We start from the raw sequence: 144,179 nt of genomic DNA on the forward strand, positions 1-144,179 counted from the left end.
GACGTCTGGAGACAGGGACTTAGAACCTTCACTTCACAGATCCAAACATGTTTACATTTAGGCTATTTCAGGTCCTTTTAATTGTAAACGATTTCAAAAGCTCATTTATAAATGCATGACTCCAGCACTAAGCAACATACATTGAGAACTTGGGGGTTTTTTTCAAGTTTTCTTTTGATTGACAAACAATAAATGTGTCAATTTCTGGGGCACAAGGTGAGGTCGTGATACATACGGATGTGGTGTATTACGGAACAATAGATCTGGCTAAAGTAACACACCCATCACTTCAAATATTTATCATTTTCTTAAGGTGGGAACATTTAAAATCCTCTCTCAGCTGTTCTGAGATGTAATACACTGTTACTAAGAGAGCGGCCCCTCCACGCGGGACGCCCCCCAACTCACTCCTGCCATCCAGGTGGAACTCCAGGCAGTCCGCAGCAGCTTCCCTTATCCTCCAGGCCCTCCCTGGCCGGTTTGGGATAACAGCCTCTGTCTCTACTTCAGTGAGGATGGCTTTCCAAATTCCATGTTTGAGATAATACAGTGTTTTTCTCTCTGTGCCTGGCTTATTTCACGGCCATACTTGCCTGCCCATGGGCTGCACACGAGTGCCCGCCCTCCCGGCTTCATCCTGGACCTGGGGGAGAAATGGGGAACGATTAGCAATGGATCTGTCCCCCCCCAACCAAGGTGGATGCAGGATTCTGGGTCTGGGGCTCAGTGTGCAGAGTCTACAAGCCCGTGGTCCCCCTTGCACCTTCTCTCTGGAGCCCCCTCCCCTAGCTGGTGGGTGACTGCTGCAGAGGAGGGTCTGCCTACAGTGGAAAGGATCCTCCTGCAGTGGGGAGGGTCCTCCAGCAGCGGGGAGGGTCCTCCTGCAGTGGGGAGGGTCCTTCAGCAGCGAGGAGGGTCTTCCTGCAGCCTAGAGGGTCCTCCTGCAGTGGGGAGGGTCCTCCTGCAGCAGGGAGGGTCCTCCTGAAGTGGGGAGGGTCCTTCAGCAGCGAGGAGGGTCTTCCTGCAGCCTAGAGGGTCCTCCTGCAGTGGGGAGGGTCCTCCTGCAGCGGGGAGGGTCCTCCTGCAGCGGGGAGGGTCCTCCTGCAGCAGGGAGGGTCCTCCTGCAGCAGGGAGCCCATGTGTGGGCGCCTTCCCAGGCATGTCCAGCCCGGGACATAGAGGATGTTCCCTCTTATCCCTCTCCTCTGTTACTTCCCAGCGTGCTGTCTTAGATGACCCCTCGGGGGGAACCTCACCTGCCACTCTCGGGGGAGCAGGTGCGCGGGCTACTTCTCCTGCGCCACGTCACCCAAAGCTGACGACACTTTGACAGACTGCGTAGAACTGGTGGACCTCTGTGTGTGGCCCCGACACTCCAGCAGTGCTGGTCATTCTACCCCACCCACAGAGGAGGCCTTCCACGTACTGTGTCACCATCAGCAACTTTCAGCCAGGCAGGTGATCCACTTCCTCTGTTAAATTTACCCCTGAAAATTTTGTGCTTTCTTTATGCTATTATAGATAGGATTATTTTCTTAATTTCTTTTTCATTGTTAGTGTATAGGAACATTCCTGAGTTTCATAAGCTGATTTTATATCCTACAACTTTACTAAATTTGTTTATGAGTTCTAACAATTTTTTGGTGATGTTTTTAGAGTTATTTTAAAATCTAGAAGGTTATGTCATTAGCAAACAATCACATTTTAATTTCCTATTGGCTGACTTTTTATTTTTTTCTCTTACTTAATTGCTCTGGCCATGCTATGTGGAACAGAGGTGGTGAGAACAGCCATCCTTGCCTTGTTCCTGATGACGGAGCAGAGACCTTCAAAGTGGCACTGCTGAGAATGATGCTGGCTGTGGGCTGGGGGCTGCGGCCCTTGTTGTGTTGGGAACATTTTTTTTCTCTACCTACTTTGTTCGCTTTTTTTTTTTTTTTAAGCATGAAAGGATGTTGAATTTTTTCAGATTACTTTCTGCATCTACTGAGATGATCATATGGTTTTTGTCCTTCAATCTGTGAGCGTTTAAACTGAATGTGTTTTATAATGTCAAGTGCATTCAATATATAACCAAAACAACATTTCTGAAGTAACCTGTGCTCTGCAGGGGCAGGAACAGAGGCATGTCCTACGTAGTTGTCATGGCTTGGTCTCCTTGACTGTACAATTCTTCTGTGTTGGGAATATAATATCCTTCTTTGTTGTATTATATTACGTTTAATTTTGACTGCCAAGGCATTAACTCATCACTAGTTTTCATCTCTTTAAAAATATTTTTATTGTTTTTATTCTCATTGCTTTCTCTTCTCTGCATTTAGCTGAAGACACAAAGCAGTCTTTGAAAATTCGTTCTTTCCTTTACACACTTTTTAAAGGGAACTTTAAAAAGGCTGAATAGCTTAGTCATAAAGAGGAATTTTTTCTTAGACTTATAATCCAAACACAAGCTATTTTCTAATAGTGTGAAACAAGAATTAGTGAAGGCAAGAACTTTCTTTCTTTCTTTTTTTTTGAGACAGAGTCACCTTCCGTAGAGTGCTGTTGCGTCACAGCTCACAGCAACCTCAAACTCTTGGGTATAAGTGATTCTCTTGCCTCAGCCTCCCAAGTAACTGGGACTATAGGCATCCGCCACAACGGACGGGCAATTTTGTTGTTGTTGTTGCAGTTGCGATTGTTGTTTTAGCTGTCCAGGGCTGGGTTCGAACCCTCCAGCCTAGGTGTATGTGGGTATGTGGCCGGCCCCCTACCCACTGAGCTATGGGCACCGCCCAACTTTCTCTTCATGTTTCTGCTGCCGAAACAAAATATCAGAAACTGATTTATTTCTTCCTTTACCTGATGGTGGAAAACAGTCTGTGGAAATCCTGGGAATGGTCGGCAATATGTCTTCCACTATGTGAAAAGAGTTGGTCTGCAAGAGGGAATGAAACTCACGTGTGTGGAGATGCAGACGGTGGCTGGAGATGTTAGGTTCCTGAGGACACCTGCGCACCTTCCTGTTATCTGACTGCTGGAATCTTCCTGCTTCCAGGAAATAAAAATTCCTCCCTTTGCTAAGCTATTCTGTTGAGTGGGGCTCTATGGAGTGCAAATAACAAAAATATACCTAGAATTACTTTATATAATAGAGGGAGTTGAGGAAAGATCCTCTGGTGGCTCACACCTTTAAAGGAAGAGCTGATCAATTCAGCTCTGGAAGGCAGGAGCAGGCTCTTTAGAAGGAGCTGGGGCCAGGGCCAGGCCAGGCACCACAGTGCCACACTGTCCCTCATCCGGCCTTGGGTCCTTCTCTTTCTGTGACCTCAGCATGGGACACGTTTTCCCCAGCACTTTATTTTTTGTACCCAGCAGCCATTCCGCACCCATTGGCACTTTTGTGCCCATTGCCACAGAAGGAAATATGATCACACGCTGTGTTTTGAATTTCAAAAATGCAAACCAGGAGTGAATCCAGGCTCTGAAGAGTGAGAGAGTCAGCCTGCATGGGCACAGAGAGGAAAGCCGGAAGGGGAGAAGTGGGGCTCAGCTGGCCCCTCTGGCAAAGGAGCCCTGTTTCTACTGGACGACTCCACCTCTAAGCAGCACACAGTGTGTTCCCGTGGTGAATGGACTGTGTCTTATAACATCACGGGCAGCCAGTCTCTGAGACCTGATCCCGGGGAGGAGGAGGAGCAGTAGACATTCCAACGGGTTTGGAGGGAACCCCAGAGCAAGGAGACTTACAGACTTCACCCTGGATGGAGGCAGGTGGAGAGAAGACCCCAGTGTTCTCTCTCTGCACCTCAGAGCAGGGACAAGGCAGCGTGTAGGAATAGCCAGCGTGAGGAAGGAAGGTAGTCAGATGGGGGCAGCTTTGCCGAGTTCCGACTTGATTCAGCAAGGTTCAGGGACAGTCCTTGTGTGTGGCATGGACACGTTGCTGGGCCTTAGACAACTTCACCAAGGCGCTGGTAGCCCAGAGTGGTGTTGAAGGAACAGGGGTGATCAAGGAGAGTCATTGATCTTGAAGTGACCTTGGCATGCTTACATGTAGACCAACATTCAAAAAACAGGACAAGGTGTCAGATGCCAAATTCAACAGATGATTGAGGATCAGAACTTTTGCTTATTCTGGCCCTGACTTTCACCCCCCTCTTCAAGTTCCTTTCTAAAATTTTAGAGTACTTCTCTTTTGTTGCTTACTAACTATTTGGCTTAACTTTAAATTGCTAAGAATTTTTGAAAAAAGGGATACCATTTGGGTTTAATGTGGAAATTTGTTTTTAGGCTTTCATTAAATTGGCTTTCACATTACCTGCTTAGAACTTTCCATTGTTGAATGTATCTCTGGGGCAGGAAGGGGCATTGGGTACCATGTACTCTGCAGATGGCACATCCAGTGACCCCAAAGTTTAAACATCTTTATATAAAAGGTTTTCTCTGCTAATATTTACTTTGGTCTCAGAATCCATTGTTTAATTAAACAGCTACATTGTTTATCCAGCTAATGCCACTCAGCACAATCAGTTTAAAAAGGCATTTATTCAAATCCAAGAATGTTTTTGAATATTTATTATTATTAATTGTGTTGATGGATTCCTTTCTGTCATAACCTCCCCAGGTTGCTAATGCAGCTCTTTTATTGTTTTTAAGTGCTTCTATATCCTTCTCATAAAGCCTCAGCACATGTTCTGAGACCTCAGCTTCACCAGTCTGCCTACCTGCTGCCTTCTAAAGGCAAGAATAAATCAGAGCAACACAAAATCACAAAGGGAGGAGGAAGCTTGGAAGTGTTGTTATGGTCATAATAGCCAAGTTATCTTGAATCACAGCCATGAAATTTTAATGTCTGGGTAATCTCTTATACTTTTTATTTTACTTATTTATTTATTTTTGAGACAGAGTCTCACTGTGTCACCCTCAGTAGAGTGCTGTGGCATCACAGCTCACAGCAACCTCAAACTCTTGGGTTTATTTTCTTGCCTCAGCCTCCTGAGGAGGTGTGACTATAGGTGCCCGCCACAACACACAGCTATTTTTTGGTTGCAGTTGTCATTGTTGTATAGCAGGCTCAGGTCGAGATTGAACCCGCCAGCCTCCAGGTATGTGGTTGGCGCCCTACTCACTGAGCTACGGGCGCCGAGCCTCTCATACTTTTTAAATGCTAATAGTAATGTCCTTTCAACTCTCCCAGTCTGCTTCAGACCTCTGATGGCGTGGAGAATATAAAGCTGCTCAATGTCTAAGAAACACTTTGGTAAATGTCCCTGTGGCTGTAGACATGGCTGTTCCTGCGGGGCACTGGTGCTGCAGTCCCAAGGGACTCTACGCTCGCTGGATCTGAACATCACAGCAGAGCAGAAACACGTCCACGGATGTACATCTCCCGAGTCCCACAGTGGTTCTTTGCTTACCTGAGCTGGGTACAGTGAAGGTCTGTGCATGTAAGTTTAAACAATAATCGACATCAGTTAATTTTCCCATTTTAGATTTGTTGATTCATTCCCACATCTAGAAGAGAAGTTATCTCTACCTCTGTATTCTGCCTCTACCTCTGTATTTTCAAAGTAAGAAAAGCAGTCACTGCCTTTGTAGGGAAAACTGTTCAGGTTCTAGGTGTGATGGTAAGCAGTATTTTTACCAGAACTCATCATTACACCCCGAATCTTCTTCTTATAAATGCTCTGAAGCCTCAAATAATAGAGGCTTTGATGGAATGCTGGGCTTACCCATCATCATTCTAGCCTAACCCCTTTCCCATCCCATTCAGTCCCCCAGGATTCCTGAAGACAATCACAGTCTCGGTGATGAAGAGCACGCCTTTGCACCTGGTGGCCACTTCTAATGGTTGTGAGGAATTGACGGTTCCGGTTAACCCTTGCTGTCTCTGCTCCCCCTCCCTGGTACTGGTTCAGTTACTGGAACTGTCCACCATGGCTTCTTCACAACTGGGCTTCCAACATCTGAAGCAAACTGTAATTCTTGCCTTTCTCCTGAAACTAATTTTCTCTCATTTCATTTGTTGTGCCTATTAGAATGCAGACTCCTGTTTTCCCACTTGGGAGGTTTTTATTCCCTGGTTCTTTGGTTCTTTGGTGGTCTTGGGACTTTCACCTGTTGCAGTGGATCTGCGGGTCAGTTTTATCAGACTGTTTTCCACCTATAGAATTTTGGGGTCTAACAGATTTCTTTCATTTGTATTCTGTCCCTTTAAATTTCAAGGTAGAACTGTGTCTACTAGTATAAAATTTTCAAGAACCTTGTAAATTTCCTGTGTTTATTAGAGAAATTCATCCCAGAAGAAATGAGACGTGTCTGTACATTTTCCCCGGATAATCTCATCTCTGTCTGGGAACTCTTCTGAGATGCCTGAGGGTGTCTATGAGGTGCTTGTTTAATCTCTTCAAATAGCCTTTTGTGTAACTGAATACTCTGAATTTTTTAAATTTCAAAATATTAAGGGGGTACAAATATCTCTGTTATGTGGATAGCTTTTGCAAAGCTAGGTCAGAGCTTGTAGTGGGCAGTCACTGAGGGGTGCTCCCTGTACGGACAGGTAGGTGTGACTCCTCCCCATGCCCCCCTTGATTTCCAATAGCCCTGACATCAGATTAGCTCACAGATTAGCTCCTGATTACTAGACAGCACACGAGGTGTTTGTCTTTCCATTCCTGAGGTATTGCACTCAGGATAACAGTCTCCAGTCCATCCAAGTTGCTGCAGTTTGGAGTTGCTGAATCCTTCTTAAGGCTGAGTAGTACACCTTGAAAGCACTCCCCAGCCACGTGGTGACCTTAGTGATGTTCAGCAGTGGAGAATGTAGCACTTTTTCTAGGACGAGTTTGTGAACTTAATTGTCAGGCCTTGTTGGCACTATGGACCAGGTGAAGTGTTGTTTCATTTGCAGCTACCATCAGTTCATCCGCATAAATTTCTGAATGTCATTTTAGTGGATATATGTGCTTTATTTGTCTATAACTCATTCTGTGAAAGCACCCTAATTTTATTTTGGGGTACAACCCCCCCCCACACAGGTATTTGGTTAGGGTCAGACCCTATCCATCCTCCTTCCATTCCTTATTTTCCGGGAGTGAACAGATGGTTCTTACCTACCCATCATAATATCCCAACTGACCAGTCACGTGCCTGGGTCAGTACGGACTTTGAACACAGAAGTCAATGAGTGGAGCTCAGTCTGGTGTCCACTTATGTGTCGGTTGATGGTCTAAAACTGTAAGAGTGGGGGAGTGAGAAGGGAAGTCAGAGGAAAGAGGTAAGCCAAGAAGGGTGGAGTCACTGAAATCATCGTTTGTAGTTTCAAGAAGTGATGTATCATTATTAGCAACTTAATATTGAGCAATCTTTATGTTTTTATTTATTTTTTGAAACAGAGTTTCTGTCACCCATGGTAGAGTGCTGTGATGTTATAGCTCACAGCAATCTTAAGCTCCTGGGCTCAAGTGATTCTCTTATCTCAGCCTCCCGAGTAGCTGGGACTACAGGTGTCTGTCATGACACCCAGCTAGTTTTTCTATTTTTGTACAGACAGGGTCTCACTCTTGCCCGGTCTGGTTTTGAACTCCTGAGCTCAAGTAATCCACCCACCTCAGCCTCCCAAAGTGCTTGGATTACTGGCTGAGCCACTGTGCCTGGCTTAATGTTCATGAAACTAACAGCTCAAGTACTTGCATGAGATATTTCACTCACTTTAAGGAACTACAATTTCAATCATGAGATATTTCACTCACTTTGTAACTATAACTTCAGTCATGGTCAATCACTCTCGGCAGGATCCATATCTGTGTAAATAGGTATATTATTGATTTTTTTCCAAAAGAGAAGATAGATAATCTCATTCATTTCTTTTTCACATCAAAGATTTCTTTTTAGGAGTTTTTTTCTTCACTCAACAAAATTTTGAATGAGTCAGAGTGTTAATCTGTTTTGCTCCAGTAAATTCTATCTTCTTATTATAGAAACGTCTTTCAGAGTGGTAATAGTCGCCTAGCTGATTGGTAGTGATTTACTTTTTCTCATTTATTCATTCACAGCTTTTATCAGGCCTCAGATATGCACCAAGCATTGTACCAGGGAATGAGATGTCTCCTAGGTTTGAACATAAGCTCAGTAAGGAGCTCCTGACTCAGAGCCTGGCGCGTAGGTGTTGGCACATTATCAGAAATCCACCCCCGTGTACGTGGGAGGTGTTTCTGTTAACAATGGGAGCTTGTGAAGGGCCATGGTCAGCCTTGAGTACTGCCTGGGACCCAAATACTGGTTGTGGGCTCAGGCCCTTTCCTTTCCTTTCTTTCCTTTTCCTCTTCTTCTTCCTCTCCTTCCCTTTTCCTTCCTTCCTTCCTTCCCTTTTCCTTCCTTCCTTCCTTCCTTCCTTCCTTCCTTCCTTCCTTCCTTCCTTCCTTCCTTCCTTCCTTCCTTCCTTCCTTCCTTCCTTCCTTCCTTCCTTCCTTCCTTCCTTCCTTCCTTCCTTCCTTCCTTCCTTCCTTCCTTCCTTCCTTCCTTCCTTCCTTCCTTCCTTCCTTCCTTCCTTCCTTCCTTCCTTCCTTCCTTCCTTCCTTCCTTCCTTCCTTCCTTCCCTTTTCCTTCCTTCCTTCCCTTTCCTCTCCTTCACCCTTCTCTGTGTGTGAAAAAGACACACAGAGAAGGGTGGGTGGAGATGAGGCCGAGTTACACAGGCACAGGCCAGGGACAGGTGGAGATGAGGCCACACCTGGAGTCACAGAGCCACAGGCCAGGGGTTCCCGGAGTCACCAAGGCTGGAAGGCCAAGGGGGGATTTTCTCCTGGAGCCTTGGAGGAAGGGCAGCCTGCTGCCACCCTGATTTTATACTTCTGGTCTTTGAACAACAAGAGAATGAATCTGTTTTGAGCATGGAGTTTGTGGAGCACGCCACAGCCGCCCTCGAAGAATAATGTGCTAGTTTACACCAAATGCGTAATTAAGGGTTCTTGTCTTGCTTCATAAGAAATCTGGAGAAGCCAGTATTTCTACCCCAATTCTTGTCTCCATCCAATGGAAACATCTGTTGTTTGAAGTTTATTGAAAATATAGAGGTTAGTGTTTCTGCTTTATACATTCATTTATTTATTTTTTGTTGTTGTTGAGACAGAGTATCACAATGTCGCCCTGGGTAGAGTGCTGTAGCAGCACGACTCACAGCAACCTCAAACTCTTGGGCTTAAGCGATTCTCTTGCCTCAGCCTTCCAAGTAGCTGGGACTACAAGGACCAGCCACAACTATTTTTTGGTTGTAGTTGTCATTTTTGTTTGACAGGCCGGGCGGGGTTCGAACCCGCCAGCTCCAGTGTATGTGGCCAACGCCCTAACCACTGAGCTACGAGCGCCAAGCTGTGTTTCTGGTTTATTTTTGCTGACCACAGATGCCCAGAAAGTCCATCTGGAGTAGAAACATCAGGTTTCTGAGTAAGGTGCTTCAGTACGTGGTCTGGAGATCCAAATTGTCCCGAAAGCATCCCTGCTCTGGGAGGACCACGCGCCTATGGCGGAGAAGCCCGGTCTATAAAGTCAGGGCTGTTTCCTCTGGACCGGAGGGAAGCGGCCCGCGGGGGCACCTGGCTTCTGGCCCTGCCTTTCTCCGGGCTGTTTCTCCCACTTCACTCTCTCCAGGACTTCTGGTGGTTCTTCCTGTAAGGGTGTTAATCAGGCTAATAGAGGCCTAATTTTTAGAGGCCTTTAAAAATTAGCCATCCACCCCACCTGGAGCGTGTCCGCTCCCCGAGCCCCCGCCCTGCCCGCATTGGTCTCCCGCGCCTCGCTGGGCCTCGCTGGCGATGCGCGCGGTCCCGGTTTCCTGCCCCACCCTACCTCTCAGAGCAGGGACACTGCCGCAGCACGCTGTCTGGAGCACAGTGTGACTGCAGTAAAGACACATGAAATAAAGAAACCAAGGAATGAACTTTTGAGTGGAGAGCCAAAAATGTCTGTCCCTTTGCAGTTGGAATCAGACTGTGCAGGACACATTTTTTTTTTTAATTTGCTACATCAAAAGCCCTTGACTCTCAGGACTGAATGGGAAGTGGTCGTTCAGCGCCCCCGACTAGACCGTGAACGCCCCCCGGCTTCCCGACACGCACGCAGCGCGCGGGCGTCCCCGGGGACGGGAAACTCGCGACCTCGCGCTTGTTCCTTCTGGTTTCTCTCTCCTTTCCCACTCCCCCACGATGCTGCAACCTTTATTTACGGTGGTGTCTTCCTCACTTGCTGCAGCAGAGACTTGGACGTCGGGTGGGAGGGACGAGCGTGACGGCCACCAGCTTCGGTGGGCGCTGCAGCTGGCTGCGGGCGGAGCAGGCGGCGCCTGGTTCCCGCGGGATTCACCCGGCTCTCGGCCTTGCGGCGGGCAGGGGTCCTGCCCACCGCGCCCCTGCTCTCGCCTCTCCCAGGCACTCGGCCACGCGCAGTGGCGTTGCCCGCCGCCCCCAACCCCCACCCCCCGGGCACCTGCGCGGCCGCCCTCGCCCCTCGGGGTCCGCTCCTCCCGCCTGGGGCGGCCGCCCGCCCTCTCGCCCTTCTCCCCCGCGCCCCTCCCCAGCCGCGCTCCCGGAGACGTTCCCCCGCACCTTCGGCAGGGACTGCAGAGCCAGTGGCCGGCCGAGGGCGAGCGACGCAGGTGCCGGCGACCCCATCCTCTGTCCTGGATCGCGGTGAAGCGCGCTTCTCTCTCCTCCACCCACTATCGCCACCTTCTCCCGCTGCGGGTAACTTGAGAACCGGGCGTTGGTACGCGCGTGGGGGACGCGGAGCCTGCGGACCACTTGGAGACAGGGAGTGCGGGACAGTCTCCCAGGTCGTCCGGGGCGGGCTGAGGGAGGGGTGGACGGGACCTCAGCCGCTCCTAGAGTCTTGGGGGGACAAGGTGCCTGCCTGAGACCGGCGGCTGAGCCGGGGCGCGCACCTGCTGGGGGCCTCGGACAAGACCGGCCACCCCCCCCAACTTCATTCCGGGTCTCCTCCCTACTAGGGAAAAAGAGGGTCTGAGAGGTAAACCTGTGAGCCCTGGGGCCCCTAGGAAGGATTTGTTGGTTTGAACTTCAAAGGAGAAAAATTACCGTGTAGGGATCTATTCCTTAGCTTCTGTGTTCCAAACTCTCCCTCTCCCTGCAAGCAAATTAAAAACAGCCGCCGCCAAATCCAATCCCAACCCAAGAGCGCTTGTAAGGGTATTTGCAGTGGTGAGGAGAAGCGGGCAGACCGAAGAATCATTCTGGAAGCCCAGGTATGATGTCATCTAAGAAATCAGTTGTTGCAGGTGCTATTTCTAGAACTGGTGTTTGCAAAGGGAAGGCAAAGCTCGCTCTAGTACTAGCCGGACGGAGTCCTCAGTACCGCTGAGTTGCCTGGAGTGTCTTCTGCTAGCACCGTCCCATATTAAAGTGTATGGAAACAAGAGCCTTCCAGAGCTCTGCACTCGGAATCACATAATCCAGACGTTGGTACGATTCCCCATTTATCATCTGTGACACTGTAGTTAGCAGCACTTCCGTGGTCCTGGGCTTCCTCATTTTTTCAAATTGGAGGGTTGGATTAAGATAATCTCAAGGGGTTTTTAATAGTATTTAAGGTGTATCCCAGATCAAAATGTATCTTTAACTTTTTAACCTGTTACAAACATCGCTAGTTTCATAATTTCATGAAACTAAAAAAAATCTATATTGATTTTGACATTTGGGTTATATACATTTATGATTTATGCTTTCAGGATTTTCCAACCAAAAATTGTTCAGAAAAATATTTATAAAGAGCTCTGAAACATACAGCTTATAGGTGAATATTTAGATCACCTCTCATACTACCTTAAAGACATTTTAAGCCCAGGTAAACACTGTGTGTTGAGCATCACTCTTTTTTTTTTTTTTTTTTGCAGTTTTTGGCTGGGCCGGGTTTGAACCCACCACCTTCTGTATATGGGGCTGGGGCCCTAATCCTTTGAGCCACAGGCGCCACCCTTTGAGCATCACTCTTGATCTCTTCTGGGATGGTACAGTTAGAAGGAAAAAAAATTGTTTTGGAGGAAAACAGAAATTGTGCCTTTCCTATGAAGTATTACTGTTGAACAGTGTCTGTTACTTTTTAGCCTAAAATTGTGTGCAGAATATTAAAAAAATGGTTTCAGAGCACTTCAGAACCTCTCTGAAATTAAGCTCGGTAGCAGAGATGCAAATTTTAATCATGCATTTAGTTGTCTTGGAATGAATCCCAGAAAATAGCAGAGGTTAACTAAATAGATAAATTAGGAGTTCACACACACAGAGAAGTTGTACAAATAGTGTGTTCTATGAAGTGCACTGTACCTTGTGTTTTCTCTTGATTAAAAAAAGTTGACTTGCTTAAGCAGATGGAGAATGTTAGAATGGCTTATGCTGCTGCTTACCACATCTGCCATGGTTATGGGTAGCATTTTTAAAATTATTTGAAACTTAGTCATCACTACTTAGGACTTAGGCTTAGGAATATTTCTAGCTCTTTTTGGTGGCTTTGACCTAAAATAATAAAACAGCCTCTTTCCACCCACACTTGCTTTGTCTGCAGGTTGGTTGAATGGAATGAGCTTGATGTACTCTTTTTGGACACATTTTAACTTATTTTCAATGTCATTTTGCTTTTTGGCTGGAAACCTCATCAGTCTTTCAAACATTTGTGTCCCCTCTCTCATGATCTCTGGTGAAGGAGGTAGTCATGTCTTTTGAAACAAACAGATGCTCAGAAGATTAAGTAAATTGCTGCTGTATGAACTGGGAGCACTGGGCTCCAACCCTCTGGCTGCTGGTTGTTTGGAAAACAACTGACACCGTGGATGAGTCTGATGACTCCGGGTCCACGCCACGTCCATAGCCGGCTCATTTGTGGTGTGGGTGTCGCCCTGGCTGGCAGAGGCTCTGTTGCTCTTTTGTAATGTGGGGCCTTACTCTTCCACAATTTACCAACACAGAAATGAGTCATCTCTTAACACTTATGTCATTATCATAGCACCAAATGGTTTGTGTTTGTGAAGTGCAGTGTCTCTGGGAAGTCTTGGAAATAAAACCTGAAAGTATCCAGAAAAATATGAATTCTTGGCAGATACACAACTGCATTTTTCATACTGAGAGCCAGCACACACACACACTAAAAAATTATGTCCTGTGGAGTTAAAAATGAAGGAAAAGGCTTACCGTCTGCTCTAATTCTTAAGATTTTATGTGATTTACAAATTCCAATTTTAATTAAACTAGAAAAGTGCAAACATTCACCTACTGGACAGACTTAGCACACACACAACCTTTTGAAGTTTCTGCTCCAATTTTATCTGCTTATAACTTGTAATATTGCTTCTCTTACTTTTTGTAACTCAGTAGTGATGTGATTTGTTGTCTTTTCACATACACTATCTTATTAATGTCTAAACAAATTTTAACACTTTGAACCATGACATATATAGGGAGAAGTGCATAAAACAAATGTATTGGTTGACAAATACTGTAACAAATCATTATAATAATCCTTATAAGGCACGTGCCCCACTCTGCACCACCCAGAGTGGGAATGTTCCCAAACCCAGCCGCTCCTGCATGTTCCTTCCTCATCACAAGTCTAGTTTTACCTTTTTCAAAAAAAGTCTATGGCTATCGCAGGCATTCTGTGATAGATTGTTGTGCTTTATATCAGGGTTGTGAGATTAGAACATTGCTTCTACTCCTCTTAAAGCAGCAGTATTGGAAAGAGCTGTCCATGTCCACTCCCTCCACTGTTGCTCTTCACATTTTCCCTTGAACCCGGTCCCATCGATCTTCTGTTTTCGGGATTTTGCCAACTCTACTTCAAAGTCCACTACTGTCAAGGTTACCAGTGAGGTCACCTTTGCTGGCCTGGTAGTCAGTTGGCAGAGCTCACCCTGCTGCACCTGCTGGTAGCACGGCCACAGTCACCTCTCTGCCCCGGAAGTGCTTCTCCACCGACTCCCAGGATACCCACACACTCCACGTTTTCCTCCTCCCCGGTTGCACCTTTCTGCTTCACGGCCCTCTCCCTTCTCAGGGAGGTTCTAACATCTGAGCACCTTCAGGTTTAGCTCTCTCTATACTCTTTGATGATTTCATGCAATCTCTTTATTTGCTTATTAGTGACTCCCAAAACCATAGCTTGAGCCTTGGCTGCTCTCCTTGGACTTCAGACCTGTGCACACAGCTGCCCACTGCATTTCATTTGAATGTCTGGTGACATCTCCAGTGCATCATGCTCCAGATGGGAGCTTCACCCAGCCCAGACCTCTGCTATCTGGCAAGTCAGTGGGCCCAGAACCATGGTGTCCCCATCGACGCTCTTCAATACCTCACATGTTATGTGTGGGAAATCCTCTTTGTTCTGTCTTCAAAATAAATCCAGAATGTAAAGACTTCTTATCACCTCCAAGGCTGCTGTCCTGGTGCCACCATCTCCCATGTGGGTTATCACAGGGACCTCCCGCAGGTCTCCCTGTTTTCTCCTTTGCCCTCTTCAATCCATTCTCAAAATAGCAATCAGAGCTCTCCTTTCACCATATGTCAACATGCCAGACTGTGTCAAACTCTGCAAAGGCTTCCCAGGTCACACAGAGTGAAAGCCCAAGTCCTCAGGATAGGTCGCTCTTAGACCCCCTCTGGCCTCGCACCACCCCCCGTCCCCCCACCTTCTGGTTTCATTTCTTACTGTTCTTCTTATTTGGTTCTCTCCACACTGGGCTCCTTGTGGTTCCCCAAATATTTCAGAAACCATCTTTGCCCTTGAGCTTCCTCTGCCCTGATGCTCTTCTGCAGATATCCACGTGGCTTGCTCTGTTACTGAATTGGGTATATATATATTTTTATTGTTGTGCTGTAAAAGTTCATTGTAATTTCTCTCTGGGTTATCTTTTTTGATGGTATCCTTTGAAGTTCAAAAGTTTTTAATTTCAATGAAATACAATTTATCTTTTTTGTACTTACACTTTTGATATTGTATCTAAGAAACCAAGGTCATGAGCTTTCTGTTTTTCTTATAAGAAAAATATAAATAGCTTTAGCTTTCACATTTAGGTTTTTATTGTATTACTTCATACAAAATAGTATACAAAAGTGAGGGAAGTGACCAGTTTTATTCTTTGGCATGAGGATATCCACTTGTTGCACCACTGTTGAAGAAATTATTCTTTCCTCATTGATTGTTACACACTCTGTCAAAAAGCAATTTACCACAACTGTGAGGGATTCTCAATTCTGTTTCATGATTTCCATTCTGTCCTTGTACCTGTGCTGCATGGACTTTGATTATTGCCGATTTGAAGTAAGTTTTGAATCTGAAGTGTGAGTTCTGAAGCTTTGTTCTTTTTTTCAAGATTGTTTTGCCCATTCCCTCCCACATATGTGTGAATTTTAGACTCAGCTTGTCAATTTCTGCACAAAAGGCAGCTGGGATTTTGATAGGGATTGACTTGAATCTCAGCTCCATTTGCGGAGTATTACTATCTTAACAAAATTAAGTTTTTTACTTCATGAACGTGGGATATCTTTCCATCTCTTTCAGTGATGTTTTAGGGTCATTACAAAAGTTATGAGATACACAAAAATCAAGAAACATAAGATCTGTGTGGGTGAAAACAAAGAGAGCCCTCCTAGCAACACCGATAATCCAGGTGGGTTGAAACCTGCAGGGGTGACTCAGGAAGGACGCTGCCGGCTGTGTTTCTTGGAAGTGAAATAATGAACTATTACACAGTCTGTCTCAAAACTTTCATAGTGACCTACGTATAGTGTTCAGTGTACAAGTCTTGCACTGGTTAAGTTTATTCCTAAGTACGGAATTTTATTCTTTCTGATGTCATTGGAAATGGAATTACATTCTCAGCTTTATTTTCAAGTCCTTCATTGTTGGTGTATAACATTACAAAAGCTTTTTGTATATTGATTCTATAATCTTGATGAGTTCATTTAGTAATAATACATTTGGGGGATTCCTTAGTACCTTCTGTATACAAGATCATGCCATAAAAACAGAGATCATTTTGATTTTTATTTCTAATTTGGATGTTTTATATTTCTTTTTCTTACCTTATTGCTCTGGCTGTGGTGAGTGCAGACATTCTTGTCGGGGGGAAGCACCATTTCCACCGTCAGTGGGCTCACATGTGGTTCAGCCGGCTGAGAGCTCCCTGCTATTATCAGTTTGCTGAATGTTTTTTCATTATGAAATGGTATTGAAATTTGTCAAATTTTTTTTTCTACTAAGATGACCATGTGCTTATCATGGTGTGTTAGATGGACTGATTTTCATATTTTAAACCAATCTTACATTTTTGGGCTGCATCACGCTTGTTTCTAGAATATAATCTTTATTGGCATGAAGTCAGTCCTAGATAATTCCAGGTTGAGTCCCTTTCCATTCTTTTTCTTTTTTTAAAGTTAAAAATTTATTTTTTTTTATTAAATCATATACACATAGATCAAGAATACATTTATGCATATGTGGGGTACAATGTGTTGATTTTTTTATACAATCTGACGTGGTTACATCAAAACAATCAACGTAGCTTTTGCCTCATTTACTTGATTATTGTGTTAAGATATTTATGTTCTACACTTGACAGATGTGACTTGTACCCTTGCAATATGCTCCATAGGTGTGGTCCCGCCTTTTACTCTCCCTTTATCAAACCTCCCCCCCCCTTTCCATTCTTACTATTTTCTATCTGCGCTTCCTCTTTTCCATATGTTGCTGTAGTTGATTTGCTAGAACTTTTGCATCTGTATGCATAAGGAGTATTGGTGTGTAGCTTTATTATGATGTGTTTGATTTTAGTATCAAACTAACACTGGCCTCACAGACTGGATTGGGAGGTGTCTGAGTTACTCAGCTACCTCCTGGGAGGCAGAGCACACAGGTGCAAGTGAGTGAGTATGCCCTACCCTGGGGCCAAGGATTTCTGTAAGGTTTGTGGGGACATATAAGTGTTTTATCTGTTTGTACTGGATAATAGTTAAAGGTTTGAGCCAAATAGAGATTGTCAGAATGGGATCATAATAGGCTTTAAAAATGTGAACTCATGTTTAAGAACAGCTGTTGCCAAATATCTGTTCTGTGAAGGCGTAGGGCAACTTACTATTTCTCAGAATTATGTTTTCTCATTTATTTTTTAAACTAGAAGCTATTATTTGGGCGCCTAAACTTATGAAAATTAAGATGCTATAAACATGAGATAATTAAACAATTAGATTTCTGTATGCACCACCTGAATTTCTTTTCTTTTTTTTTTTTTTATTGTTGGGGATTCATTGAGGGTACAATAAGCCAGTTGCAATTGTTAGGTAAAGTCCCTCTTGCAATCATGTCTTGCCCCCATAAAGTGTGACACACACTAAGGCCCCACCCCCTTCCCTCCATCCCTCTTTCTGCTCCCCCCATAACCTTAATTGTCATTAATTGTCCTCATATCAAGATTGAGTACATAGGATTCATGCTTCTCCATTTTTGTGATGCTTTACTAAGAATAATGTCCTCCACTTCCATCCAGGTTAATACGAAGGATGTAAAGTCTCCATTTTTTTTAATGGCTGAATAGTATTCCATGGAATACATGTACCACAGTTTGTTAATCCATTCCTGGGTTGGTGGGCATTTAGGCTGTTTCCACATTTTGGCGATTGTAAATTGAGCTGCAATAAACAGTCTAGTACAAGTGTCCTTATGATAAAAGAATTTTTTTCCTTCTGGGTAGATGCCCAGTAATGGGATTGCAGGATCAAATGGGAGGTCAAGCTTGAGTGCTTTGAGGTTTCTCCATACTTCCTTCCAGAAAGGTTGTACTAGTTTGCAGTCCCACCAGCAGTGTAAAAGTGTTCCCTTCTCTCCACATCCACGCCAGCATATGCAGTTTTGAGATTTTGTGATGTGGGCCATTCTCACTGGGGTTAGATGATATCTCAGGGTTGTTTTGATTTGCATTTCTCTAATATATAGAGATGATGAACATTTTTTCATGTGTTTGTTAGCCATTCGTCTGTCATCTTTAGAGAAAGTTCTATTCATGTCTCTTGCCCATTGATCTATGGGATTGTTGGCTTTTTTCATGTGGGTTAATTTGAGTTCTCTATAGATCCTAGTTATCAAGCTTTTGTCTGATTGAAAATATGCAAATATCCTTTCCCATTGTGTAGGTTGTCTCTTTGCCTTGGTTATTGTCTCCTTAGCTGTACAGAAGCTTTTCAGTTTAATGAAGTCCCATTTGTTTATTTTTCTTGTTGTTGCAATTGCCATGGCAGTCTTCTTCATGAAGTCTTCCCCCAGCCCAATATCTTCCAGTGTTTTTCCTATGCTTTCTTGGAGGATTTTTATTGTTTCATGCCTTAAGTTTAAGTCCTTTATCCATCTTGAATCAATTTTTGTGAGTGGGGAAAGGTGTGGGTCCAGTTTCAGTCTTTTACATGTAGATATCCAGTTCTCCCAACACCATTTATTGAATAGGGAGTCTTTCTCCCAAGGTATGTTCTTGTTTGGTTTATCGGAGATTAGGTGGTTGTAAGATGTTAGTTTCATTTCTTGGTTTTCAATTCGATTCCAAGTGTCTATGTCTCTGTTTTTGTGCCAGTACCATGCTGTCTTGACCACCATGGCTTTGTAGTACAGACTAAAATCTGGTATGCTGATGCCCCCAGCTTTATTTTTATTACTAAGAACTGCCTTAGCTATACGGGGTTTTTTCCGCTTCCATACAAAACGCAGAATCATTTTTTCCAAATCTTGAAAGTATGATGTTGGTATTTTGATAGGAATGGCATTGAATAGGTAGATTGCTTTGGGAAGTATAGACATTTTAACAATGTTGATTCTTCCCATCCATGAGCATGGTATGTTCTTCCATTTGTTAATATCCTCTGCTATTTCCTTTCTGAGGATTTCATAGTTTTCTTTATAGAGGTCCTTCACCTCCTTCGTTAGGTATATTCCTAGGTATTTCATTTTCTTTGAAACTATGGTGAAGGGAGTTGTGTCCTTAATTAGCTTCTCATCTTGACTGTTATTGGTGTACACAAAGGCTACTGACTTGTGGACATTGATTTTATATCCTGAAACATTACTGTATTTTTTGATGACTTCTAGGAGTCTTGTGGTTGAGTCTTTGGGGTTCTCTAAGTATAAGATCATGTCATCAGCAAAGAGGGAGAGTTTGACCTCCTCTGCTCCCATTTGGATTCCCTTTATTTCCTTGTCTTGCCTAATTGTATTGGCTAGAACTTCCAGCACTCTGTTGAATAGTAAAGGTGACAGAGGACAACCTTGTCTGGTTCCAGTTCTAAGAGGAAAAGCTTTCAGTTTTACTCCATTCAGTAAAATATTGGCTGTGGGTTTGTCATAGATAGCTTCAATCAGTTTTAGAAATGTGCCACCTATGCCTATAATCTTCAGTGTTCTAATTAGAAAAGGATGCTGGATTTTATCAAATGCTTTTTCTGCATCTATTGAGAGGATCATATGATCTTTATTTTTGCCTCTGTTAATATGGTGGATAACGTTTATGGACTTGCGTATGTTAAACCAGCCTTGCATCCCTGGGATGAAACCTACTTGATCATGATGAATGACTTTTTTGATGATAAGCTGTAATCTATTGGCTAGGATTTTGTTGAGAATTTTTCTATCTATATTCATGAGTGAGATTGGTCTGAAATTCTCCTTTTTGTTTGGGTCTTTTCCTGGTTTTGGTATCAGGGTGATGTTTGCTTCATAGAATGTGTTGGAGAAGATTCCTTCTTCCTCAATTTTTGGGAATAATTTCTGTAGTACAGGAATAAGCTCTTCCTTGAAGGTTTGATAGAATTCTGGAGTGAAGCCATCTGGACCAGGGCATTTTTTAGTTGGAAGCTTTTTTATTGTTTCTTTGATCTCAGTGCTTGAAATTGGTCTGTTCAGGAGGTCTATTTCTTCCTGGCTAAGTCTAGGGAGAGGGTGTGATTCCAAATATTGATCCATTTCCTTCACATTGTCAAATTTCTGGGCATAGAGTTTCTGGTAGTATTCAGAGATGATCTCTTGTATCTCTGTGGGGTCAGTTGTTATTTCCCCTTTATCGTTTCTGATTGAGGTTACTAGAGATTTTACTTTTCTATTTCTAGTTAGTCTGGCCAATGGTTTATCTATTTTATTTATTTTTTCAAAAAACCAACTCCTTGTTTCATTAATTTTCTGAATGATTCTTTTGTTTTCAATTTCATTGATCTCTGATTTGATTTTGGATCTTTCTTTTCTTCTACTGAGTTTAGGCTTAGATTGTTCTTCTTTTTCCAATTCCATAAGATCTCTTGTGAGATTGTTGATGTGCTCTCTTTTTGTTTTTCGAATGTAGGCATCTAAAGCGATGAATTTTCCTCTCAAAACTGCTTTTGCAGTATCCCACACGTTTTGGTAGCTTGTGTCTTCATTGTTGTTATGCTCAAGGAAGTTAATGATTTCCTGTTTTATTTCTTCCTGCACCCATCTGTTATTCAACAGAAGATTGTTTAGTTTCCATGCCTTTGGGTGGGGTCGAGCATTTTTGTTAGAGTTGAGTTCCACCTTTAGTGCCTTATGGTCTGAGAAGATACAAGGTAAAATTTCAATTCTTTTGATTCTGTTGATATTTGTTTTGTGTCCCAGGATATGATCAATTTTGGAGAATGTTCCATGGGGTGATGAGAAGAATGTATATTCTTTATCTTTGGGGTGGAGTGTTCTATATGCATCTATCAAGCATAGTTGTTCTAGGGTCTCATTTAAATCTCTTATATCTTTGTTTAATTTCTGTTTAGAGGATCTGTCCAGCTCTGTAAGAGGAGTGTTAAAGTCCCCTGTTATGATGGTATTATCAGATATCATATTGCTCAGACTGAGTAAGGTCTTCTTCAAGAATCTGGGAGCATTCAAATTGGGTGCATAGATATTTAGAATTGAAATGTCTTCTTGTTGTATTTTTCCCTTGACCAATATAAAGTGACCATCTTTGTCTTTTTTGACTTTAGTTGCTTTAAATCCACATGTATCTGAAAATAAGATTGCAACTCCTCTTTTCTTCTGAATTCCATTTGCCTGAAAAATTGTCTTCCAACCCTTGACTCGGAGCTTTAATTTGTCTTTTGAAGCCAGGTGTGTTTCTTGCAGACAGCAAATGGATGGCTTGTGTTTTTTAATCCAGTCAGCCAATCTATGTCTCTTCAGTGGGGAATTCAAGCCATTAACATTTATTGAGATAATTGATAAGTGTGGTAGTATTCTATTCGTCTTATTTTGTGAGAGTCCATTGCTTAGTTTTATCTTTTGCATCAGTGTGGAGGTTAGGTTCTGTCCTTTGATTTCTGAGTTCTTACTTTGCTGCTGATCCATTGTGGTGGTCAGTGTGCAGAACAGGTTGAAGTATTTCCTGTAGAGCTGGTCTTGTTGTGGCGATTTCCTCAATGTTTGTATATCCGTAAATGGTTTGATTTCTCCGTCAATTTTTAAGCTTAGCTTAGCGGGGTACAGAATTCTGGGCTGAAAATTGTTCTGTTTAAGTAGATTAAAGGTAGATGACCATTGTCTTCTTGCTTGGAAAGTTTCATTAGAGATGTCTGCGGTCACTCTGATGGATTTGCCCCTGTAGGTCAACTGGCGCTTACTCCTGGCAGCTTGCAGAATCTTTTCTTTTGTCTTGACTTTGGACAGGTTCATCACAATGTGTCTTGGTGAAGCTCGGTTAGAGTTGAGGCGACCTGGGGTCCGATATCCCTCTGAAAGCAGTGTGTCAGAATCTTTGGTGATGTTTGGGAAATTTTCTTTTATAATATTCTCTAGTATGGCTTCCATTCCTCTGGGGCATTCTTCCTCCCCTTCTGGAATTCCTATAACTCGTATGTTGGAACGCTTCATAAAGTCCCATAATTCTGACAGTGAACATTCTGCTTTCTCTCTCTTCTTTTCTGCCTCTTTTACTGTCTGAGTTATCTCAAGAACTTTGTCTTCTACCTCTGAAATTCTTTCTTCTGCATGGTCTAACCTGTTGCTGATACTTTCCATTGCATCTTTAAGTTCCCTAATTGACTGTTTCAGTTCCTTCAGGTCTGCTGTATCCTTTTTATATTCTTCATATCGTTCATCTCTGATTTGATTCTGTTTTTGGATTTCCTTTTGGTTATTTTCCACTTTATTAGCAATTTCCTTCATTGTTTCCATCATTTCTTTCATTGTTTTCAACATGTGTATTCTAAATTCCCTTTCTGTCATTCCTAACATTTCTTTACAGGTGGAATCATCTGCAGTAGCTACCTCATGGTCCCTTGGTGGGGTTGTTCTAGACTGGTTCTTCATGTTGCCTGGAGTTTTCTGCTGATTCTTCCTCATGAGTGATTTCTTTTATCTGTTTCCTTGCCCTAATTTTCCTTTCACTTCCTCTTGCTCTTTAAGTTCTTGTGCCTGTGGACTAAGGGTTACAGGACCAGAAGGGTGAGAAGGTTGAAGAGCAAAAAAGGGATGAAAGAAAGGAGGACCGAGTGATAAGAAAAAAAAGAAAGATAGAGAAAGGAGAGGGGGTGGGTAAAAGGAATATTGACAAAAAGAAGAGAGGCACAGAAAGAGGGAGACAGGGCAATATAGGTGTACAGTAGGCTACTTTGACACAACCTTAAAAAACCCCACCTTCTGGGGGTGCCCAGTTGGGTGGTTCCCTTGAGGTCAGCAGCTCTTTGCTAACCTGATCAGACACAGTACCCCACCTCCACCAAGTAGAGAGGAAAGATAAAAATGCTATAAATCAAACCAAAACAAGCAAACAGAAAACTTTACGGGATAAAATTGGGTGAAAAACCAAATAATTGAGGTAGGAACACTAGCAAAAATGAAGTTCTAGTTATTGAAAAAGGCAGCAATGGGAAATTATAATTAAACTAGAAAAATTGAGAAAGAAAAAGGATCTGTATGGAAAAGGTTGAAATTAAAAAACAAAACAAAAAAAAGCACAACCAAAAACAAAGCAGTATGTATATGTTGTTGACTATTGTCTGGGCAACACGTGATCTTCTGCGGTATGAGATGTTAATCACAGTTCTGATACGACTGGAGGCTGCTGATTTCTCAAACCCCAGCAGGTAGACACCCTAAATCTCTCTTCAGCCCACTTAAAAGGCACTTTGAACTTGTAAACTTGCTGAGCAGAAGCTTTCCCCCTGGAATCACTGCTGAAGTGGCTATCCGCTTACCCAGTGTGCCAAAACCGGTCTCACTCTGCCCCTGAGGGTTAGGGCTGCAAGGCGGCTCAGACCCCACCCTTAGGCTACTTGGTTGCTGGGTTACCAGCTCCCACCCATTTCTAGCTCTGCGACCCTGAGGGCGGAGCTTGCCGGGGCAGATCACTGACAATGGTTCCGTGTGACCCACCGCCAAACACTATTAGCTTGGTCTGGCTCAGCGGCTCAGACTGGGGCCCTAGACAACAGCCAAAGTTCTCCGCACTCCCGCTCAGGCCCTCCCCAAGGCAGTTCAACTCAGTGCCAAGTCCAAGGACACCAAAACAGTTCACAGGTAAGGCCTTTCTTGTTTGCAGTCTCGCTGCTACTGAACTTACAGTTGTGGGCGGGTTTAGACGGATTAAACACACACGACCACTTGCCGGTTTTCCACTGTTTTAGTCCTCCTCTTGGGGTCCAGAAGTCTCTCGCTGACTCCCTGTATCCTCATAGGAGTGATGATAGGCAGATCCCACCAGCCAGAGATGCCTGGAGTCCTATCTCCCCAGACTCACGGTGCCCAGATGCAAGGAAGCTGTTACTCGGCCGCCATCTTGCTCCGCCTGCACCACCTGAATTTCTGAACCAAATTGGTCAGTGTTTAGGAGATGAAAGAGGCAATAAATCACACCCACACACTGAACACGCATGCACAAACAGGCAATAAATCACACACACACATACTAAACACACGTGCGTAAACAGACAATAAGTCACACACACTGAACACGCATGCATAAAAGGACAATCATATACAGGCACTAAACACGTGTGCAGAAATGGATGACGAATCACACACTAAACATGCGTTCATGAACAAACAGTAAATCAGACACACACACACAACACGTGTGCATGAACAGAGACACACTCAGACATGCCTGTCAGTGGTAGCTGCTGTCACATCATTGAGACTGTGGGACCCTTCCCGCGTTGGACACACCCAGAAGTGGCCATGTTCTTTCCAGTGGCCTGCGTGTCTTGCAACAACACTACTGATGTGGTTTGGTGGGAGAAAAGTTTTTGCAGACAACAGGATACCAAAAAGTCTATGACAAGCAGTGGTGTCTTGGTGTTTTGACGACATGGCTCTAAGCCTGCATTCCCGCCACACACAGGACCCCCCACTGTCACCCCATACCCTGTGGCTGGTCTTCCTCCTCTGACCACAGGCTCTGGGGTCTTCATTGTAACATTCTCAGTGCATTTCGTACGCCTTCCCGTTGTTCAAGGGGCCATTAACTCTTCATGAAATCATTTGTGATTTCCTAAACTAGAAGAAATCTCTGACTTTTCTAATTATTACTCTTTCTTCATGATTTTAATTCTTTAAATCTAAGATGTTGTGGACTTTTAAGCTATACCACCATTTTTTTTTTTTTTTTTTTTTGTAGAGACAGAGTCTCACTGTACCGCCCTCCGGTAGAGAGCCGTGGCGTCACACGGCTCACAGCAACCTCTAACTCTTGGGCTTACGCGATTCTCCTGCCTCAGCCTCCCGAGCAGCTGGGACTACAGGCGCCCGCCACAACGCCCGGCTATTTTTTTGTTGCAGTTTGGCCGGGGCTGGGTTTGAACCCGCCACCCTCGGCATATGGGGCCGGCGCCCTACTCACTGAGCCACAGGCGCCGCCCACTATACCACCATTTTTGTATCATAAAGAAGGAAGAAGCTCCAACTGTTCCACCGGAGGTGCTTCTCCAGCAGAAAGTAAGAACAGCAACCCACACAGCTCAGGGAAGCATTCCTCAAGCAACAGAATTGCCAGAATTGTTTTTCATAAACTTTTCTACAAACTCAGAGACTTTTGAGATCATTGGCTCACGTCATAAATAATTTTATTTCTGTCTAATCACTTTCTCAATGACTGGGCTGTTTTAGATTTAAGAAGAATTTGAAAGATAAAAATAACACAAATAATCCTTTACAAGAGAAATTAAAAGTCTGGTTTTTCTTCTGAAAACCCAAATGTGATGAACCATGCCTTCCATTTGAGTGACCGTTAAGGCAGCTGCCAACATCACATGACTATTGCTATGGCCTTCAACAGGACTCACCTGTTGAAGCCAGACCATCAATGCAGTGGCACTGAGAGGTGATCAGGTCATGCATGGAACCCCACAGTGGGGTCCGTGCTCTTCTACAGGAGGCCCTGAGAGCTCATCTGCCCTCCGCCATGTGGGGCCACCTGTGAAAATCTGGCCCACACCACCCTCGAATTCATCCACCAGAACTGTGACAATGAAGTCTGCTGGTGATGACCCCCTTGGTGTGGCACCTTGTGGGACTTTGTTCCAGCACCCTGAATGAACCAAGACGGCTGCATTCCAGGGGAACTCCAGCGGCACCATCCCAAACACCTTGCAGCTTCACGCCTGTCAGTGGCTGAGTTCCTGGAGCTGGAAGATCGCTGAAGAGTGTGTACCTGTGTCAGGGGTTCTTAATCTGGGAGTGCTGGATAAACTTCAAGGAGTTCTTAACTCCTTGAAATCACAGCCCTAATTCTGAGTGTGTTGCACCTTCTCCTGGCAGCTGGTACATTTGCTCGCAACGAATTCTCCGTGAGGTCTATGTTCCAAAAATGGTGAAGAATCATGATTCTGAAGGCCCTGGTGTTAAGCCCTATTCTCAAAGAGCTATTTCTGGGTGGCCCACATCACAAAGTCCCAGAGCTGAAATGCTGGTGTGGATGTAGAGAGAAGGGAACGCTTTTATACTGCTGGTGGGATTGCAAACTAATACAACCTTTTTGGAAGGAAGTATGGAGACTCCTCAAAGAGCTAAAAGTAGACCTTCCATTTAACCTCACAATCTCGTTACTAGGTATCTACTCAGAAGAAAAAAAATCATTTTATCATAAGGACATTTGCACTCAAATGTTTATAGCAGCTCAATTCACAATCACCAAGATGTGCAAATAGCCCAAGAGCCCATCGACCCACAGACGGATCAGTCAACCGTGGTGTGTGCACAGCAGGGAGCCCTGTTCAGCCATAAGGAAGATGGAGACAGTGCATTCTCCTTAATAAAGTATCTGAAGAATGGAAAAGCAAGTACCCGTTGTGCTCAATACTAATTTGAAACCAGTACATGAACAACAACAGGCCCACATGAGAGGAAAACACAATTAAATTAAGAAGTGGAGGGAAGGGGTCAGGAGGAAGGGTGTCTGGGTAGGCCCCCACCTGATGGGTCCAGAGTGGGGGTATGTGGCACACCTCCTGGGTGAAGGCTTCAACTACAACTCAGCCGTTACCTGACAAATGAAAATAATGGAACCTAATCGTATGTTCCCTTATATTAATCCAAAATAAAATATGTATATATTAGAATGGCTCTTTTAAAGATTGCTTTTATTCAGTTTTGTCTTAAAGTTATGACACCACCCTATATCAGAGGATACTTTAAGAAACATCGTACTTACTATTCGTTCCTTTAAGTAATGTTTGTGGCAGGCAGGTTTATTTGCTGGAAGGTTGTAAGAGTCAAAACATCCTCTGATCTAGTGGAGTTCACACCCAGTGGGGGGACGGGCATGAACAAGAAAAATAATAAGTCATATCCACACTAGTGTTACATGATAAGGGGAAAAAAATAAGCCAAACAGCAGGTATGGCATGTTGGGCTGGGGAGGTGTTGGAATATTAGGTGGCACAGCTTCTCTGAGAAGGTGGGCTAAACAGAGGGGGCGCAGAGCTGATGAGGTCCTAGTAGGATGTGATCGTCCTCCTTAGATGGACACTCACTCCGAGGGACAGGCAGCTGTGCTATTCTGAGGACGAGAGAACGTGTGAGCACTTATGTGTCAACAAGCTCACGCCAAAGGCTGTGTTGAGAGTGAGACTGGCCAAGGATGGGGAGGAAGCAGGGAGACCAGGTAGGAGGCTTTTCTGATCGTCCAGGGAAGAGAGAATGGTGGCTCAGAGCAGGATATTGGCAGGGGAGGGCTTGAAAAACTATGGAAATTTGAAAGTCCTGCGAAACTCTGGAACTACTAGGATGTTTATGGGGATCTTACCTGTTATCTTATGAAGTTAACCAGGAAAAATTTCTTTCCGTTCTAAGTATTAGTGTCGTTTGTACTCCCAAGCTGTCAGTTTCATCTTATGTACTCTGCAGATTTATAATCAAACAATTTGACCGAAAGAAAGCTTAGAACAAATTCATGATTTCTCTTCGGGAAGTGTATTTAAATTAATGGTATTTGGTGTATTAGACTTATTTGGGGTATCCTACTATTAATTTTCCTTTTGCTTGATTTTTTTTCTCACAGTGTAAATATTTATGCCATTTTTTCCCTTGTATTATTTCTGTTGTAAACCTCCTTTTATTACCTGTGGTACAAGTCAGGGTACCCATAAATATTTCTCTGTCTGTGTGAGACACCACCTTTCACAGCCTGTTTAATTTAGCTCCTTGTCTTTTATACACTTGTGCTTGTTCCTCTGTTAATTAAGAGTAAAACCTGACTGCAAAAACGCAAACCATCAGAATAGCTTGTTTTGCAAGGAGCTTCATTAAATAAAGAAATGGTTGTCCTATGTAGGGAAAACAGATGATCGATTGGATCACTTAGCAGATCAGTGAGTTAAAAGTGAGTCAACTCAATTGTTGGACTGAATTACTGGTCTCTGGTCAGTTCCGTGAAAACACTTCATTCCGTGACGTTTTGTACTTATGACGTATCTTGAGTATAAAACTTGCCCTTGAGTTTATTTTATGAGAACATTGTGTATCAGAAACATGTAGCATATAAAACAGGGAGGGATTTGCACCAATTTAACATGATTAGATCATGAGGATTCCAAACAATGACCTGTTTGTGGAAATCCTAGAGAAACACTGTAACATTAGTGTAGAAATCCTGGTAGGGAACGGAGAGTCGGAAAAGCAACTTTGTCACCTTCTTCATTCTCACCCATTTTCTTCCCAAGAGTAGGTAAATTCTAAAATAAATAAACATGATCTCTATTTTCTCATCAGATAATCCCAGATAGGAGGAAGGAGACATGTTTCTCACTTAATATTTTATGACATTTGGTGTAGCAAAACTGCGGTTTCTCTTTTGTAATCAAATCTCTTGGGATCACGGGCAGCTCTGAAAGGGATTCCAGAGTCACCCTCAGTTAGGTTTGCCGCTGAGGAGCCTGAGGTCTGCAGTGCTGAGTGCCATGTCCACAGCTGATGAGCAGAAGAGCCCAGCCCGGCCCCTGACACCGTCTGATACCTCAGAGCACTTCCACGGGTTAAACTGGGCCCCCAGTCCAAGTTCATATAAAGAGAGACTGGAACATCAAAATTATGAGCACAGATGTCCGACTATTTTTCTTTCTGCTGAATATTGCAGGAATAAGAGCTGTCTTGGGTCACACAGTAAAGAAATATACAAACACTGAGGAAAGCTGGTGAGCAAAAGAAAAGGTCTGTGTGGACTTTGCACGAGGTCCGACACCACCGATGAGCAAGACAGTCTCAGATAATCTGCATTCGGCCCATGTGCTGTAGGGTTTCATGCCAAGTCCAAGCCCTGGATATTAAATTTACACGACCACTGCGATTCATGACACAGTGGTACAAACAGCCTTATCTGTGGTGTGCTTCTCACTAAGTAGAACTCACGGGCAAGCTTGTACATAAAGTCACTCTCCATTCACATTTATTAAGCCAGTGCTCCCCAACCTTTTTGGCACCAGAGACTGAGTTCATGGCAGATGATTCTTCCACGGATGGGGGTAAAGGGGTAGTTTCGGGATGATTCAAGGGCATCACAGCTCCACCTCAAATCATCAGGCATGAGGTTCTCAGAGGAGCACATGCCCTCCACCCCTCACATGCGCAGTTTGTGGGAGGGTTCGGCTCCTGTGAGAATCTAAGGCCACCACTTACGTAACAGGAGGGGGGCCTCAGGCGGTGATGGGAAGCTTCCCGTGCTCACGTCCGCTCTTGTCCTGCTGTGCTCCTGGACGGTGCTGGGGACCAGCACATTAAGCCATCAGACCTTCCTGGAATTACTCTGACAACCCTCCCGTGTACCTGTTACCTCATCTGCAGAAGGATGGTGGGTTTCCAAAGGCATGTTGGAAAAATTTCTCCCCTTCATTGGAAATAAATATCCAGTCATTTCCTCTGCAATGACCATTTGGCTTCGAAGTACCACAGTGAAGATAACGGCGTTACAATATAAAGGAGATCTGAGGGCTGAGCCTGAAAACAATGAAGACGGCAACGTTACTGGTGTTCAACAGCTGTTACCCCTGTAATCAGCACCGTGAACACTTCAGTTACAACTTCAGTCCCATCCTGTGACGCCTGTCCTGGCTTGTTATGGGATGAAGGAATGCTGAATTTTTTTTTTTTGCTTATATTTTCAACATGTACAATAGGATGTGAGCGGCAATAAATGTGTCTCTTGTAATTCAGTGTGGGAGGCTTCTCTGATATTGATCCAGAATATTACAGGAGATAAAACTTTAAGACACATTTATGATCCTTTTCCTCTTGTGGACAGACAGCTTGTATATGTGTGTGTATGTGTATGTGTGTTTTAACTTTAGATTTACTGTTTTTTCAGGTGTACTTCTCTGAAGAAAGATGGTTTGTCAAAAATTCTGTGCAGTTTTATTACATTGGGGTAAGTTATTTGATGTTTTAATAAGATAGAAATTTTGCCTTTAGAGATTCTGCATCATTTATTGGCAAATGGAATTTCCTTTCCCTGGTTAGGAGTTTTAATACATTCTCTTGTTTAAAAATGCAAACAAAAGTACGCGTAAAAATGCAAACCGCCTCTCCTCCTGGTGCAACCTGATGGGGCGTCTTCCAGGATTGCAGCACACACTTACACACATCAACTTATGTCTGTAGTTATAAGGATAGAATGGTTTACATAATATCGTGTTTCTTTTTTTACTTTTCAGATTAATATAAGGGTACATGCAGTTAGGTTACATTGTTTGCATTTGTGAGGTAAAGTCTGAGTTCCAGTTGAATTCTTTACCCAGGAGGTGAGCCACGTGCCCTACATGGTACCTGATAGGTGGGAACTTCGTGAACCCCCTCCCTGCCCTTGAATTTAGTGTGTTTTTCTCTCTGTAGTCAATCTATGAGTTTCAATATGGTACTGAGTACATGGGCTACTTGCTTTTTCATCCTACAGATACTTTACTTAAGAGAATGTTATCCAAACCCACCCCGGTTAATATAAAAGATGCAAAGTCCCCACCTTTTTGTGGCTAAATAGTATTCCATGGAATACATACACCACAGTTTATTAATCCATCTATGACGTGATGGACGCTTGGGTTGTTTCTGTATCTTGGTGATTGTGAATTGAGCTGCAATGAACATTTGAGTCCTTATGGTAAAATTATTTTTTTTCCTTCTGGGTAGATGCCTAGGAGTGGGATGGTGGGGTCACAGGGAAGGTCTGCTTTGAGAGTGGAGTTATGTCTATAAAGAAGGGCCCCTCCCAAGGGTAACAAACAGTAAAGTGGAAGCACAGAGTTAGTCCTTAGGCCCGGAGTTAGAGCTTGGAAATCATTATTCTGAGTCCTACATGGTTTAATCTCAGAGAGTTCCTATTATGTCTTTGTCAAAATTATTGCTGTTCTCTGTGTGTCTTTTTAATGTCCTAACAGAATTTATTTATGTGGTAACTGCATTTAACCCATCCTATACGATTACTTCCTGGAGATTTAAGTTGTCCTGTTTGCCACCAAATGCTACCCACGACTACTTCCTCCTGCCCGCTGGAGTCTCCAAGAACATGTCAGCTTCCAATGGCTATTATGAGACATCTGTTGAAGCTACATCTAATTCAAGTGGTACCTACTTTTCCAACTTACCCAAATCAACTTTCCACTGTTGCTTTTGGAGTGAACAAGATAAAAACTGCTCCGTACTTGCAGATAACATTGAAGGGAAGACATTTGTTTCAACAATAAATTTTTTAGTTTTTCAACAAACAGGTAAGTGTTGTAATGTTCTAAGTGCTGGCTGTTATTTTTTAACTGTATTCAGTGAACAAAGTGTTTTAATTCTCTGAAAACTGTGTGAAATAAATGTCCCTGGCTTTGATTCTTAATATTATTATCATATTATTATTATTATTATTATTACTGTTTTGGCTGGGGCTGGGTTTGAACCCACCACCTCTGTTATATGGGGCCGGTGCCCTACTCCTTTGAGCCACAGGTGCAGCCCAATGTTATTATCATTTTAATATTAATAACGCAATTGGGACCATCATGTGATCAGACTACTAAGTAAGACCCAATTGTTCATATCCCATAAGAATGTAATATGGGACTCCGTTACCTTTAAGTACATCCCTTATATCTTCTAAATTTGCTTTGAAATAGAAAAAAATTATCTTATTTTTGTTAAAAGAAATATCGAGTGACTAATAATACTACTGACTTAGTTAAATTTTAAGATGTTTATGAAAAATGATATTTGTTCAGTCAAGGAATCTCTGAAACAATGTACATTTTAAATGAAGGGCTTTTAGCTGTTGTTTTAGATATAAAGCATACTGAATGTAGCTAGGATACTTAATAATTCTACATCTGGAAATAGCAATAGCAAAATATTGCTAAGTCTTCTGGAAAGGCTAAATAAGATGGAGGCAACTTATTCGGCCAAGAATCGAGACTTCCGGTGTGAAAACATAGGCATATGTAAATGTGGTTCTTCTGTGCGGGGTTAGTCAGGATTTCTCCGTGAGACTATTGACATTTTGGGCCAAACCCTTCTTGGTCATGAGAAGCTCTTCTGTGCACTGGGAGAGGGTTAGCAGCAGCCCTGGCCTCTCCCCCTGAAGCTAGCAGCACCCCACGCCCAGTTGTAATGAGGAAATATCTCTTCTGGGCAGTGCCTGTGGCTCAGTGAGTAGGGCACTGGCCCCATATACTGGTTTGAGTCTGGCCCCGGCCAAACTGCAACAACAACAAAAATAGCCGGGCGTTGTGGCGGTGCCTGCAGTACCAGCTACTCGGGAGGCTGAGGCAAGAGAATCGCTTAAGCCCAAGAACTGGAGGTTGCTGTGAGCTGTGACGTCATGGCACTCTACTGAGGGCGATGTAGTGAGACTCTGTCTCTAAAAAGAAAAAAAAAAAAAGAAATATCCTCAGATGTCACCTGTGCCCTAAGCACCATTGAGTGGATGGAAGAAATACTCCAGTGTGCTGAAATCAGCTTAGGAATAAGGATAAAGCACACATTTGCAATAAAATCACTTTGAAAACAAGTTAGTGGTGGCAACTCCCACCATCTCTAGTTCACCTCATAGTCATTAGCTTAATTTTGAATTAAGCACTCATGTAGGGAAACTTAACCTAGTTATTGTTAAATATGCTAAGGACAAAGTTGAGAAGTTGGCCTTCATGATAAGCTGTGAAATAGAAAGAGATGTTAGCCCTTTCTTCAGTTGAAGCAAAATGATTACGATGATGTAGATTTTAATTTTACACGATAAACAAAGGCTAATGATTAGTTACTTGAGATTAAGTTTTCATAACTATAAGTACTAGGTGAAGTAATAGTTACTGAAGATTTCAATTTATTATTCTGCCAAGTCTTGCAAAGTCCCCACTGGCTGGAAATCCTGGTTTGGGGAAACAAGTTAGCGTTGTCTTAAGTCAGTTGTGATTTCCAGTTGCTGTTCTTGCTTTCTGAATTACAAATCACAAGTTTGTCTCATTACTCCGCGGAGTGTCTCAGTGCAGTGGAATGTGATATGCTAATACCCACTGTACTCGAGTCCCACATTGTTACAATGACAAGGATTTAGGACTTGGACCAGAGCTCAAATGTGAGGCCTCGTACCCGTGCATGTTTGTAACTTGATTTTTAGTGTTTTTTTTTTGTTTGTTTTGTTTTTTTCTCTCTTGCAAAGTGAGAAGGAACTGAACCAGGGGAGTTTTGAGGTCTTTTGTCCTACTGAAGTGGTTTGGGATTAAAGAAAAGTTTGAGAAGCAATAATTGAATTTAATTCTCTTACTTTACAAAAAAGGGAAACTGAGGCCCCAAAGGAACAAATGGCTTGTCTAGACGTACACCACTAGTTACGGTCTGTCCTTACCCCTTGGAATGGGCAGCGGCATTGTATCAGAGCACTGGTAAATTTAACTTAGCTCTTCTCCTTCAGAGACTTGCTTTTGGATTTCATGTACTTTTCATGATGTTTTTCGGATTTCATGCACTTTTCTTTCTTTCTTTTTTTTTGGAGACAGTCTCACTATGTCGCCCTTGGTGGAGTGCCGTGGCATCACAGCTCACAGCAACCTCAAACTCTTGGGCTTAAGTGATGATTCTTTTGCCTCAGCCTCCCAAGTAGCTGGGACTATAGGCGTCCACCACAGTGCCCGGCTATTTTTTGCTGTTGTTGCTGTTTTTAGCTGGCCTGGGCCGGGTTTGAACCCGCCAGCTCTGGTGCATGTGGCCAGCACCCTAACCACTGAGTGATGGGTGCTGAGCCTCATGCACTTTTCTTTAAATTCAGGTGCAAACTGGGACATGCAGTGTTGGATGGAAGGGGACTTGAAAGCGTTCCTCTGTTACATGGAGCCATTATTAAAGAATCCCTTCAAGACTCATAATTTTAAAGTCCATCTTTTATATGTTCTGTAAGTATCACATAGATTAATTTGGACATTTCTACTGTGTGAATGTTTGCTTTAAAGAGCTTCTGTGTGCAGAAGTGGATTATGAAGCCCCTCCCCTCTCCACATCTCCTTTTGTACCTGTGAACCCTTACAGGGAGCAGTCTGTATTTTTTACCCTCTCCACATCTCCTTTTGTACCTGTGAACCCTTACAGGGAGCAGTCTGTATTTTTTACAGGTAGCTTTCTTCTCTGTCGTGTTCCTTTTCTCCCCTCATGTGCATTTGGGGAGCGAGATGATTTGTGTATGGCAGGCATCTCGTCTGAAAGAAGCACGGACCCAATTCAGGGGTCCACGGTATTTGAGTGGAAAAGGGTGAAAAACTTGTTTTACATTTCTTTTTCAGTTGAGGTTTTTCCTATTTGATCTCTTCTTAGCTGTAAAAATAAAGGTGCCCAATATTCACCTGTGCTAGGCATGGAGCTGAAATGGTGGTTTGTCCACTTTTAATCCTAACAGCCAAGGTACGTGCATCACGCAAGTTCTCTGACAAATCCAGTGATAACACTCGCCATTTCTATGTGAGTTTTAACTCCTTAAAATCATTTCTCATTAGTTCTTTTATTTGGTGTTTAAAGAGAATGACCCACCTGCTTCAGCCCCTGTCACTGAGCTGGTGCCATTGATGGGCCCTGAGTGCTTTGCAGAGGAACCTGCTGGGTAGAAGCATTGGACTCGGGGTCAGAGCCCAGATGTGCTTTCTAGAAACCATATATAGCCACCTAAAATTGAATTTTAGTGCTAACCACTTATATTACTAACTTCTGAATAGAAAAATTGCTGAAAGGGTAACATTTGGAAAGAAGCCAAATTTAAAATTTGTTTGCCAAATGTTTTTGTGCTATTTTCACTTTCAAGTAAAGTTTATTCCCTTACATGGATTCTAAATAAACAGTGGTGCCGAGTTTGCACACAGTATGTCTAGGCAAGGCATGAAATATTCTAGTGCATAGAACATGTCCAGGAATTTCAGAAGGTCTTAAGGTTTCCTTATTTTGAGCCAAGTATATCTCCTCTTACTTTTAAAATTTGATGAACCCTTTGTCCTTATGCTTTAAAATTATCATTTTTTAAAAAGCATCACTGGATGTTCATAAGGACTTAAAACTTTTAAAAGCCCTTTGGAAGATAAAAGCTCTTAAATTCTTATAACTGACTGGCCTGTAAGAAGGCTGGTCTCATGTAGACTTGGAAAACTTCCCCTCTGATAAATACAAAAAGTATCTCATGCTTTTCCTCAAAGAAAAAGTTATTTTAAATAATTGTATAATCCTCTACTACTCCAACTTATAAAAATGTTTGATAAATTATGTTTAATTGTGGTCACTGATGTCTTCATTGTCTCTAAGTAGGACGGCGATAGCACCAGGGAGACTTGCCTGTGGTAAGGAGACACAGTGGATGTGAGAAGTGAACTCCCAAAGGGAGGCCAGAGACCTCACTGAGGCTGGGTCAGCGGCCTCTCTGGGCCTCACTTTCCTTATCTCTGAGGCACAGGGCCTGTCCAGCCATCTTTTTGTTATTAATTCTATTTTTGTGTGACTTGAATTCTTTAAAATTTACTGAGCCTTGTTTTATGGCGCAGAATACGGTCGGCCTTGACCCTGTTCTGTGAGCTCTTCAAGGGAACATGTGTTCGCTGCTGCTGGACGGCGTGTCCTTGAGATGTCTGTGCGGTCAAGTTGGTTGATAGCTTTGTTCAAGTCTGTCCTAACCGAACACTGTCCACTTGTCACATCAGTTTTGAGGGGAAAGGGGCTGAAACCTCCATTGACAGCTGTGGATTAGTCTAAATGTCTTTGAGTTTCTATCATTCTTTTGCTTCATTTATTTTGAAAATCTATTACTAGGTGATAAATGTTTTGGATTATTGTATCCTCTGAGTGAATTGACTCCTTTTCAAACTTTCCTTTCAAAACTTTTATGAAAACTTTTTAAATTCCTGGACATTTAGTGGCTGCTTTGAAATCTACTTTATCTGATAGGAATGTGGCCATTCCAACTTTCTTTTGACTAAACTTGGGAGGGGAATATCTTTTTTTTGCTTATTTCCTTTTACTTATTTGTGTTTTATAGTTGAAATAACTTTCTGGTAGACAGTTTATAAATGGGTCTTGCTTTTTTAATATAATCTGATAATCTCTGCCTAAGTTTAAATCTATCTTTTATTTCTTTTCTTATCTCATTTGTTTTTTGTTCCCCTTTTCTTCTTTTTATTCCTTTTGTATTGAGCATTTTTATTATTCTATTTAATCTCTGTTGTTGCTTATTAGGAATATCCTTTCGTTTTTTATTTTATTTATTTTATAGGGAGCAGTCTGTATCCCCTTTATTTTAGTTTACTTTGGTTTTTTTGCAGTTTTTGGCCGGGGCAGGGTTTGAACCCTCCACCTCCCGTATATGGGACCGGTGCCCTACTCCTTTGAGCCACAGGCACCATCCCAATCCCCTTTATTTAAATGGTTCCTTTAGGATTTATCTTTAACTTATCATAGTCCAAGTGACATCATACCTCCAAGAGATATGGACATAATACCACTTCACATACAGTGTAAGAGCATTATAAATTTCATCCCTTCCAAGCTTGGTACTAATGTCATACCTAGGTTATAAAGCCCACACCCTACCTGGCTATTATTTTTGCTTTGAATAATCAACAAATATTTATGCTTTTAGTTAAATTTTATTTCTTAATGTGAAAGCAGGTTGTTCTTGCCTGAAGGATTTCCTTTAGTACTTTCTGTAATGCAGGTCTGGTGGCGATGAATTCTTTGTGTTGGTATGTTTGAAAAAAGCCTTCCTTTCATCTTTATTTTGAAGGATGTTTTTGCTGGATCTAGGACTTTGGGATTTCAGGTTTTCTTTCCTTTTACTACTTTACTTTTGCTTCGCTATCTTCTTGCTTATGTTATTTCTGATGATTAATCTGCTATAATCTTTATCTTTGTTTTTCTAATAGAAAGTGTCTTTTTTTCAGATACTCTTCTCTGGATATCCAGAATAGTATAACTTGATTTGCATTTAGTACCCTGCTTTAAAAGCCCATCCAGCACTTTCATGTCCATGTTGATATTTATTTATTTATTTATTTTTTATTAAATCATAACTGTATACATTAATATGATCATGGGGCTCTTATTTCTTACGTAGGCCTGAGGTGTTAGAAGACTCCGCGGGGGTCCCCCAGAGGGGCAGTTTTCAGGCAGCTCCGTGCAGCTGCGATGCTCATGGGCGCTGTGATTGCCTTGTGCCCGTGCCAGCCACCAAGCTCAACAGCAGCCTCCTTATGTATTTGAAAATCTCATCTGGTGGAATAACTTTTCAGTCACCTCTGCTGTCAGTTCAGCCCATAAATGTCGGTAAGTTGTGTGCTGAAATAATAATAGATCTTAGCATCAGCCAGACAGGTTACATATTACTTACAGAATTTTACCAGCTTATCTCACTTTGGCCAATGTTACATGCATATAGTGATAGTAAATGTAGTAAAGGGGGTACTAAGAACAGGTTCAGGAATGATTTAGGACGAATCTATGTCTCTGCAATTGTCACTTAAATTCTTTTTCTGAAAACAATTTGGTTTCTTTAAACCCTGGATCTGTCTAATGGACATGTACTGTTGGATGATCACTATTTCACGTGGCAGATAACTAACATGGAAAATAATTAGAAGTGTGTTTCCTACCTGAAGTTATTCCATCAATAAATATTTCTTAGAGATTCATGTGTATCAGGGATTGTTGTAGGAGTGGGAAGGACAGTGAGGACTGCAGCAAGGTTCCTACCTGGTGGAGCAGGAGCCAACAGCAGTGGGCACACACAAATAGTAGCCACGTAAACAAGTAATTTACCGTACAACTCCAATTATAAGAAAATCTCAAATAACAGGCAAGGCTCCAATTTTTTGAGTGCAAAGGTCACCCAAATCTCTTTGGATTAATTTAGATAAACAATTGCAAATATGAATGTTAACTTAAAGTATTTAATTTACTAATTTAATTTATATACATGTGTTGAACTATAATTTAGCAGTGTTAATATTTTCTACTTACATTTCTTGAAATAACTATATGCAAACTCTTCACACTCAATTTGACATTGTTGATATTGGTGTCAGTAGAGCCACTTTTCCAAGTATGTGACATGACTTCATTCAAGCTGTATTTAAATATTTCAAAGGTTTTGTTGTATGCTTAAAACTATGCACACACACACACAGCCACATACTATGTGACGTGTACACATTCCCTGAAACTCAAAAGTCAGGTAGCAAATTAGAGTCCCTGTTAGCCTAAGAAACTTCACCATTCCGTCTGGTGACAAGCCGGGGCCTGCTGTGTCTGTTGCATGGAGACATTCGTGCTCTGGGTTTTTTGAATAGGTGTTTCTGGATTATTATGATTTAAAACTAATATATATGATGACTTTTTGCTAGTTCTATGGACTTTCCAAATACTGTTCTGTGGAATGCATTCTTTGCTACCCACTAAAACAAGTGCTGTAGGTAGGGATGTGGGGAGATTTCAAATGAGTTTGAGACATTCTGGGTTAAAGTTAAGTAGGATTTTTATATCACAAAATCACAGTTAGCAAAATAATGTCATTTACTTATTTATAATCTTTACCACTTAGAGGGAAGGAAATAAAGATACATGTTTTTTTTTGTGAAATGTTCTTTCTTTTAAATGTGTCTCTGTACTCTAACCCATGGAGCAGCAGGTCCCACTAGGGGTCTGAGGGTAACATCTGCAACCAGTCTGCACGGCCCGTGACCACATGTGAAGAGGACCAGTAAAAAAAAAAAAAAGATACAAGGGTTGCCATGATAAAGTAAAAGAAGCAGACTTAATACTTAAGCTTTTTTCTTCTGGGTCCGTAATTAGTCCCTTTATAACTCACCTCTTAAGTACTTGGAAGGCAGACTATACTGAAAATTAATCTGATTTTATGTCACTCAGATAGGATTGTCATGGAAATTGCTCGGCTTAAAAGTATTCTCTTTTTTCCTCAAGTGAAGCCTGACCCACCAGTAGGTTTGCATATGGAGGTCACAGATGATGGCAGTTTACAAATCTCTTGGTCCAGACCCACATTGGTACCATTTCCACTTCAATATCAAGTGAAATATTCAGAGAATTCTACAACAATGACAAGAGAAGTAAGTATATTTTAGTAAATAAAATGAAAAGTTGAGAAACAACTAAAGACCCCCTAAGTCCCTTGGAAATTGCCCTCTGCATATTAAATGTGCATCCCCCTTGTAAAGCAGGATGAGTTTAACCCAGTGTTACATTCAATACGTGTGTGGGGTTTTACATTTCCTCCTTATCATGTGTATTGTTCGGTATATTTAAATCATTTTCTAAATGTAGTGGCGGGAAGATTCCTTGCTGAGTCTTTTGCTAGGCCTCCCTTTGCAGTTCATGTAAGATATAGTTTCAGCAAAGAGCCCTGCTGAGTCATCTTGGTGAGAACCCCCAATCCTTGATATCTGATTGATATTTGATCAGGTTCTTCACCTCCACCACCCCCAGGCGATGTTTCATCACTCTGTCCTATCCTCACCAAGAATCCTGTTAGGTCAGGTTGGCCGGAATCCCCTCACTTCTCCAATTCTTCTTTGCAATTTCCAGTCCACTGTCCCCACCTGCTCCTTTGCTATAGTCCCCACTTGCTCATTTTATATGGAATTAGCCCCCAGCAAGGCCCGGCTCAGTGCTCCCTATACCTGCTGTGCTGGTCTCCAGTAAAGTCTTCTTTACTGTGCCTAAACAAGTATCATTGAATTTTTATTCTTTACCAATTCGCTCTGTGTTTATTGAGTGCAAACTAGGTGGCAGGAACTTCATCAGGATGCAGTGAGCTAGAGCAGGATACAGTGCTGGTGGGGATGGAGCTTGGGGCCTGTCACGAGAGGGTGACATCTGGACCAGGAAGTGAGTGAAACGCTAGAACCTAGAGAATTGGTGTCTACCACACACAGTTCCAGTGAATGTGCTCATGTTTATGCAGCAATGCAGAGGCCCATGTGGCCCAGGGAGTGAGGCAGGTGACAGCAGTTGTGGATGACATCAGTGACCAGTGGCGGGGTGTCTCACGAATGACATCTTGGGCCAGGGAATACTTTGGCACTTTGCTTTGTGACACTAAGTGTTATATAAGGTAGAGGTTAAAACCAATCGTTTTAGATCTGGGCAAAGTTGTAAAAGATGTTATTGTCACAGGGAGCAGGGTGGCTGTCCTCAGTGTGATGTGTGTGGGATGCTACAGCTTCTGGGGGCTTCAGCCTTCTCATCTATAAGCTGCAGAGAGCAGGATTTAAACACGAGCCATCCGATGTTGTTTTGTGCCTTCCTGATGCTTTTAATCATTTTTAGTCTGTGACTTCCCTGACAGTCTTAAGTGAGTTTAGCAGTTTTGTGCTCCCTTATCAGGAAACGGAGTTCATCCCCTGAGTAACTCCAGCCAGTGGCTATTGTAAGGCAGGTTTGGTGTCAGGTGTCTGCGTCTTGAGTCTGCTCTGTAGCTCATCATCGGGCTTGGGCTCTTGAAGGTGTTGGGGTCCTCCTCCTAGCCTCCCTCTGGGGACGCTCGGGCTCTGTGCTCCCCCTCCCCCCTGCTGAGTTTCCTGCCCAGGGTGTGTTAGAGACGGCCTGCGGAGCCCTGAGGCTTTCCACCAATTTTAGCTACATTGCTCAAAATTCTGAAGGTCATGTCTTCATTATTATTCAATTAAAAATTACAAATATTTTCTAATTGTCATAATGTTTTTTTTTTTTTTTTTTTTTTTGACCCACGGGTTATTTAAACTTCACTGACTAATGTGCAGCAAACATTTAGTATTTGGTCGCTGATTTCTACCTAATTCCACTGTGGCTGGGTAACTGCTCTACACACATTAAGATTTTAATATTTTGAAGTTTGTTGAGATTTGCTTACGATCAATTTTGGCAAAACTTCACGTTGACTGGATGCTGTGTGTCTTAACCAACATTTAACAGGCTGACAAGATCGTCCCGGCCACAGCCCTACCCATAGGCAGTGTGCTTCCTGGGTCTTCGTATAAGGCTCAGGTGAGGGCCAAGAGGCTGCGTGGCCCAGGAATCTGGAGCGACTGGACCCCCACACACACTTTCACCACACAAGGTAGGTCACGTGGGAGCAGCGTCCACTGAGAGAGATACGTTTTCTGAATTTGCCTTTGGTGTATTATAGGCATCTTAAATTTTACAGCTTAAAAACAAAGGGGGGAACAAAATATTAACTTTTAATTTAAATTACGAACATGGTGATTTGTTAAAATTGTGTCAGACGTACAAATCACCACAGGTGTATGAAAAATTGCTCAATGTCATTAGTCATCAGGAAAGTGCAAATCAACACTAGGATGAGATGCCGCCTGACCAGTTAGAGTGGCCAGTATCAAACGCAGGCAAGACAGAGACTGCAGAGAAAAGGGTGGGTGGGACATGTGTCTGACAACCCGGTTTTGGAGATTGCTCTCTTTCTAAGGAAGGCTAAATCTTCTGTTTTCAATTCCTTGTTCTTGAATGAGAGGTCTTAGTGGCCAGCCATGCAACATGAGGATAGTGATAAACTAATAATATCAGATCCCAAAGGTGTGGAAGTTTTTACACAGTGGCACGACTCGAGGTGGGGGGAGAAGAGACATTCCACTAAGTCTTTGTTAAACCAGCTGATGAAACATTTCTCTTCCACAGTAAAATAGCTTTATTTTTACCCTTTTACTTCTCTTTTTAAAATTAAAAAATATCAGGGGGATATATATGCTTTTGTTACATGGGTACCTTTGATAATGCTTACGTCTGGGCTGTTAGTGTGGCCACCACCTGAAGTGTGTTTTCCCTCCTCCCACTGACCTCGTCCCCCTGTCCTGTTCCAATGTCCTTTTACATCTTCATGCCCATGTGTACCAGCTACAAGAGAGGACACGTGGTGTTTGTCTTTCCATTCCTGAGATAGTCCACTTAGGACAATGGTCTCCAGTTCCATCCGAGTGGCTGGAAGTGACACTGTTTCATTTCTTTCTGTGGCATACACAGTGCACATGTAATCTGCCATCCTCACGCCTCCCTTTTCATAACAGTTTGAATAAATGTGTTCAATATAAACGTCATAAAATTTCAGATTTTCATTAACTGTTTTACTTATTTTTAGGTTAATAACGTAGTGTCTAATCATGCCAAAAAATATTATGACTTCCCTTTGATTTCCCAATTAAGCCTTACTTTGTGGATTTGACTTCAAAGGGAACTGCTTTGAGTATTTCTTAAAAATCATCTTTAAAATGAAAAGCTTTCATGCATGAAAGTTCATTCATATTTTTAAAAAAAGTAACAGTTGTTCTGAGACTTTTGAAGCAGGTCAGTAATGGGGCTGTGGGGCATGTTGAAGGTGGTTTAATGATCTCTCAATGCTTGGCCATTGTGAATGATGGACAGGGGAAGCTGGGAGCCACCCTGGGCTCTGAGTACACTTAGCCGTGTCCATAAATCTCACTGTCGGACTTCTGTCCAGTAATGTCATGCTCCTAAGTTTCTTCCTATTTCTATTTAATTATAGACATAGAAAACATTAATGTCTTGTATGGATGGTAAAATAAGACACTGATATTTAGCATATTATCATAGAATAGAGAAACAATTCTATGAAACAATGAAAACCAATTAAGGTGGGGTTTTTTGTATTTTTAAGGGTAATCCAGAGATCTGTGTGTTAACAGATATTAATATTCCATCAGCAGATGATTTACCTTAAATTGTATAATTGAAATGTACTAATATTTTTATAATGCACGATGGTGCAAATAATTTCTTCCTATGTAAACCATCATTTACTTTTTTCTCGTCTCATTGAAAATAGTAGGCAAACTGTGTTTCCAACAATAGAGGAAAAATAGTATGAATAGTGTGCAGGTGTTAAAAATTGTGCTTAGGAAAATACTGGTTCCCCTTGTCCTCAGCCACATTAAATAATTCAACGTGATGTTACAGCCCAGAATCTGCAATTTTCTCTGTCTTTATATTGGTGCTTAATTTATGTTACATTTCCTAACTATTTTTAATTTAGATTTTGTTTTATTTATCTGTTTATTTGAAATTTTCACATATCCAAATAAGGCAAGAGCAGCCACCGTTTTTACTGGAGGATTTTGCCCCATAGTGACCTGTTTTGACAACTTGCCGTTAAGTGTCCCTGAATCTTAACAGACATTTCTGGAAAGAAGCACATCATTATGCAATTAAACCGTATTTCATTCTTAGTTAATGTTGTGCTGAATATGTCTGTGTTTGGTGATGGCGCTCACAGAAGCTCATTCGCTGCACAGCGCAGTCCCGCAACCCCAGACGACCACGTGCGGACAGGTGCTCAGAGCCGCGGGTCTCTAGCAGCTCGGGTCGTGTGCACAGCGGGTCTCTAGCAGCTCGGGTCGTGTGCACAGCGGGTCTCTAGCAGCTCGGGTCGTGTGCACAGTGCATCTCCGGATGTGCCGAGCGCGACCTGTGCCAACCACTCACCCGGCGTTTCCTGTTTCCGTCTGACGTCCCACTTGTCTCCTCTTATTACAGACGTCATATACTTTCCCCCTAAAATCCTGACAAGTGTTGGATCTAACGTTTCCTTTCACTGCATCTATAAGAATGAAAACAAGATAGTTTCCTCAAAAAAGATTGTCTGGTGGATGAATTTAGCTGAGAAGATTCCCCAAAGCCAGTATCGCGTCGTGAGTGAGCGCATCAGCAAAGTCACGTTCGCCAACCTGAAGGCCACCAGACCCCGGGGCAAGTTCACGTTCGACGCCGTGTACTGCTGCGCTGGGCCCGAGTGCCACCACCGCTACGCGGAGCTGTACGTGATCGGTGAGGACTGTGTGGACCCTCCCTGTGCCACGGTCCAACGAAAATGCAAGGGAAACTTTTCATTGACATTTTTAAAGTGTTTTTGCTTTACATTAATTTTGTCGTTGCTCATTCTTCTTACTTCTTTTTCCTTTTTTTTTAATTTTTATTGTTGGGGATTCACTGAGGGTACACAGAACCAGGCTACATTGATTGCTTTTGTCAGATAAGGACCCTCTTATAATTGTGTTCCGTCCCCCCCAAAGCATGCCACATGCCCTTGTCCCCCCACCCCTCCCTCCTTCCTTTCTCAGCTCTCCCATCCCACCCCCCACCGTGTACTAGGACCTTAATTGTCCTCATATCAGAATTGAGCACATAAGATTCTAGTTTCTCCCTTCTTGTGATGCTTTACTAAGTATAATGTGTTCTACTTCCATCCAGGTTGATACAAAAGATGTAAAGTCTCCATCTTTTTCAGTGGCTGAGTAGTAGTAATATTTTAACGTGTTTTAAATAGATGTCAATATCAACATATCCTGTGAAACTGATGGACACTTAACCAAAATGACCTGCAGGTGGCTCGCCCCTGCAGCCCAGTCACTTGTGGGGAGCACTTTACAACTGAGATACCACAGGTATGTGTTATTTTTGTTGTTTTGTTTTTCTATGAATATGGTAAGATAAAATTTTTTATAGAAATAACACCATAATAGCAGTCTGCTGGGTTACTGTCTTCCCAACAGAGGAAGGTAGAATATGTATGTAATTAATTGGAACATTTTTGAGAGATTATGTAAATTTGTGATTCTTAAAAAAGATCACATCTGAGGTTTAAAAAGTCATAATTTGTATCTTTTTTGAATATCAGTCAGTTCCATACAATTGCACTTTAACTCTTGAATGAAATACTAGGAAAACACATTTGACTTACAGGATTCACTAGGGAAGAATGTGGAGGATTATGAAAGTTTAATGTCATTTGGCTAAAGATTAATGCCTTGCAAAAACTTACAGGTAGAAGGCAAGACAGCAGAAGACAGTATGAACAGTTTTTAGAACTAGGTGAGGTCATTCAGGAAATAAACAATAAAGAGTGAAGTGTTCTAATAAGAAGCAACTGGTTCCTTTTTTTTAAAAAATCTTTCCTCTTTTAAAAAGAATTCAAGGCATTATTTTCTTATAAAATTTCCCATCCCTCTACAAAGCATTTTATCTAAAATGGTATCAGCTCTGATTAGAAGACAGATACATTTTTATTTTTAAAGTGCAGCATACTAGTTTTCAAGTATGTGTCCTGCCCTTAAATACTACCTTGCAATTTATATTTCTATTTGCCCTGCACAGGTAGTTTGCATAATGTGCTAATTTGTTCTCAAAATCTAAGTTTTCAACTTGAAAAATAACCCTCCTCTCTCCAATACTGTGGTCTGAGTTCTATTCCCAATGCTGCTAGTGTATTCTTATTCCCACAATATCTCGGATGGGAACATCTGCCTTCATCCCACATGACGCGAGTATTATAAAGTTAGTGTTCCTGGCATGACGCTTTGCTTCCACAGTCCGTCCTTATGTTCTTTCCATGGCGTTTTCACGTTAAAAAAGGTGTTTCTGGAAGACTATTACATAAACCTCATAAGCTTTGTTTATGTTTGGTAACACTTACAGAATAACCAAGGAACTAACTGGGCCAGTTTCTTAACCTCGCAGGCCTCAGTTTCCTTGTGTTTAGGTAAATGGAGAGAGAAGAAGGGCTTTCAGGGTTTCCGTGAGCATTTGTGACATGTTCACTTGTTATAATTAAATGATGTAACTTCTCTTACTTAGTGAACGCTCTGTAAATGGTTATCACTGCCATGCTGGAAGTGGTGCAGGCTTTGGGTCCCGGTGGGCTGTAGTGCTTTCTGCACTGGGCTCGCTCCACATGTGCTGAGAGCCCCGTCCCTCGTCACTGTCACCACTTACATGCACACACACATGCATCTGTGATTGTAATTTTGAGGAAATAAGAAAAAGAAGCATTATGAAAAGTACAAAATGAGAAAAGAACACAGGCTTGTATCTCTTCGCTTCCTCACGTGGTGGTCTGTGGAGGTGACGGCTGTTGCCAATGCACACGTGTCCAGGAACACAGCAGCAGGTTGTTTTAGAGAAGAGGAGAAGGGCTCTGTGCACTCTCTGGTGAGGTGTTGGCTCGGACTCATTTATAACATATTGTTAAATTTCTCCTCTGAGAAAATGAGTAATACACTTGGTAGTGTAATTTATATACATGTTAGGGATTGGTATTATTTTAATTTATATTAATTTGAACTTGAAAATGTCGGGACATTGTCAAGTAGGCTTTAGTTTACGGTCAGGTGCAATCTCAGTTTGTGCTGGAATGTAATTCCGTATTTCAGGTGGGAGGGATTTGCCTTCCTTCCCATTCCAGGAATGCCCCACTGCTACTTTTGACCTAAACTTTCAATGTTGTGTCATTAATCTGCACCGTTAGTTTAGATTCTGAAGCATTGTGTGTTCTGTCCCTAACTGGATTGTGATCTGCTCATAGAGCACTTAATTTCGCTTACATCCCCACTCGGGGTCTAATGAATATGTAATGAATTACTGTCAATTTCTATGGGAAGACTGAAGATTGGGAAATAAAAGGGAATTTAAGCATGTCTTTCTAATAAAAACATCTATTTTTACATGGAGCAAATCTGTCTCTCTTTTAAATAACAAACCAGAGTTCTCAGTTATCGTCTTAAGGCTTTTATTTTTGTATCTTTTAAGGAGCAGCCTCTACTGTTCTGACACTCCGTCTATTCAACCCATATCTGAGCCCAAAGATTGCCGTTTGCAGAAGGACGGTTTTCACGAATGCGTTTTCCAGCCCATCTTCCTGTTGTCTGGCTACACAATGTGGATCAGGGTCAGTCACCCACTAGGGTCACTTGACTCTCCGCCAACCTGTGTCCTTCCCGATTCTGTGGGTACGTCACACTGTGCCCTGTGCCTTCATTTTTGTTAGCAGATTTGGATGCAGATTGATTCAGGGCTAATGTTGTATCTTGACATTTTTGTATCATACAAGCTTTTGAAAAAAGTTGTTCCCGTTTACAGTGTGATCAAGAAGATATTCAGCCTTAGAAAGCCTTGAAGGTTTGAGTTCATTAAAAATTATTTATAGCATACATTTTCAGCATGCTATTTGATAAACCTGGGTTGCTAGGAATGAATGTTTGTAACATTTTTCTAAGTGATGAATGAATTATGTTCTGTTTTCCATCCACTGTATTTATCCGGTATTTCTAGTCCAAAAGTTTAATTTGGATATTCTGAGGGTTTGGTAGTCTGGGTACTCAGAATCCACGGATTGAATTTGTTAGGCTGGTAGGGTATAGAAGCATTCAAAAGCCTGACTTGAAATGGGGAAGTATTTAAACACTTGAAGTATTTAAAACATTCTTTTCAAACGATAACTTGATTTCAGAGGCACTATGAGAGCTCTTAGAAAATTTGATATATCCCTCAAATATTATTGTGAAATCTTTAAGGAATGACTCAGTCACGGGCAGCGCCTGTGGCTCAGTGGGTAGGGCGCCGGCCCCATATACCGAGGGTGGCGGGTTCGAACCCAGCCCCGGCCAAACTGTGACAAAAAATAGCTGGGCGTCGTGGCGGGCGCCTTTAGTCCCAGCTACTAGGGAGGCTGAGGCAAGAGAATTGCCTAAGCCTAGGAGTTGGAGGTTGCTGTGAGCTGTGACGCCATGGCATTCTACCAAGGGCGATAAAGTGAGACTCTGTCTCTAAAAAAAAAAAAAGGAAAGAAATGACTCATTATGATTTGTAACATAAGTGAAAGAATAGCTTTTGGTATTGTATTCTATTTTGTTGTAAAATTATGTCAAAAATCCATGTATGAGTCATTATTTTTCAATTAATTACTATGTTTGAATTAAAACTTAATTTTATTAAATACAGGGTCAAGTTATCTTATTCAATTTCTTTTTAAGTAGAAAGTCTGAATCAATTCATTCTCTTCCCACTATTTAATTTCATTTTAAGTGATTTTACTGCAAGTTATGCTTTTTGGTACTACGTATCCTAGGATATAAAGGACCACTCCTACACCCCTTCCCTAAACGCGTCCAGATGATAACACGCATGTGACAAGTGCAACAGGGACTCAGTACCACTTGTTATCTTGTTAACCGTGGATGCTGGGCTTCTCAAAAGTGAAGTGAAGAGTTTAGGTTGGGCTTGTGTTCCTGAGAACTAGAAAGCCATGTGGAAATTCAACTTGCGGGCCCAGTTGCCATCTCCATCTCTCACTTACACATTTGGACTAGTCATATGAGCACTCTGTGTCTATTTTATTATCCATAAAATGTGGGTGGCTCGTCACACATTCCCAGCATGGGCATTATGGGGAGTTTCTTTGATATTACTTGTTACTATGATACCCTTTTCATGCAGAGACAATGGACCAATTTGTAATCACATGTTACTTTTAACTTTCGGACGGACATGGGAAATGTTTTTTTTTTTTTTGTCTAGCTGACCTCATAATTTGCAAAAATACAGATAATCCCTTTTTAAATGTATCACATAAAGTAATGGGGAACAAATGAGATAATGAATGAGAAAGTTTTGAAAAATATATACTGTTTTATAAATCTAAGGTATAAAAATATAACAATGTTTTTAAGCATTTTTATTTAAATTACCATCCCATAATACTTTTTTTTTTTACAATTTTTAGTAAAGCCACTGCCTCCGTCCAGAGTACAAGCAGAAATTACTGTAAATGTTGGATTATTGAAAATATCTTGGGAAAAGCCAGTCTTTCCAGAAAATAACCTTCAGTACCAGATTCGCTATGGCTTAAATGGAAAAGAAATACAATGGAAGGTACCTTTACTTGGAAATTTCAGCTTTCCTAAGTACTGCTTTTATAACGTTTAAGAATTTTATTGTGTGGATCCATTTTATTGGCATGAAAGTGCCTCTGCCTGTGTTCTATGGCCATTTTCATCACGTAGATTGTTCTCAGTCCCACCTTTTTAAGGAACAAAATTTCCCGCAATCCATCAGTTCCCAAAGTGCGTTTTTCAGAGCATTGGTCCCACAAAACGTTTCTCGAAAAAAGATCACATGGCTGAGTCTTCCTAGCACAGAGTTGTGGTGTGTCTGCCATAGTAAAGGTTTGAAGAGGTTCTCCCTTAAGGAAAAGTGTGTGACTTTATTTCATCCCGTATTCCCCAAACTTATTTTTCTCAAGGAACTATTTTTCCTTTGACATCTGTTAATAGCTTTCAGTACACACATGTTCATTAGAATGTGCACTTTGGAGAAGCTGCTTTTCCAACAACCAGAATCACTCCCATGGTGGTGAGGGGGCCTGTGGGACTCTCCAAGTCAGGTTTGTGATGGCAGCCTGCAGAGACAGAGGAGTGTCTGTCACCCTCTGTGTCACTGGTCACAGTGATGTCAACTAGAACAAACTCGACAGTCCAGCTGCTTCCTGGGAGAGACTGAGTATCAGGGATGCTGTATAGCCAGCTCCCTCTCACCCATAGGTTAAAATTCTCAAATGTCCCTGCAGATAGAGGATCAGTGGACAAGGGTAATTAGCAGGGTTAAAGAGTGTTTGGGAAAGGAGGTTGCATTCAAACTGGTCTAAATCTTGTCATCATTAAGAAAATGACAAGATGAAAAAGAAAATTCTTGACACTCCAAGCCTAATATGACTATTTCTGAAGCCAGAAAATGCAGAATTGGTTCTGATAATTTTGGAATGGTGTTAAAGTTTTAAAATGAAATGGTCTTCAGGGCCCTTTGGATACATGTGTCTTAATAATGGTCAGTCTGATGCTGTGGCCTGTTTTACAGATGCATGAGGTCTATGATGGAAAATCAAGATCCGCCAGTCTCCCGGTGCCAGACCTGTGTGCTGTCCACACGGCCCAGGTGCGCTGCAAGAGGCTGGACGGACTGGGCTACTGGAGCAACTGGAGCAGTCCAGCCTACACTGTAGTCATGGACATAAAAGGTCTGCAGAGATTTTGCAAGTGTGTTTTGAAAATGCATAAATGTGTTTCAGATGTGGCTGAAAACTAATCCTTGCAAAAATATAGGTAAACAACTTGAGTTCCTTATTTTGCAGTTCCTATGAGAGGACCTGAATTTTGGAGAATAATCACTGCGGATATTACAAAAAAAGAGAGAAATGTCACCTTACTTTGGAAGGTATTCTTGCTTTTTAATGTCATTCTTAAATTGTACTTGAATACTCTTAAAAATGTATTTACTTCAGGCTCGGCCCCTGTAGCATGGTGGTTATGGCACCAGCCACATACAGCGAGGGTGGCCGGTTTGAACCCGGCCCGGGCCAGCTAAAATAACGATGACGACTGCAACAAAAAATATCTGGACATTGTGGTGGGTGCCTGTAGTCCCCGCTACTTGGGAGACTGAGGCAAGGGAATCGCTTAAGCCCAAGAGTTGGAGGTTGCTGTGAGCTGTGACGCTACAGCACTTTACTGAGGGCGACATAGTGAGACTCTGTCTCCAAAAAAAAAAAAAAAATGTATTTATTGCATTGTCATCATTAATCTTCAGGAAGCTCTGTAATTCCATATTTCTCTTTCACTCTGAGGTGTGATTGCAGAGCGCTGGGGCACTGGCTGGGGCCGGGAGCCTTCAGTCCTCTCTTCACCTGGGCCTGTCACAGAGTGCCCTGTCTGCAAAGTCACTTAGACTCTTCGGGCCTCAGCTTCCTCACTTGCATAAATGTGAAGTCTACAGTTGTGTTCATATTAATCCTGAACTGTGTAAATGTGGCCTTCCCCACATACCCACAGAGGTATCTAAAACATGAGATGATCCCATTTCTGTGATGGAGTGTAAGCAATGATAACTCCATAACTACAGGTATTTAGCCTCTCAATTATCAAAGCATTCACTCTCCCAGATGAATTGATTCTATCCCAAGGGTATAGATTATTTAGTCAATAGATAACTCATTTTTTTTTAACTTTTAGGATCATCCACATCTGATAAGTAGGTAACAAATTTGAGATTGATTTGGGAATACACACGTGAAGTAAAACAATGTTCCCATCACCCCAAATGTGAAATTTAAATGTAATCCCTAAGGTTGAATGAGCACATGTTTGAAAATGGTTCCTTGATCTGTGTAAGAATTGGGGTGTATAAGGCTTTGTATTGGTTTAGTTTGTAAATCCAATTGCTATATAATTTTGTTTGGTTTACAATCAATACAATTTCTAAACTGTTTTTTATTTAAATATTTCTAATTTGAAGTTGGTACTATAACTGCATTTGCATTTATTAAACATTTATTCTAAGCTCTGTATAGTGTGTCCACCTCCCGGGGAATTTGGGGTCTGGACTCGGAGAGACCGAATGGGCTGTGGACCCCCCCGAGGGACTGTGGGACAGAAGCAGTGATCTCGCCCAGCAGATCCATCTCCCATGGGCTCCCTTTCTCTCTCCATGCACGCTATCCAGAGATCTGAGCATTTCTACAGCCACGTTCCCAGGGCCACAAGCAGAATTCAAGAGGTTTTCTTCTGCTCAGATGTGTCCTCTCACAGCTGTGGCCAGCTGCCGTGTGCCCCGGGCTGTAGCTGCATCCCTGCCCCTCTGACCCCAACACACTTCAGAGCAGAGCAGTTGTCTTTCTTCCCGGGCAGGCCTGTGTTTTCCTTAGATCAGGGATTCCATGTTTCTTCAGCGATCCTTTCTGGAAGGGTGGAAATGGTTTCTATCTGTGTTGTCCGGAGTGGTAGACACCAGCCATGCTAAATACCTGAAATGTGCCTCACGTGACTCAGGAACTAATTTAAAATTGTAAGTGGCCAGTGGCTGTCATACTGGACAGCAGAACGCTGTGGGCGCCTTCGGGTTGGTCTGTGGGAGGAGACGGCACAATGATGGTCCCTGTCCTTGCAGGAGCTTGCATGTCTGTTACTAGCCAAATTGTCTTTCATGAAATTAGCTTTTGCTTTGTATTTAAACTGAGGTTAAATTGTTCGATGATTATAGTTCTCCTAGCCTGGTTCTCAGACTGGAGTAAGATTTGCCCCATGATATGCAATAAATAAGCCACAAGGCCATGGATAAGTGCGCTTCTTTGATAAAAACCCCATAATTTCTCTGGCATCTTTTAAATAATAAACTATTTTAGAGTAGTTATCAGTTTACAAAAAGAAAATAGCAAAGATAGTACAGAAAATTCCCCGGTACGCCCACACCAAGTCTTCTGTTTTTTGACACTTTACATTAGTATGGTCTGTTTGCTACAGATAATCAGGCCATGTTGGGATGTTATCATTAATTAAAGTCCATAGTTAGTAAAGTTCGCATTTCTGTAGTTTTTACAAAACATTCTTTTCCTGGTCCAGGCCTCTGACCAGGAGGGCAGTTGCGTTTGTGGCGTGCCTCCTCCTGCCCCTCCTGGCTGTATAGTTCCCTAGATCTCTGTCTGACACACTTGACACATTTGTGTTTAACATTATGGCCTGTTCTGTGGGAGAGGCTGAGTCACGGGATGCTCCCCCTTTCTCATCAGTTTTCTCTGGCAGTTTTTCTACTGTCTGGCTCAGTCTCTCGCCCACATGTAGGTTGGAAGCCTATCACCCCTGTCACAGAGCTTTTGGCTCACTCCTATAATCAGAATGTTGGGAGGGTGGAGGATCCCTTGAGAACAGGAGTTCAAGATCAGCCTGGGAAACACAGTGAGACCTGTCTCTACCAAAAAATTTTAAAAAATGATCTGGGCACAGTGGCACGTTCTCATTGTTGGACTGAGAGATGACAGACAAGAAACAGAACGGTCCATGTGGCAGTAATTAGAGTCGGCGACGTTGGTGTAAACTCGTATTTAGCTCAGCACATGGATAAATGGGTTCTGGGTTATTATACACACATATTTCCTTGGTTTGTAAGCTAAGTAGTAAGGTGGGTGCCCAGAGTATTTCACATACTATTGTGCAATAAAACCAACCGGAGATCTGGGGAGAAATGGCTGGTGCAGGAAGTATACAAGATAACCATGGAACCTTTGTAGTACCAGTGAGTAAGGCAGTTTACCATTCCTTTTACTCAGGATTATACAAAATATTGCCTATTAAAAGTGACAGATTTTTCAAACAAAAGGCAACATTTATCTGACTTTTGAGAGTTTTCATTCTTGTAGTGTTTGCTCAAATCTTACTCTCCACCTGCTCAGATGATTCCAAGATCTGCAGTGTTGCAGGTGTGCACAGGTGTGTTTAATTTTCTCTGCCATTTCTAAACTAGAAGGACACAAAAGGAAAAGAAATTGAGATACACTTTCTCGTCTGTGGTATAGGATCTAGCTTCCTATGGGCCTATAAGGGACTAAGAACATTGAATCTTACCTGCAACAGGTGAAGGTGATTGGGGACGTAGGGTGCATTGTTAGACTCCATAGAATGGAAGAATGGAATTGGATTATGTATGTATTTTATTTTATTTTATTTTTATTTTTTGTGAGACAGAGTCTCACTATGTCACCCTGGGTAGAGTGCTGTGGTATCACAGCTCACAGTAACCTCCAACTCTCGGGCTTAAGCGATTCTCTTGCCTCAGCCTCCCAAGTAGCTGGGACTACAGGTGCCCACACAATGCCTGGCTCTTTTTGTTGCAGTTGTCATTGTTGTTTAGCTGGCCCGGGCTGGGTTTGAACCTGTATGTGGTGTATGTGGCTGGCGCTGTAACCACTATGCTGCAGGGGCCGAGCCTAGGCAATTTAAATAAGAATCTTCAATGATCTGGTGCAATTTTTTCTAAACTAAAGGTCAGAAATTCTGGATTGCCACATCCATGGTTCTGATGGTCTCCCTCCCTTGTTAGTCTCTGGAAATTTCCCCTTCTAGATGATCAGAGGGAGGAAAGATGAAGGATGTATCATACTGGGACCCACAGGAGTGAGCATCTTCCCAGCTCTTCTTGTTGCCCAGAACAAGCAATCATCTGAGGGTTATTTCTTGTTTGCTTTTCAGATGAGGAAACCATTCCTTGTCAGTGGCTGTAAATTTAAAGTGAGATTCGTTGGTAGAAAATTGTCCTTATTGTATCCTTATTTTATCATTTTCAAGTGATTTATTATCTGGGTCTTAAGGAAAAACCTCGGAGCCTGTATCCTGCCCCCTTCCCAGTTCCTCAGCCTTATAATAAGAAAAGCCTGTTCTGATGTGACCCTCACCTCCTGAGGAGAAATGTGTAAAAAGTTCCATGAGCTCGGTTGATATAAAAAACTTGGCAGTCCTTAAGTTAATCAATTTTATGTTTACTACAGCCCCTGATGAAAAATGACTCCTTGTGCAGTGTCAGGAGATACGTGATAAGCCACTACACCTCCCGCAACGGGACGTGGTCGGAGGACGTGGGGAACCTGACCACATCCACCTTCCTGTGGGCAGAACAAGCGCATACAGTTACAGTCCTGGCCGTCAATTCAATTGGTGCTTCTTCTGCGAATTTTAATTTAACCTTCTCACGGCCTATGAACAAAGGTAAGGTACAAAGTAATCATCCTTTGGGCCTTTTAACGTTCAACCTTTGCAAACGCTTCCCACTCTATCTTTGAAGCAGCCTGCATTTGGTCTGCATTTGAAAGGCTCCCTTTCCCTGTTCATCTCTTCTTTGTCTGAAAAATAACAAAATACATGGTGTACTGATGGTTTAATACAGTCCTTGGTAGAACATTGTTGAATGTTAGAATATTCTAATAAATCTGATACTTAAATCAACGTATTGGAGTTGGACCCATGGAGGTTGTAGGTCAACCTCTCTATCTTTCTCCTCCCACCCCCACAGTGCGAAAAAAGCATGCACATTTTAAGAAAGGAGAAAAAAACTGTATTAAAATTGTAATACTCAAGTCATGTTTGACTTCTGTGATTACGAGGGACACAAGATACAATATACAAGATAACAAATGTTATTGTATATATTATTACAATTTTAATACAGTTTTTTCCTCTCTTAAAATGTGTATAATTTTTTTGGCATCCTCTGTATATGACTAAAATATCTGTGGTGTAAAAGTATTATATGTGTAAAATACCGTGTATAATAACAATAACAAGACATGTTTATGGATGCAGGTTAGTTGCTGAGACTTAAAAATTACTATGGGCTTCATTTAATGTGAATGGTGAACTCTCATTAATTTTGATGTATTTGATTAATCGGAGAATTGAGAACTACTTTCAGTAGGAGTTTCTAAATTATATATTCAAAGTGTAAACTTTTAATAGAAAATGCAAGTTGTCTATATCTCTACCAATTTTTTTTTTTTTTGCAATTTCTGGCTGGGGCTGGGTTTGAACCCACCACCTCTGGCATATGGGGCTGGCGCCTTACCCCTTTGAGCCACAGTCACTGCCCCTGTATCTCTACCAATTTTTAAAGGTTAGCCGCTCCATGAAGTCTTTGCTTATTGCTTTATTTGAATACGTCTTATCTCTTCCTTAAATCTCAGCGTCCTTTCTACTTTCATTTTATTATTATTATTTTTTTTACTGTTCAATATTTCTTTTTTTTTATTATGAAATCATAGCTGTGTACATTAATGCAATCATGGGGCACCATACACTGGTTTTATAGAGCATTTGACACATTTTCATCACACTGGTTAATATAGCCTTCCTGGCATTTTCTTAGTTATTGCATTAAGACATTTATATTCTACATTTACTAAGTTTCACATGTACCCTTGTAAGATGCACTGCAGGTGTAATCCCACCAATCACCCTCCCTCCACCCATCCTCCCCCTTCCCTCCCCTCCCTCTCCCCTTTCCCCATATTCTTAGGTTATAACTGGGTTATAGGTTTCATATGAAAGCCATAAATTAGTTTCATAGTAGGGCTGAGTACATTGGATACTTTTTCTTCCATTCTTGAGATACTTTACTAAGAAGAATATGTTCCAGCTCCATCCATGTAAACATGAAAGAGGTAAAGTCTCCATCTTTCTTTAAGGCTGCATAATATTCCATGGTGTACATATACCACAATTTATTAATCCATTCGTGGATTGATGGGCACTTGGGCTTTTTCTATGACTTAGAAATTATGAATTGGGCTGCAATAAACATTCTGGTACAAATATCTTTGTTATAATGTGATTTTTGGTCTTCTGGGTATATACTTAGTAGAGGAATTATAGGATTGAATGGCAGATCTATTTTTAGATCTCTAAGTGTTCTCCAAACATCTTTCCAAAAGGAATGTATTAATTTGCATTCCCACCAGCAGTATAGAAGTGTTCCCTTTTCTCCACATCCACGCCAACATCTCTGGTCTTGGGATTTTGTGATAGGGGCTAATCTTACTGGAGTTAGATGATATCTCAAAGTAGTTTTTATTTGCATTTCTCTGATGATTAAAGATGATGAGCATTTTTTCATATGTCTGTAGGCCGTGCACCTGTCTTCTTCAGAGAAGTTTCTCTTCAAGTCCCTTGCCCAGCCTGAGATGGGATCACTTGTTCTTTTCTTGCTTATATGTTTGAGTTCTCTGTGGATTCTGGTTATTAAACCTTTGTTGGAGACATAACCTGCAAATATCTTCTCCCATTCTGAGGACTGTTTGCTTGCTTTACTTACTGTGTTCTTGGCTGTGCAGAAGCTTTTTAGTTTGATCAGGTCCCAGTAGTGTATTTTTGAAGCTGTTTCAATTGCCCAGGGGTTCCTCCTCATAAAATACTCACCCAGACCTATTTCTTCAAGGGTGTTCCCTGTACTCTCTTCTAGTATTTTTATAATTTCATGTCTTAAGTTTAAATCTTTAATCCAGTGAGAGTCTATCTTAGTTAATGGTGAAAGGTGTGGGTCCAGGTTCAGTCTTCTACAGGTTGCCAGCCAGTTCACCCAGCACCATTTGTTAAATAGGAAATCTTTTCCCCACTGAATGTTTTTAATTGGCTTGTCAAAGATCAAATAATGGTAAGTAGCTGGATTCATCTCTTGGTTCTCTATTCTGTTCCAGACATCTACTTCTCTGTTTTTGTGCCAGTACCATGCTGTTTTGATCACTATCGATTTATAGTACAGTCTGAGGTCTGATAGTGTGATTCCTCCTGCTTTGTTTTTATTTCTGAGTAATGTCTTGGCTATTCAAGGTTTTTTCTGATTCCATATAAAACAAAGTATTATTTTTTCAAGATCTTTAAAGTATGACGGTGGAGCTTTAATAGGGATTGCATTAAAATTGTATATTGCTTTGGGTAGTATGGACATTTTAACAATGTTGATTCTTCCCAGCCATGAGCATGATATGTTTTTCCATTTGTTAACATTTTCAGCTATTTCTTTTCTCAGAGTTTCATAGTTCTCTTTATAGAGATCTTTCACATCCTTTGTTAGATAAACTCCCAAATATTTCATCTTCTTTGGCACTTCTGTGAATGGAATAGAGTCCTTAACTGTTTTTTCAGCTGACTATTGTTGGTATATATAAAGGCTACCGATTTATGAATGTTGATTTTGTAACCTGAGATGCTGCTGTATTCCTTGATCACTTCTAAGAGTTTTGTAGAAGAATTGCTGGTGTTTTCCAGATATACAATCATATTATCTGCGAAGAGCGAAAGTTTGATCTCTTCTGACCCTATATGGATACCCTTGATAGCCTTTTCTTCCCTAATTGCAATGGCTAAAACTTCCATTACAATGTTAAAGAGCAGTGGAGACAATGGGCAGCCTTGTCTGGTTCCTGATCTGAGTGGAAATGATTTCAATTTAACTCCAGTCAATATGATATTGGCTGTGGGTTTGCTGTAGATGGCCTCTATCAGTTTAAGAAATGTCCCTTCTATACTGATTTTCTTAAGTGATCTGATCATGAAGGGATGCTGGATATTATCCAAAGCTTTTTCTGCATCAATTGAGAGAATCATATGGTCTTTGTTTTTAATTTGTTTATGTGCTGGATTACATTTATAGATTTACATATATTGAACTAGCCTTGAGACCCTGGGATAAAACCAACTTTGTCATGATGTATAATTTGTTTGATGTGTTGCTGGATTCTGTTTGTTAGGATCTTGTTGAATATTTTTGCATCTATATTCATTAGTGATATTGGTCTATAATTTTCTTTTCTTGTTGAGTCTTTTCCTGGTTTGGGGATCAGGGTAATGTTTGCTTCATAGAACGTGTTGGGTGGTCTTCCTTCTTTTTCTACATTTATTATTTATTTCTACTTTTATTAAGATGTTTTATATCCTGCCTTATGATTACTTTTGTATTTGTAGTGTAATCTTCTTATAAGTTCCATAACGCCAGCACAATGTCTCACCCTTACAATTTTTCAATAAATATTATTCCATTAATGGAAATATAGGTTGAATGCTGCAGTGTGCCAGGTGGTGGGAATCCCAGCGTGAGGATGCTGTCATGGTCACAAGCATCCAGAGTCTCCTGGGTGAGACAGACGCTAATCTAATAATCACACAAGTGAATGACTCTTCTCCAAGTGAGATAAGTGCCCTCAGGGAAGGAACGTAATTTTGTAAAAGAAATGAAGAAAAAAGGGAGCTGACATGGCACAGGGTTGGAGAAGCCACTTGAGGAAGTGGCACGGAGCTGAAATCTGAAAGAAGAGAGGGAATTAAACTTCTACTGAAGGTGCAGGGGGAGAGGGGAAGCCTGGCTCCTGACAGGAACAGCTTCACCAAAAGTCTTCATGGCACAGGACAGAAAGAGGAAGGGCAGGCTGGCTTTGGTGTGCAAAACCACAACAGGTGGAGAGGCATCTGGAGACTGGGTCCTGGGGCTTGGAGGCCTGACAGGAATCTTGTCCTCAAACATGGGAATCCGCTGGAGGCTTTTGTGTGGGACTGTGTGCAGGGCGTGTGAAAATGAACAGGTTTGTACTTTGAAAGCATCACTCTGTTGGCGGAGGTTGGAGTTTGGAAAGAATCAGAGGATGGATGATAGGCTTGTGCAGGTTACAGCTGAGAAACCTCAACCGTATCACAAAATTAGTCTAGGTTTCAGGTAGAACCACACGTTCCTCAATATCACATATTTGTGTATTTGTCTGCTTATGTAACTCTCATAAATACAAAATAAATGCCCTGTGTTCTACTTGTCTGTGAACCTGCCTTCTCTTCCTCCTCTCCTATTCCCGTAGGTTGTAAGTAGATTTTTGTTAATTTTTTCTTTTCCCCTCAGTAAATGCTGTGCAGTCACTCAGTGCCTACCCCATCAACAGCAGCTGTGTGGTTCTCTCCTGGGTGCTCTCCCCCAGTGACTACAACCTAATGTATTTGATTATTGAGTGGAAAAATCTTAATGAAGATGAAGAAATTAAGTGGCTTAGGATCCCTTCATCTGTTAAGAAGTATTATATCTATGGTGAGTTTACCAAATTTTAATAAGTTTCTCTCTTCAATCAGGACAACACTGCAGATTGTTAATTCAATTACTATAGACAGTTCATGAAAACTTCACAAGCACACATGGTCCCACCATCTTACTGTGTGTAACACCTGTTACTTTATCAAAACATTTAATTCTGTTTCCTTTGATGCTTTTTACTTTAGTATTTTGTACAGTTGTAACTGTATCATATTGTGTATTTTGCACAGTTGTAACTGTATCATATCATGTGTTTTGCACAGTTGTAACTGTATCGTATCATTTGGTTCCGATTTCTTTCTATCATTATGTAACATTTTATTCCATAATCTACCTAAACTATTTATTTTAGATTATTAATGTTGCTTCTAGCATTACTTTCTGTTAAACCATTTTTAACAGCTTCTGATGTCTCCTCCTGGCTTCTGATTACCCCCACAAACCATGAACCAATTTACAATGTCACTAGCTGGGGTGGAAGAGCTGGACAGGAGGTCTGAGGAGTTAGGGCCTGGGCTGAGGCCAGCATAGGCTCCCAAAGATAGACCAGTTATCCCAGGAGGCAAGTAAGCCCAAGTCTATAGGTTTTCGGTCTATAAGGATTGAGGGAAGTAACAGCAAAGCTAAGGCTTGCCATGGTCATCACTGTCATCTCAAGGACTCTTGATTTTATTTCATTCCAGAGACCTAGAATTTAGCATCAGAGTAAATTTATTAACAAATTATTGATGGAGAACTGAGTCTAGTTCATTGCCAGTGCTGTCAAGGTGATTACTCTCTACATTTTTCTTTAAACCACAGGGATATAAACTGTAGGCTTCAAAGAGATTTGTCTTCTTCTATTCTAGTGGAATGATAAATCTTATTAGCATTTGTCAAAGTCATGGGTAGACCAATTTGGAGCTGTGCTATGGGAGGGTCCTTCCCTGTGGACCTGGACCCAGACTATGCAGTGGACTCCTGGGCTTCACGGCCACTCTCTCTGTATAGACTTTCATAAGACTTGAGACTCTCAGCTACTTTGAATGGGAAACTATGTAAGCTACATTCCCACATAAAGGGCATGTTGACTGCTTTGGGTGTAAGAGAGAGGAGGCAGGACATCCTGTCCTGGGACAGGACTTGATGAGTAGAAACAGCTCACACACCCCGAGTGTGCCTCACAGTCCTGGAACATGCCTCTGAAAAACTGCAAATCTTCTACTTCTGGGTAAGGTCTTTTAAACCTTATTTGGAAAATTACTGTCATTACTAGAGAATTTGCTGATGTCCTTTTTGAAATTCCCTTAATCATTAGTTCAATCTGTAAATAACAACTATGTTCTGTGCTTGGAAATATGGGATGGTCACTTTCATTCTTTTTTTATTTTAACATATGTTTCTCTCACTAATATTAATTAAGTATAAATGAGCCTTTTGTATGTGTTTCTCCTCAGATCATTTTATCCCTATTGAGAAATATCAGTTCAGTCTTTACCCAATATTTATGGAAGGAGTGGGGAAGCCGAAGATAATTAGTAGTTTCACCCAAGGTATAATATATAATTTTATACAGAAATGGATGTTACCTGATTTGTTATCATGTGTTTATCTTCTTTCTGATGGGATTATGGAAGAGTCTGGACTCTTAGGTAGATGTATCATGGGGGAATTCTGAAAGAAATATTTTTTTCCTGTAAAAATAAACTGGAGAGATAGTTACAGAAATAAATTCATTGGGTCCCTTAACATTTCTGATTCATCTTGTTGTACGTACATGGAGTACCAACATTTTAATTTTGTTATGACTTTTAAAATTGCCTTCAAATCCAAGCAACTCAATAATGAAGTTTCAAAAGAGAAGTATTTTGTCTAGTTTTAGAGGAAAAATGATTTTAAAAATTAATTCTTGTATTATTCAACAAATATATAGAGAGCAGTTCATTCATGTGTTAATTCAACAAACACACAGGGAGCATTGTTCTCAGGGCTGTATTGATACTGAGCCTGAGCCCGGTCCATGCAGCTTTCATGCCAGCGCCCTCCAGGGAGCGATGGACGATAAGTAAATTATGAGTAATATGATTCCAGTCAGAAGCAAGCGTCATGAAGGCAAATAAAAGTGAGGTGAGGGACAGGGTTAAAATGTGGTGTTTTAGTGAAGGCAGCCAGACTTGGTCTTTCTGTGGAGGTGAAATCTGAGTAAAGCCTTGAAAACACACTAATCCTGACTTCAGGGCCGGAGGGAGGTTCTGGGAACCTGCTGCTTTAAGTGGAGCATGTAAGGCCCCTTTAGGATGACACGGTTACACTGTTTCCTAAAATGTAGCTGTGTCATAATGCTTATGAGAAAAAAACAAAAAACTGGTTTCATTACACACGGTTTCATTTAAAGCTGAGGTTCTCAAGACCCTTGGACAGGGTGAAGCTGGAACTTACGGTACAAAGGGTGGTCCAGACAGAGGGACAGTGTGGCCATGACCTTGCTGAGTGAGCGTGCTGGGTAGCTGAAGACAGCGAGGCTGTCTGTGCGTCTGCAGTGGACAGAACAGAGGTTGGCAGGTGTCCCCTGGAAGCCAGTGCTGGGACAGAGTCATCATGACAACTTTAATTGACACCTTGAGTCAGATGACTTAAAAATGACCAGATGGAAAGAACTGGCAACTAAGTAATTTTGAACAAATGTCTTGCTAATTTATAGGTATAATACTGAATAACATAATAATTATTAATATGGTAATACATAGCATACTTTCATATTCCCCTTTTTTATTTTTATGTTTTTGAAAGTGATACAGATAAAAGTCTACTTTAATTTTTGATAGACAGGAATTAATATTTCGTCAAGCTTCTGAGTTGTGTGACTTGTATTTCTCTTTCAGATGATATTGAGAAACACCAGAGGGATGCAGGGCTGTATGTGATTGTGCCGATAATTATTTCCTCTTCCATCTTGTTGCTTGGAACACTGTTAGTATCACACCAAAGGTATTGTACTTCGTGTTAAGAAGCTTTATGGCAAAGACCTTAAGCATGTTTAAACTTTGATTTAAAACCTGAATCACGAGTATTAACGTATTCTAAGTGGTTTTTATATATATTCAGTATACAGTTAAGATGGCAGCAAAAGCAAAGGCCTATTTACAGGAAGTTTTACAAGAAGTGACATTTCATTTTGCTAGAGACATAAACCTCAAGGAAGAATTTTTTTATATATGTATTTAGGAAATATGAGGCTTACAACAGAAAATCCTAGGCAATACATTCTCTGGGGTGGATAAATGGCTTCCGGAGTGCTTCCGCTGGGCACGGGACTTTCTTAGTGAAATGGACTGTGACAGTAAACTTCTCCTGACCACCTGGAGCGGTTCACTTACCACCGGTGGGCGCTCTGCTCTGGTTCACTTACCACCAGGGGGCGCTCTGCTCTGTAGACTTGGCCGGGTGGCTCCAGGCTGTCTGGCTTCCCAGGCAAATGACCTTGAATTCCCTGGACAGTCCTACGATTGTCACATCTCTCTGTGCTGAGAAGTCGAGTCCAACAAGGTTATTTTACACATGCCAAATCTCTACAGAAAGATCTGTCTTTTAGCAAAAAATATGGAGAGGATATTTTAGAATCTGAATTTGAGTAAAGTGAGCCGATGGGGCCATGTCAAATGGATTTGTTGCTGATACCCACTTGATGGCCATTTTTAAAATTTCATTTTCTCTAGGGAAAACCTAAGTTTTAGCACAGTGCTTGGCACACAGCGCTCCATAAATGTTGACTATTTTTACTATTATAGGGCTTAACTTTCATCTAGATAGAAGTTTGGTAAAAGTCTTTGCCAGCATGTGAAAATTCAGTATGAATGATGTTCTGTAGTTCTGATGCCTTCTATTCTTTGTAGAATGAAAAAGCTGTTTTGGGAAGATGTTCCGAACCCCAAGAATTGTTCCTGGGCACAAGGACTTAATTTTCAGAAGGTAACTTTTTCAATTTTTTTAAACCTAAAACATATCAGATTGAATTTTAGATGCCATATGACTTCTAGAGTTTTATTCACTGTTAGTACTTAAAAGTTCTTATTTTATTAAGTCCGTTTTAATGTGTCTGTTTATTACATATTTTCTATGTTAGAGAGAGGAAAGGGGAAGGAGGAGGAGGAAGATAGAGGGAGAAAGAGCAGAGAGCAGGGGACACAGGAGGGAAGATGGGGTGGGGGTGGGGGTGGAGTGACAGAACCCAGCACCCCAAAGACAGACAGGAATAATGCCTCTATCACATATTTTCAAGAGTAGCAGGATGCAAGCATTTGAAACACAATTCAGCACATAATTTATCATATGAGAGTTAATGATATGCCTATCATGCTTCCGTGTCAGACTGCATAATAATGTAAATATTCAAATATTAAAGCTCAAATCTGGTAGAGAATAGCAATTTGGTTAAACTTATTTAGTGGAAATTGTTTTTAGGCAAAGGGCTGGAATCAATATTTTTAATCTCTATAATTATCACCATAATTATTTAAATAAATTCAAATATTAAACAAATAATCTTATCCTTGAGCACTACCATCTGAAAAAAAATGCAATTACTATAATAAACTCATATTTATAAAGATAGCGTCTCATCAAAGGAAAGTACTTTATGAGACAATTAGTCAACTATAATAAAATAGTTTGTACTTTCTTCTGTAATATAATTTTTAGAAAGCCCTAAAGTTTCTGTTAATTCTCATAATTTCCTTTGAAGCAAAGTTGGCCGTCTATCCGTAAGACTGGGAAAATAGAATTCAGCCTTCATGTCAAAGTACATGATTTTTATCAACAAAACAGTACTTATGTGGGGGTTACTGTGCAATTTCAATGATTGCATCTTTATCATAGTCACTTGTTGAAAGTTTTCAGTGATTTCCTTCTGGCTACAAGCTATGCTATAGTCCCCATAAGTTAGCACTCAGGGACCTCTCTGTACAATCTCTTGTAAGTCTACATATCAGAGTTTTGCCGTTCCTAGGTCTTGATCAGGCCTATGTTATACCTTCCACCTACACAGGGCCTTCCTCATCAATGAAGATCTTGCTGTAGGCAATTCTTTCCCTCAGCCTTCATTTAACAGTGTAATTCACAAGAACTTTTACCCCCTGTAAGTGCCTAGAGCATTTTATTGTGTAATTAATTGTGAGTAGTGCTCTGAATTCAAGGACTGTGTTTAATCTATCACGAATATTTGTGGCACTCCTCCTGCTTTGTGAACATTATTAAAGTAGGGATTCATGAACTAACTGCTAGTAATACATAGTAACAGTGTCCACTTCTTTATGTGCAAATTGCTGAGATATGTCCTCTGACATTCAGAGTTTTACTCAAACAGCATCTCAGGTTCCTCTCCTGTAAAGTAAGGTTCACAGGACTTACCTTATTAGGTGTGGGGATTAAAGAAGATGATACTTGTGACATAATACGGTCACAATAAACATTAGTTATTATTTTACACATTTTACATTATCCTTTAGTTACCCCTTGGGATAAGTATTATTATCTTCATTTTATAGAAGTGGAAACTGAAGCTTATAGTGGTTAGGTAACTTTTTTAGAGCCAGGGTTTGTTTACAATTTGTCCAACTTTGGAGCCTGTCCACCAAGGCCGCGTCAGCAGTATTCTCCCTAATGTACTTGTGCCACTACAATGCATACACATAAAATAGTTAAAATGGAAAAATTTGTTATGTATATTTGAATACATTAAAAAAGGCCAAAGGATCAAAATAGCCATTTTGCAAAGAAGGTATGGAAATAGCCAATAAACACAATGCTTAATATCTCCCACGTTACACAATAGGGAGATGTGAATAAAGAAACTGTGATGGCTGTAATAAAAAAGAGGGATGGTAAGTGTTGGTGAGACTATGGAGAAATTGGAAGTATTGTACATTTCTGGTGGGAATGTGAGAGAGCGCACAGCCATTTGGTAAACAGTCTGCAGTGTTAAACACAGAATTCTCATATGAACCAGAAATTCCACTCCTAGGTCTGTACCCGATAGAAACGAAATCACATATCCACACACAGACTTATATGTGAAGACTCCCAGCAGCATCATTCATAACAGCTGGAACATGAAAGCAGCCCAAATGTGAACGGACAAACAAAACGTAGACAGGTAGACAATTCTAAAGCCAACCAACCAAAAGCCACCATGTAACACAAAGAAAGCAGACCGGAGGAGCCCACTGTTTTAAAAAACAATTCAGTACAGGGCGGCATCTGTGGCTCAGTGAGTAGGGCATCAGCCCCATATACTGAGGGTGGTGGGTTCGAACCCAACCCTGGCCAAACTGCAGCAAAAAATAGCTGGGCATTATGGCGGGCGCCTGTAGTCCCAGCTACTCGGGAGGCTGAGGCAAGAGAATCGCTTAAGCCTTGGAGTTGGAGGTTGCTGTGAGAGGTGATGCCACAGCACTGTACCGAGGGTGATAATCCAAAGGAAAAATAAAAACGAAACATATATTTAAATGGCTATATGCTAGATGTTGCTGATAAAAATGGGATGATACCATATGTGATTAAAAATAATTCAGCTAATAACATTTTCCATACCTTCTTTCTTTTGTATATTCCACTTCCTTTTCACCTTCAAAATTAATTTTTCAGATAATATAAATACATAAAAATAGAATATTTAACAACTCTATACTAACACAATATCTTTAAATTTTTAATATTTTCCTCATTTTTAAAATTAAACACTACAGATAAGTTTTTCCTGCTTGTTCCCTGATTCCCAGTCCCCTTTCCCTTCCTGATGGAACCCACTTGGGAGCAAGGTATGTGCTTGTTCAGGGTATGCTAGTGGATGGACTTTCCTGTGTCCTCAGGTGTGTATCCGGGACCAGCGAACAGCAGGCCTGCGGGGTGTTTATTATTCACGTTAAGGCACCTTCTGTATCATCCCAGTTCCTGCTCTGCATTTTAGCCCTACCAGTGAGGACATAGCTGATATAGTTCACCCGTTCGGCAGGTGGCAGAATCCCAGCACACCAAGGCAGGGCAATTCACCTGTCCATCCCCCTACGGGCGAATATTTAAGGTGTTTGAACAGTTTTTTCTATTTATTACAAACAATATTTTAAGAAGTGTGGTTGTACATGTCTCTTTTTTCTCTAGTGCATATATACCTTGACATTTTTCATCTAAAAATATATTTTGAAAAAAATACATGGGCTGATTTAATGGTAAAATAGTATCATTGGAAAGTGCAGGCCCCTCCCACCCTCCTGACCCTTGGTGCCACTCTGTAGGTGCTTCTAGGTTTAACTCTCTGACTTTTCCTGGCAGGTCTCCTCTGCATTTCCAAAGACCATGTGCTTGGGCCAATGTGACGCACAGACCTTACCTGTTGGTTTCCAGCTGCGCTGGGGTTTACTCAGACACACACTTTTCCTCCCTTCTCCTTTCCTCCTGCTTCTGCCATATATTATTTTTCCCCTTTCTTCAATTTGTTGAGTAGTCACCTCTGCGACTCAGAAAGGCCTGCCTAACCTCCTCCGCCCCCTTTGTGGTCAGGACATTAGCACTCTGTTTCTCCCTCTGCTTTCCAATCCCTGCAAACTTCAACTTCACACCTTTCCTTGTGCTGGGGCTGACATCATGGTCTGTGTGTTCATTTAAAAAATAGAAAACCAGTGAGCGGAACTATGTTGTTAAGATTATGTAAATATTGTTCCTTGCTGACCCAAGTAAAATGATATGACTACCTTTCTTGGTGGTTCCCATGTCAAAAAGGAATTTTTCTAAAAATATATTAAGACTATTCTACTTGGTCAACATTGTGTTAGATTTTTCTTTTGAGACAGAGTTTCACTCAGTCGCCCTGGGTAGAGTGCCCCGGTGTCACAGCTCACAGAAATCTCAGACTCCTGGGCACCAGCCATCCTCTTGTCTCAGCCTCCCTAGTAGCTGGGACTACAGGTGGCCACAGCGCCTGGCTATTTTTAGAGGTGAGGTCTTGCTTTTCTCAGGTAGGTCTTGAACTCCTGAGCTCAGGTGATCCACCCACCTCCTCCTCCCAGAGTGCTGGGATTACAGGTGTGAGCCACCTTGCCCGGCATTGGGTCAGATTTCAGTTGGCTTCATTTTGGTTTGTTTTCTTTTTTTCTTTTCCTAGAGCTTCTAATCGGCCCTGCCTTCCATCCCTCCACCCCTTCTCCTTTCTTTCCCTTCTCTGTGTTCATCTTGCTCAAGCTCTTCCCCCCAGTCCCCATCTTTACTGGAGACCTTGTTCTGGTGCACTGACGAGGAGCTCTCGGTCCTCCTGCTTTGGTCCCGGTTAGGACTTTTCCAAAATCGCCGCAAGCCTCACTCTGAACTTGCGCTTAGCTGACTTCCAGACAGCCCTGTTTCCTGGATCCCTTTCCTTCCCCTTCCTAACTACATCCTTAAATAACCTCCTAGGAAATGTTGTGTGGTGAGTCTAAATCCCTCCATGCTTGAAATTTCTTATATTCTACCTTCCTTGTCTGAGAGTTTGGTGGAATGCTAATTTTGAAGTTGAAAAGCCTCCGAGTCCAGCACTGGGTGCCGCTCCGCGGGTCTGGGCCTCGGCGTGCGCTCCTCCCCGGCTGCGCGCCCCTCCCCGGCTGCGCGCTCGCCCCGGGCTGCGCGCCCCTCCCCGGCTGCGCGCTCCTCCCCGGCTGTGCGCTCCTCCCCGGCTGTGCGCCCCTCCCCGGCTGTGCGCTCGCCCCGGGCTGTGCGCCCCTCCCCGGCTGCGCGCCCCTCCCCGGCTGTGCGCTCGCCCCGGGCTGTGCGCCCCTCCCCGGCTGCGCGCCCCTCCCCGGCTGCGCGCCCCTCCCCGGCTGCGCGCCCCTCCCCGGCTGCGCGCCGTGAGAAATATTATTTCTTCAGTAATTCCCTCTCGCATTTCTTTGGTTCTCTCTCTGCAATCTGTATTTTTGTATATTGGATCTATGCGCTGATTTTTCACGTTCCTTTCCTCTTATGGAATATTTTTTTGTTTCTCATCACTCAAGGGACATGGTTAAAAAAAGAATAAATAAATAACTACACCATTCTTTTGTTTCTCTGTTTTACTTCCTGAGGCCTTGACACACTCCCTTTTTCCAGAGCTGCTGTAGAAGTTTTATTTTCTATTATATTTGTAAATTTCCAACTATTCCTTTTCAGAGTATGCTGTTCTAGTTTTATGCATGCAATATTTTCTTAAAATGACCAGAAATACCAATCGGAGGACTTCGTTTTAAAAGTTCTCTGTTTCTGCTGGGCCACGTTTTCTTCTTGTTTATTTTGGGTTTTCCTGACGCGGACTTACCTTGCACGCCGGTAGCCCCTGTTCAGGAGTGACAGTGGACAGGCCGCCTGGGAGCCCGGGGCTGTGGGAGGGATGGCCCTGCGCGCTCGGACGGGGACCCGGTGGTGGACAGGGACGTGGACAAGACCGGTGGGCTGCACCTGCGCTGCGCTCTGCTTTTGAGAAGGGTGGTTGGTGCTCAGGGGCCCCTCCACGTGCCGCGGAGGAATGGGGAGCCCCCCTCACCCAGAGCTTCCTCCCGCCCTGGCTCGCAGCTCCGGGCCCCTTTCTCCCTTGGTCTCTGGCCCACCCCTCCCCGCCTGGCACCTCCTCTGTGCTCCTCCCGGCTCCTGGCTCTTCCTCACCTGCAGGGCTCTGGAGGTTCCCTGGTCACCAGCTTCCTCCTCTCCTTTTCTTTGATGTACACTTTCCCAGATGTTTTCTGTGCTTTAGAAATGCACGAAAGTTACTCATTCCCCATTCACCCTCTCAGGTCATCTGTGTTACGAGTCTGTGTTTGATTTATTTGCATGTTGTCTTTCTAAAACTCTGCGGAGAGAGGACCATGTTCCCTCTGCTATCTTGGATCAGAATACGTGCCTCTCTGCACTGTTTTTCTCCCTACTTAAAAAAATTAGAATCTTCCAGGCCGGGCGTGGTGGCTCACACCTGTAATCCCAGAACTCTGGGAAGTCAAGGCAGGTGGATCAAGACCAGCTTGAGCAAGAGCGACACCTCGTCTCTACTAAAAACAGAAAAACTAGGCTGTGTGGCTGGCCCTTGTAGTCCCAGCTACTTGGGAGCCTGAGGCAGGAGGATGGGTTGAGCCCAAGAATTTGAGGTTGCTGTGAGCTAGACTAATGCCCAGGGCAACAGAGTGAGATAATGTCCCCCCCCCAAAAAAAAATTTTTTTTTGGAATCTTAAACATAGATTGAATTCTCGTAGGAAAATGTCTTACGATGACTCAAGACTTTACTTTCCTTCTGGTTCAGATTTCACAGTGTAAAAGACTATTACTTTTCTCAATTTGTTTTGTACTTTTTTCTTTAGTATTTTTGCCAAATTTAATACTTTTTCTTTTAAATGGGATACATCTAGATTTCCCCCCTCTTAAAGATATTTAAAGCCTATTATTATTCTTTAATTCATTCCATTCCTTCTCACACTGTTTATTTTGCAATATTTTTCTTATCCTCTGTGTTTTAATTTTTTGGGTCCAACTCTCCTCCTGGGCCTACATTTATGTGACCTTTCACAAGAGTGTGCTCCATTTAGCTAACCTCAGGAGGGTGAAAGCTAAAAACAAATGGACTTTCCCTTGGAAAGTAGAAACTATCCCAGATCTCTCAGCCTGCCCTGTGCCTCCAGCTCCCAGCAACCAGGGACTCCTAGGCCCCAGATCTGAGCCAGCATTTCAGGGAGACGTGGGTCTTGGTCAGAAGCTTGTGCAACATGGAATCTCCTGTGCCTGAGGGCCTGTCCCTGGGCCTAGAGGAGTACATTTCCCTCCTTAGCAGTGTGACTTCACTGGTGTTTATGATCTTGTTCCTTACACACCCTCAGCTGTAAGGAACAGATTACACAGCTCAGCTTTGTTACAGCAAGCTGTAGAAGGAAAACCAGGAACCCGCTGGTTCCTGCATTCCGTGATGTCTTTCCTCTTCCACATTATACAGGAAAATTGCTTGGGCTGGAAAAGGAGGAACTAAGTCAGGCATCCCCAGGCTGCTTTAATTAGCTGCACAACCTTCAGTGAATAATCTGGGCGAGATCAATTGTCTAAAAAAGGGAGAGAGAGATTCGGACCAGATGATTTCCAGATTCTTATTTCTCAATAAAAACAAATCCCTGATAATGGTTCTGTGACTCTGTCCCTCTTCACGATTTCTATTTTAACTCTTTTTTGTCTTCATTTTTAAATTGTCTTCTCACAGCTTCACTCCTGCGGTTTCTTTTTCCAACATTGGCACTGGCTGCCCTTCCCCTCCCATGAGAATTTTCTAGCTCTTTGTTCTTCTCTCCCTTTACCTACTTTGTTATTCCTCTACAGTTTTTCCTTTTCTGAGGAAAAGGAAAAATGCCCTTAGATTGTTATATTAAAGCTTTCATTAAGAAAATATGGGCTTTACCCTTCCTGAAATTACCAAAATTTTACCCTTTCCTAAAAGGATGCATTACTGTAACAAAACACAAGAATTTATAATTCAGAATCCATGCTTGACAGAAAATGTTTTTGAAATCTTCTATCTTTTGCTTTCTGAGTGATTTTTTTTTATTTTGCTTTCTTATTTTATTTTGTCTAAACAGAGAATGGACATTCTTTGAAGTCTAATCATGATCACTACAGATGAATCCAATGTACCAACTTCCCAACAGTCTATAGAGTATTAGAAGATTTTTACATTTTGAAGAAGGGGAGCGAATTTAAAAAAGTTTTGGTTGAACTTTGGAGAACTAATTTATGGTGAATCATGTTGACTTAGAGCTTAAAATAGATGTGTAAGTTTGGGGTTCCAGCAGAGACTGAGTCCAGTGCGGTTGGGATGGTATGATTCATTTTTAGCTCATCTAATGTTCAAAAATAATATTCGTATTTCTGGCCTTTGATTTGCCATTTTTCCCGGTCCTAAAATACTAAAAAACTTGTGACCATGGCTGTGATTACATATCTATTCAATATTATCATATATATAGTAGGAATGTTATGACTCAGTGAATTCTAAGACTACACTTTCTGACTCTGAGTATAGAAGGCAGAGTGTTTAGTGTATATTTTTATATCCAAAGTTTTCCATCTTAGATTCTCTCATAGACACTGTAGCCTACAAATTGACACATTTGGCTGTTCTTTTGAATGTCTTATAGCTTTTAGCACATAACTTTGGTCAATCTGTGACTTTTAAGTTTCAAGAGCCTTGTAAATGGCTTACAAGCTAACTTCTGTTTCAGTTCAGAGAAAGCCAGAAGTTGTGATCCGTGCTGGCCCCAGGCCAGTGGGAGTTACAGTTCATACTAACATGTTCCTGCATACCCGGGTCAGACTGACCAGATCAGAGAAGAGCACTGGCCTCCAGGCCAGTCCCCTTGTGAAACTCTTGCCTAAATTTATTACCACTGAAACATCCAAGGGTTCTGGAAGGCAGAGAAGTGGGAAAGCAGCACGAGAAAGGAAGGAAGGCTCTTTGGAGCTTTTACAAAGGGTCATAGCTCGTGGGGAGTATGGGGCTTTTCCCACGGAAAAGACACTACTTGCTTGTTCTATGAATTTAACCAAGTGTGCTGTGCTGCTCACATTCAGACACAACCAGAGCCTCTGATGAACAACAAAAATATTCAAATTTAGGATGTATGTGGGTTACTTACATTTAGATGTTATTCATAGTTTTATTTGAATGTAGAAGAAATAGCTAAAAAATAGGAAGAACCTATCTTTCCCCTTTGTTGACTATTAATGGATGTCATTGCAGTGTAAAATATATCTGTGAAATTATGAAAAGATATTTTTTAATTCCCACTAGTTGAATTAATACATATTTAATATGTAATGAGACTTTTCTAAAAATTTGGATGCATTATTGAAATTTTGTAAATGAATATACTTTCAGTAAAGTTTTAGGACCTATTGAATGAGATATATTCCAATAATATATGAGGATGTGATTTCTTATTAATTAGTGAAATCTTCCATTGGTGTACGTATATTTGGTTTCAACAATTTGCTACCAATTATGAAGTTTTAGAGAGCATGAGATATACCAAAATGTCACTTAAAGAATATGTGTGAGCTTAACTTCAAGCTGTGGGTTATTTGTGTGTACTTTTTGTTTTCATATTGATAGCATCTAATTCCTTTTTTTACAACCTTAATTTCTAGGTTCATTTAAATTTTAAGTCAATTAAATGCATACGTAATAGAAACCTCAAGAAAAAAATCAAAATGAGAAAGCAAATATTTGAAGGAAGTTACAAATCTACAGATACCTGTCAGAAAGAAAATAGAAACAGCTTTTCCTCTTCATATACTATACTCATAAAATAACATAAAAAGTTGTATAATATTAACAGAGTATTTGCGTTTTATTATCTTTTAGTACTTACATTGGCCTATTTCATTATCATGTTTAGTGTTTGGCATATTCTTATATAATCATTAATGTATTTCACTTAAGAGTTCAAAACTATTTTAAATAAATTGTATTTTTATATGGAATATACATGCTACCATGAAAAACATTTGAATATAACATGAATTCAGGCAATAAATCTGAATTCATTCTCTGAGTTTTAAAAATTGCACAATTCAAAAGTTAAATTACATGTATGATATAGAAATTGAATACATTTTTATAGCACTTTAATTTCATTATGTTAATTTTTCAATGTGATGTATTGACCGTATTTGTTATTTTGCATTTATTTTTTCAAGTGTTACATTGTACAAATCGAGCTTTTTGCATACCTATCTTCGTTTGTAGCTGCCTAGATCTTCGTGATGTAACCATCATTCCTATAAAAACATACCATGTACATTTCCCTTGTGTGTTTGTCGTCTTCATTCCACATTTTCCATAGAACACGTGTCCACGTGAAGTGATTTATAACAAGAGTAACTGACTAGTGTGTGATCATCACTTCCACCATCACTGTTTTCACCAACAAGGCATGATTTTTTGGCTCTTTTCTTCAGACAGTCGGAGGCAGATTCTCAGTATGATGTGAGCAGATAAGTTCTTAATTTTCAGTCACAATTATTTTACTTTCATCTCATCTTATTTTGTAAAGTAATTATTTTAACTATCTTTGGACAAGTTAATTTGATCATTTTATTTTATTTCTTTTTTTTTTCCTATTTGAGGCTTAAATTTTTGGTTTGTGGAAATGTAATTTGCTATAACACACTAGGGATTGTTTCAGAAGGTAGCATTTTCCAATTACAGCAGCCAGGAGCCGGGCACTCACCCACACTAACTTGTTCCCACATGATGCCGTGAAGCACATGCCCAGCACATTCTTACCGATGAAGAAACTGCAGAGCGTTGAATGTACTTGTCCATGGCCAAAGAGTGAGAAGAACTCAAGCCTGAGTCTGTCTTCTCCCACTTCTAAACACTATCTTAAACTGCCTCTCCCTTGAAATTTTCAATATATCTGTTTCAACCCCAAACTAGTTAAATTTATGGTTGACTTGTATACTTTATTATTAACCTTCCACACTTCCCTTTCTTTAAGTATGACATATGAAACAAAAATTTTAATGTCATAGAGCATTAAAACGTGTCTTTTCTTTTAGCCAGAAACATTTGAGCATCTTTTTATCAAGCATACAGAATCCGTGACGTTTGGGCCTCTTCTTTTGGAGCCTGAAACCATTTCAGAAGATATCAGTGTTGATACATCATGGAAAAATAAAGAGGAGATGGGGCCAGCCCCTGTGCTCTCTGTGCTGTTGACAACTCCAGACATGGCAAAGGGTTTTGTTCATGCTGGAGATCCAGGCAACAGTGCCAACTTCTCTCAGGCTGAGGGTACCCAGGTGACCTGTGAAGATGAGGAAGGGGGGCCTCCCTCTGTTAAATACGCCACGCTGGTCAGTAAATCAGGCGAAACCGATGAAGAACAAGAGCTTATAAATAGTTCGGTCAGCAAATGCTTCTCTAGCAAAGATTCTCCCCTGGAAGACTCTGTCTCCAGTAGTTCCTGGGAAATGGAGAGTCGGGCATTTTTTGTGTTAGCCCATCAGCATCTGAACAGAGTGTTGCCACACCTCACGTTCTCAGGCCTGGATGAACTTTTAAAACTGGAGGAAAATTTCCCTGAAGAAAATCATGATGAAAAGTCTGTGTATTACTTAGGGCTCACCTCCATCAGAAAGAGAGAGAGTGCTGTGTTTTTGACGGACGAGTCCAGTGTGCTCTGCCCATTCCCAGCCCACTGTTTACTCACTGACATCTCAGTTCTCCAGGACAGCTGCTCACACCTTGTGGAAAATAATTTCAACTTAGCAACTTCTGAGAGGAAGACGTTTGTATCTTACATGCCTCAGTTTCAAACTTGTTCCACTCAGACTCATAAGATGATGGAAAGCAAGGTGTGTGACCTAACTGTGTAATTTCATTCAAGAAATCCTCAGATTTGCATTATAATGAGTCAGATGAAGAATAGTATATAATATTACTTTAAAGATGTGTATGTCACTTTACAGATGGGAGAGAGGAAAGAAAGTGGTCAGAGTCAAATTTGAAAATGATTGATTCCAAATTGATGTGTGTTTTCTCTGTGTCTGTCGTATGCACAGAACGTGTGAGAAACCCTTCGTGAGGCTGGCAGTGCAAACGGACGGACTTACAGCCATGCTGTTCAGAAGCCCTGGTGGGAAGGGCTTTTGTTTCTAGCTGGAGATGAACTAACAAACAACAAACACCATCTTTTGTGAGCATTAGGTCTGTGTGGGAAGAGCTGATCTCTTGTATTACACCTGCTTCTGAAACAGGCGTGGAACTAACATCTGTGAGATGTGATTGTTTTTTTCGGAGATGCGTTTGTTTCACCTTGAGTCTTGTGCTTTGTTTTGCGTTAATTCTCACACACACACACACACACACACACACGCACATGCGTACAATTTTTACCTAATAGGTCTTGTGAATTTTGAGAATACGTGATGTGTTTGTACTTTGTGCTACCAGACTGTGTGATTTGAAGTAGATACTTCCCTAAATGTTAAGATAAGTGGAAAACTTAGCCCTGGTGTGAGGGGGTTATACTTGCAAAGACTCAGTAAATAAGTCAGTTGTTATGCACCAAATCTAATGCCCAGTAGAGTGTGCAGCCACCTTCAGGAACGGCAATCCCATAACCAGTATTGTGATGACCACACAACACTTCAGAAATCACAGTCTCAGTTTTAGCTCTTCTCTGTAGAAGACGTCGAAATCGTTACTTTCCTATATGGTTAGACTGTCAAATGTCACTGTACATCACCCTTGAATCGTCCGTCCTCATATCCACGGGCATGTACACTGCCGATTGAGCATTCTCTCTCTATAAACCAACCACTGTGTGAATAGTTTATATACTTAAAAATCAGTTAATTATTGCAATAATTGCATGAGACATGTATTACCATTGTACCCCTTTTAAAGATTAGGAGATTTTGTAATTTGCCCCAAGGTTACAGAGTAGGTGATGAAACAAGAATTCATATTTAAACTCACATTTTTTAATGCTAATGATTATGTTTTAAGCCTACATTGTCATCCATTAAAAAACTGATTCATGGCTTGGTGCCTGTGGCTCAAGCAGCTAAGGTGCCAGCCACATACATCTGAGCTGGTGGGTTCGAATCCAGCCTGGGCCCGCCAAACAACAATGACGGCTGCAACCAAAAAATAGCCAGGCGTTGTGGCGGGCACCTGTAGTCCTAGCTACTTGGGAGGCCGAGGCAGGAGACTAGCTTGCGCCCAGGAGTTGGAGGTTGCTGTGAGCTGCGACGCCACGGCACTCTACCCAGGATGACAGCTTGAGGCTCTGTTTCAAAAACAAACAAAACAAAAAAAAACAACAAAAAACTGATTCATAATCACATAAAAATGCATTAAGAAGAAATATAGTGCTGGATCAAAAAATAAGTGGGAATTACACAAAACTCATACTTGCCTTTCAAGACAAGATTAATGCCAAAGTTTATTATTTATTCATTTTGTACGGCAAGAAAATGCAAAGAAGGCCTGTTGGACAACAAACCCGCAAAGAAACTTGCACACAGACGTTCAGTGTTAAGGAGTGAGAAGTTCAGGGTTCTCAATGTCCCCACAATCAATACTTCAGTGCTCAGCAATATTTCTGTGGGTTGCTGAACATCATTGGCGTTTCAGACTGAGACAGGACTCTGCTGATTTCACTCTTACTGGAGTGACATGTCCATGGCAGATGGAGCCATGTGTCTGAAATGCAAGTTCTCAGTGGTGACAAAGACCCCAGGGCCCAACTGACAGATGTTTTTCACACTTCAGGACATGAGTGTCTGCTACTCAAAAATCAGTGGAGCTGTTTCATGTCTTAAGTATTAAGAGGTTTTGGGATTTCACATACCCAACTGCTGACTCTCACAAGGAAAAGATAGAGGGCCCATACCCCTCCACTAATCATGTGTCAGGAAAGCCTTAGTTCTATGCAAAGATGAGGGGTGAAGAAAATGCTTTTCACTGATTATCAAGTTACGTTACAGATTCAGAAACAGACAGATGGTTACACATATGGGAATTTCCACAAAATTGACTATTGTCATTTTTAATATGCATACATGCTTATAGAATATAGACATTGAATCAAGGGCACAGTGTATAAGGCAGAAAATTATGTTTCGCCCCACTCTGTGTATAATTGGAGATCAACCTTTGCGCATGTCCACCAAGACACAGCGTCCTCCTCTGGTCTGGGACCCAGAACAACAGGCAAGAGAAACTGATAGATGTTCCATCAGCCCAAGAACACACCGTGCTGTGTCTATGCTGGGGCAGGTCCAGATGCCAGGACTGCGGGACTGCAGGTGGGAGTTAAAGGGACTTAGTGACAGCACATTAGCCCACGATCACCGCCACCATCCTGCTTCAGCTTCAGTTCCCCAAACAAGCACACAAATAAAACAAAAAGCGCTTCAGAAATACTGAAATTCCAAGGAACTTTCTTTCATTGAGGGGTTGAACTAGTTAGCCAACTGGCAGGTACAGAATTAGGGCATACTCATTGTCAGTGTGCTTTTGAGTTCTGATTTAAACTTTCTAAAGTTTATTTCACTGTACCATGTATATATTATTAATTATTCCTCGTGAAATAATGGTATTCCTGTATATACATGGGAATATTGCTCAATATTCCTGTACCATGTATATATTATTAATGATTCCTCATGAAATTATCTGCTATACAATAGTGGATTTTCATAAAGTTCAGGGAAAATTTAGAATGTTTTATAGTTAAGAATGGTCAGACACACTCCATTTCTTTCCAGGGTTTTTGTAAGGGAAGGAGGAGTGGGAGTATTGCCTTTGGACTTTTAAACTTATGATAAATCTGGAATTTCAAATATTTTATTTAAAGGCCTTAGATTGCTGGGAATGGGGATGCACCCCTATTGTCCCAGCTCCCTGGGATGCTGAGGCAGAAGGATCACTTGAGCCCAGTGAGCTGTGATCGTGCCCCTGAGCTCCAGTTTGAGTGATGAAGAGTGACCTTGTCTCTAAATAAATGAATCAATTAATAAATACCTTCAATTGCAGCAAAGCTACTGATGGTCTCTAAATCTCAACTTACAAAAAGTAACTCAGAAATTAATAATTTGAGTTAAGACTTCAAGTTTAAACAGATTGTTGGAAGATCAAGCATTTGTCAAGGTTATGGGATTATAGGTCTCCCAGCTTAAATCTCTCAAGAGCAAAGATGTAAAAAGCCCAGGCATATATCACGAAGGGAGGGACCGCATGTTGGACCCCTGTGTCCCATTCAGAGATGAGCTACACGTTGACAAGTAGGACAGTTACCTTCTCTTTTTAAACGTTCTCTTCAAGAGCAAAAGGACTTGGATGAAGTTCCAGATGTGAGAGGCCATCACTGGACCTGGAGTGAGTTCTGTGCCCACAGCGCAAGGTTCCTCTGTGTCCTCTCGTCCCTCCCGTAAAACCAGCTCCCTCTTTCCAAATGTTAGATGTGATGCTCTAACTCCATCCATTTCGAGCAAGTGAACCAGACTTACTCCATTTCGTTAAGGGCTGCCAACCCCCTTTTTGTTACCAAAATAGCCCCTTGAGTAAGTAACAACCCTGCGAAAACAGGAAGGAAATTTAGCTGAGAGTTACAGAATCCTGTGACAACTGAACAAAACCTTGTGGAAACCACAGTCTTGTCATGAGTCTGTCTGGTCTGTCTGTGAGCAGTTTTTAGACCCCAGACCCCCTCCCAAGACCCCCGGCCCCTCCTTATAGCTGTAATCTTGCAGACATTAGCTTCTGTAAAAGTCTGCTTACGCTGGGGCTTCCCATCTCCTGCTTGAAGTGCTATATAAAAACCTTGCACCCCCGCTTCAAGACGGTCAAGAGACTTTGTGGCGTGAGCCTGCTCTTGAGGGACTAATAAAGGACGCTGGCTTAATTTGAACTCAGTGTGCTGGTGTTTCTCTATAATTCCACTCACAGCGGGTACAACATAAACATGTGGTCGCACTTCATGAATATTCCTACAACCTGCTCAAAGGCTGAAGAAAGGTAAACGTCTGGCTGTGAGACTCGTTACCGCTGAGCGCACAGGGCTCATGCTGGGGCTGGACACGCGGTGACCGTAAGGCCCTGTATCACCCACAGGATGGACAAAGGCCTCTTTCCAAATTATTTTCTGAGGCCTTTAAAATAGTTTCTTCTGCACTTTATCTTTCACAGGTTATCTTAACAGTTACTTTAACAAATGCTTAAGTATTCATTATTGAGAAGGTTCACTCTCAAACTTTAAATCACAAAATTGTCCACTCTATTAAGATTAAAATAAGCTTCACTTGAAGAAAAATTTAAGCATAGTTATCAAAAACATGTGAGGAACTATTTGTAAAAAGAAGCTAGAAAAGTCACTGACTTTACTCTTCCCTGAGCAGCTAGCTAGGACAACAAGCTCCCCGCACCTAACCACAGTGTCGGGGGAAGAACTTAAAATGCAGATGTCTGTGTTGGAACTGGGTTGTGCTACATGTGTTTGAGCATCAAGAAATGGTTTCTGTAGGATTTTATATTGAATGAATTATTTTTATACAAAATGTATCAATATTTATTTTGGAAAGCTGCTGAAGATGTTTATTTTCCAAATTAATTATGTCTAACATGTATGGCTTTACATTCAATTTTACAAGACTTTCTGAGAAGATATTTTAATAACATGTTTATTCAGAAAACCTGGAACTGAGAATGAATTTGTAAGCTATTGAACTTTCTAGATATTGCACTAAAGACCTGTCATGAAGTGTTTGGCATGCCGTTAATGTTTTCTCCTTCATCACAACTGGTATGTTCGTAAATGTTTAAACAAAAGTGCTGAGATATGCATCACTAATTGTTCTAGAAAATGTAATTATCCTAATTCTCTTGTATGTCCCAAAGTCGTAGAGAAAGCAGTGTATATTGTGACTATATCCTCATCTTTTTGTCATTATAAATCAGAAGAAATATTATGAATCAAAATTTTGAGAAGTGAAAGTTTAAATAGAATTATTATGAAGTTAAGTTACTTTGGGATTATTTTGTTGATTGCATGCCGGTGTCCACTGTGGCACCCTGTCGCCACGTGAATAAAAGCAGCCGGGATCATGGATTGAAGGTACAAATGCCTGTAAGAGGGGTGCTTCTTATATTCCAGGAGACCCTGTGCGGTGGCCTTTTACTGAAGCATTACATAACAGGTGTGGGGGCCCACGCACAAGAGCTACATGCTCTTTCCCCAGGCTAGACTCCTTCCCTGCTGCACCATGAATGTCCAATGTATAACACCTGCTTGGTAACGAGCTACTGATCTGAACTCATTAACACCTACAGCTGCTTGAGGGCTTGTCTCCAGGCAGCCAAACACCTCCATGAGGGCTAAGAGATTGTTCCACTCCCAAGGCCTCCCTCAAGACCCGGTGGCTGCTTCTATAAGCCTAGTGCAGAGTCTCCTACAATTCTATGACAATACAATGATATTATTTCAGCTAACATTTGAAAATACAAATAAGTAACCCTTGTAGTTTAAGTAAATAGTCAATGTAAAGGTTTCATCCATTGTTAGCCTTTGTATCTTCAAAATTCCTACAAATAGGGTGGGGCCTGTGGCTCAAAGGAGTAGGGTACCAGCCCCATATACTGGAGGTGGCAGGACCTGGCCCTGGCCTAAAAAATAAAAAAACTGCAAAAAAAAAAAAATCCTACAAACATATGATTTATATGATTTGCATTTGGAATGGGGTTGAAAATATCTATTTATTTAAAATATTTTATTTTTAATTATTATGTGTACATAATTGTTGCATACATTTATAGGGCACATGTGACGTTTTGATTCAGGCATACAATGTGAACTAATCAAATCAGGGTAATTGAGGTATCCATCACCTCAGGCATTTATCATTTCTTTGTGTTGGGAACATTCCAGTTTCACTCTTTTAGTTATTTTAAAGTATACTCTAACTTATGTTAGAGGACATTGCTGTTCTATCAAGTACTGTTCATTCTAACTATATTTTTGCACCCATTGACCATCCCACTTCATCTGCCCCCTCCCGGCTGCCTTTCTCAGCCTCTGGTAACCATGATTCTACATTCTATTTTCATGACATCAGCTGCTTTTAAGACAGTAGAACCTCCTTAGCTGACCACCTCCCTGCATTGACCTAATTTTTATTGATTGCACACCCACGGCGTGTACGTACCATGTGTCAGCACAGTGGCCAAGTTCCCACGTCCAGCAGTTTGCCACAGCCCCTGGGTGGCCAACTTACGGAAGTTCTTTAACTCCCACATGTAAGATTCGTCCGGGTGTACTTGGCTTATTTCATTTAACGCAACCTTCTGCAGTTCCACCCATGTTGCTCCAGATGGCAGGGTTTGTTCTTTTTTATGGCTGTGTAACGTGTAGCATATTCTATCATGATACGTACCCTAATCGCTTTATCCATTTGGACAGGGGGACGCTTTTCGCTCCTGGTAGTATTTCTCTCTCCAACTCAGCGCTGTGGGCTCTCCTGATGTGCTGACTTTAATTTCAGGGGTTTCCTGCAGGTGGCAGCGCTTCCTGCAGAACATGAAGCAGCCCTGGCAGGTAGTTAAACCTCCAAGGAGCTTCATGTGGACAGAACTGACAGGAATTGTCGCCACCTTGGGGCAGGTGGCAGGAGGGCTAGTGGCAAGTGAACTTGCTTACCATTTCCCATATTCTATATTGACAACACCCTGGAATAGGTGGTGGAGACACATACGTATTTCAGTAATTCAGCAATATGGGCCCTGCAGTAGGCAGTGCAGGGGCATCTACCATGCACACCTTGCTGATGAAGACAGGCCAGAAAATCTTACATCTGATCTATGGCTGGATTCACTGGCTCAGCCAGATGTGTAAGTCAAGAGTGCTGGAGAGTAAGGGAATCGGTTGAGGTGCTATGGCTGTGGGAAGCATAGCTTAGTAGAAAAAGAGAAAAAATTTCCAGGGGATAACAAAACCAGGCCTGAAAAGCAAAGAACCACCTGAAGAGACGTAGGTCAGCCCTGCCACCCTGGACACACACACACCTAAAGCTAGAAAAATAAATGGTTCTGAAACACACATGAGGAAATCAATTTTCTAAAATAAAAATCTTTTACAGGCATTTAATACTAAAGTCCAATTTTTAAAAGCTAACAAATTGTGGTCATTAGTTTTGAAATCTTATTCAGTCAAAAAGGAGCATCTTCATGTCAGGAGGCATATGCCAGGAAATCTACAAATGGAAAGTTGTAGCCATTGGCTTTGCTGAGTTGGCAGAATATTAGCTGAAGGGAAAATTTAGCTTTCGGTGGCTTGATTTGAATCTGGAAGGGAAAGGTAATTCAGGCTGAGATAGTGGTATTGTGTTTGTGGTCTTTGCTTATCATGGTTAGGGCAGCCTCCAGCTTTCTAACAAACGTACTCGTACCAGAATGTGGCTGACTTAGGGTACAGCTAGACAGGTGGGTGCTAATGGATCTGCTGGGAAATGCAGAGAGGCGGACCTCAGTCCTGAGGCGACTGTCACAGGCAATTTTTGATACCTAATGGTAATTTTAAAAGCCTAAATGGAAAGTCTAACTATTCATTTAGTATAATAACATCACTTCTGCAGAGATTAAAGAACTTGGATGAAGCTGGAACCAATAAAAATGGTAAACAGAAAAAATTCTTCACAGAATATTGAGAAATACGCCACAGAAGATCTATTTAGGTTATGCCTTTCAGTTTCAAGGACTTTTTATGATCAAATAATGAAATAGCCATTACTTTCTTTCAAAGCTTTGCCACAATAAAGACATCCAGCAGCAATAGAAGATTCTCATTATTTAAAGCTCTAGTGTGTGTGTGTGGGAAGCCACAAAACCCCCTTGTGGACACTTATGAAGGGCCTGGGCATCAGGTGACACCTGGCAGTGACGTCAACACTCTCAATGAGAACGCCCTCATTCTCAGGTGACGTGTGGTAGCTCCCCTTACTGCAGTTGCACTTTCTGTCAACCATCAACTGTAGTCCCAAAGTATTAGATGAAAAACTTCAGAGATAAACAATCCCTAAGTCTCTCCCTGCCTTGTTCTGTCCACCCAGGATGTGAATCATCCCACCGCCCAGCATATCCCTCTGCCTACGCTACCCATTAGTGGTCATGTAGCTGTCTGGCTGTCAGAGCTGCCCATGTGCTGCCAGACCGTGCTCAAGCCCCTCTTACCTGAGTTTACAATGGCCCCAGAGCTGACAATTCAGATATGCTGAAGAGAAACCACAAAGTGCTTCTTTTTGAAGGGAAAATGTGAATGTTTCAACTTAAGGAAATTAAAAAAAAAATCACATGCTGAGGTTGCTAAAATCTATAGTAAGAATGAATATTCTATCTCTGAAATTATGAAAAGTAGATTGTTACAATTGTTCTATTAGTTACTGTTTTTAAATCTCTTTATAAATTAAACTTTACTGTAGGCATGTGTGTATAAGAGAACACCTAAGAGTTAGAGGTTGCTGTGAGCCGTGTGAGGCCATGGCACTCTACCCGAGGGCGGTACAGTGAGACTCTGTCTCTACAAAAAAAAAAAAAAAAAAAAAATCCCATTAAAAAAAAAAAAAAAAGAAAACACCTGATATAGAGAGGATTCTGTGCTAGCTGGGATTTCAGACTCCCACTGAGGGGAGTGGGACGTACTTCCCACAGAGAAGGGCAACGACGGAAGGTTTCAGAGATGAAGTGTCAAAATATCTACAACTTACTTTCAAATGATTCAGCCCATGTGTATATATCTTTCTATATATAATTTTTTAATTTAGAAAAATAGGAACAATTATTAAGAATAGGTGGTAGATTTAGATGTTCGTTTTAGCATTCTCTTAACTTTCAGGATGTTTAAAGTTTTCTTAATAAAATTTTAGAAAGAGAAATTTGAAAAAATTCAGAAAACATAAGCCTCATTAATTGGTATATTTTGGAATATTCCCTGCTCTGTCTTCTCTTCCAGTCATTTCCCGACCTCTTATTTCACAGCCGTTTTCAGACTAGGACTAATTAAAGAGCTGAAAATTATTGGTCTGGGGATGGGGAAGATAAACACAGCCCGGACAGTGAGGTCACTATTTAACTCTGGCTTTCAAAATAGAATTTGTTTTAAGACTGTGGCCAAAGCCATCGTCTAGAAAGGAAGGACTTTACTTGATAGAGCTGTGTTTTGTTGGGTGTTTCAGTAGGGGGTTCAGAGAGTTCTGGTTGGAGGGATCAGACTGGAGTCATCGTCCAAATAACAGGAAAGGGGCTGCTCCTGTGCAGCACCGTCATGGGGCAAAGAAGTTGAATTTTTTTCTGTTAAAAAATGTAGAAATGCTCATTAAGTACATTTGTAAGTATCCCTTTAAGTGCTTAAATGATCCTACAAAAACAAAGGCATATACTCCCTGGCTTAATGTAAGAAGGCGCTGAAAACCAGAGCCATAAGCACCTGAAGTTTGATGGCCAGTTTCTTTGCAGTGTTTGTTGGTTTAAGGTCACACAGGAGGTCTGACAGTTAATGAGTTTGACTCAGAAAAAGGGCCACGTGGCACCCTGCTGAGTGTCAGCACACGGCATGCGGAGCCCGCAGTAACAGTCATGGTTCCACTCAGCTGGAGACCACCACAGGCTGTGAACACAGCTGTGAGACATTCACAGATTGTGCTGTCTGTACAACGCTCTCAACACCGTGGCAAGTTCATGGCAGGTTCGTGAACTTAAGGACAATAGCCCTGATGGCCATTCCAGAAAAGAGTTAAAAAGTGTTTGGAAGGGTGGACTAGGTGCTGGCTCAGTGCATAGCTTCCCAAGGGAGCACTTTGATGGGACTGTGGTGATCTGTAGCGATTTCCTGGGATGGGACCACGAACTTCACTGTCAGACCTCGAGGAGGCTGGTGTCTTAACAGCGTGGCATTTCCTCCTTACTGGCAGAATCACTACACCTGTCTTCTGAGCCCTGAGGTGAGAGTTACTGGGATTGGAACTGCTCTGTCCTGAGGGCCAAGGGCAGAGCTCACCGGCCCTGCTAGTGACTTTCGGGCCCCAGCTGTGGTGCTTTCTCCCAGGTCTCAAGTTGGGAGCCCCTAGGAACCTTCTCGAAATGGATGATGTACCGAAAGGTGACAGCTCCCACCCGAGACCTTCAAACCAGGTAGATGATGGCAGGAAAGAGAGACAGCTTTCTATTCAATTCAGAGCACAGATTGTTACGAGTTAATCTTAATAATTTTGTTCTTTATTTTCCTAGCCATCTTTCCTCTTTTGCTTTTTAAATACTCTGATTAACTTCCCATCCTGTGGTTTATTCTGGTATTTGTGCCGCTTTACCACTGATCTTTAAGTGCCACTAACTGACGTCAAGCCTTCCATTCCTTCTGTGTCAGGGGACACAGTTCTACGGCATCACACGGTCATTACAGCCTCAGGGCACAGTCCACGGAGCTATTCAAGGGTGCGGGTGCCCCCTACTAAGACATTTCCTAATTGGTGAAGGCAGAATCCTCTCATCCTCAGAGGAAGGCGGACACAGATGGCTCAGCAAGCCGTGGGCGTGAGTCTCAGGTAAGAGAGCAGTAGCCGACCCGTTAGACGCCCCGGGCCGGAGGAGATGAGAGACCGGCGCTCAGAGAGGACCGCAGGAGAGAAGGCTGAAGGCGCGGAGAGGAGCAAGGAACTTCTGCTGAGGACACGGAGCTGGAGGTGTCGGCCCAGAGGGGGCCGGGCGAGCAAACCCCGCAGCACCGCTGTCCTCACTTCCCCCAGGTTCCTCCCAGGTCACTGTCCCCAGATACAGCCAGAGAAGGAGGGTGTGGGCGCCGTGGGGACAGACCCACGCAGAAATGGTGAACAGAGGAACTGCAGCGAGATCCGCGCCCGGAGTCACAAGGACTGAAACAGCTCGCCGGACAGTGCCCTCCTGGAGGGGAAATCTCCTCTTGCAGTAACCGGGAGTGGACGCCCCGAAGACGCTAGGCCCAGATCCCCAAGGGGCGAGGAGGCGATCACAAAGTGACCAGTTGGACTCACTAAGTTTCTTATGAAGCAGAAGAAACGAATCAACAATCGGACTAGCCAGTCCCCGCGCCCTGCACCCCTGCCACCCCGCGTTCCCGCCCCTTCGCGTCCCCGCCGCCCCCTGCACCTGCTACCCACCCCGTCCCCTCCGCCCCCTGTACCTGATGCCCCACAAACCTGACTCCCCACGCCCCTGTCGCCCCCTGCACCTGCCGCCCCACGTCCCTGCTTCCCGCTGCACCTGCAGCCCCACATCCCGCACACCTGCTGCCCGGCGGCCCAGCTGCCAGGCCCTGAGCTGTGCTCTGCTGCCATCTGCTGGGCACCGAGGGAGATGCAGGAACGCTCCAGGGTGCACGGGCAGCCTAGCCCCGTGTGACCTCAGTGTCACCTGCTCTTGTCCTCAAGGAGCTTATGTTGACACCCTTAGCTAGTCTCTGTCCTTTCAGATGTCTCTGGCAAGTTTTGGATATAAGACCTGTGCCACGAGGTCTGAAGTTCCCGTCTTCAGATAGGATTTGGCGGAGCCCATCCTCTGAGTCCCCTGAGCCCTCGGTGGTAAAGGACACGGACGGTTCACACGGCGGCTGGCAGTGCCCAGCAGCCACTCTCCAGATGACGGCTCTGCGTCCCGCTCTCCCCATCAGGGACCCCTAGGAAAAGCTCGGCTCCCGAGGTCCTTGCATTTGAGGCACTTAGGACCTGAAGTCATTCTGGGCTTTCTGTCACTTGCTGGTTGGGACTCCCCTGGCAAAGGTTCCGCCCATGGGCTCAATCTAGAGTCAGTCCCGGATTCTGGACACCCACATTCAACCTAAAATGAAGACTACAAGGTTGTGATGAAGACCACCTCTCAACAGTAACGCCAGAAGGTGGCCTGACTCTCACTTTCCTCGTCTTCCTGGTCCTTGCTGCCCCATTTTTTTTTCTACAGTGAATATGTATTAAAAGAGTAATATATTTTAACACACACACACACAAAAAGCATCTCTTAATCAGAGACCATGGTTGTGTGTACCTGGGACTGTTTGCTGTGAGTAGGATGGATCAGGGTCTCTCAGGCACGAGAGGGTGGCTGTCACATCACCACAGTCTCATCCCAGCTGTCTGACAGCAGGGGACAGTTTTGTGGCTTCTCTGATGCTGTCAGTAGTTTGACCGAGTTAATGCTGCTGGCCCTGGGGTCCAGGGGAGGGCGCTGACTTTTGGTCCCAATCTTCCCTCATTCCTGCTTCACCATAATCTCTGCCACTGCCTTTTTCACCAGCCCTCCCTTATTGTCATAACTGTCCCATTCCCACTCCAGTCTCTCCTTCCATTGCCACACAACATTTTCAGAAGCTGACATTAGTTCAGTATTACTTCACGGGAGAGAAGGAGGAAAGCAAAGACTTTTTTTCTTTGCCACGGGGGACATTTGTGTATGTTGTAGTTTAAAACATTTTAACTTGAGTTGAGAGGGGCTAAATCTAGGTTCTCCTCATTAGCAAAGCAACCACCACCTGGAGAAGGTCCAGCTGGACTCCTCACTTCCAATAAACTCTTTCTTCCCTGACTCCCCTTTCTGAAAACAGGGCCATGGTCCTTCCAAAATCCCAGGCATGAAAACTGGGAGTTATTTTGGAGTCTCCATCTAAGCAATTGGTGAATCCTGTCCCAGGACTCCCCCGACCCCTGCCAGACTCCCTGCCTCACCGCTGTTGCCTCTGCTCTGCCCCATAGCACAGGCCTCCCGAGAGTGTCAGAGCCTACACATATACCCTGTCCATATGACTTAGAGATGCTGCTTTCATCCATCAGAGGCCAGTTTTGAGTGCCTCACCCAAAACACAAGTTGCCCAGTATTGACCAAATAGTACCTGAATTCCCAAAGGGAGGCATGCAAATCCCTGCACCCAGACTCATCATTTGTATAACTTACTCAACATCCAAGTTTGGCTGTTCCGGGCCTATAATTGACTATGGGGCTATGGAATGCAGTGCTTGTCCCTCCCACCCCCACCCCCCACAGCTCCAAGTCAGATTGGAAAGACAGCAGGACAGTGCCCTAAAGAGATGCCCAGACTTCCTTGGAGTATAGGCCAGAGAGTATCAGAGGCTTCTTTAGGCTAAGGGAGGCAGAAAACAGGAATTAACCAGCCAACGTGTGGGGAAGGGCTGGGGTTAGAGGATGGGTGGCATTTTAGGCAGAGAAAATCATGGAATTGAAGAATACAGTGCTACTTCAAGAGGCTTATTGTGGCTGGAGCTTGGGCTGCATGTAAGTCAGGTGCAGAAGATGCTGGGAGGTGAGAACAACAACGCCGACATTAACGTCTTCCTGGGCCCCGTGTTCTGCTGGGCTCTTCACAGGTCCTCTCACTTCAGGACACTCTGTGCTATGGGCATGGTTTCTTCTGCTACAACATGTTTTTCTTTAACAATAGTTTCTGTAACTCAGGCATGGTTAGAAAATAGGAGAACAGCTTCGGTATAAGGAAGTTGGTTCAAATATAATTTTTTCTAGGCCAGAGGAATTGGAAGAACAAGAGTAAAATCAGACCTTCCAGCAGGAAATGAGAAAGCTCTCAGGTCTCCCGGGGCTTAGACTTGGGGCCCTTACTGCTCTATTTTAAGAACATTAAAAATGAGAGTTTGCTGTGAGGCTCCCTCTCCAGAGAGCCCAGCCTCACATGCGTTGTGGGCCGTGCACTCCACACGCACTGCAGGCCGTGCACTCTGCCTGTCACACTCACTGCGGGCCATGCACTCTGCCTGTCACACTCACTGCGGGCCGTGCACTCTGCCTGTCACACTCACTGTGGGCTGTGCACTCTGCCTGTCACACTCACTGCAGTCCCTCTGGCTCAGAGCTCCACTTCTATCTGCATTTTCTTGGCTTTCATAACCATCTCCACTCTGTAATAGTGACTTTTATGAAACCTCCTGAAGCAGGCTTCAACTGTCCAAACTCCCCGCCTGGACTGCCATGTTTTCTCCTGAGAGTCCAACTATGATTTTTTGTTCTGGTTACAAAGCTTCTCAACTTTTGAAAGCTCTGCCCCATTTTATTTTTCCTTTTTGGTCTTTCATTTTTAGTGTGACTTTGTATACCTTGAGATTTTCAGGGTCGAATGTATTATACAAGAGACATGTACTATTAACATTTTATTTTATAGGATGGGAAATAGAACCAAGATGCATGTGACATGCTCCTGTCTATACAACTGGGAAAGGACAATGCTGGATTTCACAGTTCAGGCTACCCTATGCTGTGAGGGCAGATGACACAGGTCCGACACGCCTGTGCATGGGCATTCAAACATCGTCACTCCCTGTAGCTGGGCCTGGACCTTGCAAACTACATTTTCCAGCGCCTTTTTCTACCTCTTCTTCCTCTTTGCCAGCTGCCTTCTTGTTAGCTTTGCCAACGGGAAGCCCTAGGAAGAGGCTGCAGAGTGAGGGACGGGAAGATGGATTTCCCCCTGGGTTCCTGCTCCTGCCCAGGCTCCTCCGGGGTCACAGGAGGCTATGCCTTTCCAGCCCCTCAGGTGCCAGCAGGAGCTGGTGTCCTCTTGGCATCAGGGAACAGGCCACTCCACGGCCCTTTACCAGATGGGCCTTAAAATCCCCTGATGGTCCGAGGCCCAGCTGAATTCTCCTTCCTCCGTGGTCTGAGCGCCAACTTTTTACAGAGTGTCCCAAAAGTCTCCCGTAGAGAGGCCATACATAAGGAAAATTAGAAATTGTAGCTACAGGTGCCTTTATTTACAAGATAGTCATTACAAATTTTATAAAATATTTAAACAGTATTCTCTAAGGGAACCTTGCAAAAGCAGGAAAGCTGCTCCTGGCTGCAGCTCTCGTCTCCTGGTTCGGCCACACTGACCCTGTGGACAGCCTTTCTTCCTTTAATCCAGGGGCGTCCAACCTTCTGGCCTCTCTGGACCACATTGGAAGAAGAAGAACTGTCCTGGGCAGCACAGTAAATACACAAACACTGAAGGACGCTGATGAGCAAAGGAAGAGGTCATGGTATAACTTTCCTGTTATCCAGATAAGCAAAAAGTCCTTAGATAGTAATCCTGATTATGCAGCAGCCCGTTCAGAGAGCCTTTTAAAATTGTCAAGCAGGTTCCAAATTTGTGATCACTAATACAGAAAATGTATGTATCCGAGTAATAAATGTCTTTATTTTATTTTTTATTATAAAAGTAAAAGAAAAGTGGGCAGCATGAAACCGGGGGGATGTTAGATGTTGTATTTGAGAAACTCATGCACCAATGTCTGGTTCAATGGAAGTAGCCACAATTCTCAGGGGGTCTCAAGGTGCTCATCAGCTTTGGTTCAAATTTTCCTTTTAATGTGCTTCATTCTTGAAAATAGTTGCTTACAAATGTAGGGGCTACCAAAATGCGTTGACATGACTAAGGCGTGATTGCAATAGCGAAGTGAGGAATGTTTGTCTCTGGGCGGACAGGACTTATAAAAGTCCAGTAAAGAGAAAAGATCAAATTTTTCTTTAGGCTGAATGTCAGATTGCAGCTCTATTCTGTTGAAAATTGGCAGGTAACATATTTATGTCAACTGAAAATAGAGCTGCAAATGCAACTCCAAAATATTGATTATTTTCCTAGAGGTCTTGAAATGTTTTCAAATTCTTGTTTCAAAATAGAAAAGCAGGGCTGCACGTTATCAGTGTTCACAGGACTGTGTTCAGCCAACGTGCTGAAATGCATAGAATTGTTTGCCTTAATTTGAGCTTGTTCAGAATCAGCCTGAGCATCATAGTGCAACCCCATCTCAAAAACATTTTTTAGGAATGTTCTAAATGCAATCAACTTGTCAATAATTTGACATGTATCAGCTCTCCTTGCCCTCAGGACAACCGTATGAGGTAGGTACCATAATGTCCACTTAAAAAAGTGGCCCACAGACTTGAACTTGCCCACAGTGGCACAGTGGGGAATGGCAGAATCAGAAATTAAAGCCGTGCATCTGACTCTGGAGCCTGCGCTCCTGACTGCTCTGCTAAATGGGCCCTTGCAAGATTTTCCAATTAGAATCGATCTATTCATTATAATTATTCTTCCACAGTCCAGCACACAGTGAACATTTAGGGAATGTCTGTTCAATGAATGAGTCAGTGAAAAATCATCTGAGTTGTGCGCCCCCAAATAATATGCTGATTACTTCCTGAAGTCATCTAGGCTCTACCTCCTCACGCAGCTCCGCTGTTCACACTATCCCAAGCCACCATACACTTTGCCTGGACTCCTTCAGAAGCCACCTGCGTATTCTCAGGGTCTTTGGCTGCTTCTCCTCTGCTCCCACTGCAGCAGAAAGAGCAGAAATGTCACTCTGGAATGTAAAACTTCCCCCCTGTGCCCTCAGGAAAGGGTCTTCAATGGCTTCCCATTGTTTTTAGGATTGAGTCCCAAGCCTTTGATGGACACAGAGCCCTTCAGCCCTGTCTCGTGTGTGGGTCTGTGTCCCCAAGGCCCTCTGGGCTCTGGCCCCGCTGACTCCCTTCCATCCTGCTGTGCTGCTCCCCACCAGGCTGCACCCATGCTGTTCCCACTGCAGAAACCCATTCCCCCCACTCTCCTCCTTCCACTCCCGACGATTCCTCTTCATGCTACAGATCTCAGGTCAACTGTCCTTGCTGAGAAAAGGCCTCTCAGACCCCTCTGTCTAGATCAAATTCTTCAAAAATTCCTCTCTGTGGAACCTTGAACTTCTTGTGAGCGACCGTGTTGTTGCAACACCACACTCCCTTTATACCGTTGTCTTTTCCATCCCAGGAAATCTCCCCAGGGCCTGGGCTGCCACTGTCGGCCTCACTAGTGAAGACTGCCAGAGTCGTCCCATTCTCATCACTCAGTAGACAGTCAGTGTTTGGACATCCGTTTAGGTGTGTGAGCAGGACGGGGGGACTGTATTCCCATCCTCCACGTCACACTCTGATACTTCCGTGTGACTATGCACTGTGCCGCTTACATCATAATTTTTTTTTAAGGCAAACAGAAACACAGTTTATTTAGGAAGAGAAAGATAGGTTCACAGAGTAAGATAGTTTACAAAGCAAAACACACTGGCCATGGACGGCTGACACCTCCATGGCCACAGTGAGCAGGACAAAGTGGATTGTAAAACCTCCAGCATGTCTATCACTAGGGCCCAACTCTGGGGACCTTCATGGAGTTAGGGCCAGAAAAAGCAGAGCACGTGTCCACCAAGCCAGCAGACTATGAACGGGGTGCTGTTCCAGAACCATGGGGTCCCCGGCCCTGCCTTCTTCCTCTTCTCATCAGTACACCCCATCTCTCCTCTAGTGGGAGAAAAGGCAAGTGGCCAGCGCAGGCTGCCCGCCTGCCTGCTGCTGCACAGCCCTGACCACAGGTGAGAGGAGGCCCCTTCTCTTCAGTTCCTGCTTCCTGAGCCTAATGTTCTGGAATTTGAAGCTGGCTGGCGCTTAACTGCTGGCGCTTAATTTGCTACACAAACCATGAAAACGAGGGGACATTCCATCCTTTAAGAGGGAGAAATGATCAGTGAATTAGGACCGCAGGAAGCACAGGTAGTGATAGAAATTACGGAAGAAAGCAAGGTGTATTTCACCAGCTCACGTCTACGCTATGTTCACACTCCATTCGTGACTTCTCTTGAGTCAAGCTTACATCATTTTCTTTTGAAGCCCTTTGAATTCATGTCATCACCCTCCAGTGCTTATTAGGGTCCAACATATGCAATATTTTGCAAAAAGGATGTCACCGTCTCCACTCTCAGGAGGCTTACAGTTTAATTTTGGAAATGATCTTGCTCCTCAGAGTCATTACCATTGGACGGTAAGGACCCCAGGCACCTGCTCTATTGTCATTCTGAGATCAAGGGATGATGATAGATTGTGATTCCCAAAGCCCCCACCAGCTGTTTCCTCCAAAATGCCCAGGAGGAGCTTCAGATATTTTCAGTATGTAATTTTTAGTGGGTGGGGGTGATGGTGATAGATTGTGATTCCCAAAGCCCCCAGCTTGGGGGCTCGACAGGCCTGGACCCTGAAGTCAGATTGCTGAGAGTCTAGTCTTGGCTTGGCTACTGACTAGCTGCGTGACCTTTGTCAGATTAGTAGAACTCTTTGTGCCTTGACATCTTCATACATAAGAGGGGGGCAAAACTAATCCCAGCTTCCTACGAGTGTGATGAGGATGTGGAGAGTTACAGCCAATAACCTGTTTAGAATCGTGCCTCACTCGTAGGAAGCTCTCTGTCTGTAAGGTTGCTGTTGTTCCCTTAAATACTTTTTTTCATGGAGAAAATATTTTCCCTTTCCTGGAAAAAAAAAACAAAAATTATCTCTGCCAAGTCCCGAAACTTATATCTGTCTCTTCAAGTTTCCATTCCATTCTGACTTATAAGTTGAAAACATTCAGTCTAAGATATCCATTGTCCCTTACACGGATAATGAAAGGTAGGGCTTGTCCTGCTTGGTGATGAGCAGCTTCTAGGGAGGGAGGGTGTGTCTGCTGTTTGTTTATTCTCCTCCCCCATGAGCAGGCTGCTCTTTCTGACCCTGATTAGGCGGCTTCACCATCTGGGTGTTTCAAGCAGACTTGCTGTTATGGGCACTGCTACGCCTCTCAGCACAGCCCCTTTGATGCAGGCAATGCTTGGTTTTGACCCCATCATATTTGTCTGAACTGAGATAGAAAGGGTCTGTTTTAAAAACCATAACTGTGAATGGAAAGCCACAAAATTTTATTTTTCTCTCTCTTCTTTTAATCATACCAATTTTCTGCTAATCTCTCTATTTTGAAGAACAGGGAGAAGAATCCCCCATATAGAAGCGGTTATAAGTCAAAACACAGCTGGGTCAAATCCAGTGAGAAGACGGCGGGAGTCCCTGTCTTAAACTGGCAGCTTGATTTAAGTCAATTTTCTTTCTTGCTTATTTCACTTAACCACTGGGAAAGGATGCCAATATTCAGCCTCAGAAACTTGGTTAAAAGCCTTTTCAATGGATAGCTGCTGGATCTTGAAATGAATAACATTTTGAGGTTTAATAGTGGCTTTGCTGAAAACAAGAAATTCTTAATACTTTCAGTTTAACTACAAGAACAATTATGAATATGGATTTATATTAATAGGATTTAGAAGAGATTTGATGTGGCCTCTGTGATGGTTCAGTAAATGTGGAGCAGCCAGTAACCCTTGGTCTCCCTTCTTTTGCTTGTTAAAAACCCATATAAACTGTCTGATGATAAGAAGATGCTACTTAAATGTCAATTAGCAGAAGCGTGTAAATGCTTGTATTGATGAGGTATGGGGAAGCAAGTGAAGGGTAATTGTTACAGCCTTTTGAAAGAATAATTTGACAAAATGCATCAGCAGACTTAAACATTACATACTCTTCAACTCTATTCTATAGAGCAATTCTATTCTAGAAATCTATCCTAAGGAATAATAATAAAAAAAACCAACAAAGATTATTCTTTCAAAGATGTTTTTGTTAGTGAAGCAATCTAAAAATTCAATAAAGGTTTTACTAAATTATCCCTTATACATCTGGTGAAATTTTATAGAATCCCTTATATGAGAGACTCCTAAATATATGATAGAAACTGCTCAAAGAAAAACAGGCATGGAGGAACATGTAGAGTCAAATTTCATGCTTCTGTCGAAATTTATGTATTTACATATAAAATATATGTAGATCAAGAAAAATCAACATTTTAATGGTGGTTACCACTGAGTAGTAAAATTCTGATGATTCACCCTTTTTTCTACCTGTTATCTTCTAATTTTTTTGTAACAGACATGAATTATGAAGACTTACAAAGAAGAAAGTAATTAGAGGAGGTTTCATGTGATCTAGAAGCAAGAAATACATAAAAAAATGGAAAAGATGGATGCATCCAGCACTAAACACAGAGGGGTAAACTGAGAGGAAAACACTGCTTAGTGCAAATGCAGAAGGGGAGGCTGGATCAGGCTTTGAACGAACATTACTGCTCACCTGCTCCCTGTCAGCTCACCTGCTCACTGTTAACTCACCTGCTCACTGTTACTCACCTGCTCACTGTTAACTCACCTGCTCACTGTCAGCTCACCTGCTCCCTGTTAACTCACCTGCTCAGTGTTAGCTCCCCTGCTCACTGTTTTTTTTTTTTTTTATTAAATCCCCTGCTCACTGTTAACTCACCTGTTCACTGTTAAGTCACCTGCTCACTGTTAACTCAGCTGCTCATTGTTGACGTTATGGTTTGGGGCAGCAGAGAATCTTTAAGGTGCACAAGGCAAATGGGTTAAATTAAATAGCTTTCTTAAAAGGATACAATAAAGTGTATATTTTGAGCAAAATTCAATTAAATTTCCTAGATTCTGAATAAATGTCTGTCCTTGATAATTGATCTACTATTATCAATGTATTTTGAAGTCTATCTTACTGCTTTTTTACAGAATTGGGGAAAATGGTTTTTTATTTTTGCTTGTTTCCCTCCTGTAGTGGAAGACGTCAGCTATGTGTGATTAACACGGGCACTTGGTTCTTCAGGTCGTCTGGGCTTGGCTGACCCAACTCTCATCTGCAATGCAAGCGTATTGTTCTTTAGGGCAAATGTTTCTACAGGAACTTTATGGAAATGCAAAAGCTCCAAATGTGCTATCTTACATTCAAAGGAGAAAATTACACGTCCGTAAATAACGAATGTGATTGTCCTGGGCCCAGTGAAACAACTGCTGGCTGTCTCTGTCCCGGATGGAGGCCAGTCATAAAGAGAAATGCCCCAGCTCTGCCATGCCTGCCAGGAGAGAAATGCTCTAACACTGTCTCTTAACTAGAGAGCATGAAAGGGAGAAAGCTTTGTGGCAATAAATGGAAAGTCATTAGTGGGTCTCTGTTAAGACAGGAAGGGAGACAGCTAATGCCTCTCAGACTGCGGCTGTCAGATCTGCCACCTCCTCCCCCAACCCTCTCACCCACTTCACGGTTTCTTTCCAGTTGACCTGAAAGAGGAGGCTGGATCAGGCTTTGAACGAACATTACTGCTCACCTGCTCCCTGTCAGCTCACCTGCTCAGTGTTACTCACTTGGCCTGCGTGAGCGTGAAGTGATGGGAACCTAAATTCTGTGCGTGACATGCTGAACTGCACAGTCGGCTGCCTGAACACCCACAGCTAAAGCCGGGAGAGAGAACCTTCCCTCACAACGGACTCTGCAGGGTGGTGTGTTCCGAGGGCAACTGGAGATCAGGGAGTGCGGTCCGGGCTGGACCAGAAGAGCAGAGGGCTGTGTGGGACGCGGTCATGCCCTTGTTCACACTTCCTCTGCAGCACCTTCCTGCCGGTGGCAGAGGGAAGGGTGACGGTCATCAGGCCTGTGCCCCAAATACTTGCTGTTCACAGAAGATGGTTAGGCCCTGATTACAAGACAAAGGGGGAGAACAGCAGAGAGCCGTTCACACAGAAGTGAGGACCCCAGGGGAGCACACACTTGCTCATTTTAATTAAAAATGAGCAACCTAACTAGCCAAAGTTTCTTTTAGTCAAGAAACACATATTTTCTCATGTTTTTAATGACCTGAAATGTTATCAAATGTTACAATGGACGTAAAGATCAACTTACTATCCGTGGGACAGAATAAGTGTGCCATGGCTGTAACTGTGCTTGTGCACTCTGAACTTTCTGTAGAAAATATCTCTCAGCTTTGCCCCCTTACTGAGGTTAGGAACATCGTTAGGATTTGTAATGAATGTGAATTCCCTTCCTTACCTCAAATGCACAAACATTCCACAAACATGTCCTAAGGAAAAACGTCACATGGATAAAGGTGAATTTGGGAGCTAGGGTTACAAGTGTTTCTACTACAAAACAGCAGTGTGAACCAGCTTTTGTAAAACTGCAGGAGCGTGGTTTGCTTCTGTGTAGAGATTTCTATCTGGTCAGCCGGTTATCTGTACATCTACCAAGGCCAGATGGACAAACAACAAAAATATTAACAGCTGTCATCTCAAAACTGAGAAATCACTGAAGATTACTTTTTCTAGGCTTTCAGTTATTTAATGATTTTAATGGTATGAATACTTTTTAAGGGAATAAAGATGTTTTCATTAAAAAATAGAAGGCACATTAATTTTTTTATAATACGTAAGTGAATTATTATTTTTCTGTATCATGTATTAAAAACCAATATCAAAAATAAGTCTCCTATGTAAACATAATTAGAAGTCATGAAGAAAAAAATTCACAAAATAATAAAAACATTCAGATTTCTTCCCAATCAAGGTAGGAAATTATTTTTTAAAGCTCAGCAATTCAATGCAGACTCCTAGCAAATGTGTGGGCAGAAGCCTGGAGCAGGCCTGCAGGTTTGCAGTCTGGGCAGAGCCCCGAGCAGGCCTGCAGGTTTGCAGTCTGGGCAGAGCCCCGAGCAGGCCTGCAGGTTTGCAGTCTCTTCTCTTCCACAGGATCAGTTTATGGGCAGGACCCTCGCAGGGCATCCCATGGAGGTCCATCTGGGCCAAGGATTGACTCAGGAAATTTGACTGGTTTGGAGGTCAGGTATTAACAAACCAGTTTGACTGCAAATCTAAAACATTATCTTTCAATTTATTTTTAAAAGATCAATAATAAAGGTGATGTTTTCATCTCCATTTGTCTGAACCTTGAATCTCTCTCTTCCAAAATCCCAACAGTAAGGTAAGCAGAGAGAAAACTCACAGACACTGCCAGGGGCAGGACAGAGCTGCATCTCTCTGGAGGGTGATTACACAAGGTGTTACAAAGGCTTCCCTCTCTGCTGGGCTTGACTCTTTTGAAGAATTCATGCTAAGGAAGCAATCAGATGAATGGAAAAATACAGGTATAAGAATGTTTATCTTAGTACTATTTGGGAGGGCAAAAATTATAACATAAAACAAACATTCAACTACATAGGATACTTAAAGGAAATATATTTTTGTATATTGTAGACGATTACTAAAAATCATGTTGTGGAAAAGTACTTTTGGCCTGGGAAGTTGTTCATGTTTTATTGTTAAACTTGGATACTGCGCTGAATAGCATATGCAGGGCAATCCCTATTTTGTAATGTGTTTACAAATCTTGTAGACTTGAATTAGAAATACTGGTGGAACTCATATTAAGACATTGATTAGTAGTTACTTTTGGGTTACAAGAGATATTCTTCCCTTTTTGATCTTGATTTTCCAAGTTTCCTATATAACATCTTAATAAAGTAATTGGAAACATATTATTAGAATATAATTGAACAGTGCAGGTAGCAAGTTAACCCTAATTAGTGATATTTTCATAAAGCTTTCTTTTCCATAGAATATTAGTTAATAATTATGGTCACATATAAGAGTTTTTAAATGTAAGGAAGAAAATCCTGAATCAAAATAAACCAGTGTTACAAAAACAAAACAAAACAAAACAAAATAAACCAGTGTTCCACAAGCCTTAAAGAATGAAGAAGGAAGGATCATTTGTAAATCAGTGAGTCTGAAACAAAATATGCGCTCAACAAATAATTTTTATTATAAGTAATATACAAAGATTCCAAAGGATTGTTAAGTGTGGCCATATACCAAATACCCCTCCTCTAAAGCATTTGTTCAATAATCAATTTCCATTAGGAAAGCCTTCCTTTCCTAATGGAGGGCTCAGAAACATGAATTAAGAAAATGGAAATGACATTGAGTGAGCTCCACTTATGGTTAAACATAGCGGGAGACAATTTTCACATGTCACTTCATCACACCGACTGATGAAACCCTGATTATGCACCTGAGATGTCTCCCCTGAGAACACTGCTTCCAATATTCACACCATTGGTTCCCTGATTTTTTTATACTCTTGGGCAGTGCATCGTGGTAAGATTCTGGAATGATGGAAAATGGATACTTAAATTCCTTTTTTGAAATAAGAGGCTACTGTGAAAAGGGAAATGGGAAAGAGGAACCTATAGGACGTGAGGACAGGGCCTATGAGGAGTTTAGGATCTGGATATCAGTTTGTCAGGAAGAGCTCTGGGGTCTCAGAGAGACACGTGTCCCCATCTGAGACTCATCCAGGAGAATGGGGTGGATTTGTCCAATGCCATCCCTCTCATAGGGGAGCACCAAGGAAGCATGTTAGTATTACAGATGTATAGAGGAGATTAAAATGATTTGCTCAATAATAGTCAGAACAAGTAAGATTTGCTGATTGAGTTTACAATGCTTATTATTATAAATAATCTCTTACTTAGGGTCTTTGTAACCCTTTATAACACCATTGTGAGGAAGTTTAGATTATTATCGCCCCCCTTTTTTTTTAAAGAGGAAATTGAGAATCTGAGAGTTTAAGTGGTTTCCCAAAGGTCATACAAAGTGAACCGGCAAACCCAGACACATAAGCGTCCTCGGGTTCTAAAGATGTGCACCGCAGAGCAGTTATCACCTGCACTTGTAAAATCTGAGAGCTCTATAAAAGACCAGTTTAAATCTTGTTCAAGGATTGATTTCTTAAAAATGTTCTAAAAATAGAATTCTCAGGTGTTTTAATCAAGAAGAATGTAGAATACTGTAGAGATTTGTTTTTTCTGACCACCCTGCTTTCTTTCAGGCATCAGGCTAAACTTCATTCTATTGCCGTTTGGTTTTTAAGTCAGTGTCATGGAATGTGACAGAGACTCACAGTGACTGTCATTGACAGCAGCAGCAGGACAGTTCAATGGCTGTGAGTTTTCACACAAAATAGTCAATCTTTTAGTTTGGGACTGAGACATCAAGGAAGTAATATGACATTTATGATACTTAACAAGTCCTAGTCCTTTCCGTTAACTAGAAATTAAAGCTGAAAATTATTTTCCAAAACATAAGCTTTCTTAAGATGCTCTTATTTTATGGGTTTTCTCTCATTATGCATAATGAGATGGTTTATCTAGTGCTAATGAGGGATTTAAGCTATGGGTTTTGGGGGAGATAAAGACAGAAAGTTTTGACACTAAAAATCTGTGTGCTAAACATCAACACATTTTACCAAATACAATTTTATATCACTTCATGAAATTAAACATCTTCTAAATATTGTTTTGTAAGCAGAATTTTTAAGACATTTTTACTAATGGATCACATTGGTGCATTTTTATGGGGACTTGTGAGGTTTTGTTACACGCACAGGATGTGTACCGATCACACCAGGGCATTCAGGGCGTCCTTCACCTGGAGCGTTCCCTCCTTCCAGAATAAAAGCTTCAAGACTGCAGAATGTTTATCTTTTTTGTTCCTGGTTGTATCCCCATTTCCAAGAATGGTGTCTGGTAATAAACAGTTATTGGGCACCGTTTATTGAAAAGAAGGTGGTTGGGCTCTGGTCTGTGATCCCAGCACTCTGGGAGGCCGAGGTGGGTGGATCACCTGAGCTCAGGAGTTTGAGACCAGCCTGAGCAAGAGCAAGTCTTTATCCCCACTAAAAATAGAAAAACTAGCTGGGCACTGTGGCAGGTGCCTGTAGTTCCAGTTACTCAGGAAGCTGAGATGAGAAGATCGCTTGAATCCAAGAGTTTCAGGTTGCTGTGAGCTATGACACACAGCACTCAACCCCATGATGACCGAGTGACACTCTATCTCAAAAAATAAAAAAAAGGAAGGAAGGAAAGAATGAATGAAGGAAGGAAGGAAGGACAAAAGACAGAGGGAAGGAGCAGCTAGATTTTAAAAGCAGAACAAGTCAACTGATTGTGGCCATAGCATGAGCTTAGGAATATTTTGATTATGTTTTTATTTGATAATTACCTCTAACCTCACCCAGAATGAAAGTTTGGTAAGGGAAAAGACCTTGTTGCTTTTACACTGTTGCGTTTCCAGTGTCTAAAACGAGGCCTGTCACAAAACGTTCAGTAAACAATTAAGGGCAAGAGTACTTTGAATGACAAAAGTAACTCAAGTATTTGAATCTGAAAATACATGAAAAAGAACATTATACCCAATGCTAAATCAGGCCAAGTAAACACTTTCATGACAATGTTTAAAAGAATAACAAGTCATTTCATAGGATTGCTCAAATTACCTACATGCCTCTCATTGAACTGATGAGGATGACAGGGTTCATGTGGCCCAGGTACCCTGCTTGGCATTTTTCCCTGTATCAGCCCACTGGGTCCTCCAAACAGTTAGATCATGACTGTTTCATAGACACAACAGGTGTCTTGGATGGGCAAATCCTTCTAGGAAGTAAGTTAGGGACAGTCCTGTCATGTTGGGGCAGGTTCTGTGGCATGGAGGCTCGTGGCAAATGGAATGAGCTGGCGCACGTCCCCAGAGGGCCCGTTCACACCACTGGCCTGCACAGGAGCTGAGATATCTTCTGGTGCCCGGCCAGTCACTGACTTTCAGGCACATATGGATAGTTTGACTGGTTCGTGTGACCCTGACAGATGCCATCTTTTAGGAGACTAACTGGAGCTGCGGGAGCAGCCTTGCTCTGAGGAGGGAGAAGTCTGGCCTTGCAGGCTTCATGCAATGTGGCTGGTTCTTCAGGGGGACATGCTGGTGTCGTCTGGGGCCACTATAGTGCTGGAGACAGGAACTTCTCTTCCCTCAGCCACCTCTTGTTTGCACTCTAGGGACAAGCAGGTTTGGTTCCAGATCATAGAAGCCACTTTAAGTAGACAGTAGATTTTTTTTTTTTTTAAATATGTAATCTTGCTCTCTTGCCCAGGACGAAGTGGAGAAGAGTTATCATAGCTCACAGCAACCTCAAACTCCTGGGCTCAAGCAATTTGCCAGGCTAGTTTTTCTTTTTTTGTGGAGATGGGATCTTGTCAAATTTCCCAGGCTAATCTCAAACTCCCAAACTCCTGGCTGCAAGTGATCTTTTTTTGTTTAGCCAGATTTTCACTCAGGCCCAGGCTGCAGTGCCATGATGTCATAGCTCACAGCTACCTCAAACTCCTGGGGTCAAGTGTTCCTCCTCCCTCAGCCTCCTGAGTAGCTGGGACTACAGGTGCCACCAAGGACCTGCTAATTTTTCTATTTTATTTTTTTATTATTATTTTGTTTATTTTTTTTTATTATTAAATCATAGCTGTGTACATTAATACAATCATAGGGCACCATACACTGGTTTTTATAGACCGTTTGACACATTTTCATCACACTGGTCAACATAGCCTTCCTGGCATTTTCTTAGCTATTGTGTTAAGACATTTACATTCTACATTTACTAAGTTTCACATATACCCTTGTAAGATGCACTGCAGGTGTAATCCCACCAATCACCCTCCCTCCGCCCACCTCCCCCCGCCCTCCCCTCCCCTCCCCCTTCCCCCTATTCTTAGGTTATAACTGGTTTATAGCTTTCATGTGAAAGCCATAAATTAGTTTCATAGTAGGGCTGAGTACATTGGATACTTTTTCTTCCATTCTTGAGATACTTTACTAAGAAGAATATGTTCCAGCTCCATCCATGTAAACACAAAAGAGGTAAAGTCTCCATCTTTCTTTAAGGCTGCATAATATTCCATGGTGTACATATACCACAATTTATTAATCCATTCGTGGATCGATGGGCAGTTGGACTTTTTCCATGACTTAGCAATTATGAATTGGGCTGCAATAAACATTCTGGTACAAATATCTTTCTTATGATGTGATTTTTGGTCTTCTGGGTATATATATCTAGTAGAGGAATTATAAGATTGAATGACAGATCTATTTTTAGATCTCTAAGTGTTCTCCAAACATCTTTCCAAAAGGAATGTATTAATTTGCATTCCCACCAGCAGTGCAAAAGTGTTCCCTTTTCTCCACATCCATGCCAACATCTCTGGTCTTGGGATTTTGTGATATGGGCCAATCTTACTGGAGTTAGATGATATCTCAAAGTAGTTTTGATTTGCATTTCTCTGATGATTAAGGATTATGAGCATTTTTTCATATGTCTGTACACCACGCGCCTGTCTTCTTCAGAGAAGTTTCTCTTCAAATCCCTTGCCCAGCCTGTGATGGGATCCTTTGTTTTTTTCTTGCTTATACGTTTGAGTTCTCTGTAGATTCTGGTTATTAAACCTTTGTCATAGACATAATCTGCAAATATCTTCTCCCATTCTGAGGGCTGTTGGCTTGCTTTACTTACTGTGTTCTTGACGGTGCAGAAGCTTTTTAGTTTGAGCAGGTCCCAGTAGTGTATTTTTGAAGCTGCTTCAATTGCCCAGGGGGTCCTCCTCATAAAATACTCGCCCAGACCGATTTCTTCAAGGGTGTTCCCTGCACTCTCTTCTAGTATTTTTATAGTTTCATGTCTTAAGTTTAAATCTTTAATCCAGTGAGAGTCTATCTTAGTTAATGGTGAAAGGTGTGGGTCCAGTTTCAGTCTTCTACAGGTTGCCAGCCAAGTTCACCCAGCACCATTTGTTAAATAGGGAATGTTTTCCCCACTGAATGTTTTTATTTGGCTTGTCAAAGATCAAATAATGGTAAATAGCTGGATTCATCTCTTGGTTCCCTATTCTGTTCCAGACATCTACTTCTCTGTTTTTGTGCCAGTACCATGCTGTTTTGATCACTATTGATTTATAGTACAGTCTGAGGTCTGGTAGTGTGATTCCTCCTGCTTTGTTTTTATTTCTGAGTAATGTCTTGGCTATTCAAGGTTTTTTCTGATTCCATGTAAAACAAAGTATTATTTTTTCAAGATCTTTAAAGTATGACAGTGGAGCTTTAATAGGGATTGCATTAAAATTGTATATTGCTTTGGGTAGTATGGACATTTTAACAATGTTGATTCTTCCCAGCCATGAGCATGGTATGTTTTTCCATTTGTTAACATTTTCAGCTATTTCTTTTCTCAGAGTTTCATAGTTCTCTTTATAGAGATCTTTCACATCCTTTGTTAGATAAACTCCCAAATATTTCATCTTCTTTGGCACTACTGTGAATGGAATAGAGTCCTTAACTGTTTTTTCAGCTTGACTATTGTTGGTATATATAAAGGCTACCAATTTATGGATGTTGATTTTGTAACCTGAGACGCTGCTGTATTCCTTGATCACTTCTAAGAGTTTTGTAGTAGAATCCCTGGTGTTTTCCAGATATACAATCATATCATCTGCAAAGAGTGAAAGTTTGATCTCTTCTGACCCTATATGGATACCCTTGATCGCCTTTTCTTCCCTAGTTGCAATGGCTAAAACTTTCATTACAATGTTAAAGAGCAGTGGAGACAATGGGCAGCCTTGTCTGGTTCCTGATCTGAGTGGAAATGATTTCAATTTAACTCCAGTCAATATGATATTGGTTGGGGGTTTGCTGTAGATGATCTCTATCAGTTTAAGAAATGTCCTTTCTATACTGATTTTCTTAAGTGTTCTGATCATGAAGGGATGCTGTATATTATCAAAATATACAATTTTTCTGCATCGATTGAGAGAATCATATGGTCTTTGTTTGTAAATTTGTTTATGTGCTGAATTATACTTATAGATTTATGTATATTGAACCAGCCTTGAGACCCTGGGATAAAACCAACTTGGTCATGATGTATAATTTGTTTGATGTGTTGCTGGATTCTGTTTGTTAGGATCTTGTTGAATATTTTTGCATCTATATTCATTAGAGATATTGGTCTATAATTTTCTTTTCTTGTTGGATCTTTTCCTGGTTTGGGGATCAGGGTGATGTTTGCTTCATAGAACATGTTGAGTAGTCTTCCTTCTTTTTCTACATCTTGGAACAGGTTGAGTAATATAGGTACTAATTCCTCTTTAAAGGTTTGGTATAATTCTGAGGTGAAGCCATCTGGTCCCAGGCTTTTCTTTTTAGGGAGATTTTGTATGGTTGATGCTATTTCAGAACTTGATATTGGCCTGTTCAAAATTTCCACTTGATTCTGGCTAAGTCTTGGAAGGTGATATGCTTCCAAGTATTGGTCAATTTCCTTCAGATTTTCATATTTCTGAGAATATAGTTTCTTGTAATATTCATTAAGGATTTTTTTAATTTATGAGGAGTCTGTTGTTATTTCATCTTTGTCATTTTTGACTGATGAGATTGGAGATTTTACTCTTTTTTTCCTGGTTAGGTTAGCCAAAGCTTTATCTATTTTATTGACCTTTTCAAAAAACCAACGTTTTGATTTATTGATCTGTTGTATAATTCTTTTGTTTTAGATTTCCTTTAATTCTGCTCTAATTTTGGTTATTTCTTTTCTTCTACTGGGTTTGGGGTTGGAATGTTCTTCCTTTCCCAGTTGCTTGAGATGTCCCATTAAGTTGTTAACGTCCTCTCTTTCCATTCTCTTGAGGAAGCCTTGCAGTGCTATAAATTTCTGTCTTAGAACTGCCTTTGCTTCATTGTCGTTTTGTTCCAAGAATTTGGCAATTTCCTTCTTAATCTCATCTCTGACACAGCTATCATTCAGCATAAGGTTATTTAACTTCCATGTTTTTGTATGATTATGCAGGTTCCTGTTGTTACTGAGTTCAACTTTTATTCCATGGTGGTCCGAGATGTAAGGAATAATTTCTATTCCTTTAAATTTACTGAGGTTATACTTGTGACCTAAGATGTGGTCAATTTTGGAGTATGTTCCTTGGGCTGATGAGAAGTATGTGTATTCAGTTTTGTTGGGAAGAAATGTTCTGTAGATGTATACTAAATCCAAATGTTAGATGGTTAGGTTTAAATCTAAAATTTCTTTGCTCAGCTTCTTATTGGAGGATCGATCCAACACTGCCAACAGAGTGCTGAAATCTCCAACTATTATGGAGCTGGAGGAAATCAAGTTGCTCATATCTGTTAGAGTTTCTCTTATAAATTGAGGTGCATTCTGGTTGGGTGCATAGATATTAATAATTGAAATCTCATCATATTGAGTATTACCCTTAACAAATGTGAAGTGACCATTCTTATCTTTCCTTACTTTTGTTGGTTTAAAGCCTATTGTATCTGCAAATAGAATTGCAACACCTGCTTTTTTCTGATTACCATTTGCCTGAAATATGGACGACCATGCTTTCACCCTGAGTCTATATTTATCTTTTAAGGTAAGATGTGACTCTTGTATGCACCAAATATCTGGCGTGAGTTTTTGTGTCCAGTCAGCTAACCTGTGCCTCTTTAGAGGACAGTTTAAGCTGTTCACATTAATGAAGAATATTGATAGGTCTGGTAAAATTTTGGATATCGAGTTTTTCAAAAGTCCAGTGGACATTTTTAATCCTTTCGCCACTGTGGAAGTTGGAGTTTGATCAAAAGTTTCAGAGTCAGTTTACTTTTGTGGTAGAGTATTGGGCTGGTCATTGTGGAGGATAGGTCTGAGAATATCCTGAAGAGCTCGTTTGGTTATGGCAAATTTCTTCAACATTTGAATGTCATTAAAGCATTTAATTTCTCCATCATAAATGAAACTCAGTTTAGCTGGATACAGGATCCGGGGTTGAAAGTTAATTTGCTTTAGGAGATTAAAAGTCTATGACCACCCTCTTCTGGCTTGAAAAGTTTCAACAGAGAGATCTGCAGTCATTCTAATATTCTTCCCTTTTTAGGTAATAGATTTCTTATGTCTGGCTGCCTTCAACATTTTCTCCTTCATATTAGCTTTTGTGAAGTTAATTATGATATGCCTGGGGGATGTCTTATTGGGATTGAGTCGTGTTGTGGTTCTGAAACTGTTTGCTATCTAAATTTCAGAATCTCTTGGCATGTCTGGAAAATTCTCTTTCATAATTTCATGGAGAAGGGCCTCTGTGCCTTGCAAGGCCACTTCATCACTTTCAGGGATTCCAATGAGGTGGATATTAGCCTTCTTCGAATTATCCCAGAGCTCTCTGAGAGAATGATCAATTTTTGCTCTCTATTTCTCTTCCTCTTTGAGAGTTTGGGAGCATTCAAAGGCTTTGTCTTCACTGTCAGAAAACCTTTCTTCTGCTTGGTCCACTCTGTTACTGAGGGCTTCTACTGTATTTTTCAGATCTTTGAGGGCTGCAAATTCTTGCTTCAGTGCGTCTAAATCTTTGGTGGTTTTTTCTTTAAATTCGTTAAATTCTTGAGACAACTTTTGAATTTCTCCTTGAATTTCTAATTCCAAATTTTCCTCCATTCTATTAATCTTGTTTGCAATCCAAATTCTGAATTTGATTTCTGACATCTCGGCCAGCTGTTTATGAATGGGATCTTCAGTTACATCTGCCATATTTTTCTTTGGGGGGGGGGTTTAATCTATTCTGGTTATTTATGTTACCAGTATTTTTCCACTGATTCCACCCCATGATTGTTTTATACCATTTGATTTTTACCCTGGAGCTTTGTTGAGGACCTGTACAGTGCTATGGCCTGAGAAACTGGGGACCTCTTTGGTGTGGTGGGGCTAAGTGGTTCTTTCTTGTTTTCAGCTGTTCTCTTTTTGACCCTAGTGAAATAGTTACTCTGGGTTGAAGTCTCAGCTGTGGAGAAATACCAGCAATTAAGTCACCCTGCCCCCCACAGGGAACAATTGGAAAGGGAAAATAAAACTTTCCTACAACCACACACCCAGGGCACCACCTGAATAGTCCTTGGGTGATTGGCTCAGTTCAAAAAGTCCAAATCAATTGTCTCAGTCAGCACCTGTCTCAAGAGGGAGAGTTTAAAAGGTCTCTGGCAACTGGATTGCAGGGGTCTGGTGACTAATCAGATATGGCTTGCTCTGGTGCTCCATGGAGTCAGGAGGACCCACCCAGCAAATAGAGTAGTCTGGGAAAGTTGATGCCTTCTTCCCCACCTTTCCCCACCTTGCACCTCTGTCACACCCAGTCACTGATAGCCCTGCTGGGCTGTGACCCAGTTGCCTATAGTGAACAGATACTCCAGGGGTTTGCAGCTGCTTGAATCACAAGAAAATCTATTTCTGATCAGCCAGGCTGCTGCACTCTGCCTCTATCTAGCAGGGGGAGGTGAGGCCTGACAACCTTGGCGCTTGATGGAGGCTGGGGGGTGCTCACTCATTTCCAGCCCCACCCCTGATTGATGTTACTGACAGAACAGAACAGAACAACTTTGTGGGAATTTGTTTCTGTCCCTGCTAAATTCCCCTGCAGAAGAGAAGCTGTTTTGAGTTCCTAGAGCCTGCGCCTCCAGGCCCTGTTTTTGCTCCTGCAGTTTTGTATTTGGTTAGCTGTCAGTTCTAGCCACCTGTCTCCCTTTGTCTATAGGCTGATGATTCCCCTGAGGGCTGGGTGCGTCTTTGGCTCAGTAAAGCGGTCCCTGGGTAAACCCTGCCCTCGGAACTTCCCGGCTCTGCGCATGCATTTCTAGTCCCCATGCTCCACCTAGGCTGGTACTGCCTCAGGCAAACCCTTTACTTATGGGGCCTGCATTTCTGTCCCAGATCTGTTCCATGGTGGTTGCCACCTGAGTAGATAGATGCCTGGCCTCCTCTGGTTGCCCAGGGAGACAGGGGGTATGGCTTCAGAATATCCGGGAGTGAGCCCTATTGTTGCCAAAAGATGGCTGCTGCTCTGCGCCTCGGGACACCACTGGCTCCAGTGTGATTCCCTCTCAGCCCACCATCCTCTCCTCACTCCCATGCCGCAGAATCAGCACTGACCAGCTGCAGTTTAGGCCCTGTCTACACCCCTCGAGAAATCACCCAAGAATCTGAACTCTCGGGGGACAGGCCTCCAGACCTCAGAGTGAGAGTGGAGGGGAGTGCTGGGAGCTCAGAGTTGCAGGTAGAGAATATATGCAGTTTTATACAGTTTTATGCCTGGCAGGAGAATGCCGTGGCACCCTAGTAGGGGAGGTAGGTCCAGTTTTTAGAGAGTCTCTCCCATGGAGTGTACTGGGAGGACCTTTGAACTCTTCTCGTTTGTTTGTGGTGCATTCCAAGCCATTCTCATGGGGGAGGGGGGACTCCCGTCTGCTTCGTGATGGATTTTGTACCTTTTGTTTGTATCCTTGGGGTCACAGCTCACCTCAACGGGGTTGATGTGTGTTCTTCAATCTTCTTTCTTGGTGCAGCTCTAATCCACCAGGTTACTTGCTAAATTTCTGTCTTTTAACTCTCCTGGATGGGAGCCTCTGTGGAAAGCTGGCTTCAGTCAGCCATCTTGTCTCCACCCCCTAATTTTTTTATTTTAGTAGAGACAGGGTCTGGTTCTTGCTCAGGCTGGTCTCCAATTCCTGAGCTCAAGGGATCCTTCTGCCTTGGCCTCCCAGAGTGCTAGGATTATAGGTGTGAGTCATTGTGCCCCGCTAAGCAAAAAGCGATCTAACACAGACCCTTACAAAAGTGCTGGAAGGCACAGAGGAGCCAGCATGCAACTGAGTTTCCAGGCATGACATACTGAGCAACACCTCAGACCTGGCCTGTTTGTATTATCGTCAGACCAGGATGACAACGTGAAGGAATCAGGAAGTTGCTGGAAGCAGAAAACCCAACCTCCTCTGTAAGCGAAGATGCCAGAAGATGCCAGCCCTGCTGCTGACCCCAGCTCCCTCCTGCTCAGTCATGATCCACACCAGCAGAATGAATGCACCCTGCACTGACTCTCCATACCACAAAGCCAAGACCCCTTCACCCCTACAGAAGAAAATCCTGATGCTTCAGGACCACGTTTGCCAGCAAAAAATGGCCAGAGCAGGAGGGGAGATGAGCAGCCTCCCATTACCCTTGTCTTCTGCGCCGTGTGTCTCTGTCCTTGGAGAAGCCAGGCCACCAGGAAGCCTGGCCTGGAGGGGCTGTGGGACTGTCTGGGCATCTCTGAGGTTTCCTCTGTTGCAGCACCTGCTGGAGACCACACGTGTGGATGCTGGGACCCCTCTAAGCATGAGTGAGGTGGCTGTGGAGTGACTGCAGTGCAGGAAATAGCTCTTCAGAGACTCCACCTGGTTGAGGGAACTTCATCAACTGAACACACAAGGGGCATTTTCTTCCTTGTTTTGTGAGAGTGACAACAGAGGTCTCTGGCACAGAAAGGCTGTGGTGGCATTTCAGGTCCCCTATAATCTGGGCACATAAGTCTCCAGCGCCACTAATACCCGAGTAGCAGAAGAACCAGGAAAACACCATGCCCTGCTTGGGACAGCAGGTGCAGGGGCTGTCAGCCCCACCTGTGTGCTCCGAACCAGGCTGGGCCATGAAGACAGGTGAGCTCCCTGGTCATGAGGAGGCCTGGGGACCAGGAATTGTCACTCTAATATCAAAATGGAGGAGGTAAAGGTGCTCAAGGCTCACATATTAATATACCCATAGATTCATTTGAATTCATGTGGATCTTTGGTTATATTGATCAGGACGATAAAGCTTAGAGAAAGTAATTGACTTGCCTGAGTCATTGAGGGGCTGAGGCACAATTTGGCTCCCTCTAAACTTTAGAGTCTAAAGCAAGCAGTGTTTGTATCAGGATACTTTTGGCTGAAAGCAACAGAGTTTTTTTTGCCTCAAATTCTAAGCAACAAAGACATTTATAACCCTCCACGATAGGAAGACCTGAGGACCAGAAGCAAGACAGCAGGTTCGGCTCTGCTCCTCTGCTTCCTTTAGCTCTTCCTTGCTCTGGTGCTGGAGGTGGCGTGCCTGACACAGGTATACAGGCCTCACAAAAGAATGGGGTCTCTGTCAACTCTGGTTTTCTATTTTTTTTTTTTCAGACCTAGTCTCACTTTGTTGCTCTCCGTAGAGTGCTGTTGTGTCATGGCTCACAGCAACCTCAAACTCTTGGGCTCAAACGGTTCTCTGGAGTAGCTGGGACTAAAGGCGCCCAACACAATGCCCAGCTATTTTTAGAGGCCAGTTTGTGGCTGGTCTCAAACCTGTGAGCTCAGGCAATCCCCCACCGGGGCCTCCCAAGTGCTGGGATTACAGGCCTGAGCCCCCGTGCCTGGCCTAACTCTGGATTTCTTAAAACATGGAAGCTCTCTTCCCACCATTCCTGTAGCAGACTTTCTACCATATTCATCAGAACCAATCCAGTCCCCCTCTGTAAACCTCTCCTTGGAAAATGGAGGGAGAAGATCGTGGTCAGCTGCACGTATTAGGCTTCTCCCACTGGAACTGGGAGTGGCGTTAACTCCCCTGAAGTCTGTGGCTGTGTGAAGAAGAGGTGTTATTAAAACAAAGGCAAAGCCATGCCGGAAAGTGGGACGGGGAGGGTCACATGGACAAGGGAGGTTGGGCGCACAAGAAATAGTATCTTCTGCAATCTCTCTATTAAACACCTGTTTTTCTTTGAGGGGTAAATTATGAGAAAAGCACTCCTATTCAGACTGGGTCATACACCAAGGAATGAGACGACCCAATCTAGGGGCAAGAGGGGCAGTGAGGGAAGAATGAGGGGTAGATGGGTTATTCCAGCATCCACTCGGAGAAGGGAGCCGCAGTTTAACAGGCGCTGCAAAGGTGCTTGCACCCCAAGAGTTAACTCTGATGAAGGTTTCCATGAGAATGTCCTCTGAAAAGAAGGCAGGGCACAAAGAATTCAAGATTCAGAGAGATGCAGGGGCGCAGTGGAGTGGTGTCTTAGGAGAGAGGAGGAATAAGTAACAGGCACAGAAAAGAAAGAAAGGCCCGGGAGACCTGTGGTCCCGGGGCTGCCTGTGCAGGGCGCTGTTGCCGGGAAACTGCTCAAGTGGAGTGGCTGTCACATAGCTGACATCCTTTGTGTCTGTGGTTATTAAAAAACACGGTAATAATGATGAGGGAATTCTGCAGGTAGCAATTCCGAGGCTCTCGCCTTGTGCTCACTGCGTGGTAAGAGGCTTCCTGCTCCCACTTCCTCTGGGCTGACTCTGAAGCTGCAGAATCTGAGCATGACCTGCACAAGGGATGGGGGCTTAGTGTCACAGTTGACAGCATTGCAGTTGCTTCCAAGCTGTGCCCAGAATGTCCTCGTCACTGAACCATAGCGCTGCTGTGGTCCTCTGGGTGACTTTCTAGGGACATCACTGCACAGCGGCTTCCCAGGAACCCCCTCAAACCTCACATCTGTATCTCCTGTGATTCCTGTTGTGCTGCAGGTAAGCCCTAAGCTTACAGCACCTGACAGCATCATGAGCAGACATACAGTGCTCTGTGAATGCACACTGTATGTCAGCTTCACAGATACTTCACCATTTGTAGGACATGGAGATACCTGGTGTTTGCATTTAAATGAAGCTGACTTATTATGGAAGCATGATGCTATTAAAAGAGAGGGGGGAAGCCAGCCTTAGATAACAGTCTTCTTTTGGTGCCAGCTTAACTTATCACTTTTTGACCCCTGATTGCCACATGTCTGTTATGACTGCTGTTCCCCAGTTGTGTTTCTGCATTTGTAACCTGTGTAGACTCCGTACATTGACTCAGTATCTTGGTCCCATTCTCATTCTCCACTCAAAGTATTCCTCTAATTCCAGTTCCCATGAATTCCTATAAAAGAAGCCTCCTGTAACAGCCTACATGTGCTGGCTTCAGCTCCAGACCTCACGAAGAAGGATCAGATAGCAAGTAGAGATTCAACTGCCAACATCTCTTTGCCCTACAGGAGCCCAAACCTAGATGTGGCCAGCTGATGTGTTGAGATGGTTGCGTTTTGAATGTGTTTAGAGTAGAGAATGTTCCACTCATAAGCTTGGGCGGAAAGGAGGGAAGATGTTGGTTTCCCTTTCAGAAAATCCAGATTCATCTTCAGAAGAGAGTGTAGGTACTGGTATCAAGAATGACAGGTGCCTGCTGCAGTCATCACCACAGAGGCTCAGGAACTTAATGGGCCAGCAGCCCAAAGTATTTACACTTAAATCCTGTGCAGTAATTTCCTATAATTTTGTATTGCTTTAGCTTTCATCATGAATACAGATTTAACTTTCTCATGTCAGATATCACCCTTGACAATCTTTCTCTAGTTCTTCAATGTGGTTGACCCAGATGTCTGCCTTAGAGAACATCTCCTGTGACCACCTTTCCATGAGATGTCTGGACACAGCCTAGTTGGCCCTTGCTGCCAACCCTCACATCCCACACCGGCTACACAGATACACCACAGTGGCCCTGTCTCAGTCATAGCATGACAAGGTGGAACTTGTGCTGGCTTGCTCAAAAGCCACCAATTAGAGCTCCCTATGGAAAACCTGCTTGGATAACATCCTGAACCCCAGTAAAGGCTTCAGCCCACAGGTCCCTCTTTTTCTCTTTTGCTTGCCACTGGCTGGTTGAGTGTTTGTGTCTAGAATAGCTCCCTACTCCCCACTGAGATTCACAGCCCTCCTCTCTCTGATCTGTAGATGGTAAATTGCATCTGTTATTTCATGGGTTTTGTTGAGTTGTCACCTGCTGAACTTAACTTCTTTCCTGGATCAGAGTTTTCCTAGAGAGTGGCTATCTTGGTAGTAATAAACTGGACACAGGCCAGACAAGAGCCAAGAGGGTGAGCATTTATCAGCATAAACACATTTCCTGTGAGAAGGACACTGGTCATGGGTCAGATGACTGTGTGCTAGGATGGAGAAGTGTCCTGTGAAATACACACTGCAAACACCCATTACCAAATTCCTGGAGTCCTGTCAAGGCAGGGCTGGAGTTTACAGCTGCTCTTATGAGTAAGAACTCAAGACCACTGTCTTTTCTTAGAAAATAAAATAAAACACCTTGTTTTTAGATTTTTGAATCTTGAAATAAAATTTTAGATCGTGGGGTCTAGAAACCCTAGATCCTTTATATTATTTATCTTAAGAATCTCATTGTTCTTCTTGATTATTTTAATTACGGAAAGGCTTTGTATTTAACTGACTTAAACAAAAATTGTATCACACTCTTTGGAATGAATTAATGTCAGTTTGTTCCTAAACAGCAGCATCCAGAAGAGTCTGCTGCACCTTACTGCAGGTGCACAAACATGCTGATGCCACAGCTGCTCAGTTGCAATGACTCTGTACAATGCAAAATGCCATGAAATGTGCCATTTCAGGAGGGTGAAAGACCTGAAGTTTAACATACAATCTTCTGAACAGAAGCGCAGTGGTCAGTGAAACACATGAGTCTGTATCAGAACGTAACACGGCACTAATAGGTAATCCTTAGCTGCAAATACTTTACTAATAGTGGGGTCTGATTATGCAGAAATTGCACTTCTGACTAGAGAACAAATACCATGTGTTCATCTGCTCCACACGCAGTCCAGTTTTGCACATCAGGCATGTATCCTGCTACATGCATGACAATACTCAATTTGGAAATTGCTATGTTGCTGGACAACATCCCCAGATCTGCTCAATAAGAATAGAATAGGCTACCAATCACATGTAGTCTTGACAATCCCTTTTTGCACGTGTAAGAAACAACACTATGATCCTGTCATCCTTTTCCCCTACAAGTACTCAGGGCAGATAAGGCCCTGGGAGACGATGAAGTCGTCTACATCGACTGAGATCATCAATGAAGTCGTGATCTCAACTACTCCTGGTTCCTGCCCCTGTGTGTTTGTAGAGGCTCAAGGGACTCCTATGGAAAGCTGACGATACAGGGATAAAAGCAATCCACAGATACCTACGTAGTTAGTAAAGCAGAATGTATTTGTTTCTTCAGTTGTCCTAGAATCCACACCTGGATATGAATCTGTCTTTATGGCCTATGCCAATTACTTTTATTGTTATTTGTGATTTCAGTTCTACAGTTCTTTTATTAATAATAGCCTTGTTTCTTGGTACAGAGATCTTTCTGCTTTTGTCAAACCTTATGGAGGAGATAAGGGAGAATTTCAGTCAAGGCTTGTTATGTAAACAAGATTAGGGGGTGTGTGACATTAATTGGGGAGCTTGAAAAGTTCTCAAGATAAAATAAAAAATACTGACAACACAAATTTGGTAAGAATGGAATAGAAGAGGTCATGGAATTTTTGCATCATGGAAATCTTTTTCTTCTCTGGTCTCTAAGAGTGTAGGTTACCAAGCTTGTTACCAAGTAGTCAGTAAGCAGATATTACATGTTGGATGAATGAAAAATCTTATGAGGGGAGGATAATTTTATTTTCTGCTAATGATTTCTGAGTAAAAATGATGGAACAGGGAGGAAGCATGTGATTTCCCTCTAATACTTAATTGAATGAGAAAAGAAGTGATTATTCAATAAAACAAGCAAACAAATGCTAGCAAAAAAATAATCAGAAATGGAAACCTACCGAGAGGCCTGGGGACCAGACCACCACTCCTTGTGACCATCTTTCAGCACCAGCTCAGACTGTGATGACTACAAGGAAACAAGACAACAGAGGAGAACAGCTGTGTGACAGGCTTTCAGCGCACCTGCCTGTCCCTCTCTGGGTGAATCCTTTGGAGTAAGACACAAAAGTGCTACGTAGGGGCCTCTCCTTCTTGCTAAGCAGAAGTCATCCCAGCAGAGGAGAATAGGTTCACCACAAACCTATCTTCCCTGTGCTGAAAGAAGAGGTGTTGTGTAAGAAGAAACCAGCAAAATAATTCTGGCAGCAATAATGGTTTGATACCCCTAAAGGATCACAGAAAATCTACAGCAACAAATCTCGACCAAAAGGAAATTGTTGAAAGGTCAGAAATGGAATTCAGAATATGGGTGGCAAATGAAAAACTCCTTTAAGAGACAGACAATATAAGTTGGATATAACAGAACTGAAAGAAATTTAAGAGTCATTTAGGGAATTATCAAATACAGCAGGAGGCTTTAAAAACAGCCTGTATTAAGCAGAAGAAATAATCTCAGAGCTTGAAAACAAGACTTTCAAACTAACCTAGTCAGTCAAAGATGTAGAAAAATGAAAAGATAAGAATGAACAATTGTTCAGAGAAATATTGGACCATGTGAAGTGAGACAATTATGATTATTCCAGAGGAGAAAAAGAAAAAGTAAAAGCACGGAAAACCTATTTGAGGGAATTATTGAGGAGAACTTCCCTGGTATTGCCAGAGATTCAGATATCCAGATACAAGACAGTAATTGAACACTGGGAAAATTCATTGTGATAGGACATCTCCAAACACAAAGTACTCAACCTGGCCAAAGTCAAAATGAAGAAGAAAATTCTACAGGTTGCAAGATGAAAGCAACAATTCACTTACAAAACAAAACTCATCAGGCTAACAGCAGATTTCTCAGTGAAGACCTTAAAGCAAGAAGGAATTGTGGCCCCATTTTTAGTATTTGTAAATAGAACAATGGCCATCCAAGAATTTTGTTTCCTGCAAAACTAAGTTTCATAAATGTTGGAGAAATGAAGACTTTTCCAGATAAGCAAACATTAAGGTACTCTGTCACTACTAGACCTGCCCTATACGAAATGTTCAAAAGTGCATTATACATGGAACAGCACAGTAGGTACATATTAGTGTGAAAACTTATGAAAGTTCAAGTTCATTGCTCTTATAAAACAATAGCACAAAAGGGAAAACAAAACAAGACATTGTCTCACCATGTAAGGGTATGGAGCAATACCCTAAACATCAACACTAAACCAATTGTGAATGGTCTAAACACCTCACTTAACATGCCTAGACTTACTAATGGATGAAAAACCATGACCTAAGTATTCGCCATCTCCAGAACCATTATCTAACCCAGGAGGACTCACACAGACTCAAGGTAAAGTGACAGAAAAAAATATTCTATGCAAATAGAAACCAAAAGGAAACAGAAGTAGCTACTCTTATATCAGATAAAATAGACATGCTTTGTAGTATAACCTGAAGTCTAGTGACATGATGCCTCCGGATTCGTTTCATTTCTTAAAATTGCAGTGGTTATTCAGGGTCTGGTTAGCCTGAAACTGGACCTGCACCTCTCACCACTGACAAAAATGGACTCTTCTAGGCTAAAAGATTGAAATTTGAGACAGGGAACACTAAAAATCCTAGAAGAAAGAGTAGGAAAAAAAAAATCTTTTTTTTTTTTTGTTTGGAAAAACTCTTGATGCTATCAGCCTAGGAAAAGAATTTATGAAGAAGACTCCTGTGGCAATTACAGCAACACTAAAAATAAATAAATGGGACATGGTCAAGCTAAAAAACTTCTGTATAGCCAAGGGGACAATAACTAAAGAAAACAGACAATCTTCAAAATAGGAGAAGATATTTTCATGCTATGAATCTGAAAAAGTACTGATAACTGAAATCGACAGAGAATTCAAATTAATCAACAAGAAAAAAGTAAACAATCTCATTTATCATTGGGCACGAGACTTGAACATAAACTTTTCTGAAGAAGATAACAAAAGCCCAACAAACACATGAAAAATTCTCATCATCCATGATCATCTGAGAAATGCAAATCAAAACCACCCTGAGATATTACCTAACCCCAGTGAGAATGGCCCACATCACAAAGTCCCAAAGCTGCAGATGCTGGCTTGGATGTGGAGAGAAGGGAACACTTTTATACCATTGGCGGGACTGCAAACTCATACAGATTCTGTGGAAAGAAGTATGGAGAGTCCTCAAAGGGCTAAAAGTAGACCTTCCATTTAATCCTGTAATCACATTACTAGGTAACTACCCGGAAGAAAAACATCATTTTATGACAAAGACATTTGCACTAGAATGTTTATTATAGCTCAATTTACAATCACCAAGATGTGGAAGCAACCCGAGTGCCCATCAACCTCTGAATAGATTAACAAACTGTGTATACCATGGAATACTATTGAGCCATAAAAATATGGAGGCTTTGCTTCCTTTTTATTTACTTGGATGGAGTTGAAGCACGTTCTTCTTAGTGAGGTATCACAAGAATGGAAAAGCAAGAATGCAATGTTCTCATTACTAATATGAAACCAATAGAAAAACAACTACATGCCCCTTGAGAGAAAAACACAAATATATTCAAGTGGGTGGGGGAGGGAAGGAGATTGGTGAGCTCTCACTTAATGTGCACAGTGGAAGGCCATTCAGCACCCTCCCTAGATGAAGGGAAGAGGGGCTCAACTACAACTTGAACTTTACCTTAGAAACACATACAATGTAACCTAATCATTTGTACCTTCGTATTAATCTGAAATTAAATAAAACACTTGCATCTGATTGTTTATTGTAATATAATTCACAATAGCAAAGATGTGGTATCAACCTAACTGCTCATCAATTTATGAGTGAATTAAGAAAACGTGGACTAAACACACACACACACCATGGGGTACTACTTAGCCCTAGAAAGGAATTCAGTAACGTCATTTGCAGCAACTTAGGTGGGACTAGAGACCGTTATCCTAAGTGAAGTATTTCAGGAGCACCATATGTACTCTTTCATAATTGGGTGATAATTTATGGGCACACATGGACATACAGAGACTCAAAGGTCATTGAAAATTAAGCAGGGGGGACCTGGGGGAGGGACGAGAACTCACCTGTTGGGCACAATAAGCACTGCTCTGATGATGGGCACACCAAAAGCATTATATGCTGTATCCATGTAACAAAAACATTTGTACCCTTTCATATTTTAAAATAAAGAAATGGAGAAACCTAACAAGACAAAAGGGGCAATAATTTGCGGCATAAGATGAAAACACACGTGGCCCTGGAAAGAAAGGAAACTTGAGCCTTTCTTTGTTGGTTCTTAACTTGGCTCCAACTTCACGAAATGAGTTTTAGGGAAAGAGTGTTATTCAAATTTTGGTAATTCTCATTTTACCTTTGCTTTTTTTTTTTTATTGGGGATTCATTGAGGGTACAATAAACCAGATTACACTGATTGCATTTGTTAGGCAAAGTCCCTCTTGCAATTGTGTCTTGCCCCCAAAAGGTGTGGCACACACCAAGGCCCCACCCCCCTCCCTCCTTCCCTCTCTCTGCTTTTCCTTTCCCCACCCCCCTTCCTTCTTTCTCTCTCTGCTCTCCCCTTCCCTCACCCCCACTGTGACCTTAATCGTCATTAATTGTCCTCATATCAAAATTGAATACATAGGATTCATGCTTCTCCATTCTTGTGATGCTTTATTAAGAATAATGTCTTCCTAGGACAAACACTGGAAGATATTGGCCTGGGGAAAGACTTCATGAAAAAGACTGCCATGGCAATTGCAACAACAAAAATAAACAAATGGGACTTCATTAAACTGAAAAGCTTCTGTACAGCCAAGGAGACAACAACCAAAGCAAATAGACAACCTACACAATGGGAAAGGATATTTGCATATTTTGAATCAGACAAAAGCTTGATAACTAGGATCTATAGAGAACTCAAATTAATCCACATGAAAAAAGCCAACCATCCCAAATATCAATGGGCAAGAGACATGAATAGAACCTTCTCTAAAGATGACAGACAAATGGCTAACAAACATATGAAAAAATGTTCATCATCCCTATCTATTAGAGAAATGCAAATCAAAACCACCCTGAGATACCATCTAACCCCAGCAAGAATGGCCCACATCACAAAATCTCAAAACTACAGATGCTGGCGTGGATGTGGAGAGAAGGGAACACTTTTACACTGCTGGTGGGACTGCAAACTAGTACAACCTTTCTGGAAGGAAGTATGGAGAAACCTCAAAGCACTCAAGCTAGACCTCCCATTTGATCCTGCAATCCCATTACTGGGCATCTACCCAGAAGGAAAAAAATCCTTTTAACATAAGGACACTTGTACTAGACTGTTTATTGCAGCTCAATTTACAATTGCCAAAATGTGGAAACAGCCTAAATGCCCACCAACCCAGGAATGGATTAACAAGATGTGGTATATGTATACCATGGAATACTATTCAGCTATTAAAAAAAAATGGAGACTTTACATCCTTAGTATTAACCTGGATGGACGTGGAAGACATTATTCTTAATAAAGCATCACAAGAATGGAGAAGCATGAATCCTATGTACTCAATTTTGATCTGAGGACAATTAATGACAATGAAGGTCATGGGGGGAGAAGGAAAAGCAGAGAGAGGGAGGGAGGGAGGGGGATGGGGCCTTGGTGTGTGCCACACCTTCTGGGGGCAAGACATGATTACAAGAGGAACTTTACCTAACAAATGCAATCAGTGTAACCTGGCTTATTGTACCCGCAATGAATCCCCAACAATAAAAAAAAAAAAAAGAAAGAAAAAGAAAAAAATAAAAAAAGGTACATAATGGAGAAATATAAAAAAAAATAATAATAAAAGAAAGAAAATCAAAAAAAAAAAAAAAGAAGAAGAATGTCTTCCACTTCCCTCCAGGTTAATACAAAGGATGTAAAGTCTCCATTTTTTTTTTTAATGGCCAAATAGTATTCCATGGTGTACATATACCACAGCCTGTTAAGCCATTCCTGGGTTGGTGGGCATCTAGGCTGTTTCCACATTTTGGCGATTGTAAATTGAGCTGCAATAAACAGTCTAGTACAAGTGTCTTTATGATAAAAGGATTTTTTTTCCTTCTGGGTAGGAAGGAAAATGCCCAGTAATGGGATTGCAGGATCAAATGGGAGGTCTAGCTTGAGTGCTTTGAGGTTTCTCCATACTTCCTTCCAGAAAGGTTGTACTAGTTTGCAGTCCCACCAGCAGTGTAAAAGTGTTCCCTTCTCTCCACATCCACGCCAGCATCTGCAGTTTTGAGATTTTGTGATGTGGGCCATTCTTGCTGGGGTTAGATGGTATCTCAGGGTGGTTTTGATTTGCATTTCTCTAATAGATAGGATGATGAACATTTTTTCATATGTTTGTTAGCCATTCGTCTGTCATCTTTAGAGAAGATTCTATTCATGTCTCTTGCCCATTGATATATGGGATTGTTGGCTTTTTTCATGTGGATTAATTTGAGTTCTCTATAGATCCTAGTTATCAAGCTTTTGTCTGACTCAAAATATGCAAATATCCTTTCCCATTGTGTAGGTTGTCTCTTTGCTCTGGTTGTTGTCTCCTTAGCTGTACAGAAGCTTCTCAGTTTAATGAAGTCCCATTTGTTTATTTTTGTTGTTGCAATTGCCATGGCAGTCTTCTTCATGGAGTCTTTCCCCAGGCCAATGTCTTCCAGTGTTTTTCCTATGCTTTTTTTTGACGATTTTTATTGTTTCATGCCTTAAATTTAAGTCCTTTATCCATCTTGAATCAATAATTGTGAGTGGGACAAGGTGTGGGTCCAGTTTCAGTCTTTTACATGTGGATATCCAGTTCTCCCAACACCATTTATTGAATAGGGAGTCTTTCCCCCAAGGTATGTTCTTGTTTGGTTTATCCAAGATTAGGTGGTTGTAAGATGTTACTTTCATTTCCTGGTTTTCTATTCAATTCCAAATGTCTATGTCTCTATTTTTGTGCCAGTACTATGCTGTCTTGAGCACTATGGCTTTGTAGTACAGCCTAAAATCTGGTATGGTGATGCCCCCAGCTTTATTTTTATTACTAAGAACTGCCTTAGCTATACAGTTTTTTTTCTGGTTCCATACAAATGCAGGATCATTTTTTCCAAATCTTGAAAGTATGATGTTGGTATTTTAATCGGAATGGCATTGAATGGGTAGATTGCTTTGTGAAGTATAGAATTTTAACAATGTTGATTCTTCCCAGCCATGAGCATGGTATGTTCTTTTGTTTGTTAAAATCCTCTGCTATTTCCTTTCTGAGGATTTCATAATTTTCTTTATAGAGGTCCTTCACCTCTCTGTTATTACCTTTGCTTTTTTGAATAGAGGTCTCATGAAGTGATTTTCTCATTTTTCCTCCTTTATCTTGGGTGGAGTAGAGGTGACTGTGGGCAAAGGTGACAGCCAGCATTGCCTGCGTCTGCTGCCCTGTAGGAGCCAGAGCTCCATGTTAAATACTGATACAGTGAAAGGCCAGGGCTAAGAGCAAGTTAATAGAAGGTGAAGTGGAGAACCTCACTAAGGCTCTCCTGGAAAAAGTAAATGAAATCTAGTTGGTAACTCTTCAAACCAATCCCCAATTTTCAATTTACCCCCTGGGTAAAATTCAAAGAGCATTTTAGAGAATTCACACCCAGAACATTAGAGGAAAATAACGTGTGTTCAGAGTAGTGAGCCTTAACTTTGGACATATATGAAAAAATCATAGGGCAGCTATGCAAAACACTTACAGTGAAAAAGGACGAAAGAGCAAAACATAATATGGAAAAGAAAAATCCAAAATTGAAACTAGAAAAAATATAACTCAAGGCCCAGAAGGCATTGCCTGTGATCCCTTTTTCCCACAGAAGAGCCGAATGCAAGTATGAGTTTGCTGAGACGGGTGTTCTAGCAAATAAACAGATAAGGTGACACAGGAAATTGCAGAGGTGAGAAAAGGGAGTGCTCTCAGAATAACACCATCATGGAATGAGTAAATGGGTTGGAAGCACCAAGGACAGCCTATATATGACTCGTACTCAAATTATTGGCATAGAAGGAAGGGTTGAAATGATCACATTGAACAAAGAAAAGATGAAGAATATAAAGCAATTTTAGAAACAATTGTAGGTAAAGAAAAAAGAAAGATGAAGAATAGGTAACAAAACACAACTAAATTTTTTTTTTTAAAGTAGAGATTCCAACAAAGAGAAAGGAATCTTCAAGGCTTAATAGAAAAATATTTTTGAATAAAATAGCTACATCTGAAGATGGATGAATGAGAAAGTTAATTTAGAATAAATGCCCCTGATACTTTTTAAAAAGATCCCTTAATGACCAAAAAACAGCAACAGCCAAGTACTTCAGAGACTGACGCTGGAAACCCTTAGAGGGAATATTTGGTAGCATTTTCATACTTCCATAAGATATAGAATATTTTTTCCAGTTTTGAGCCTTTGGCTGAAATGCTGACAAACAAAAGCAAAGTTCTGATCTTTAATCTGTTCCCTTCCATAAGCACAGAGACCTGTTGGCTATTACGTTCATCCCAGATTGGGCCAGATTGTTCATTAAATGCCCTAAAAACCTGCCTGCATGGTATGACGAACACGACAAAATTAACATTATTATTCTAAAGTACTTGTACACATCATAGGAACGAGTTTTCTTAATACATAAAGCAATAACAGTTATTTATAACACACTTCAAGGAATCTTGGGAAAGACACTACACCTGCGTTCCAGTTTCTGCCTCTGGTAGTTGTTTGATGTCACCTTGGGCAAGGTATTAATCTGCTTGTCCTGCACTTTGTTAACCTGTCAAATGAGTAGGTATTATTATCCTTATTTTATAGAAGAGGAAACAGATGCTCGGAAAGGGAACCTGACTTATCCAAAAGCTCAGGAACTTTCTGATCCAAGGCATTGTGATTTTCCCATTTCACCACGAGCTGAAATAAGATAATTGAGGGACAAGAAAGGGCTTTTCAAAGGGAAACTGCCCATATAAATCTGGACTGCCCAGTTGTGTGGTGCTATTAGAGACAATAGGGTATAGAAATAATTTCATGTTTCTTTCCTCCAGCTTATTCTTTCTAAATTTTCAAATAATGCAAAATGCAAACTTTTATTGCAACGCATCAGAGTGTATTCCCTATCTACTTTATTGTGTTTTATGTTCTAACAGAATTCTTTGGGCTGAATGTCAGTAGGAAATACAGAAGAAAGGTGACCTTCCCCCCGTTCAAAAGTGGAAAATTATTTCTTCTAGGCTCATTTTTACTGGCTCCACCTACCCTCATGTCTCTGCTTTTAACCACGTTAACAGAGGACATGTTATATTTCTCCTCCTCCTCTGTGCTCTGTAGAATGATTTTCACTTAAAAGATTTGATAACCAGAAAGCGGCAAAGATATACTCACAGGCATAGGGAAAATGATGTTCCCTTTTCTGTTTTCTGTTCCCTTTTCTCCCTAAATGATGCCTCATAGAAGCTGGTTTACCCAACAGGAAGAAGGGCAAATGGACTTTACTAATATATCAGTACATAAAATGGAAAAAAAAACAAAAAACAAAACAACCCAGGAAGAAGGCGTCTAGAAGAAACATTATAATAGGTCATTTATTAAATAAATGTGAGTTCAAACATATCTCATCCTGGAAAATCAAGTTAAAACATTCAGCCTGGATGCTCCTGCTATTTCTGAGCCAGTCCCTGTCTCTCTTTCCTAAAGCTGCCCAGACAGTGCTGGGCTGGGATCCTTCCAGTGCTGCAAAAAGCAAAGCAAAACAACAACAAAACTCAGCATTTTCTTAGTACAATTTAAAAATTTTTATTGCTTGATCATGTGTTCAACAGTATTTGTTAAGTTTCTACTGTGTGTTAGCGCCTAAGTTAAACAAGTCTTCACCCAGCAAACGCAAGCAGTATTACCTGGCTCATCGTACCCTCAATGATTCCTCAACAATAAAATAAAATAAAATAAAATAAAAAGAAAGTGTTGTTAATACATATATTCAACAAGGCACTCTGTGGGTGGCTAATGGGTTTTCAGGCATTCATAAGACTCAGTGGTCAGACCTTCTTGGCTCACCTGAGAGGCAGAAGGCTGTGGGCCTGACCTCCGGTGTCTGGTGGCTGCGTGCAGGGACTTCACTGCTCCCCTCTCTTCTCTCTCTTCCTTGTTCTCATATGTCTTCCCTTATTTTTCAGAGAGGATCTGAATATCCTCTCCCTATTTCTGTCTGCATATTAACTTTGTTCTACCAAGCTACTTACCCCACAAGATACAGTAGGAAGCTTTTTTTCTTTTTGTTTTTGTGAGACAGAGTCTCACTCTGTTGTCCAGACTGGAGTGCAGTGGTGTGATAAGAGCTCACTGCAGCCTTGAAGTCCTGGGGTGAAGCAATCTTCCTGCCGCAGCCTCCCTAGTAGCTGGAACTGCCAGCACACACCACCACGGGAAGCTAATTTTTCTATTTTTAGTAGAGTCAGGGTCTCACTATTGTCCGGGCTGGTCTTGAACTCCTGGGCTCAGGCATTCTTCTTCCTTCAGCCTCCTGGAGTGCTAGGATTACAGGCATGAGCCCCGTGCCTGGCCCAGAAAGTTTTAACAACAAACTCGACTAGGCAGAAGAAAGAATTTAAGAGATGGAGGGCAATCTTTCCAATTAACCCAGTCTGTAAAAAATATGCAGACAAAAGAATCAAGAAAAATGAACAATCTCTCAGAGAAATATGGGACTATATAAAGCAAATGAATAGATAAACTATGGGTATCCCAGAGAGAGAAGAAGAAAAAGTAAAATGCATAGAAAATCTGTCTGAGATTTGAAGGAACAATTGAGGAAAACTTCCTGGGTATCGTCAGAGATGTAGACATCCAAACACAGGGCCTCTGAACGTCTGGAAGATTCACAGCACGAGGATGTCACAAAGGCACGAATCATCAGCCCAAGCCAAAGAGCAGGAGAAAATCCTGCCAGCTGAGAGATGGAAGGTTCAAGTGGCTTGCAGTGGAAAACCCATCACAAATGGCGGACTTCTCAGCAGAAGCTTCACAAGCCAAAAGGGACTGGGGCCCCAGTTTTAGGCTTCTTGAACGGAGGAACCGCCGGCCAAGAATTTTGTATCATCACAGATTAAATTTCAAAAAGGAAAGAGAAATAAAGTCATTCTCGGAGAAGCAAACACTAAGCGCATTTGTCATCCCTGAGCCGGCCCTGGCCCTGGAAATGCTTGAAAGTTCTCTGTAAGTGGAACAGAGCAGTGGACGCCCACCAGTGGAAAACTCCTGGAAGTCAAAGCTCACAGCTCTTATAAAACAGCTGCACAGGGAGAAAATGAGGCAACTGTAGCACGACAGTGTCTAACGTGCGGGACAGGACAGTGTCTAACATGTCAGTGCCAACACTGAACATAAATGGTTTTAACGCTCCACTTAAACGACACAGATCGACCAAATGAATGAAAAAACACAACCCAGATACATGTGTCCAAAATCAAACTGACCAGGGAATGGTTGATTTCATCCCCCTAAGAACCAGAACATGACAAGGGTGGCTACTCTTGCCATCTCCATTCAAGACAGAATTGGAAGTCCCAGTAAGAGAAATGAGACAATGTTTGTCAATGATACGATCTTACATTTAGAAAACCACAAGACTCTGCCAGAAGACCTCTTCTAGAATTCATAAATAAATTCAGTAAGGTCCCAGTTTACAAAATTAACATAGACAAATCAGCTGCATTTCTATACTAGTAACAGTCAAGCCTAGAGTCAAACCAAGGACTCAATACCATTTATAATAACTGCAAAGAAAATAAAATACCCCCATGTGCACCTGCTCCCTTGGGGCCTGCTCCCCTGTGTGCACCTGCTGCCCCATGTGCACCTGCTCCCAATGTGCACCTGCTCTCCACGTGCACCTGCTCCCGATGTGCACCTGCTCCCAATGTGCACCTACTCTCCACGTGCACCTGCTCCCCATAGCACCTGCTCCCGATGTGCACCTGATCCTCATGTGCACCTGCTGCCCCATGTGCCCCTGCTCCTCATTTGTACCTGCTCCCCTGTGAGCATCTGCTCCTTCTGCCTACCTGCCTTTCAGCGTGGCTGACCTGCAGACACCCAGGCTTCCTCTGCTTGCCTGGAGGCTGTGAGCCTTACTGCGAGCCCAGTGACTTTCTCCTCCACCCATCACTTTCTTCAGTGAGGCATAAACCACCTTTCCAAGTCTCTCCTTCTCTGGGTATTCTCAGTCTTAAGATTCTCTTTATTATTCTTTTTTCAACTTTGTAGTTAGTTTCATAAGATAGCCTAATAATTATTCATACTAAAATTGCCCTGTTAAGTTGCTGTGTGGTTTCTGTTTTCTTGTGGACCTACACCACTGCAGAGGGATTGAAAGGACAGTGAGAGTTTAATAAAGGGAAAGGGGCCGTCTTCCCTCTGAACCACAGATCTAAACTTCAGGTATTCTTAATGACTACTAGAGTGTTGGTCTTTAATAGCTCTTTATCTTCCAATTAACTCAGTAGACATTTATTGATTATTACTATTTATTTACTCCTTGCAAGATAATATGCAAAAACCTATTTAGAGAATAAACAAACAAGGCCTGTTTGTCTTGTTACATACAGATTATAATTATATTTCTTTAAACAATTTCAGGCCCTATATTTTGTGTCTATATCTAAGATTTAGACATAATAAACAGAGAAGGTTTGTAGTGGTAGAAAAGTTTCCTTCTGTGTAAAGAATGAGATAGGAGCTTTCAAACAGACGGCCAGTTGACAACCTAATTTGACTTCTGTAACAGAAGAAACGACAGTCCTCCTTAGTCTAGGTTGCTGAACAAGGAGTTTGCTGAACTGCAGCCATGTTTTAGGAATCTCTAACAGGTTAGGCTGTGTGATTCTGATTCGTCTGGCATGAAGGTGAGAGAGAGAGAGAGAGAGAGAGCGCGAGCGAGCGAGCTAACGAGCTTGTTTCTTGGGTTGCTGAATGTCTTCAGCAAGGCTGTTTCACTTGCTGTAGCAGATGTTTTCTGCCATGTCTCTTATGCCAGTGTGTTCTGATGGTGCGTGCTGACCTCTACCAGAACCTTCAAGACGGTGGGGAAAATGCAAAGGAGCGGGGCCCTGTGTGTGCTTTATATGCCGGAATTCCATGCAACGGTCACTGAAATCCAGGTAGCAATGTACAAATATTCTCCCAATTTCTGTTGTGTTTAAGCCTAGAACTACTCTTCTAGGTTCTAAAGATACAGGAGTTAACAAACGGTGGTTTGGACCAAGAGGCAGCCGTGGGAGTCGTGGTGGAAGGGGCGTATCCTGGCCTGGCCTACGAAGACCCTTCTCTGAGCTGCCTGCTCTCTTACTTCAGAGCAATCAAACTCTGGACATATTTTGAAGGTAGACTTGACGACTGCCCTGATTTTATACACGAAGGTCAATAAGATCACATAGTTCATGAGGTTAGAGGTTGTACAGGGTAGGTTCAATAAGTCACTTGAATGAGTCACTGTGAATCTTTTAAAAGAAGCAGCTAAATCTTGGCAAGAAAATGCCCAGCTTGTTTTATTCACTGGCTGGGAACTTTGCACTGAGCACCTCCCAGAGCATAAGCTGTTGCTTTTTTGGAGCTGGGTCTCTTGGGGTGGGCTGGCAAAGAGGTGCTTGACTATGAAGTCCAACCCTTTAAAGCAGAGACTGTCAGAAGGAAACACAAATCTTAGTTGAGTATAGCTTCCAATCAGACATCGATAGGTGCATTTCCTATTGTGCTAAAAGGACATGCAGGGATAATTTAGAAAGTAATAGGTTACTTTTCCAAAGTTTCAGAAGCAATTCAGGAGAGACAGTAACACTGAAAAATTATGATTAAGCTTTTTGAGAGATTTGTTTTGGATAAGAAACCTTTTGGTATCCTCATAGTTGCAATTTCTTTCTTTCTTTTTTTAAATCATAGCTGTGTACATCAATGCAATCGTGGGGCACCATACACTGGTTTCATAGACCGTTTGACACATTTTCATCACACTGGTCAACATAGCCTTCCTGGAACTTTCCTAGTTATTGTGCTAAGACATTTACATTCCACACTTTCCAAGTCCCACATGTATCCTTGCAAGATGCACCACGGTATAATCCCACCAATCACCCTCCCTCCGCCCATCCTCTCCCCTCCCTCTCCCCCTTCCCCCTATTCTTAGGTTATAACTGGGTTACAGCTTTCATATGAAAGCCATAAATTAGTTTCATAGTAGGGCTGAGTACATTGGATACTTTTCCTTCCATTCTTGAGATACTTTACTAAGAAGAATATGTTCCAGCTCCATCCATGTAAACACGAAAGAGGTAAAGTCTCCATCTTTCTTTAAGGCTGCATAATATTCCATGGTGTACATATACCACAATTTATTAATCCATTTGTGGATCGATGGGCACTTGGGTTTTTTCCATGACTTAGCAATTATGAATTGGGCTGCAATAAACATTCTGGTACAAATATCTTTGTTATGATGTGAATTTTGGTCTTCTGGGTATATACCTAGTAGAGGAATTATAGGATTGAATGGCAGATCTATTTTTAGATCTCTAAGTGTTTTCCACACATCTTTCCAAAAGGAATGTATTAATTTGCATTCCCACCAGCAGTGTAGAAGTGTTCCCTTTTCTTCACATCCATGCCAACATCTCTGGTCTTGGGATTTTGTGATAGGGGCTAATCTTACTGGAGTAAGGCCGCTGCTCTCTGCCTCTATCCAGCAGGGGGAGGTGAGGCCTGACAACCTTGGGCACTTGACGGAAGCTGGGGGGTGTTCACTTAGTTCCAGCCCTGCCCTTGATTGATGTTACTGACAGAACAGAACAACTTTGTGGGAATTTGTTTCTGTCCCTGCTAAATTCCCTTGCAGAAGAGAAGCTGTTTTGAGTTCCCAGAGCCTGCGCCTCAGGCCCTGTCTTTACTTCTGCAGGTTTGTATTCGCAGCCCGGTTAGCTGTCAGCTCTAGCCTCTTGCCTTTCTTTGTCTGTAGGCTGATGATCCCCTGAGGGCTGGGGGCATCTTAGGCTCAATAAGGCAGTCCTCTGGGTCAGCCCCCCTCTAGGAATCTCCTGGCTCTTCGCGTGCGTTTTCTAGTCCCCGCACTCCACCCAGGCTGGTACCGCCTCAGGCAAACCGTTTACTCACAGGGCCTGCGTTTCTGTCCTAGATCTGTTCAGCGGTGGTTGCCACCTGAGAAGATGCCCGGCCTCCTCCAGTTGCCCAGAGAGACAGGGGATGTGGCTTCGGAATATCTGGGGGTGAGCCCTATTGTTGCCAAAAACGGCTGCTGCTCTGCGCCTCGGGGCACCGCCGCTCCGGTCTGGTTCCCTCTCAGCCCACTATCCTCTCCTCACTCCTGTGCCACAGAATCAGCACTGACCAGCTGCAGTCTAGGCCCTATCCACACCCCTCAAGAAATCACCCAAGAATCTGGACTCCTGGGGGACAGGCCTCCAGACCTCAGAGTGAGAGCGGAGGGGAGTGCTGGGAGCTCAGAGTTGCAGATAGGGAATAGATACAGTTTTATACAGTTTTATGCCTGGCAGGAGAATGCCATGGCACTCTAGTAGGGGAGGTAGGTTCAGTTTTTAGAGGGTTTCTCCTGTAGAGTGTAGTGGGAGGACCTTTGAACTCTTCTCATTTGTTTGTGGGGCACTCCGAGCCGTTCTCATGGGGGAGGGGACTCCCGTCCGCTTGGTGATGGATTTCGTACCTTTTGTTTGTATCCTTGGGGTCACAGCTCACCTCAGCGGGGTTGATGTGTGTTCTTCAACCTTCTCTCTTGGTGCAGCTCTAATCCACCAGGTTACTTGCTAAATTTCTGTCCTTTAACTTTCCTTCTGGACTGGAGCTTCCGTGGAAAGCTGGCTTCAGTCAGCCATGTTGTCCCCATCCCCCCCCCCACTGCAATTTCTTATATCTATGTAGCAAATTAGATATTGGTGCTTTATAGTTACTTGATGTTATCATGTGAGTTTTCTTACCTGAACCTTAAAAATGATGTGAAGTAGATAAAAAGTCCAGGAGAATACCCACAGCTAACCACATCCAGACACAGACCACAGCCTGACACTGCCTACATCCGGACACTGACCACAGCCTGACACTGACCACATCCGAACACTGACCACACCCTGACACTGACCACATCCGGACACTGAACACAGCCTGATACAGACCACAGCCCAACACTGCCTATATCTGGAAAATGACCACACCCTGACCCTGACCACATCCCGACACTGACCACAACCCAACACTGACCACATCCCGACACTGACCATGTTCTAACACTGATCACAGTCTGACACTGATCACAGCCTGATACTCACCATGTCCTAACATTGACCAGAGCCCGACACTGACCACAGCTGACAAGGACCACATCCTGACACTGACCACACCCTGACACTGACCATATCCTGACACTGACCACAGCCTGACACTGACCACATCCCAACACTGACCACAGCCTGACACTGACCATAGCCTGACACTGACCACATCCCAATACTGACCACATCCTGACACTGACCACAGCTGACACTGACCACATCCTGATGCTGACCACACCCTGACACTGACCACATCCTGACACTGACCACATCCCGACACTGACCACATCCTGACACTGACCACAGCTGACACTGACCACATCCCAACACTGACCACATCCCAACACTGACCACAGCCTGACACTGACCACATCTTGACCACACCCTGACACTGACCACATGCTGACACTGACCACACTCTGACACTGACCACACTCTGACACTGACCACAGCTGACACTGACCACATCCTGACACTGACCCCCATATCCCAATACTGATCCCCACATCCTGACCCTGACCACACCCTGACACTGACCACATCCCAACACTGACCACAGCCTGACACAGACCACATCCCAACACTGACCACATCCCGACACTGACCACATCCCTGACACTGACCACATCCAACACGGACCTCAGCCCGACATGGACCTCTTCCTTAATTTGACCTGATTTCCACAGAGCATGCACGCACCCATGTGTGCACAGTGCAGCTGGCCCAGCTTGTCATGGTCACCACCTCTGTGTGTTGACCAGTGTGTTACAGTCCCTGGAGTGTCAACTTACAGAAGTTCCAGTATATTTTATTTTTCAGAAAAAAGGAAAACTAGGCTAAAGAGAAATCACATAATTGGCCCAAACAGACTCAGTGAAAATAAAAGCCTTATTCACATTTCCACCCCCTGAGTCTCCCTCAAGACACCACACGGCCTCTCTAATGTCACCACCTGGGCCTCAGCGGGGCTGTGGTTTTGTTTTTCCTTTGTGGGAAACCAACTCTGAATGCTAGAATCAAGTCATCCACAGAAAAGGATTTATTATTGTAGAGGCACGCATACTGCACAGCCTCAGAGAGCACAAAGGAGTGCTGGGTTAAAGAAGTGCTCTCTTTTATTATTTTTATTACTTATCCTCAGAGGCTGTGGTCTGCTGGTGGGAGCCACGGTCTGTGTGCCCTTCTACCTCGACAATTTTGCAGCCAGCCATATCTATCTTTTTCACTATATAATAGTGGTCACCAGGACTGCACTCTCAGAATTATTTTGCCATGCTGCTGGAAATGCTTGCCTCTTTTTTGGAAAAAAAAAAAAAAAGATTAATGTATTATTCTTCAGAGACTCTGAAAAACATTGGGTAGAACACACATGAATCATTGGGGCATTTGTCAAGAATTAATTGCTTTCAAATACCAAGAATGCTCAATAAACAGTTGATGAAAAATTAAAAGGTATCTTAGAGTGAATTGTTGAGGGAGTGGATGTAGGTGTGTGATTTGGTCTGTTATAGAAGCATCAGTGAGCAGTTTACTTCTTGATAGGACCCAAGTCCATGGGAATCAGAAACATTGACCTCTGTGTATGTATGAAAACACATATTTTTACAAATAAACCCTTGAAAGAATCATATACTTTTTTTTTTGCTTTTTCCCCTGAGCAATCTGATATAAGAAAAACATAAAACTAGAACCTGTCCCAAATTTACCTGTGCTTTTTCTTTTTTCCTTTTTTTTTTCACAAGAGAATAATTTTATTAACTTTATAACATCCTAACTGATAGAGACCACATGTGTCTACAGCTAAAAATGACAATTTTCAGTCAGTTAATACTTGGCAACTTTCCTCCTCCAAAGTAGATAGTGATAAGATTAAGGCAATTCTTTCCTCTTCATCTAGCCTTTTCTTATGATTTGACTGTAATAATATAATAATAATGACAAAATCTCAAATCAGAGGCACAAAAATTTCAATTTCACTGCCACATTTGCCAGTGTGGTATTTACGAGGGAACTTAAAACAATTTTTTTCTAGTGAAGTATTCATATAAAATCCTTGCATGTTTCCCTAAATTTAATTTTTTAATATGTAATGTTTTCACACAATTAGCAATGCAAGCATGTATACAATAAAAGGTCTTCTCTCATGCCTGCTCTTTATCAAGTACTTCTTAGAGCAGTGGTTCTCAGCCTTCCTAATGCTGTGGCCCTTTAATACAGTTCCTGTGGGTCATGACCCACAGGTTGAGAACTGCTGCCTTAAAGGCAATCACCTGTGCTTTTTCTTAAAAGCAGAGGCAAGACAATAAGCCTTGATTTCAAAATCTGAGTCAGCATTTTAACTCCTTTTTATTATTAGCCTATTACTACCTAAGTCTTCTAGAGCCGCATCTTTTAAAATTGGTTTTCAAAGGTTTGCTCTGTAAGGCCCACACAAAGTGTGTGACCTGTAGTCATCATTCCGAACACTTTCACTTGGCAGTTCTCAACAGGAGACCACCGCAGAGTATCAGAAGCACCGGGGAAGCATTTTAAAACGCAACCTTTCTTTCTTTTCCCTGTTATGCTCTTGTCTCCACCCCTAAAGGCCATTTCTGAAGTCACTTCTTTGAAGCGTCTTGGAACAAATTCATGGAAGCATTGGTAAGATCAACTCTCCTAAGCCTTTTTGGCAGCATAACTACCAAGATAGCAAAATACTTCACTGGGTTCAAAGAGTCCCAACTCACCCAAGCTTACCAAAACACAGAATATAAACCAGGACAATAAAATATGAGAAGCAAATTACATTTTTAATATCCTTCCCATGTTAATAATCTCTAAACTGTTACAATAGTTGCAAAGAATTGAAAAATGCATCACTTATGTACAATCATTCTCCCAAAGGCTTATTATAATAAGATTTTAATCTTACAAAGTTGTTCCATTTCACTCCTCCAAGATATCATTACTTTGCAGAGTAACTAAAAGATGGGCAGGTGCTTATCTATCTGCTCTAGGTCATGCTCTCTGTCAGCTCTGAATGTCTGTGCCCAAAGAACTGAGCACAATCAATCATTATGCTTAAAAACTAACTGGCTAAAAAATAACGAGCGTAAGTGCCTTAGAGGCAGCTTAGGTATTGTCCAGAAGAAAGGGCTAGACCTACATGTAGGCTTGGGGAAAAGGTAAGAAGAGGGGCCCTAGAACGAGAGATGAGGAGTCTGGGCAGGGAGTGGAAGGAGCTGGTGACCAGTGTCAGGTCTCCCCGACTCAGCCCTGGTGTGGTGTGCTTCTCAGCCCGGAATCACTGACATCTGGAAAGTGCTGCCCTCTCTAAGGCCTTCCTCGGTCCTGCACAGGGGACTGAGTGTCTTCTTGGCACATTTTTACCATGCATTTGGGCACCGTCCCTCCTTACCTCAGTTACAGTTTCCACGCCTGCCTTCGCTGCCCTCCGGCTGTAGCTAATTAGAGTGGGAGCAGGCAGTAGATCTCAAAGATCTCATCTCTAGCTGACCAAAACCTTCACCTGGGCAAAAACATGGGCCAGCCCAGTCAGATCCCCACTTTGGGGCTGTGGAATTAAAGCACATTTCCCGGAGAGAGAGCCAAGCAGAAAATCATAAAAACTCAAGGGCTGAGTTTAGATCAAGAAAAGACTTTATGTGCCTGTCAATCTCACACAAGATCATGAGAATAAGGAGTACGTATAAACTTGTTAATATGTTGTTTAGGATATTGCATCCTCATTCGTAAGTGAAATATGTTTGTAATTTCCCTTTATAATAATATATTTTCTCCAATTTTAACATCAGGTGTATCCAGATGAAGTAGAATCATTCTGAAGTATTTCCTCTTTTTCTATTGTCTGTCTATAAGATTTGGCATGATCTGTTTTTTGAAATTATCTTTTATTTTTATTTATAAAATATTTTATTTATAAATATTAGTTGTCTAATATGTATTTTTTGAGACTTCGGAAAAAAATAAGAAGTTAACTGATGACTCCATACTGAACCTCAGAATCAAATGATTCTGTGATAGACATACTCTTATTTGACAATGTGAATGTTACTTTTTTACATTATTATTATTATTGCTCAATATTTCATTGCAGCAATTGTCTGATTTTTTTTCTGAATGTATTTAACTTCGTTTGTTCTTTACAAAGTTTTTGTTTCTAGTCCTTATCTTAAACATTGTTATTGTTATTAATTTTAAGCTTTTTTAATTTTGTGGAGGCAAAAAATTAATGATGTGGAAACCAAATAACCACATCTTTATGTAAAAAAAAAAAAAAAGAGAAGTAAGTATAACAAAATAGATAATAATCGTAAAACATATTGAAAAGTTGGAAATAGGCAAAGAGACTTCTGGTGTCCTTCAAGGTAGTATAGGGGTCGGCTTTCCATCAACCAGGCTGTTTTATAACTCGGCAGGAGCAGAAGAGAAATGATACGTTTTGTCCAGTAGAGACGCAAATGAATTCTGTTCAGTTGAACAGACACATCAGCAAAACTCACGATTTATTGCCCATGAAGACACTTAACAACTTCTGCATCCAAGCTGGTATCTTATCCTAATTTTCTCTTATTGGGTTCCCTGTATGGCTCCTAAAATGTTCTTTGGGACTATTTTAATATCTTTCATGTCTTCCTTGTTAATTAATAAGTTAAATAAAATCTTTGATATGTTTGTCTTATATTTGTATGAAATCATTTATAAAAAATATTTTGAGAATTGTTCTTACCAGTGTTGGAGGTCATCCATCTATGTGCCAAACTAGCTCCCCCAATAGAGGCAAGTAAATCTCATCGCCGAGCCACACACCTGTGGGCAGATGTTCCTTCAGTCCAGATGCACTTTTTCTGGGCTCCAGCTGTGAATTCCAAATGTCAAGAGAACTGTAAGCTTTTCTGACTCTCCAAGTGTTTTCCTCTACTTTCAATCCCACCCCCATGCCTCTCCTCTGTTCTCCTCCTGGCTGGGATGTTATTCACCATGAAAAGTTAAAACTGTGAATTTGGCTTTGTGATCTGACCATCAGGGGACGGCTGTGGAAGGACAACGAAAACCCAGCTCTCCTGGGGGAGAGGAAAGAAAACTCTGTCAGTCTGTTTTGTTTGTGTCTATTTCTGAGCTCAAATCAGTTAGGGCTTTTGTGATCACTGGGAAGATGTTGAGCTCTAGACCCATGAGCTTGCATATTATGATGTTTACTTCAGATCCGTGACTGAGATGTAAAACGACATAAAAGCGCCCACATTTTTTTTTTTTTTTTTTTTTTGTAGAGACAGAGTTTCCCTTTATCGCCCTCAGTAGAGTGCCGTAGCGTCACACAGCTCACAGCAACCTCCAGCTCCTGGGCTTAAGCGATTCTCTTGCCTCAGCCTCCCCAGTAGCTGGGACTACAGGCGCCCGCCACAACACCCGGCTATTTTTTTGTTGCAGTTTGGCCGGGGCCAGGTTTGAACCCGCCACCCTCGGTATATGGGGCCGGTGCCCTGCTCACTGAGCCACAGGCGCCACCCAAAGTGCCCACATTTTTATGTGCCGTGATCACAAACGCCCTTACCTCTCAATCTGAAGTCTTTACGGAGGTGACCTTATACAATTATGGCTGTTATTAACTGCATATCGATGAATTCCAAATTAACAGGGATTTTCAGTGTGATGGGCGTGGGTGTTAGTGAGGCAGAGCATCGCCTCATCTTCCTGGCAGGTGTTGCGTGACCGGAGACGCGAATGAATAGTAGGTTTGCCGTGGGTGTAAACTCGCTCCTGTAATTATTAAATCAAGAAACAGACTACATGAAATGAGATGGCATGTAGCAAAAATTTTTATTCTAGGTTTTGACTTTATACTTTTCTAGTCACATACACACTTAATCTATTATTTATTAGTTTCATCATTATCTTATTTTACCTATCTGAAATTAACTTGAAAGATTTTGTTATATCAATATAATCACTTTTGTAGTAAACCTCTTCTTCTAAACATTGACTAATTCCTGAACAGGTATCTAAAGAAAGATCACAAAGAAGAAAGTAGCCACAGGGGAACAGAGTTAATAGAAGAATATCTTCAAGCATTCACTCAGTTTACTCAGTATGAAGTAATGACTGTGTCTTTCCTTCGGGGCAGAGCACCTATAGACCTCTGACAATATGTTGTTAATATACGTCAACCCTCTGATCTGTCTCTCTGAGGAAGGGCGGCATGCCCTTTGATCTCAGGCTTCACCGGGTGCACAGCTTCAGAGAATGGACTTGTGGAATGTTTAACTCCAGGCAAGCCAACTCTGTGTGTGTCCCAGGGGGGTCCAGGCCCCTTAAGCTTCTGGAAGAAAAGCAAGTCATTTTAACTTACACTGAATTTACTTTGTGTGCTTGATGTAGGATATGTTTATTTCTAAATATCCTATAGCAGGTGGAAGCCACTTCACTGGTTCTTGTATTAGGTCATCAGGCAGGTCTAGAAACCAGAGCCAAGTGACCAGAAAGATGGATGAGTTTCACCATATCTTTGTTCACAGCTGAGCTTGGACCTCTGCACTTTAACTCTGGAATTTGGCTCTGGACTTAACTCTTAGACCTCTGCATCTTAAGTTACTATAGCCAAATCATTGCTGTGCTTTCCCTAGAAAAGTCAGCAGAACCCAGATGCTAGGCTAAATGTCCCTTGGCAAATTCTGTTTGGAGAAGGCACAAGCTAACTCTGACCATTTATAGTTTTTGACAGGTTTTGAATGCACCCTTTTGAATACTACATCCTAAGCACTTAGCCTCATTTATGGCACAGAGGGATGTCCGTATGTGTTATGGGTTTGATGAGTGTTCGTTGAATGAATGAACACAGGACAAAGTCTTCTCTTATTTTTGTTAAATAAGGCTTTTTTTAATCTTTTAAATGTTATTATTTAATATTTATTTTATTAAAACATGTTTTTAATTAAATGTTTAGATATTTATTCAAATGCTATGTTTAATGTTTATTTTTTAATGTTACCTTCAAAAATCAGATGTTTTCTTACCTATTTATGGAGTAACCTTGATAGTGCTGTGATCAGACTATAAGTTACTACCCCAAATCATTTGCTAAACACATATTGCTATGACTTCTTTGAAAATGTTAAGAAAATGCAAGTTATCAGACAATATCAGACCATTGGTTAATAAAACGTTCAGAATTCTGAAAATTCTTAGAAAACAATTTAGTGACATACAGAAGGCAAGGTGATCTGGCTGGTTTCATTGTGGACAGGTGAACTGACTCCGCTCACTGGTCAGGAGATACAGGAATGACTCACGTTCACATGAAGAACTTTAGATGTATTTTCCCACAGAATCTTCTGGCAGTTCTCTGGGGTACATATGATTGTACATATTATGAGCAATTACATATTACAGATATTCAAAGATGTACAAAATCCTGTCAACTTATACTGCCAAGGAAACTTGATAGCAGCGGTTCTCAACCTGTGAGTTGTGGCCCACAGGAACCATATTAAGGGGCCGCAGCATTAGGAAGGTTGAGAACCGCTGCTCTATAGCCTGATAAATTGTATAAACCAATCTAATGAAGACTGCCAACTTTGGCAACCTTGCTGCTGTTCTGGCTCTTCTAGGAGATGGAATTAGCTTAATTTTCAAATATTGTGGGCCCAAATCTATGTTAGTGTTTAGAAAACCAGGAGGAAGATTTATTTAGGAGGGAGATTGCAGGGGAAAACAAAGCTTTGAATTGCCTTGAAGCCATGTCTTCCCTTCAGCATAAATCACCACCTGCTTTCGCTTACTCTGCTGAAAGGTGGGCCACACAAGTGCAGCTGAGCAGCCTGCAGCTTCCCAGGCTGCCTGGAACCCTGCTGTTCCAGGGCCATGACCCTCACCTTGAATTTTTGCCAGTGGCTGTTTATGAGGTGAGCTGTACATTCTTCTGAGATTGACGTTATCAGAGGATGACTCTATTTCCATTTAAGGGCTGAGGTTTGAGAATAGCAGAGTTGAATTTATATTAATAGATGCTGCCAGTTTATTAAGTGATTGGGCTTAACTTCACGTTTGATGTCAGCCACTCTTGGCCTAAAGTCTAATATAAAAGGGGCTTTCAACAGGGATGTGGATAAATAGACCATTTCTTCAGGAGCTATCACTCCTTTTGACACTTGAATATATGATTAATTAATAAAAATGAAAGATACATTCCTGAAATAACCACATGAATCATGCTTGATGACATGATTATACTCTGCACGTGAAATTAGTTTGACCTTTTCATAGAAAGAAATCACCTGTAGTCCTCCCATTGTTCTGTTCGAATTCTCCCCAGCATGAAAGAGAACATAGCAGATGAAACACATAATTCATATAACATCTAAAGACATTTAACTTCATTTTATTTAGTGTTTAAATAGATAAAAATCATCATGGTTTTCAAATCAAATAATTCAAAAATTCACTGAAAATCTCATTACCCACGTCCAAGAATTCATTCTACTTACAGAGGTCACTACTTTGTTTATTGGGCATCCTTTCAGGGATTTTGAAAATGCATATTCAATGTAGACAAATATATTTGCTTACATTTATCCCTTTGTTACCCAAAGAGAACCTACTACTTTTTTGATTTGGTGATGTATCTTGGGAAAAGTTTCCATGTCAATATATGGAAAGGTTCCTCTTATTTTTTATACCTGTGTAGTTGAATTGCGTTGTGTGGCTGCATCTTTGTAGAAAAGAATTTGTACTACTTCCAATCTGCTATTATTCTTAGCAATTTTGCTACAAATGTAGGTATATATATAAATAAATGTATATATGTCTTACAGAAGGTTAATATAAATATATATGTCATATGTTTATTATAATAATATAAATATAAATATATAAATAAATATATATGTCTTATAGAAGGTTAATAAAATATACATTTTTTAAACTAACAACTTTAGTAACTGTCAGTATATTTGGTTCAAAATATTCAATCTATGTGATAACTGACACATAATAAGAATGAAACTTCTGGGTCAGAGTATTCATGCATTTTTACCATAAATATAGATGGCTAGATTACCTGCCAAAGCAGCCTATGAGAGGTTCTTCCACATTTTCATATACTTTATCCAGTTTGTTCATTGCTTTTGATTTTGCTTCTGCTGTTTGTTTATTGTCCCTTTTTAAAGTTAGTTTTTATTTTGAGTATATAAACGTTTTCTTTTTCTTATATAATCAAACTTTTCAATCTACTTTTTATGGATTTTAAATTTAAGGATTTAAATGTCTATGTTTTCTTCAAGAACTTTTCTTGTTTATTCCTTCATGTGAGATTTTGACATAGCTTTCTAGTCCTAAAACATTCCATTCTGGAGGAATTTCTTGAATTGCATAAGTTAATTTAGAATTGTCGTGTTTATTATGTTGGATCTACCTAATGAAGAACACGGAATGTTTTTCCATCTGTTCACGCCTCCCAGGCACCCTTCAGACAAGGTCTTCTGTTTGTAGTCAGGTGCCATCGAACGCTGTGCTCTGAGGCTGTGTTGACAGGTGAGTTCAGGGCTGCGCCAGCATCAGAGGCCCCTCTGCAAGCCTAGACGGGGCAGCTGCTGCATACCTGGGCTGTATGGTGCGGCCTGCTGCTCCCAGGCTGCACGGCTATGCAGTGTGACTGTGCTGCGTCCTGTAGACAACTGTAACACAGTGGAAAACAGTTGTGTATAAACATAGAAAAGACACAGTAAAAATACGCACACAAGATAACAAGAAATGGGAGAAGCTCCATCCACTGTGACCTTTCGGGACCACCGGCATCCATCTACCCACTGCTGACCTAAGCGTTGTTTTGTGGCTCCTGCTGTATGGGTCTCATCCACTTTTTGATAAGTTTATTCTTAGATATTTCAGCTTTTTGTTCCTAATGTGAGATATTTTATTCACCATGTTGTTTAACTTGTCCTTTGTATACATAATAGCTGTTTTTCTGTGTATTGATATAATACCTACTGTTTGTAGTAGTCATTAATCGATTTGCTTGGAATTTCCAGATAATCTCTTAGGTTTTACCTGTGCATTAATCAGGGTTCTCTCGGGGAAGAGAGCCAGTAAGCCGTACATGATATTATCACGAAGAGCTAGTGCACATGATTTTGGAGACTGAGAAGTTTGACAATCTACCTTCTGCAGTCTGGAGACTCAGAAAGCTGGTGTTTCATTTCTAGTCTGAGTACAGAGGCTCAAGAACCAGGAGAGTGGATGGTATGAATTCTAGTCCAAGTACAGAGGCTTGAGACCTGGGGCAGGGGCAATGGGGCAAGTCCCAGACTGAGATCAGAGAAAGCCCATGTCACAGCTCAAGCAGTCGAGAAGCAGGAGACATTGTAGGATTTTCTTCCCTCTTGGGCTCAGCCCTCCAATGGGTTGAATAATGTCCTCCCCAGAGAGGGCTTCACCTCCTTAAAGTTAAATATGTACATTCCTGGCCATTTTATTATCTTTGTTGCTACTCTGAAAGATATTTCCTTTTTGATTTGATTCTCAGCTTGACTGTTGTTGGCATATATGAAAACTAACGGTTTGTGGACTTTGATTTTGTCATCTGAGGCTTTGCAGAGTTTATTTATCAATTCCAGGAGTCTCTTGGTTGCCTCTTCAGGGTTTTCTAGATATAAGATTATATCGTCAGTAAAGAGTTTTAGTCTGGTCTCTTCTTTTCCCATTTGGATTCCCTGATTTCCCTCTCTTGCCTGATGGCTCTGGCTGGGTCTTCTGGCACAATGCTGAATACAGTGGTGGATGTGGTAACTTGTCTGGTTCCAGATCTAAGCAGGATGCTTCTCATCTCCTCCACGCCATATGATGTTGGCTATGGGTTTGTCAGATGGTTTTTATTACTTTTTTATGTCCCATCTATACCGATTTTGTTGAGCGTTCTTGTCATGAAATGGTGCTGAATTTTGTCAAATGCTTTTCTACATTGGTTACAGGATCACATGGTTTTTGTTTTTGCATCCATCCATGTGGTGAATCACACTTATTTATCAATTTGAGTATGTTGAACCATCCTTGCATCTCTGGGATGAAGCCCACTTGACTGTGGTGATTTTTTTTTTTTTTTTTGATGTGCTTCCAAATTTGGTTTGGTAAGATTTTGTTGAGAACTTTTGCATTTATATTCTCAGGGATTATTGGTCTAAAGTCCTCTTCTTTAGTTGTGTCCTGTCCTGGCTTTGGTATCAAGGTGATACTAGCTTCATAGCATGAATTGGAGGAAGATTCCTTCTTTCTCAATGTTACGGAATAATTTCTGAAATATAGGTACAAGTTTCTCTTTGTAAGTTTGGTAGAATTCGGGTGTGAAACTGGTCTGAGACACGTTTTAGTTCAAAGATTTTTTATTGTTGCTTCATTTTGATGGTTGATATTGGTCTGTTCAGGAGTTCTGTTTCATCCTGATTGAGCCTGTGGAGACTGTGCATGTCCAAGAATTTGTCCATTTTCTAATTAATGGGTATGGAGAGTTTTACAGTATTCTGAAATGACGTTTTGTATTTCCATAATATCGGTTGTGATTGCTGCTTTTCCAACTTTCACTGAGCTTATGAGAGTCCCTCCTTTTCTGCTTCTAGTTGTCAAGAGGCTTGTTCTGTTTATCTTTTCTAGGAGCCAGCTTTTTGCTGCTTCCGTCATGTGTGTGGTTTTATTCGTTCTCATTTTCATTTAGTTCTGCTCTGAGCTTGGGTATCTCTTTCCTTCTGCTGCGTTTGGGCGTGGGTTGACCCTCTTTCTCCAGTTCCTTGAGAAAATTCTTTAGGCTGCTGATTTGTGATCTTTTTGTCTTTTGGATGTCTGTAGTTAAGGCTATGAGTTTTCCTCTTAGACATTGATAACTTGGGTCTCCACTGTCATTTTGTTTGAAGAATCTTTTGAAAACAGAAATCAAAAATGGGGGTATCCCCTAACACCTAAGGGGTACGATACACATATTCTGCATGAGGGGCTCACTTACAACATTGGCTTAAAATACGCAAATACAAATTATGTGACCAAAATGTGTGCACACCCTGTAATACTCTGAAATAATAAATAAATGTTTCAAAGGTCATTGAGAAAATAACAATAACAGCAAACCAGAGGCAACCAGCTGGGAGTTTTCTTAACCATTTCCCATAATTATGGCCTGTGTGTATAGCCACTTCCTTTGAGTCTCTGAAGAGAATTAGTCTAGGAGACTTTTTGCCAATAGTTCTGTGATCCCCAGTTCTTAGGAAGATGTGATAGGGTTTCCACATTTCATAGTGATTTAATCATCTTCAAGGATTAAAGTTTTGCTGACCCTGAGATCTGCTGCTCTGGAAACTGTGTCTATTTCGCCTTATTCTTTCCGCTTCAGTTTTTGGAGACACGGCTTTTGCATTTTATGATAAACCTTATTTTTGCTGACACTTTCTGATTCTACTAGGGCTGGTTCCCTCAACCTCTCCTTGGGTCTCTTCCATATGACTTCTGCCCAAACTCAGCTGCTTTGGCAATGTTTACAAGTACTTTGGAATTTGTGGGTAAAAATCTGTGTATGTTTGCTGGAAAAGGCATTTAATATATTTTTCCTCATTCATTTTGTTAGTTTATATAATTTCTAGGAAGAGATGGGAAAGATGATTACATAGAGGGCATCAGCTCCACAGTGGATTTTACTTAATTCTTTTTGCAATAAGAACACTTTGGATATATGTTTATGAAGATGATGTAATAACCTTGAGAACTTCAGTAATCATTAATACCTCTCAAAGTGCTAATATTCAGAAAGGGAGAGCATGCCACCCAAACTAGATCTTTTTCTCTTTTTTTGTTATATTGAATCACAACTTAGGTTCCCATCCACACTCTCTTTGGGCAATGACTACCTGACAGTTAATAAGTGTAAGTAACCCTCACTGTATTTCAGAAAAAGAGATTACATTGTCCCCGTTTAACAGATGGAAACTGTCGGAACTATGACTACAACAGCAGAATTTCTTTGGCTTCCCTCCAGATGTAATAGCTCCACTGTTATTAGTTTTGGCTTTGAGCTCAATTTTCAAGGTAATGGGGCAGGTGTGTGGTGCAGAGTGTAAGTAGATGGTGCAAGAAGATAGAATAACCAAGGAGCACTTGGTAGCTCTCATACAGGGAGAACTGCGTGTTCTGTCAAGAGCTAGTGTTGAGAATGTTTCCTTCAAAAGCGTGGGGTTGGAGAAGCCCAGCAAGTCCCTCCCTGGGTCAGCTCTGAGGCCTAACTTTCTTGTGTGGGCAGGTTATTGCCATTTCTCTGGTAAGTCCCTGTCTGTCTTTCAGGGCACAGCTCAGATGGAATCTGAGTCCCTGACCCCTTCCCCTCTTGCATGGGAAAAATCACTTCCACTAGGTAGTCGGTAAGTGCTTCTGCAGTGTAATACTTTCACTGTTCATTTTGGGCTTTTGTAGTTGTTCTGTCATTAACCACAGGACTCCTTGGTGCAGAGACCATGTCCTAATCATCCCCGCACCCCACTTGTGGGAGTCTATACTGTGCTCAGTGCAAAATGGGTGCGTGGCGGTGTTTACTGGAATTAATCGAGAAATAGGCCGGTTGTATCCACAGAAGTCCTTCTGGTCTCCGGCTAGTTTAGTGGTTCAGTAGGCAAAGTCACCTCATCCTTCCTCCCTCCTCTGTCCTATGCCTCTTCCTTTTCCTTTCCTCTGACTGAAAGTACCGGGCACCCAGAGAAAGGAAGCCAGCACTTCCTCACAGCCCTCCTGGGCTCTCCGCGCACACATATGCGCACACACACACCACACACATGCACACACCCCCACATGCGCACACATTCCACACACATGCACATACACACCACATCCCACACACACAT

The 144,179-nt window shown here is 42.0% G+C and overlaps 1 protein-coding gene across 9 annotated transcripts; it reads left to right on the top strand.

Annotated features, from left to right (window-relative positions):
- Positions 1-10,622: 10,622 nt before the first annotated feature.
- On the top strand, positions 10,623-75,461 carry LEPR (leptin receptor). Of its 9 annotated transcripts, XR_008380031.1 has the most exons (20): positions 11,411-11,456; positions 29,813-29,872; positions 30,879-31,208; positions 33,743-33,866; positions 37,055-37,263; positions 38,917-39,062; positions 40,906-41,050; positions 43,495-43,785; positions 44,285-44,402; positions 46,543-46,742; positions 48,515-48,663; positions 49,645-49,804; positions 49,919-50,001; positions 54,101-54,317; positions 58,987-59,169; positions 60,609-60,704; positions 62,034-62,139; positions 63,045-63,120; positions 70,756-70,947; positions 72,323-72,436. XR_008380031.1 is itself a non-coding variant. In XM_053590325.1 (19 exons), exons 2-19 carry the CDS (start codon positions 29,833-29,835, stop codon positions 74,555-74,557), a joined length of 3,492 nt encoding a protein of 1,163 aa, XP_053446300.1. In that variant the 5' UTR covers positions 10,623-10,721; positions 29,813-29,832; the 3' UTR covers positions 74,558-75,461. The 9 variants fall into 9 exon arrangements, 8 of the variants coding, with proteins under 8 accessions (XP_053446300.1, XP_053446299.1, XP_053446298.1 ...); XM_053590325.1 differs by lacking the exons at positions 11,411-11,456; positions 70,756-70,947; positions 72,323-72,436 and adding exons at positions 10,623-10,721; positions 73,739-75,461; XM_053590324.1 differs by lacking the exons at positions 11,411-11,456; positions 70,756-70,947; positions 72,323-72,436 and adding exons at positions 11,148-11,239; positions 73,739-75,461.
- Positions 75,462-144,179: the final 68,718 nt, after the last annotated feature.

This window comes from Nycticebus coucang, chromosome 5 (assembly GCF_027406575.1).
Source record: "Nycticebus coucang isolate mNycCou1 chromosome 5, mNycCou1.pri, whole genome shotgun sequence".
NCBI lineage: Eukaryota > Metazoa > Chordata > Mammalia > Primates > Lorisidae > Nycticebus > Nycticebus coucang.

Excerpts from the sequence above, each read along its gene's own strand:
- LEPR (XM_053590325.1), top strand. The coding sequence starts at position 29,833 with ATGGTTTGTCAAAAATTCTGTGCAGTTTTATTACATTGGG. Across the intron at positions 44,403-46,542 it reads TTACAACTGAGATACCACAG|GAGCAGCCTCTACTGTTCTG; the intron begins GTATGTGTTATT and ends GTATCTTTTAAG. Across the intron at positions 54,318-58,986 it reads CTCACGGCCTATGAACAAAG|TAAATGCTGTGCAGTCACTC; the intron begins GTAAGGTACAAA and ends TTTTCCCCTCAG.